The sequence below is a fragment of the Pempheris klunzingeri genome, chromosome 1, assembly GCF_042242105.1.
Source record: "Pempheris klunzingeri isolate RE-2024b chromosome 1, fPemKlu1.hap1, whole genome shotgun sequence".
NCBI lineage: Eukaryota > Metazoa > Chordata > Actinopteri > Acropomatiformes > Pempheridae > Pempheris > Pempheris klunzingeri.
The window spans coordinates 33,984,900-34,127,675 of NC_092012.1; the positions used below are offsets into that span (position 1 = coordinate 33,984,900).

A 142,776-nucleotide genomic window follows, 5' to 3' on the forward strand; every position below is an offset into this window, starting at 1 on the left:
CAGGCAGACGTCCAACCACACACCCCTTCAAAAGCCATCAGCCATCAGTGGGTCAGTGTCTCTGTGCTGCAGAGAGACTCACTAAGTGAGGTTGAACAGGTTTCCTCCTGCACAGACGAATAGAAAGAAGGTCAAAGAGACGGATGGAGGCGGAGGTGCAGTGGGGTGGGGGGCTCAGTTATAATTAGGATCATGGGAGGTTAAATGGAGGTGGGAGAATTATTCATAACAGACTGATCAAAGGGTTGAAGATGTTTGTGTTTCACCCCACGTCCAAAAACAACAAAAATACAAACCCAATAAATAATAAACCAATAAACTGTACGAGGTGAATGAAGAGAAGGTCTGCTGAGTAAAGATGAGGAGGACAAGAAGGAGCGCTGCACACTGACTCTCTCACACTGAATATTAATGCTGATCTGTTAATAATCTGTCCAAACAGCAGCCATTTTTCTTCACAATGGTTCTTATTCTTTTATTTTATTGTTCAGTTTAGTATTATTTAAAATAAAAGTAAAAATAGAAGCTAATCGACTAAAAACTTGTATTTAGATTATTCTCCTCTCTTTCATAAGACACTTTATCTTCTTTTAACATCAAACCATTTGCTCATAGTTTGCTTTAGTTTATTAACTTGACTAAAGTGATTTGAGGAAGTCTTCGTCTCTTCGCCGAACTGAGGAAAAATGTCTGTTTTTAACTTCAGGATCCAATAAAATGACCAAAACAATCAAAAACAACCTCCACCCCCCCACATGGACAAATATCTGTGGCTCCACTCCCTCTGACGTCAGAGGGCGCGGCCATTTTGTAAGTCCTGTAAAGTGAACCTCAATTAGACCGGAAGTTAGGTGACCTCCCCACCAAAATAAAAGCAGCAAGCGATGTCAGCGACAGCAGTGTGAATGATTGTTTTCTTTAAATCTACATAAAGGGGTGTAATCTCAACCCTCATCATAGTAACATATTTAACACTACTGACTGCAGCCTCCAAGAATAAACGACTGTAAGAAACAACCATTTAAAACATTATTAGTTAAGTGTTTAATGCCATCTGGGAAAAACAGGTTATTATTAGCATTTTAGGAATGTTACCGCTAATTTACATTTTGAATCAAAGTGTCCAACCAAAGGTTTTGTTTTATTGCTTCAAGAGTGTTTTAACCACTGAAGCTCACAGGTTCATGGAAATAAATTAGTTAGAAATAAACCAGACTCAATATCCCATGGTGCACCACCCGTGGGGACCAAAACCCCCTTAAATATCTCTGAAAGTGCCAAAGAGGAGGCAGCGCGGGTGTTTTATTTTGTGAGCCGTGAGCAGGAAGTGTGTGTGTCTCCATCCCGGAAGCTTGACGCTTTGGGCGGAGGGGGGCGGCTCCTCTCCGCCGGGGAGGGGGGCAGTCCCGCTGAGAGGAGCCGCAGCACGGACGGACATTTTCATCCTGAACCCGAACAAATACAGCAAAATAAAAAGAAGACGAAGAAGAAGAGCAGGAGGAAGTCAGTCAGGTAGGGGCGTCTGTCTGTCTGTCTGTCTGTCTGTCTGTCTGTCTGTCTGCCTGTCTGTGCTTTTATTTTGTACTCTTTAGAAAAGAAAAAAAAAAACCAATTAAAGTTTGAACAATTGATGAAAATGTGGCTTTAAAGTTGCGGCTTGTTTCGCGGCGGGGGGCTCGTGAGAGCAGGGTTTTGTCATTGACGAGCTGAAAGAGAAGAAGTTAGTGCCTGAACCCTCCTGAGCACCTGAGGGATTAGAGCCGCTGCTGGCTGCGGATTAAAGTGAAGCTCTCCGGGTTTCCTCCGGGTTTCCTCCGGGATGACTGATGCTCAGCACCGCGGACAGCTCCGGTGCGCCCTCTAATACCGTCCGGGTCACAGCCTCGGCTCCAACACGCGTGTTCCCACCTGCAGCCCTCCCACAGGCTCCTTTCACCTGTCCCCTGGAAGTTCATCTGTTTATACCACACACTGATGATGATAATAATAAAAACTCAGATTTACAGAGGGCTTCTACAGTGGGTGGTCCTGTGTCTCCTGCTAAAGGCTCATTTCACAAAATATTCTGTATTGTCTCCACATCACCACTAACAATGCTGTGAAGTTGAGAATGAGCTTCTCTGCAGGCTGAAGGGTGCAGAGTGATGTGTTTATCACTCAGAGCAGCAGAGACTTTGTTGTTGGAGCTGAATTTAGATCACTTGTATTGACCTCCATCCCAGGTCGTAGAGCACTATGCAGACTTTTGGCCCTCCGCGCTTGCCGTCCTGCTTCTGTGTTAATGTCAGCGAGGACAAAGAGCTCAGGCCGGCCGCTAAGCAGATCAACACGTGTGTGTTGTCTTTGTTTGGCAGAGTGTTGTTATCTGGAACCCGCCGCAGAAAAGACAGACGTTTCTATTGAAATGACCACAAAACGTTCAGCGTGCGCTTCTTCAAACATTTCTTCGCTGATACTTGTTGTGATTTTTACGGCACAGAGGACGTAAACCTAACAATTTAATAGACCAGAGTCTGTAAACATCTGAACTGGACAGTTATTCTGCTCCGTCAGCCACTTTGAACGTCTGGTAAAGTGCTAAAAAAGGAGCAGACTCCTCAGGAAACCTGTTTCCTGGTGAGAAAACTGCCTCAGCGCCCATCACTCACTGATCCATCACCCTGCCCACAGAGAGGTGAGAAATTTCCACCAGCCTCTGCACCGATGCTGCTGCTGCATCAGTCGCAAACACACACACACACACACACAGTGACACACACTTTCAAACACACAGTCACACAGTTGAATTTATTCCCCTTGTAAGTTATTCATCTTGTTCGGTCTGTGCTGCTCGCTGCGTTCAATTTCAGCGTGATCAGCCATAAAAGTGCCAGATGGTAGAAAAGCAGTGACATCCGAGACGCTCTGCGATCACAGTCTTCTTCTTCTTCTCTGCCTGTTGCTCACTTATCAGCACGGAAACAAGCAGAGCGACATCAACCTGTTTGCTTCATTTGAATGTTGGAAATGTCACAGTTTGTCGTCTTTAGTTAGTTCCTTCTTCTCGGGGGGAAAAAACAAAAACAGACGTGACTTCAGACTTGGAGAGACTTGGTGTCCTTCTGAAGAGACACAGCAGCAAACATGGATGTAAATAATCCGTAATATGAAATATAGAAGCAGTCGACTTTTCAAGTGTTTTAGGAGAGCAGGGCTGCATTCAACAAGTTTTTTTAGATTCTCTGTATCATCTTAGGCCAACAATCTGTCCCCTCACACACACACACACACACACACACACACACACACACACACAGCTCCGTGTCCTGATGCTCCATCGACACAACGGATGATCTCAGATGTTTGAAACTGTGATATGTTTGTCTCTTATTGATCGGGGTGACAAGGCAGATCTGTAGAAACCTGAGTCCGTCCTCTGGTGCAGCAGCTGCACTCTGAAGGGATGGACAGCGACTTTAAGGAGAGGCTAAAGGGTTGAGATTTGTCTCATGGTGTGTGTGTGTGTGTGTGTGTGTGTGTGTGTGTGTGTGTGATCCTGTGAAATGCAGTCATTGTTTACACCCTGTATGTCATATGAATAGTCAGCCTACACTGTGTGTATACTGTATGTACCTGTATGTTATATACAGCTCTGTATGCACCCGTCAGCGCTGAACATGTGTGTGTGTGTGTGTGTGTGTGTGTGTGTGTGTGTAAATGAACATCATGTACAGAGCAGCATGTTGACAGGTGTCCATTTGAATGTGTGCAAGTGGGAGGAGAGAGGAGAAGAAACGGTGGAAAGGAGGGGGAGGAAAGAGAGAGAGAGAGTGTGTGTGTGTGTGTGTGTGTGTGTGTGTGTGTGTGTGTGTGTGTGTGTGCGCACTCTAGGTTTTGTGTGTGTTAGCGAGCGCGGCAGTGAGAGTGAGGCTGTGAATGCCAAAGTGAAAGAAAAGGGAAAGCATGTACGAGGGAGGCAAAGTGAAGGGAGAGTGGTCCATGTGTTATGTAAGTGTTGTGAGGTACTTCTGTGTGTGTGTGTGTGTGTGTGTGTGTGTGTGTGTGTGTGTGTGTGTGTGTGTGTGTGTGTTCTGTAGGCCTACAGATTAATCCAGTGGGTTTTATCCTCAGTGAATGGGACAGTGGGGCTTTGCGGTGATTATCCCTGCAGGCCACAGATGATTGCTTTGAATCTCCTGTGCGTCCCACTACTCCATGTTTCCCTGCCTGCATCTGCGTGCCTGCTCATCATTCTGCCTAATTTATGGCGAACATGTCGACGCTCAGTGAAAGTTGACAGCTCGTAGAGATTCAGAAGACGTCTGTAGGTGGCTGCAGTCGCCGGATTCGTGAAAGGATTTACTGTAATCGCTCCAAACTGTTGGTTAAACAGTCGTTTAATGTGTGTCTCCTTCCCTTTCCCACCGACCACTCCACCTCTATCTTGCCGTCCGTCCATTCCTTTAGTTAATCTGCCCGTCTCAATCCCAGCCCGCCTGCGATAGCTTCCTGTCTGTCCGTCTGTCTGTCCTCCTCTGGATTATATAACGTGGAAATGTCAGAAATGCAATCTGCTCCATCATCCCCGCTCAGCTGAGACACAAATGGCCGAACGCTGGGAGCCATTTGTCGTTTGGGTCTGGTGATCCACCGTCACAGCGAAGGTGTTAAAATCAGAGCCGAGTACATTTTTACACCTGCTGCCAGGTGGTCAGGCCGGGACCTCGCTCCTCTTTGAGTGGCAGCTGCAGCAGTTTCTCTGTGGAATAAGAGTGTCACAGGAAAGCTTGGACACATAATGAGCCCTGTGGGTCTCTGATTGATTGGCAATTTATATTCAAGTTCTTTGGGGGGGTAATAACATCTAACATCTCCGTTTTGGTGGCATTTCACACAAAAATGACATGCTCAGGCATTTTTCCGCCCTATTCCCCCAGTGATTTTCCACAGCAGATTTCTCTCTGTGTGTCCTTCCTGTCTCTCCGTAGGGAAGGTTTTAATTCGCAGAGGCCATATTGTCACGGCAGGCGTTGCTGTGGGCAGAAAACCAGCGCCGTATGAGCCTTTCTACCTTGTTCAATCCACATTCAGCCACCGTGGTCAACCTGGATGCAGATCAGGAGGCTCGACTATAAAGCTGCTCTGGTAACAGCTGATGTTCGACCTGCAGCTTTGAGCACTTATAAAGGACTTGTGAATTAACGGACCTGTAGCTTTTGAAGTTACTGTAAATGTGATAAAGATGTGGTGAGGGACCAGGACAGGTCACAGTGACACGACTGCAGGTCCTGCTTTTGTTTTGTGCTGCTTTTCATTCTAACATTATATTTTCTTGCATTAAGAAACACGAGCTTGGACGTCTGGCAAAGAATGTTAGTGTACTTTAAAGTCCATGCATCTGCACGTGTGTGTGTGTGTGTGTGTGTGTGAGCGTGTGTGTGTGTGGATGTATGGTATATTAGCAGTCAGGCATGAAGTGGTGGGTGTGCTGTCTGAATAGTTTAGCCCTCAGGCTCCCATCATGCTCTGTGGCCCGGCCACGTCTTGGCATGTGTTCGCTGATTATAGGTCAGCATGAAGGTACAGTATGTATAAATGCACTGGTGTGTGTGTGTGTGTGTGTGTGTTTGAAAAACATTTCCTCTACTTGCAACTGAAATCAAATATACGACTGAATCAAGTCAATCTTCCAGATCCTGAAAGCTCTGCCTCTCAGTAATTGATCCAACCATCAAGCAGCAGCAGTGGTGTAAAGGTCAGAGGTCAGAGCCGCAGAGCTGCAGCCTCGTGTCACCTCGTGCTCTAAAACATCTGTCTTGGTGTCAAACCTGCTGGATAAATCAATTTGCTTGCCAGAAGACGGATGGAAACAGTGTTGAGCTCAAAAAGGGGCTGAACAAACAAAATGAAGTGTGAAACCCTCCTCCGGTGCAGAGGTTTAGATCAGCTCCCCCAGAAGTGATCTTCTTATACATTAATACATATTAAAGGAACCAGATGATGCTTTGTATGAGGAGGAAATGTTCATTAACATATCCGCTGCTCGCTAAAGCATCGTAGGAGTTTTTATGGTGATGGTTTAATACGAAAGTGACTTTAGCCTCAACATGTTTAACACTGAACCAAAACTAAGATCACAAATAAAGCACTCGTTAATAAAACGCTGCCTCTGGATGTAATCCAGGACCGAAAGCACTTTAGCATCATTTCCAGCAGAATAAAGTGAATACATGGAGAGACGCAGCAGGACAGGAAGCGAGACACTGATCCTTGTTGTTGTGTGTGAAAGTGTCAGCAGATGCTTAACCCTCCTGAGGGTGTGAGACAGGTTTGATTATGGCTCTGATTGGTCCTCACCAGGCAGGTTAAAGGTGTGTGTGTGTGTGTGTGTGTGTGTGTTTACATGTGTTTTTAAGGTCACACAGCTTCCAGCTCAGGTAAACAGTAACCCTGAATATGTTGTGTGATCCCTCTGGCAGGCAGATGTAGTGTCGGTAGGGTGCTGGTGGCCCTGTTATACCTACTGACTGGTCTAGTTGTATAACACGTTAAACACAAGCTCTGCCATGTTAGAATATCTGACACCAAAGGATATTTAGTGAAGCACAAGGAGACCTACAAATCCAAATGTTTTGTGTGGGTATGATTGCTACTACAGTGGTGTTATTATAGGGTGCTTCTTTTGAAATATTTGGTGTATAAGTGGTGTAGACAAAGGCTGGAACACAAAGATGATGAGAGGAAACACAGAGACTGAAAACACTGGGAAGGGGGGGGGTAACGAGGAGCAGGTGAAACTAATCAGACATCCACACAGGTGGGGAAAAAACACAAGGGCAGGAAGTGAAGGATCTGAAAAGAGAGGAGACGTGAGCGACGAGAACATGACAGACATTACCCAGGATGCAGCAGGAGACGCCACGGTTCAGAGTCTCCTCTGTTCTCCTGTGGCACCAGGTAAGGACCCAGCTGGCCTCACGCCTGCTATCAGACGTTAAATTAGAAACCGAGAACAGCTGGTGTAACAGTAAAGATGGAGAGGACGGAGAAGGTGACGCCCTGTGCACGCCTACACGCCTACAGGTGAACATGTGTGTGTTCTGACACACACATTGATGTAATGCATTACACTGACCTTCACCTAATTCTAACATTAACCCTTAAACGGCCCTTTGAAGCTGTGAAATGTCCTCACAACGATGGTGGAAAACCAAGATTTGTTCTCCTAACCACACACACACACACACACACACACACTGTCGTTGCATTAATAATGTTGACCTGGCTCTGTTCTACCCAGTGAATAATAAAACATAGTTCTGCTTTAATGTTGTAAGATGTTGAACCCCCTCACACTCTCTCTCTCTCTCTCTCTCTCTCTCTCTCTCTCTCTCACACCTTCCTCTCGTCCTTGAACTAGTTCTCCCTGTGTGATGTTTTCCAGTTTTAACACATAGTGTGGGTTATAGTGTGACTTGGTGCCACATCTGTCTTATAATTAGAGATTATCATGAAGTTTAAGCTGCGGTCTGACGTACCTGTAACACTGTTGTACTAATTAAGATAGGACGGACGGAGGACAGGAGGTCCAGTCTTTAGCAAATAGAGGAGGGAGGAAGGGAATAAGTCTTTGTGAAACAGTGCTGAGGTAAGAAATGTGCAAGAATTTAAAAAGAAATCCTCTTCAGCTTTCTGTTACTGTGCCTTCATGCATGCTCCTTCTGAACGGCTGAATTGCTTCCCCTCCCCCAGAACCCCCACTGGCTGCCCAGGGTTCACTTTTGTGTCTTTTCAGTTCTATACAAACAGCTTTGCTCGCAAATACACAAAGAAAAGGAGCATTACAGAAATAGCAATGCTAATTTTCAGTCACACTGTGCCCACCGCTTCACTTCCCACCGCCTCTCCGACTAATCCGCAAAAACAAATGCATGAAAGAGAGAGAAAAGTGCACGAGCTCTCCTAAAGAGCCCCCAGATTTAGGTTAGTGCCTCTATAAACCCGTGAGAAACACGCAACTGAACAACTGACAAGCTGACCTGGTTTCCCCGACTGTCAATTTCAGCACAGCCAGAGTGTCCTGATGTCCTATTTCCTTCACAAACATTGTTTATCTCAACTGAACACGGCGCTTGATTGATAGCAGTCTTCTCGGTTCAGAGTCGAGGCGCTTTATCACGACAGCCTGACAGTCTGCTGCAGCACGGCCCACTAGACAAGTGTGACTTCATCTTTTTTATCCCGAATCAGTCAGGGGAAGACGTGCATTTATCCATTTATCCTTCATCCAGGCTGCATTAAATCTATAAATCTACCTGCAGGTGTTTTTCTATTCATTCTTACAAAGGAGATTTACTGAGAATTAGCATTTTTATAGCATCTCTCAAATGTATCATGACTTATCTTCATATCTTTCCCTTTAGGTTGATGTTAACTGAACAAAACCTTCAGAAAAACTGTCTATGGAAGATGTTTTATGTACATTTATGTGTGGTGGTAGCTTGTCAGACTTTATTGTCCCCGCGCTGCACATTACAGGGCAGAACATCATCACACTAAGCAGAGTCGGCCTGTTTGGTGCTGCTCTGGCTGCAGGTACCAGGCTTTAAGCAAAGTGAGCGTCCTGCTGTGTGTGTGATGGTGTTACAGTCGAGCTCTGAGAGGTGTTGGCTGTGTGTGTGTTTGATTTGGTGAGACTGTGGTGGATTTCAGTGCAAAATGCTGTAACCTGATTGAAGTCTAATGTATTCTGGACTGGATTCGTAGCACAAAGACGCTCTGAGACAGAATAGCTTTGAATGTGACCGTGCATTTGTTTGCAGAGACAACTGTTCCTGTGAACTGTGTTTGGCTGCATGAAGTATAATGGATAGAAATAAAGTCTGTGCTGCATATCAGTTATATTAGTTCAGTTAGATTTGGTATACTTCTTGTACCGTTCAGTCTGGCATAGACTTTGGGCAGAAGTTGAACTGAATTTAATTTGGTTTATTTTATCGTTATGACCAGTGTTAACCCTGGATTTACCACATTATCACTGTAGCATGCGTCACCATAGAAGAAGAGAAGGTTCAATCACACTCACAATGTCCTCCATTAAACCTAGAGCTAACAGTGACGTCATCCTGACCTGCACAAGTCCATGGAAACAAAAACTCCCTCAAGAGAAACACTGATATCGGTTGTATATCAGCTGGTTGCTGATCATATCTGCCGTCTCTTTATACTATTTGGGAAAAATATATAGTTTGGATTCACTCCCCTTATTCTTCTCCTCGGTTTGGGCCTGTTTATTCTTATTAAAACCGTAGCAGCTAAACATTTCAGCACTGCAGTCATCATCAGACATCATCAGTATCAGGTACAGGGTTGCAAACAAACGGCACATTTTCCTGCAGCCAACAGGTGAAATGGCTCCAAACTGAACGATGCTCCTTCATCACTGACAGTTCACACAAAGGCCTTCTGTCTTTTCAGCTGGGTTTTAGTGTTTTTGGGGTTTTCAGAGAGGAATTTTCCATTTGTATGCTCTGACAGGATTTTTCTTTGTTGCCTGAAATAGCTTGTCTTTGGATTCTTCCACGATTGGGGCCGTGTGTTAATCATGTCAGCCTATGACGGTGCTAATCCAGCCCCCTTCTGGAGCGCTGCGCCAAAACTGTGTGCCGCTCCGCTCAAACACTGCACACACACCATGAAATGAACTTCAAATGATCTCCGTGAGACGGTGGCCTGTGTGGTGTGCTGCTGCTGGGTTTGTATGCTGTGTAGACATACGTTTGTATGTAGGAAAATAATTTGGTGATGATGGATGTGACAAGAGACTTTTTCACCAAGAGCAGAGAAGCAGACAGACTGACAGACGTAGGAGTCGTCGTGGTAGCAGCAGGACTCGTCCCTGTTCGAGGAGACAGACGAGGATTTGGTGCAGTTACAGTAACAGAAACATCCTTTTAAACGGCGAACATGCTGCAGTGTTCAGGCTCGTAGCTGTTCGCAGCGCTGAGGTCGTGTCCCGGCTCTTTCCAAATCTTCTCTCAACCTGTTTCCACATCTCCCTTTAACAGCTCTCAGGATTAATGCTATTAATATTCTGATCAATAATTCATTGGTGCCCTTTTAAGGCCTCCATTTAAGTCAGTGTTCTCCCATCATGCTTGGTGTTTTTTTTTCTCAACGGTGGAAAGTAACTGAGCACATTTACTACTTTGGACTCCACTACATTCATCTGACAACATTAGTTACCACTTATTAATAATACAAAATATAATCGACAACTGAGTTGTGATCTATTATTATGGGTTAAGATGAAATTCTAAATTCACAAATTACACTAGAAACATGAGCTCCACCTTCCCCAGCTGCAACATTAGAGGCATAAATACATTAATGGTCAATAATTATTATCCAGTAATATAACACATATTCTGAAATGGGCCATCCTGCATAATGAGCACTTTCACTTTTAGTACTTTTAATTGTATTTTGATGCTCGTACTTTTAATCCTTTTCTTGTTGATGTAATGAGAGTTTTAGTAGATGGGAACATTTCAGCCATAACGGCTCCTCGTGCTGACGATCCAGCCCCATGTTCTTCCTGCTGTGACCTGGGAAGGTCCTAAAAGAATTATTCAGCTGCAAATTCAACCTTTGCTGTGTTTTATTAGCCAGCTACAGACGAGACATGTCTTTGTAGCTAAATGGTGAAGATTATTACCTAGATTTACTTTGGCTCCCTCATTGTTTCTCCTGGAAGTGTACTGTACACATTCATAGACAGAGAGGGCGCAGAAAGGGGATGAAGAGCAACGAAGAAAGCAAAGAGAGAGGAGAGAGTTTGTGGAGAGAGAGAGTGTGTGAGAGAGAGAAGAGAGAAAACGGTGGAGAGTAAATCCTCTTTCCCCGCTGACTTTAATCTCTCCTCGGGCTGAGCCTGGCAGTTCAGGCCTTACAGCAGCCGTCAGTCGAGACGAGTGACAGCCAGCAGGGCCGCAGGTGGGGGATGGGGACGCCTGTGTCATGTCCGCTCGGCTCGTGTGTGTGTGTGTGTCTCTATGAGTCATGTTAAGCATGTAAAAGAGGAAGTGACTTTCAGAGCGGGATGGATGGATGGATGGACGGATGGACGGAGGAGGAGAGAAAAAAAGACTCACAGTTACAGTGTGATGTGAAACATTGAAAACTGAAAAATGTAAAACTTTTTTCCTTTGAATTGTCCCCAGCATCAGTTTGGTGTTTGGGTTTTGTGCCATTTCAAGGCTTCTTGTAAAGAGCAGCCGTGTGCTCAGCTCCAAAACAAACCGACGCTACCGTATGATGGGACACTGTTGTAGATGTGTCTTTGCTAATAAGAGCTTTGTCCAAGGAACTCACAGCGACAGAATTTAACCGGGATCTTCTACTCAGTCATGCTTAGTATTCAATAAGGACAGTGGGAGACAGTAGTTGACCCATTTTTGTCTGAAATCCAGACCTGAGAGGAGAGAGAGACCCGAGACCAGACAAACCTGGTGACAGTAAAAACGTTTATCATGACAGATACAACAAGCTTGATAAAAGGAGATCAAAGTCACAGACAGAGTTACCAAGTTGTACCCTTACCTGTGTGTATAGACACCTGATAAAGTGCTGCTGGGCCTAGGTGCAGCCTCACAGAGCTGCTAGCTCGGCTGTGGACTCTGATGGTGAGTCCCAGATCTATAGTTTTGCACACTGCTTTGGCAGTTAGCGTACAAAAAGATCAGCCCGCTAATAGGCACTTACTGAAATGTCTAATGACTAAAATCTGTGCACAGAACGTTAAAGTGTGTTGAATGTTGATCGTAATTTTAATAGATTGAGAAAGAGCAGCTGTCAGTGACAGAAATAGTGATCGCACTATAAAAGGAAACAAAGGGGGCCGAGGCTGCGCTGTGTGTGTGTGAGTTAACAGGAAGCAGCTCGACTGCACAGAGACATGCAATCAATGACTGATCAATAACACAGCAGAACGCTGAAAGACGACTGTTACTGACTGAGTGAAACGTGTTTACTTATATTCAGTCCAGTGTCGCTGGTGCCTGTGAACGGACTGTGACATGTTTCATTTCAGCACATGAAGAGTGAGTACGGAGGTTTTTTTTTTTTTTTTTTTAGCCATGCAAGGAGCATCAATACTGTTGCCGTGACAACACAACCACAGCAACACTGTCAGCAAGTGGGCTTGAAGTGGCGTGGTAATGAGTCCTGGCTTGTTGCCATTTGGAAACTTCATGTAAATTTCCTAAAATAAAGCAGGGAGATGTGATGATTTTCTCCAATTAACTGAATCTGTACCGACGCCGTCCAAGTTTTACAAATCTCTTCATGTATGTCTGCAGTTCTTCTCGGCTGAAGAACCTCTCGTCTGGCTGCTGGAAACCGTCTCCTCCTGACCTGTGAAGCTCATTCTGCTGTTGCACCCATTGTCAAGGAGCTCTGGGTTACAACATCAGCCAAATGGCTAAAATATAAAATGTCAACATAAATATTTTAACGTGAGACTGTGTGCCAGGCATAGCAGACAGAAACACAGAGAGAGAGAGGGAGAGGAAGAGGAAGAGAGAGGGAGAGGAAGAGAGAGGGCATGAAAGAAGGAGAGAGGCACTTTTTTTTCTCCTTCCTCCCTCCATCTCTTTTCCCGGCACATGTTCAATTATTAACCGGCCTGACGACTCCGCCGGGATGGAGGCAGAGACAGGCAGACAGAGGGCGGGGCAGAGCGAGGAGGAGATACTTTATCAAACATCCAGCTGTGACTCCACCTGACCTTGTGTCTGTTCACCTCAGGGACTGATTGATGGATGCCTCATGCTCCACCTACTAACTTTTCAGGTCCTCAAATCATCAGAATTCCCCATCTGTGTTGGTCATTTTACCAGAAAGCTGAAGTTTCACAGCATCACAGGAAGCCTAAATAATCATTAATGGCTTTAAACACCATCATCTCAAACTAAGCCGGGGACAGTTCTGTTTTCTTATCACAAAAATGTCTTTTGCAGACGTTTAATAGCACATAAAACTGACAGTCTTCTCCTGCAGCTGCAGCGCCGGATCGAGTCCAGCAGTCAGGGGTTCCTCGGCCCCGTCGCCGCACTCTATATTGCAGTAGATTAAATTACATAAAGCTTTAATGATCCTCAAGCTGAAAGCTGCTGGGTGGTTAAATTTATCTCAGCGACAAGGCACATTAGAACAAAAACTCCTCAATATGATTTGTGCAGTAGAAAAAGAAACGCTTCAGACGCCCAAATGAGATGTGATTGGGCCAGATGAGATTATTTGCCTCATTAAAGGCTTAATTCTGCACAGATCTCGTCTCCTTCGGCCCGACCAGCAGCAGCAGCAGCAGCAGCAGCAGCAGCAGCACGGAGCTCTGTCAGCCCGCAGAGTAACAGCCACATACATTTTTCATGGGCCATACCTCCAGCTCTGCTGCGTGTGTCTATATGAAATACTGTCTGACAGCGCGTCAGAGGAACAAAAATAGACCGCTGTCTCTGTCCTGATACTTTTTCTTCAAACCGCCAGAGTGATGAAACTCCATCCTCGTTCATCTCGTTTCACTGTTGATCCCTGAGGAGGAGATTCAGGGTCAGCAGGGTGGAGGTCTGAACTCGAAATGTGTGTAGCTGCACCGTTTTGTCCGGTGGAGAGGGTGTTTGGTGGTGCACGGGGTCGGTTGCGTGCCTCACTGGGGCTGTACACAAAAGCAGAACCTACTTACCCACGGCATTTTAAACAGTAAATTATGCATCACTGGTGCTTATGAAGAAGTGTTTTGCCTTTCACAACAACTCTGGGGCTCTTTTTAACCTCCAAATCTGAACACATTGTTTCATCTCTTGTGTCGATGGCAAAACCAGCGAGCGAGAGGGTTTGACTGTGGGAACTTTATCCAGGCAGCCTCAGAGAACTTTACCTGCACAGAGCCAACTCTAATCAGTTAATTAATTTCAGAAAGGAAAGAAAGTCTGGTGTAAAAAGCTCTCCGCTGCCCAGCTGAAGGACGATAGCTGCTACTCTGAGTGATTGAACCTTTGACCGTGCTGCTACAGAACAAGCTCTCCACCCTCCTGGAGATGGATCTGACAAGAGATGGGGACAGAAAAAGCCTTGAAAGTCAAGGATGATTATGAGCATCCATTAAGTTGGCTGAGAAGTGATATTGCAGCCAGTGCAGTGATGAAGCTTCAAAGCGGTGCTGCCTTTATAATGTGTCGTGGTGCGTTCACTGTTCGTGCATCGTGTCCAGTTTACATGGTTATCATTGAAAAAACAAGGGAGAAACAGGACAATCTTCAGATTTTTATATCATGCAGCTTTATTTTGTGTTATTATTGCTGTACTAACCTCTCTCTCTCTCTCTCTCTCTCTCTCTCTCTCTCCCCTTCAGTCTTTCTTGTTTGAGGTCAAAGTTCAACAGTCGTCATGGCCGATGATTCAGACATGCGCAATGAGCTGTCCGACCTGCAGACACGTGCGGACCAGATAGCCGATGAGGTACAGTAGAAGACACACACACACACACACACACACACACACCCAGGAGGTGATTTTAGGGGGGAGGACACATTCACACCCGGCTGTGTGTTAAATCCATGGCGCTGTCCGTGGTGCTGAAGTAGCAGACTCTTTTCTGTGTAAACTTTAAATATGTAATTTTAAAAATAACTATTAGAATATCCTCACATGTTGTTTTTATAGATTCACTACGACATATTCTACTTAAATTGCAATTTATTTCTTCTTTATTTATTATTAATCTCAGTTAGAAGAGTTTCGCATTCATCTATATATAATTTGTGACGCATCATGTACTTTACTTTCATCTCTTTTCAGCTCTATTTGTGGGGAGACACGTTTAGTCACACTTACTTGGCTGAATTGAGACTGAGATGTTGAAACTGTATCGTATAACAGCAGCCTCCTCTTACATATTGGACATTTTGCTAACCCAGAGAGCGGGATGTGACCCAGGTTATTTAGTTCGCCCTCTTGAACATCTGTACGTTTAACATCACAGCTAAAACCAACTCAATTTATTTATTTTTATCCAAATAGATAAATAATAAGAAACAAAAGTGTGCCTGTGATGTCAGAGGCACGATACAAAGCTTGTGATGAGACATTTGAAAGCGACCTTCTCTCGTAAGGACACAAATGTACCTCCAAAGCCTCCAGGCTGCTGCTCAATCTGACCCCCCCTTGTTTTAGCCATTTTGTTCTCTAAGTGTCTTTCATCAAGACTGAGCTTTTTTGGGGTGAAGAAGAACTTTGGCCTTTTTAATGAGCTGAGAGGAGCTCAGGAAGAGCAGATAATTCTGCGCAGCAGAATAATAGAGCAGCTCAAATGGCCTTATTAAACATTCATGAGGAGATAATGCAAGGCCAAGAGGCTCCGTGGATGTGACAGGAGGGAAGGAGGGAAGGGATGAATGGATGGATGAACAGAGGAGAGGCAGGAGATGAGGAGATAACAAAGGAGGAAGGAGTGAAATGAGGATTAGGAATGGGAAGGATGACATTCGGAGGGATCGTGCAGAGGTTAGAAAGTTGGCAAACAAAAGGTAGAAATGAGATAATTAATCCCGGGATCAGAGGTGAGGAATAATCAAAGCTCGTTAGACGGCAGAGCATCAGTGATTTGTCTGTCTACATGTTTAAATATAACCTTTCAGATCTTCCACCTGAACACCCTGAGATGTCTTCATGATATTTACAGTTGCAGGTGTCGTGCTGTGTGTCTGTGTTCTGGAGCCTCTTCTCACCTAATCATTTGCTCTCTCTTTCCCTCCCTGCAGTCTCTGGAGAGCACTCGGCGTATGCTGGCTCTGGTCGAGGAGGTGAGTCCAGTGACACACACCACACGAGCAGACACCACAGAGAGGGAATAGGGCCGCTCACACAGCCATTTGACCAGTACTTGATGCAAAGTGTTAGATAAGAAAGATGGAACAGAGGCTGGCTGTAGAGAATGTGTACAGCCAACCTAGTTTCTCCTCAGCTTTAAGGATAACTCTGCTATTTTTGAACCCAGGCCCTATTTTTTCACATTTATGACTGGTAGGTGCAAACATTTTTGGAGTTGGTCTGTACATCGCAGTCACAAAGTAGCTGAAATGACTCTCTGTTATTCTAAGTGTGTGACAGCATCATGGAAAGGATCCCTACAGAGAGAGACCTGGAAGATCCTGTTGGTTTAACCACAAACAGCCGTTGTGTCGCTTGGTTCAAAGCCATCAGACTCGATTGACACACACAGTCATTTTACCTCACAGAGCATGAGAGCTGCAGGTCTAGTTGCTCCGACCTTCGTACATTGATACACTACTTTGGATCCAAACTAACTTTTTAAAAAGCCAAAGTCACACAGTAACACAAACTGACTGACCGAGGCTGCAGGTGTCTCTACTGGGACTGTATGAAATAAACTGAGCACTTGTTTCAGTGGATCCAAAGACAGAAGTTTGAACTACCGCAGTGTCTGAAGATGTTTCACCTCGTATTTGGCATTTCAGGTACCTGAGGCAGGACACTGCGTCAGTGTGTCAGGAAAAGTTAGCATTAAGCTACTTCTAAGCATTTCCAGCTGACATTGTGCTGCCATGAGTGTGTGCTGGACCTCTAGTTCCCGTTACTGGCTTCAGAGACATGTCCCCACTCTAACCCCTGGACCAGCCACCCGGTCCTAATGAGACAAAGCCGTGAGGGACAGAGCGAGACCTGAGGCTGACCTAAACAGTGACCTGCTCGTCAGACAAGCCTTATCACTGGCAGCCGCTGAATATTTGACCTTTGAAGATAATGCCATGGGAATGCCAGTGGTTCGTCACAACTGTTGTCCTGTGGTTTGTTAGTACAGAGTGTTTCCTCGTGATGCTCCCAGGCGGCAGTTATTGAGCTGCAAACAGGGAAAGACACAGAGACCGACAGCGAGTGTGTCACGCTTTGGCTTCTCTTCTCCGCTCTTACTGGCAACATGCTCTTTATTCCTCTCACTAACGTCTCTCCAGACAAACAGGCTCAGTATAGACTGTGGTGAAGCAATAAGGCAGCGGCCCAACGTGCCTCGTTATCATATATTTCTTTCTTTCATTTTTCCGACTCTGTATTTGCGTTACCAAAATTTAATTTATGGTTTTTACGTTTTTAATTTTGTGTGGTGATGATGGTGACTCTGTCTCCGAGCACACAGTGACCCTTCCCCTCCTCTGACGTGTGGTCACGTGCTGATGCTCCATGACCTCCGTGTTAAAAGGGTTTACAGTGTACTTACACTAATTGAATAAGTGGAGTGCAGTCGGAGCAGGGAGCACACTCGCCAGTGATCTCTCTGAGATCTGTGGAGCGATAGCTGCTTGTTTAGTCCAGTCCACATCTGACAATCCACTAAAAATATTAAAGGACAGGACGGTGATAACATTTAGTTGACGCTGTCCCATGAAGCAATACCCCGATTATTACCACTTATTATTATTATTAGTGAAAGGAAGACAAATATGATGTATGACATTTGTGTGGCATTAAGTGAGGCTCAGGTTGTTAATTGAAGCACCTAAACTCCATATTTCCATATTTTCTAAGTAGTTGGACATTTAACAGAATAAATTCAACACTTTGCTCCATTATCAGCTCCATTTTGTGCCTTTTCCTTCTTCTCGGTTTGAGGAATGTCATCATTTCCTCTGCATGTTGTTTCTCCAAGCTGAGCTCAGCACTTCTATTCCACATACGACACACTTGGCACGACATAGTTTTGCTTTCTGCCCTCATTTAGAACAAACACACCTCCAGACTGCCGGCATGGCAGGTGGCTGCAGTGATGTGTTTTCTTCACGGCAGGTCACAATAACCGTGTTTAGTATATAGATGATTTTTCTAAACCCGTGAGATCATGTGATCCGATTTTGTCCTGTTGTTTCTGAGAGTGTTACACAAGGATGATTCTACATCCATTCATATAATAGCTAGAGTAAAATAACCTTGTTGTTTTTAGGATCAAACCCACACTGTTGCTGCTCTGACTCTTCCTCTCTTTACTCTGTGTTTGATATAATTGATGATCCAGAAATAAAAGCTTATTCTACTTTTTATTCTCAGTCAGTCTCTCGGCTTGAGCTCATCAGCCTAATACCTCAAATGTGATTATAAAATCTGTGCAGAACCTGTATCAAAGCATCATTATGCATGGATTCTCATTTGAAATGCATGAACTTACATTAGAGCGCAGCACAGTGAAATCAATTTATATGAAATGCAAATTTTCAGGGTAAATCTGATTACACTTGCAAAATAAGCAAATCATATTTTCCTTATTTAGTTTTAGGTTTCAGAGTTGTGATGACACTGACACGGTTGTTGTGACATTTTAATGTTGTTGGGATACACAGTATGTACAGTACACATGTACTACATTAATAGCTGATGTATAAAAGCCATAAAACACCAGAGGACACGGCTGTGAGGAAACATGAGTCTGTCTGCCCAGAACTGACATCGTTATACAGTCTTAACGGGCACAGTCAAGTCACAGTCAAGTGATGTAATGTGTCCTTCTCTCATGCAAATGTGACCCATAATTCATTCTCTGGACCCGTGTGCGACATGACCTTTATTTTGTAAGGACGCAGGAAATGTGAGAGTGTATCTCCTGCCATTAACTGACTGATACGTCCACTGTGGAGCTTCGCCTCCTCACAAACAGACCGACAGACAGTTTAGGTAGAAATACACATGGACCTGTAGGATCATGGGTAACAGGATACATGGTGTTACACAGCAGAGTGTCGTTTGAGTCCTGCAGATCCAACCAAGTGTTATAATCTTATATTTAGATCTGGTCTGTCTGTTTTTAGTATAAATGGATTATCTGGTGCTTTCTAAGGAAAGTCCTTTGATTTAAATGTGACTTTTTCTTCATAGAGTCATTTAGATACAAGGTCCATGTCTGTGAGACAGCCTTCACTGAACTAGATTGCTTGAACTTAGTCTTTTTTGACGTTATTTGAAGATTAATGAGCTATAATGACAGTCGGATGTCATGTAGTACATCTTGTCAAGTAAAATTTGCTTATATGTGAAAAGTTAGGCCCTGAATTATGCAGGGCGTGTTAAAGCTGTCAGCTGAGCAGAGATAACATGACGTCACACACAAACTGACCTGTGCCTGCTACTAACGCAGGAAAAGAATCAGTGATACACATTAAAGTCATCTGATACAGTTAGACATCGTGGGAAATACACTGATTTGCTTTCTCTGCAGAGAGTTGCAAGAGTTTAGAGTCAGTTTTAGATACATGACAGGATTTGGAATTAATCACATTGTAAATGGCAGATAAATAATCCTATTATACCGTATTTATTTTTCACTGAGAATGAGATCAGGCATGATTACCATTTTCTGGAATTAAAACCTACATTTTCATAGAATCTTTATTTATTTATCAGCAACGGATGGAGAGATGCGGTGGAACAGCTTCTCTTATTGGAAATGAATGAACTTTGTGGTGCAACACGTGTGTTGATCTGTTTTTTTCTGAAAAGGTTTTTATTGCGAAAGATCCAGAGATATTGAAGTTGTTATGAAAACTGTTATCTTCACACCAGGCCTGCAGGGAACAGAGGTGAGAAACTCCTCGGTGGCTCAAAATGAAATGTGAAGTAAGCGGGCGAGAGGGACGGAGAAATGAAAAGAGAGAAAGGGAGACAGCGATGAACATCAGAGGGACGAGGAATGACATGAGGGCAGAGTGAAAGATGAACACAGAGGTGGACAGGACATCTCGTCCAAATCAAACGTCTCTGTGGAGCAGAGGAACAGGAGATCTGATCTGACGAGCAGCGTCAGGCCTGAAGTCAGAGAATACATTACACAAGATGGATGTGATGTTGCACTCATACTGACTGTTATATGACTGGAAACCACCACACCAGCACCTCTATGGGAAAAATATAGACCTTATCCAGTCATTCAATCCATCATTTGAAGACTTTTTATGACACATTTTACAGTGATTCTCTGGAAAGGGAAGATTTCACTACATGTGCTTTCTTGCTGAGCATTAGATGAGAAGATTGGCACCACTCTCACGTCTGTACGGTGAATATGGAGCCACCGTGGGTGTATTACGAGCCAAAGAAGACGCCTCATCAGTTATTGGCCTGAATAATCGCTGGGCTGGCACATGTGCCACTAAGTTTCTTGCTCCCAGGTTGGCGAATGGCTCGTATTACAGCAGAGATGTCAGCCAAACAGAAAAGGACTTTTCCGGTCTTTGTGAAAGTTTTAAAAGTTTTTAAAAGGTGCTTTTTGGGTCTCAGACAGTACCATGAGAGTATTAGTATTATATGGTGATATAAGATACTTAATAATGTCCACCTCTCTGCAGAGATCCCGTACACTTGTTGGGATACACAGTATGTACAGTACTCATGTACTACTGTAGTAGCTGATGTATAAAAGCCACAAAACATCAGAGGACACGGCTGTGAGGAAACATGAGTCTGTCTGCAAAGGCTGCATAACGATGCCAGTTAGTGGGCAGACAGAGACGCTCACAGTGAAGTGATGTAATGTGTCCTTGTCTCATGCAAATGTGACCCATAATTCATTCTCTGGACCCGTGTGCGACATGACCTTTATTTTGTAAGGACGCAGGAAATGTGAGAGTGTATCTCCTGCCATTAACTGACTGATACGTCCACTGTGGAGCTTCGCCTCCTCACAAACAGACAGTTTAGGTAGAAATACACATGGACCTGTAGGATCATGGCCAGTGTCTGATGCATCATGTGTGTCGTTAGCTCTCTAAAATACTTTGAAATCATCTCTCCAGAGACGGTGGGCTACATTTTGCACAGCTTTATAAGAAAACTGAAATAAACATCACCTTATGCTGCCATTATCTGCTGAGTGCAAACAGTCTGCCAGGAAGTGCACGCTTTACATGGACATCTGCAGTCAATCAGCTGATCATTCGATTGGATTTAATTCCACGATGTATAGCTCCAGTAGATCTGTGTTTATCAGATACGGCCCCAGGTACTGGTTGGCCAATGGCGGTGCAGCATGTGGGTCACGCTGGTGCACTCGTCTTCACGGGGACCGGATTAGAATAGATGCCAGGAGACAGCACAGTGGATATCTTAATGAAAGATCAATAGGAGGCTACAGAGGACGCCGTCTTAATGTCAACAGACCTTTTTCTCTCCTCCTTTGTCTTCCTCCATTCCTCTTTCCCTCAATTATTACATTTTTATGCATTTTGCATGTACGTATGTATTTATTTATGAAGTACCAAAAGTAAAAGTACTCATTACACTTCAAAAGAATATATATTATACTATTGGATTAGAATTTGAATTAGATTATTGGTCATTCACGTGTTCGTCACTTTAATGTTGCAGCTGGTAGGAGCTCATTTTAATTGCTTCATATCTATATTTTATACATCAGGCCTGTTTTTAGATTCTGACGGGTGGCTTGTGAATTTCCTCCTGGGCACCAATAAAGCCTTCTTGCCTAGCCTAATATAATTTATTGATTAGAGTTTTAGTTCTACTACATTTACCTGACAGCTTTAGATTCAGATTAACAACACAAAGTACAATATTTCCCTCTGAGATGTAGTGGAGTAGAAGTATACTGTTGAAAGTACCTCAAACTTGTGCTGAAGTACTGTGCTGTACTGTAAACCAGAGTAAGTTGCCACCAGAAAACACAGACACAAAACAAAAAGACGACACTGATTTCTTTTCTTTTCTTGTTAGACAATCGAATCAAAATCGAAACAGACGGAATCACGCCAGCGCTGCTGCTAAGCACAGAGGAACAAAGGAATAAAGAGAGGAAGAAAAAAGACTAAAATATTAAAATATTCATCTCTAATTATCTCCTGAAAAATCATCACCACCGTCCGTGTTCATTTCCTGCACGGAGAATTATTTTGGGAGAAAGTGCTAAAAAGAAACCATCAGACCCAGACGTGGTCAGATGTCCTGTCCGATAGTTCAGGAGCATGTTATCATCACATGCTGGATTATTTAATTATCACTTATCTGCCCACAAAGCTCATGTAAATAAACCACAGATCCACTGGCAGCTCTCTGTGATTGATACTTATATCAGTGACATGTCTAACTGGCCTCCGGCACTCGTCTCTATCTCTCACTGCTCCGGGAAGGTCGGAGCACACTTTGATCCAAAGCAGCCGAAGCATGAACTGAGCGGCCTTTGGTATTTGTTGTCCGTCAGAGGAAGCCTCGGGCTCCCGGAGAGCACAAAGCTGTTGTTTTGTTGTGTTTAACGTGGTTATTGTGTGCTCACTGAGGTGTGTTATTATGTGATGAAGAACAGCACGGAGAAATAACGGCGTACGAGCCTCCGTGAACGTTGGTGTTTTGTGTGTGCTGTGTGCTTGGGTGTGTGCCAACTCTGTAAGCCGAATCAGACTGTTTCACCACTGGAGCTTTGTCAACAGATCTCTGGTGCCAGACCAGTGAACATAACAAATACAGCACGTGCCGTTTGGTGGACGGGTTTATCCCAGGGATCGGTGCGGGATCATGCATGAATATATTTGTGCCACTCTGAGATTCTCTTTGGAGGTTTTTCTTACCTTCTCTGAGGTTTTAGGAGATTTTTACTCCTGTTTTGATTACTGTGAGTCTGTTTCTATATGAGACTTAAAGCAGGGCAGTAGAAATAAACTGGACCCTGGTTCACCCACAAGCCGTGTACCACTGACACTGTTCAGATGATGATTCAGTGTTTTTCACACAAGTGGCACACTGTGTGTCACATTCTCACCATGAGCAGTGTTCATTTAGACCACTTTGCTCCGTTCTTGGGTCAAATATGATGAATTAAATCTAAATCTTTTTGTTGACTGATGACTGTTTTAGTTTAAAGAAATAGTTTCTTTTTCACTGAGAGTTGAGACGAGAGGATCGATACCTCTGTCATGTCTGTCCATTAACACAGTTTAGCCTAAATCATTTTAGCTTAGCTTAGTTTAGCACAAAGACTGGAAATAGGGGGATTTTTTTCCAAAGATTTTAAGGGACAGTTCACTCCGAAATCAAAAACAAATACTGTTCCTCTTGCCTGTAGAGCTGGTTATCCATCTGGATGGTTTTGGTGTGAGTTACTGAGTTTTGGAGATGTCTACCTTCTTGCCAATCAATGCAAATGGACGCCACTCAGCTTGTGGTGCTTGATGTGCTGAAAAAATACATCTAATATAATATATATAATATATTATTATATGTATAATCCACAGACCTTGGTGTGAGCAGTTTCATGTAATTTACTCCTGAGCTACACCCACCACACAGAGAGACCGTGTGGGATAACGCTATAGCACACCTGAGAAGGACGCCATCATCCCATCATCAGCCTCTTGTCCATGAGTGTCATGCGGTGAGACGGTTGGTGGGTTTAGTTCAGCAGACGTCTCTATAAATATAAACTCGCACCAAAACCATCCAGATGGATAAATAGCTCTACATGTAAAAGGAAAAAAATGTGGATTTTGGGTTGAACTGTCCCTTTAAGATGGGCTTTAAGTGTATTTCCCAAAATGTTGAACTGCTCCTTTAAAGTCAAGCTCTTGCCAGACTAGATGAGTGATTTGAGGCTGTACTCTGAGTCGCCTCTGCTGCTATGACAGCTCTGCTCTGTTGACCTTCACTGACCTGTCACGTTTATTCCTCTTTTTCCCAACTTTCTCCTCTTGTCCGTCTCTCTCTCTCTCTCTCTGTCTGTTAGAGTAAAGATGCCGGCATCAGGACTCTGGTCATGTTGGATGAGCAGGGAGGTAAGTCGATAGGGAGAGAGCCCCAAACACTATCTCTCTAGCACTTTCTTCACTTTCAGTCTGTGCTGCCACCCGTTCTCTGTGCCAGCTACTCCATGCTGTATAGTGTACGTCCAGTACGACCCCACAGAGTCAAACCCTCCACACCTCTGAGGAAAGTCACCTGTATGGGATTATAAGTACCAAGAGCAGAAGAACGCTTTATTTCTCTGGGAGCTTGTGCCAAGTCTTTAAAAGAACCTCAGCTGCAGTCGGAGCTAATGTGGCTAAAGGGATGGTACTGGATGTGACTGATGAGCTCGCCGTCTGCTTCGCCTCCATCTTACTGCGCTGACGCTGAATCTATCAGACATACACACTGAGTCTATCTCACTGATTATAGTTTAGCCACAGGTTAACTAGAACAAGGACATAAATAACTATAAAACAAATACATTGAATGCTTTTAACTTTGCTCTGTGAAACCTTGTTGCTGTGTTTTCAGAGGTCAGAGGTCAGCTGCTAGAATAGGGGATATAGTTTACTGAGAGGAGGCAGTGATCAGTGTGACAAACACATTCACTACATCTGTCATATTCCCCCACAACCTCCCCACTTCTGTACAGCTCGAGCCAACGTCGTAAATTAAAGGGGCACTCCACCAATTTTACTATAATGTCCTTTCTGGAAGTTTGACAATACTCAAGTAAGATAAGATTAACTTTATTAATCCCACAAATCCACTTGTTAGCAGCTCAGTGGTTAAAAATAAGAGTGATAGATCACAATAAAATTGATAGAAATAATAAAGATACAGCTCTCACTTGTGCAGTATGACCACGATGGATTTCACATGATGACTCACACACAGTTTAATATAGTACACACACGCTGTGAAGGATTACTAGGTGGAGGTTGGTGGAGTCTAACAAATGACACCATCGAGTGTCCGGATGAGAAATGCAGAATTCACACCCTCCAAATACAACAAATAAAATTTACTTTACAGCATTTTATAAATGTAGGTATGACTTTGGTTTCTTTGTGCCATCTGCTGTAAGTAGTACACTGATTATGGTTAAAGGCCTCATACAATCCCACTTAGAGTAATCTGAACTGTCCCTTTAAAGGCAGAGTCCATATTTCTACTCTTTGTACCTGCTTTAAATGGACTGATGTTGTGTGGGTGCATGTGCAGATTGAAGACATATTTATCGCGTGTAGAGGAGCGTCTAGTCCCAGTGTGTGTGTGTGTGTGTGTGTGTGTGTGTGTGTGTGTGTGTGTGTGTGTGTGTGTGTCTTACCAAAGGCTTGTGCTCCGCTGCATGCGTGAACGAGCAGCCTAATTGGCCTGTCAGAGGAACATATAGCCTGCTTCCCCTCTCTCTCTCTCGCCTCCTGTCTTCTTCCCTCCAGAGTAACGGCTGCCTCAGTGCTGTTAGCACAGGACAGCAATCAATTCACAGATTTAAATTACCTCTGCCTCTCAGCAAATGTCCTCTTAACCCGATCCCCCATCTGTCTCTCTCTCTCTCTTTCTGTCTTCCTCTCTTCTTCTCTCCATGTCATGCTCCTCCTCTTCTTTCCCACTAGCCCTCCCGCTCTCATTCCCTTCACTTTTCTCTCCTGACCTCTACGTTCTTCTTCTCCTCTTCCTTTTCCTGAAAATCACTCCGGTTACAACGATCACGGAGCTCTTTCTTGTCTTCATTCCTTCCCTCCTGTGTTTACCGTCACTACTGAACTACACAAGCTCCTACTGACACATTTTCCCTGATTTTTGCATCAAGAATTCCCTCTTATATCAGAAAAACAACAAAGAGTCATAAGTAATGCTTGCCAAGCCTTTGGTAATTAACACAGCCTTGTTGAGCTGTAAACTGAGGTGAAACTAATCCCTCTGCCCTTTACACACACACACACACACACACACACACGGGATGTACGTGGGAGGAGATTTGTCATTTCTTGCAGTGATGTATTACCTGTGCTGGAGGTCTCACTGCCGTTAATGAGTCCCTCCCTGCTCGGCTGTTACATGCATGTTGACCTGAATCACACCTCAGTCTGCGCTGATGGATTGCAGCTCTGCCTCAGCGAGCCGGTGCAGCAACTCGCAACGTTTTTCCTGCGAGCACAAAGCATTGATTCGATTGTAGCTCCTGCAGGTTTAAAATGTACAAGGTTATATGGAGTCGAATCAGTCTCAGTGTTAGTGAACACTTCAGAGAGCTTCGACAAAGCTATTCCAGGATTTCTGCATCAACCACTCTACAAAGGTGTTTTTCAATGCGCACACAAAGTCTTAGTTGTATATAAATATGAAAAACAGCTTTGCAAATCTATTACTAATGCTCACAACTATTTCTTGTTTTAAATAAATGTAGTAGAAATTAGCAATTAGTAGCAATTTTCATCAAACATTCCCTTTTTCAACAGGGAATTATCCAATCAGATGGCTCCTTTCATTACAGCCAATCACGCAGGTGTAGCTCATTTAATGTGGTCACGTAGCGTTGGCTCTACCTGAGCGTGGAGGCAGGTAGCTGTTCTCCACAGGTGAGCGATGACTCTCCTGTCCTGCATCGTCAACTATGGTTTAGTTATGAATTCGATCCTCGGCTGTCTGCCAGCTTTATTTAGCTATAACTTACTAGCTAATGTTAGTGTTAAATACCACATCAGCAGCATATTTAATCATGCAGGACAGGGGAGTCATCACTTACCTGTGGACAGCAGCTACCACGTGTTGAGGTGGACCTGACACGTCAGGGGAGTCTCAAAAAACCCCACAGGCACGCAGGGAAGTTCACACCCGACATGTGGTTTGTAAATGCAGGTTCAACAGTTTTTAAAACAACATGCAAATGTGTTTTTAATGAAAACAGCAAATATTTTTAAATACATTTATCTGTGGATTTCTACCACATTTATTTAAAACAAGAAATATGTGTGTGTGCATCAGAAACCTTATTATTGAGATATTTTACATTCATATACAACTATAAATATTTATGTGTGCACTGAAAAGTGTTTAAGTGGAGAGAATAAAAAATGATTTATTTTATTTTATTACTTCTGTAATGATGCTAAAACTGATGACTGGACACTTTTCCACCGTCTCCCTTGTCTCAGCGACTCTCCTCTTGTTCTGTTACTCAAGGATCAAGTTGTTTGATGCTGACGGACAGAAATAGATCTGCAGTAAATGGCCCACAATAAACCCGCTGCCCTGGATGTTATCCAGGCACTGAGCTGCACACATCAGTGTCTCATTTGCTCTGATTTTCATCTCATAACACTGAGTAAAGTAAATTCAAGAGGGGGAACGTACAGTATATGTCCCACAGAGCGTGGGGAGTAATAAGTCAGTCATATGAAATGTCCTCTATAAATGAACTTGACTTATTGGGACGCTCGAATACAAAAGAGGCATCATTAATGTAGCACGAGTTGCTTAGCCTACTAAGACAGGTCAGCATGTCTGCCGTGAAAAAGGCCCAGTGTGTTCATTCCTCATTGATTTGAGTCATTCTATTTTCTCACTGGTTAAACCTGTGACGAACTACAAGGGAGGGGAGGGGAGGGGAGGCCCCCACACGATAATCCCCAGAGGAGGAGGCAGGTTGTTCAAGTCTGGCCTCACTGAGAGGATAAACAATGCCTCTGTCTCCCTCTCATGCTGCTCCTTTACTCGATCCTTTGCCTCGGATTACTGCTGGAGGCCATTTAGTTGTCGTGTGAAGCACTTAAACCACTTTACAGAATCACTTCAGTGGTTTTTAACCTGGGTACAATTTTACATATTTCGGATTTAAAATCACTGGTAGGTATCAAAAACTTTTGGGATTGGTACAACAGATCACCTCAGCCGGCAGCTGTAAAAGACCAAAGTCACCCAAAGTCACACAAACAGCTTCACTGATCGAGACAGCGGTAGACCAGATACTAAAATGACTGTATTTGTCAATGGAGTCTGGTGACTTTGAACCAAACGATATTAAGGCTGTTTCTGGTTAGATAGAAATAATCTTACAGGTCTTTTTAAAGTCTTTTTAAAGAGGTAATAAGTAAAAAAAGAGAGAGAGACTTGAGTCAGATGAAACCAAATGGGAGCCTGGCTTAGTTTCTGTATCTGCGGGTTAGAAGTTGCCACCTTGAGCCAGTGTTACATGATCGTCTGCGTCCTCTGCACTGCGTTGTGACTCATCAAACCGTAGGACTTTTGAGTTGAAAGACAAAGTGCCCTTTTCTTCTGATGGAGATTACCGCCATCCTGTCCTATAACCATTAACCAGCCAGAGAGAGGATCTGACCTTGAATCAGAGCTTTTTATAGCTCTATGTCCATCTGAGTCAGGAGGCACTGGTGACCTCCTGTGCCCGAATGATGCTCTTCATCACAGTCATGAAATAGATCAACAGCATTTGCTTCCTACCTCCACCCGAAGCGACACGCTGCTGGAGCCGCGTAGAATCCAAGGAGAGACTCTTAAAGCTTGTTGCTTGTGCTTTGCCCTCCGCATCTAGCCGAAACATTTTGCCTCTTGCGCTGTAGCATAGAGCGCCAGCCCTCGAAAGACCAACCAGTCACGTTTGTTTCACTGCTCTCATGCCTTTGTCCTCACCAGAGCAACTTGACCGTGTGGAGGAGGGCATGAACAAGGTGAACGCAGACCTGAAGGAGGCCGAGAAAGATTTAAAAGATATAGGACAATGCTGTGGTCTGATATGCCCATGTATTAAAAAGTAGGTACCGGCCAGGAGCCCCGAGCTCTTGCCTGTCCAGTGCTGGTGGTGGTGGTGGTGATGTCTGATGTCTCTCTTGTCACAGTCAATGTCTTCTTTTGTCTCTTCTCCTTTGTTTCCCCTCTCTACTCCCCTCCCTTCCTTCCACCCGCGACCTCTTCCTCCTCTCTTCTCTTCTCATGTGCTTTCGTTCTTTTGCTGGGAAAAATGACAATGTGTTGGTAATCAGAGCAACTGGAGCGCATCGAGGAGGGGATGGACCAAATCAATAAGGACATGAAGGATGCAGAAAAGAATTTGAACAATCTAGGACAGTTCTGTGGTCTATGTTCATGTCCCTGTAACAAGTAGGTGCTGCCTGTGTCGCCTGACTGCATGTGTTTCAGTGCCTGCCTTCCTGCCTCTCTATCCGTCCGCCTGCTTCTGGTGTGTAGAGCATGGTCAACTGTGGTATGAGCAGTCAGGCCCACAGCCACAACAACAACACACTCTCTGAACAGGCACCAGCACTGCATGCATGTGTGTGTGTGTGTGTGTGTGTGTGTGTGTGTGTTTGCTCATTAAGACTGAGATAAAGTGAAAGACAGACTGCGTGCACGCATGAACAACACACACATCTGCACAGCAGGTCCCACGCCACTTTATTCGCTCTCCAGCCTCCGTGGCTGCCGTCCTCAAAAGCCCTTCATTCCACATTGGATGAGAGATTCTCTTCCAGCAGGTAGCAGCTTCAGCAGGGATCTGTGCCACGGCACCCACCACCCCTGAACCCCACCCATGCCCCCACCCCAACACCCTGCGGCATGATGCGTCATGCTGTCTGCAAAGTCCAACCAAAGAATAAATCAACTAGTTGCCTTCTCCACTAAATGACTAATTTCAATTTTATCCATTTTGCTGCCATTTGGGGAACTATTGTGGACTGTGTTTGTCCTACGTGAAGAAATATCATACAAGAGTGAGGCAAAGTTGTTTTCTGAGCACGCTCATCATCAGGTTCAATCATTTTTACTGTAAACTCTTAAATCCCACATTTGTGCTTCTAAAGCTTTGACACAAAGGTGTACTCCCAATGCCAGTTTTGCCAAACTCCTGTGTGATCTTCTCTGCGGCCCTCAAGAGCCAAACTATGGCCACTGAGTCATGTCTGAGCCTACTACACTCTACTCTACTACACTCTGGGACCAGCACATGTACTGTATACAGTTGTCCATCTCAGAGCTATAGAAAACACAAGTGGCTGACAAACTAAGAAACAAATGGTGTTATTGGTCGTATTCTGTGTTGAGTTTGCAGCAAGATGTTTCTCAGATATTCTGGATGAAAAGTCCAGCCTTACACTTTGAGTACTTGAGTATTAGTGTCAAATATACTTAAACAGACCAAGAGTAGTAGTAAACTTTCTTTTTCTTTGCCTTCACTTGGTCCTGCCACAATTTCTATATGCACTCTGGAGATTAAATACATCCGTAGACATTTTAACAACAGACGATTCTTTTCTCCAAAACAGGGCTGAACAGGATCTTGACAGTAGCACATATGACTAATCTGCTTCATTTGCATCACAGCCGTCATTTTGTAGGAGTTGGTGTCAGCTTTTGTTCTAATAGTCACACTCACAGATTTTGGGTTTAATTTTCTTGTTTTCTGTGCGAGCATTAGGAGTTTGCTGCCTCCATTTGGTCCGTTTCGGTCCTGCTTCCATATGTGATTGTTTTTGGTTCAGATCTTGTCATTTCTATAGCTCTTTGGTCCTCCCCGTCACGAGCCACTTGTTATGTAATCCTGTGGTTATGTCATGTGTTTCTTGTGATCTAGACTCTTAACATGGCAGCCCTGGGTCAAATAGCATGAGAGAAATAATTCTTGCTTGTTGTTTGGAGCACCTGATGGGTGTGTGTCACCACGTCAAGACGCCGTCGGTGCACACAGTCGTTGTCTTTCATTGAAAAGTGAGCAAATACGACTTTAAAGGTCTAATCCTTCTAATCTAATCCATTGTGTTGCCCTCGGTGGTGAACTCCGCTCACCGGGTGCCTCAAACATCACACAACAAACGCTAAGAATTACATGTGCCTATTTGACTGTGTGCAGCGTATCCTCCTACAGATTTATCCATCCAGATGAAATGAAGGGCTGATCATAACTGCTGTTTCACTCAGTCTCTCACATGCAAAATAATCACCACTCACTTTGTTTTTTTTGGTTGGTTTTCCACAACGGTTCTAACTGTTCGGCTTTCTTCCAGTAGATACAGCCTGTGTCTGATCCTGTTCCTCTTCACGTGTTTCCCCCCTCCCGTGTCAAACATTGTGTACAATGTTTGTGCCTTGCATGTCCACTCAGTCTGCATGTTTATATGTGTGTGTTCGTCTGTGTGTCCCCCGTCTGGAGTCTGGTTCTTCTGTTCTGTGTTTGTGCTCTTCTGTATGAGCTTGTGGGAGATCGTTTCCTGAGTCTTTAAAGGACCTTTCTGACACAAGCCACATACTATATGAACTTAATGTGCTCAGATTCAATTGATCTGCCCGATAGATCAATTATTCACTAACAGATTGCAAATGCATGCATGTAAGTTTATCATACGTGGCTGGCATGTTGCTTTTAGTAGGCTTGACACCATATTATACAATATACTCCAAACATATATTCATGTATATGTGTTAATAGTGAATTGCAAGAAAAACATGCACTTACATTGGCATGCATTCACACACACACACACACACACACACAGAGTGTCGCTCACACTCACACACACACCCACAATACGCCCAGTCTTGGTTACGTTCACAAACAAGTAAACAAGTGCACACACATAGAGAAACACACAGAAATAGGAGCTCACACTGCAGCACAACCGTCACGCTGGCCCTGACTGAAATGTGTGTGTGGTAGGATTAAGGGCGGGGGCCAGGCCTGGGGAGGGAACCAGGATGGAGTGGTCAACAGCCAGCCAGGGGCTCGAGTGGTGGACGAACGTGAACAGATGGCCATCAGTGGGGGCTTTATCCGCAGGTAAGTGTGTGTGTGTGTGTGTGTGTGTGTGTGTGTGTGTGTGTTGGGCTGCAGAAGGGCTCTTGTATGGTTGTATGTGTGCACTTTTCACAATTATATAAATGATACAAATGATAGATGATGATACACGATTTATCCTGGTATAGGTTTTATATATAGACTTTTCAAGAGACGTTTCACCATCATTACGGGCAATATGTCAGTTCACAGCCTCTATTTTCCCCTTGGGGGTCAATTAAACTTTATCTGAATTTAATGTGAGGCTGAGAGTCAGTCATTTCATATTTAGAAAAAAAAAGATAATCAATATTGGAGCAAAAAGATTGGACTAAGATTCCTGATTGTTATGAGTTATTCAGAGTGTTATTCTAAGTGTGTGACAGCATCATGGAAAGGATCCCTACAGAGAGAGACCTGGAAGATCCTTTTGGTTTAACCACAAACAGCCGTTACATCGCTCTCTGCACACACACCAGACTACATTCACAAAAACAGGGATTTTACGTGGGAGTTGCTGGTCTTCTGATGCCTGAAATGATTAGTTTGTCTGTGTTTTTATGTGACTTTGGTGTTTTAAAGACTTGGTTTGGATCCAAACAAACATGTTAAAACAACGTAGTCACAGTAACTAGACCAGCATCTCCCGTGTTCTGCAAGGTAATATTGCTGTTTTTGTCAGTGGAGTCTGGTGGCTTTGAGACTATAGAGCAATATAATGGCTGTACCAGGCTCACGCAGACCGATGTACAGTGCTGTCCTGAATCTGTACACTGGGATTTATCCTTAAAATGTCCCAATATTTGAACCCCAAAGACATTATGAATTATTTGTCAGTGAATTAACTTAAAGCATATTGAACCTCATCATCTGCCAGGCAATAACGAGTCCTCCTTCCTCCTCCTGTGTGTTTCAGGGTAACAGATGACGCCAGGGAGAACGAGATGGATGAGAACCTGGAGCAGGTGGGCGGGATCATTGGCAATCTGCGTCACATGGCCCTGGACATGGGCCAGGAGATCGACACCCAGAACCGCCAGATCGATAGGATCATGGAGAAGGTACTGTACAGGGAGCTTTGCCATGGAGAGTAGAGGCCTGTAATTGGTGGGAGAGGGTACATTATGTTGATCCATACTCATCGATGACAACAAGTCAACAACCTCTCCTCGTTTGTGGAGTAGGAAAGTAATACATAATCCAAGGAGGACAAGAATTGTGTCAACAGAGTTTGAATTCCCAACCAGACTGTGGTTTGATTTACATTTTTTAGCACATCAACAAACATACAGTATTAATACAGAAGCTTAAGACCAGAAATACACAAACAATAAAACAAAATATTTGCCCACTATGTTTAAGATTTCCTTTCAGATAAAGTCTACATTCAGAGCTGAACAAACCTCTTAACAATGTAAGTTATCATGTCCAGACCAATACACATCCTCATTCTCAATGATGGAGTGTCCAGACTCTTCAGACATGTAAGGTAGCCCTTTAGTTAAGATCAGCAAATGGGATTTTACTGGATAACCTCAGTGTCTCTAAATCTGGGCCCTATTTTTACATATTTTGGGTAAAAAAATGACTAGCAGGACCACAAACAGCCATTATATTGCGCTCTACGAGGCCACCAGACTCCATTGACAAAAACAGGAATTTTAAATTGCAGAGCAAAGGAGTTGCTGGTCAACCGCTGCCACGATCAGTTAGTTTGTCTGTGTTGTTGTATGTTACACAAATATTGTATTTGATTCAAACTAACCCTTAAAAAATACCAAAGTCACACATTAACACTAACAAACTGACCTATTGTGGCAGCTGTAGACCAACAACCCCTGTGTAAAATCCCTGTTTTAGTGAATGTAGTCTGGTGTGTGTGCAGAGAGCGATATAACGGCTGTTTGTGGTTAAACCAAAAGGATCTTCCAGGTCTCTCTCTGTAGGGATCCTTTCCATGATGCTGTCACACACTTAGAATAACACTCTGAGCCTGTCAGTGGATCAAACAAGCTCTTTTAGTGGACCTACTGTGATCAGGTGCAGTTGTCCCAAAGGATCACGTTGCAGTCCGTTTGACGGCTGCTGATCCAAAATTATTTGTACCCACCAGGCATTTTGACCCCAAAACATGTAAAAACATGGCCCTGTTTAAAAATACAAATGTTATCCTTTCAAAAATATGATGGCAGAGCTGTGGGTAATGTTAGTAGATGAAGGGCAAGAAAATCTGGGAAGCAAATGGTAGCTAATCTATACAGTATGTGGCTGATATTTAGCATGGATTACGTGCTCAGCATTAGGCGTGTAACAGCGGATGCAGCTGTGCTGAATTTGAGCAGATTTAGTCTGAGTTTGACACAATAACGGAGGAAATCTGATTCACATGCCGCTGGACAAAATCTGGATGAAAATCTGGCTGTTAAACATCCTAATTGTGCACTTTGTCCATTAGTACATATGCCAATAAAGGATAATTCTGGTTAATTTCAACTTGGCGTACATCCCATAAATGTGGCCACTGAGACTCTGTGGAGACTCAGTTATAAAAGTAACTCATCCCCACCCGTCACTATCGGTGTTACACATTTTCTCTCCATCAGATCTGTGTAACAGCCGGTGCTTTTCTCTTTCAGGCTGACTCCAACAAGACCAGGATTGATGAGGCCAACCAGCGGGCTACAAAGATGTTGGGCAGTGGCTAAACTGCAGCGAAAAGTGCTTTCATCTCCCTATAACCCCACCCACCCCAAAATAATAACACCGACCGAACCCACCCCAGCCCCCAACACTTACGCCCGGCGCCCACTTCCTATGCTCGACGGCTGGCGCTGCAGAATCATGCTTTTATTGTGATACTTGTAGAGGTTTGCACACATGCACATATCATACATTCCTCTTCCCCCTTCTTCTCCCCTCCCTCCCCTCCCTCCCTCCCCTCGTCGTCAACGTCGTTCTGTGTCGTCACTCATCTGATTTTTGTTAAGAAATACTTAGTTCTGTTACACATCGTCCACTCAAACTCTTTCCACACTGTACATAGTGCTTCTTAAATGGCTTCATCGATCTAGATCATTTGTCCTGTTTTCTTCATCACTCTTTTTTTTTTTTAAGTCTGTGTGTAATATAAACTGTATGTACACCTTGTTCCCTCCCTCATGTCAGTATTCTGGTGTTGTCCGTGTAAGACACACTGTGTATTCATCCGTTAAGATGTCGTGATGCTTCATGATAAGGCCACAGTGATTTGCCGTGAATATAGTGAACACACACAGCCCTCAAAGCTTGTAACCAAGGCCACTGTTTAAATACAAAACCATTTAATGTAGACGTGGAGCCGCTCACATCCGGATACTCAGAAATGAATTTGAAAGTCCATTTGGATAAAAAAAACGTGGCTGTTGATGTATTTCACCAACGCTACTGATGGAGCAGTATTAACACAATTTGATGCTTTTGACTGTATAGTGTACTCTTTTTTCCTCAGGGAGCTAAATCTGACCATTTCAAAGCAAGGGTTGAATATTTAATTGAGTTGTCATGAATTCATGAAACCTCAGCATACATGTGGATATTTGCATGCGACCAGTTGTGGTCTGAGCAGCATTGTTGATGGGAGCATCAGGAAAATATTAACTGTGAAAGCTAGAGTTTTGATTGATGATGGAAGGAGGCGGAGGTTTGCCGGAGTTCAGCAGCAGCAGCAGCCAATTCAAAGTGTTGGCAAAGTTACAGTTGGGTCAACAACCTCTTCACATACCAGACTGCTTTACCCATGATTCAACCCTAGCAATATCCAGTAGTGCATTAAGTGTGTTATGCATGTCCATCCGCTGCTAGAAGACACAATGAATAATTCATTTATCCTGGCAAAAATATCCTAACATGGCAAGCGCATGCTACATAATGTAGGGCACGCAGAGGAGAGGCCCACATCTATCTGCAATAGTGCCACTCTTTTTGTTTCATGTCTCTTTACCTTTCCAGACTGTGACCATCACTGTAAGATACGACCTTGGAAAATGCCAATAAAACCATCATAACTGTAGAACCAAACTGAGCTTCCTTTCTGTTTCTATGAGTTTAGTTAACATCACGTTCCTGTGTAACTCAGCAGGTTAAACCGAGACAAGCGTGGTCACCAAAAAGAGATCAAACTGGGGAGAAAAGAAGGCAGTGTTGGTATAAAAGGGTTCATCTTAACACGCGTTTCTATTAACACTAGCAAGGTTGTTTTATTTTGAGCTGCGATGAGAATTCAAGACGTACAGTGAGTTGTTTTTTAATGCACTCAGTAGCATATTAAGATGAGTCTCACTTGAGACAGTTTGAGCCTTTAGAGGTTGTTTTAATCCAAAGTTATGTCGCTTCAAATCCCTCAAAGCACAAGCAATAAATTATGAATTTGAGAATCAGATCAACAGGGTTTGTTGATAGATGTAACAAGTACTTCAGAGCCCTTTGACGGATCATGTGAGTAGTTTTTATTGTACATCGTCTATAGACAGGAGCACATTAATCAGGCGAAAAGAAGATTAAGATTCACTGGAAACACGAGCCGCTGCTTTTTTGTTTATATATAATTATATATATAAATATTTCTCTCCAAATAAATGCACACGTGTATCAGTACTGATTCCTCTGTGGACTCGTTTCCCTCACTGACACGGACACAGTTGTTTGGGGACTGTATCCTCCAAACGAGAGTCAGATGACCCAGCTTTATGTAAGAAATATGTAATTCAGATTTATTTACACTATGAAGACATCTATTTAGGAGTTAAATATGTAAAAATGAACAACTCACAAGGTTACATAAGTGTACTACAACGTTACAACCATCAAATTCAAGAAAATGTGTTTTCACTTGTGCCCTTCCACGGGAAGGTCAGAGGTCAGAGAGCTTATCCCTAAATTGTCCCTAAACTGGAGCTACAATTTAAAACTAAAAAACTGAAACATGCTACGTCGACACGAGTAACTAAAGTGTGCAGCATGGAGGCAAATAAAAGACAGACAGGACAGAAACAGAGAGAAAGAGATGGAGGAAGAAAGATGTGCAGCAGCACATTACGCTAATGGACATCCACTGTGGCGCCCTGGGCTTAGGGCGGATTAGAGTTTACCACGTCACTAAGAACACTCTCACACACACACACACACACACACACACACACACACACACTTGAATCAACAACAGATACACACAGCAGGGTAATCCGCTATACCTTGGTTACATCCACTACACAGTCCCTGTGTGCATGTTGTGTTTGCACAAAGTAAAATAAAATGGTGAATACTATCATCCACGTATCAACATACAAAAAAACCCTATAAATATACGTGATCATTTGTTATTTATTCAAGGCAACATGATTTCTTTCCCTAAAATAATGCTTTGAAGTGTCAGTTGTTCAGCTTCGGCTCCAAATAACTGCCACAATAATAAGTGTTATTATTATGACAGATGTTTGGAGCTGAAAATGAAACAGATTGAGGATTTATGAGTGTGTTTTTAAACCAAGAGCTCCCTCTGCTGGCAGGACCTGCTGCATGGTCTCGATTCATCTCCACCAATTTTACAATATGAAGTTCACACATGATGCAGGACGAGGAGTTTGAGGAATGTGGTCGTCAACAGGTAGTGAGGATGTTTTCCAGGTGCATTATGGGAAAGGTATTTTGGGCCGTGCTGCTTTGAGGAGCCATCTGCTCCAGCCAGGTCCAGTCCTCAGGGTGTTTTGTGTTAGCTTTACCTCGGGTCAACACAGAATGCTGGTTACAGACACTGTAGTAAACAGATGAGTTGGAAAACAAATATTCATCTTTATATGATTATATTACTTATGTAATTTACCAAAAACCAAAACTTGTAGAGTTTGTTTTTCTCGATGGAAACACATGGTTCACATCGAGTGTCACATGTTCATTAGATGAAGTTGTGGTTATGAATACATGACTGGCTGAAAGGCAAATGTCATGTGAAGAAGGGGTTAAATTGTGCTGGACTATGTATAATATATTTTTTTATCATAGCATTTCTGTGCTTCTTAATAGCTGAACACAATGCAATGCATTATCTATTTGTATTTAGATAGGGTCACCAACTCTGATAGCAGTGATTTCTGTGTACTGAAATCGTGCCTGAAGAAATAAGGTCACAGTTTTTTGGTGAACTGCAATCAAAATGTGTGAAAATGTTAAATGTTAAATGTTAAAGTTTGCTTCCTTGTAGACCATATAAAAATAAAATAAATAAAATAAAATAATAAAAAACGGAGCAGACCGCCAGCGTGAGTGTGCCGTTGCTAGGACACGGACCAATCAGCAGCCTTGACGTAGACTTCGTGAATCTCCGTGAGTCATGTGACCGTCGCCGCCCTCTTCGTGTGTCTCCGTGCTGAGTGTCCCTCTGCAGCAGCAGCCAGGACAGCTAGCAGACCCACGGCAGTATGTCCCGAGCCGTGCTGCGCCTGACAGCCACGGGGGTCCGGAGCCTGGCCCGGACACGACCCCGCCTCTCTGGTAGGACACTCCGCTTCAGTCCTGTCGTTAATTGGAGAGGACTGGAAACAGCTAGCTGCCTAGCTTAGCTTCTGCTGTGTGTGTGTAAGAGCTAGCTTAGAGGGACATAGTCTTGTTTTCATGGTTAGCTGTCCTTGAACACAACATTTCACTTCCTTCATGGAGTATTTTAAATGAAATGAATGACCTTGTGATGCCCCTCCTCACTTTGTTCAAGTGTCACCTGTCCCACTCAGGCAGGTCACCTGTCCTCTGCTGGGCTGATGTGTGTGTGTGCATGACAACAAGTTCACCGTGGAAGTGGACAATCATGTAGTTTGTGGCCTGTTTTGATGCCAGGGTTCCTCCTAATTAGCAGACTATGTTACATCTGGTACTAAGAACATGTATGAATATTTGTGTAATTTATTTCTATGTGTTGAGGAGATGAACTTGGAAATGCTGCACAACTATTCTGTTATTGTTGTGTGTGATTAAGAAAATGTTTTATGTGTGGGGGCTTTATTTTTTGACTTTTAGGTGTTCATGTGTTGTAGTAGGCACATGACTAATGACTGAGTGTATGTAAAGTAACTGACATCAACCACAGCGATGAAGACAAAAAGCTTTAGTGCTGATTTTAATTCCCACGTGTTCCTGATTAACCAGTACTGTGCATGTTTCCATAGAGACTCTTATCTCTATGGAAGAGGAGCTGTACAGTGAGCACTTAAAACAAATCACTGCAGTAGCACACTGTATGTCTGAATAGGGGCCTGCAATGTTGCCGTTATTTAGGTTTCAAACTCTGCCTTTTTTTTTTTTTTTAAATATACAGAAATGTGACTGAAGGTTGGCACAGAATGCCTCGCCAAATTCATAATCTTATTTAAACTTATATATTCTCATATAAGTACACGTGTTTATGAACAGTATGTATTGTATCGTCCCCAATATTAAAAGAAAGCTCTGTGTTCCTCGTGCTTTGCAGCTCCGTTGGCCTCCAGGTGTTATTCTCATAGCAAAACGGAGACAGAGGAGGAGTTTGATGCTCGTTGGGTCACTTACTTCAGCAAGCCAGACTTGGATGCCTGGGAGCTGAGGAAAGGTGACAGTTTACTGTGATCATACTCTAATGATGTGTCCCCGTCCCTTTGTTCCTAGTTTGGTCCTTGGTTTAGAGAGATAAGTTTCACCGGAGTCAAATTCCTTGTTTTCTTGTACAAACTTGGCCAATAAAGTTGATTCTGATTCGACTTAAAGGAGATGTGGCCTAATTATTTGGTCGCTGTAGTTCCCCATGTTGTCCAGCAGAGGCAGTACTGGGTTTGATTCCTACTGACACCAGAATTTGAACATGCTTTTCTCTCTGTTAATGTTTGTATTTTCTCTTCCTGTCATGGCTGATTCTTTGGCGTAATGTTTTTTCCATTCATTTTAACTTAAAGGCATGAACACCCTGATTGGGTATGACCTGATACCCGAGGCCAAGATTGTGGAATCGGCACTGAGAGCCTGCCGGAGACAGAATGACCTGGCCAGCGCCATCCGCATCCTTGAGGCGGTTAAGGTGAGCAGAAGTTCACTTAGGGTGCTTTATTACCCTTTTAACTGGACCTGGTTTCAGTGGGGAAATCTGACCCCTGAAAGACCCAGAGCTTAAATGACGATTGCTTTAAGGGATCGTACATTGCATGAGACCTGAAGCCGTTCTGTATTTCTCTTCAGCCCACTTAAAAGCCACCAGACTCCATTTAAAAAAACAGTAATTTTACCTCACTGAACGCGGAGTTACAGGTCTGTCACTGCCTCAACCGGTGGGTCTGCCTGTGACTTTGGTGTATTAAATGTTTGTTTCAGATCCAAGCAAACATGTCAGTTCATTAATAACACAGCAAACTATCCTCAATCTAAAACCTCCACAGTATGAGCTCATATTTTGTTTTGTCTATTGTCACACATCTTACATAAAAAAAAAATGACTCAGATGTTACAACAGAAATAACAACACATAAAAATTCACCCCGATTTTACTGTTTTTAATTATTATTATTTCAAAATATAAAATGACAGTCATGCAAACCCAACAGCAAATCAGTCACTACATGAGACTAATCTTTACTCACATGTTTGTGTATTTTGCAGGACAAAGCACATCAATACAAAGACATCTATCCCTACCTGATCCAGGAGCTGAGGCCCGTTCTGTCAGAACTCTGCATCTCAACACCAGAGGAGCTCGGCATCGACAAGTCATAGACTGTCAAGGTGAGACAGACGCTGCTCACGCTCTGCCCTGTGGATATACAGTAGACTATGAATTATATCGCATGTTTCTTACAGCTGAAAATGTCTTTTGTCCTTCTGTTCTCAGGTCATTTGGTACGTAAAGAGATGAGCTCTCCTGATTCTCTCAGGTCAAATATGTCTATTTTGTTGATTAAATCCATGATGTCCTGTTGTGTACAAAATGATGGACCTAATAAAGAAAACCACTAATCAAAAGATGTGTGTTAGTAGTTTTTTCTGCTAGATTATTTCATGTTTTTGTATCTATATTGTTTTGACTCGTCATAGCAGGAAAAGCACAGGTGTAAATAATATTACTTTAGTTGGCTGCATCCCAGCAGGAGTTTGCTGCTGACCTCTGACACCATGGAAGCACACAAGCTGGGAGAGGATTCACCTCTGTGCATCAGTAGTATCTAAAAACCTTTCATGGCAGCACTTTAATTTGTATTTTAAACTGTATGGAAATCGGAGGGAAATGAAACCTTTTCATCATGCACTGGTTCTCCATTCAGTATTGTAAGACCTTTTATGTGCCTCAGTAAATCTTGTCAGTGAGTGAGCATGCACAATACCAGAGCCCTGGAGCTGGCTCACCTAAGTGTAATTCAGCCATCGTTGATGTTATTTTGCACCTGAGCTTTTTCCTACTTCAACAAGTGAAAATGTCTAAAAGGATCTTCTGCATTAAATGGCAGAAATTGCACCATTTGCATATTTTAGACTTAGTTGGAAAACCTTTCTGTGTTATTGAAATGGAAACCGAAATGTACACTAATGAGCAACGGACTTTTATTTAGTGATAATTAACTGTAACAGTGTTGCTGCACAAAACCAACCCTCGCGGTTAAATTACCACATCAGCGGGGCGGGCTTTTATTTTGGAATTCTTTTCCCGGAAGTAGCACAAAGCCTGTCACTGGTAGCATGATAGCATAGCTAGCTAACAGAAGTGCCTAACTGCCCCTGAGGAAAACAACAAAGTCCCTCGCCGGTGGGGCAGCTGTCACCATGGCTGTGTTGTGGTGTGACTTGTGACAACTAACGTCAAGATGATGAACGACATCATAGAGGAGCCGGAGAAGGACGCCCTGCTGGAGGCGCAGCCGGAGCCACAAGTTTTGTCGGTAATGCTAGCTGAAGCTAGCGCGGCTAACGCTAGCTAGTAAATAGAAACTGGGAGGCTAGCGTTAGCCGACTAGCCTGACCTGTGATTTCTGACAGGCGTTCAAATGAGACGTGCCTATAAAGTGAGTGGGGATTGGTCCGCCAAGCTTTCTGTCGTCGGACTTGGCTAAATTTGATAGTAAATGATATCGGTGACATGATTAAAGAGGGTATGAAGTCGTAAAATTGATTATCTCTTCGTGTAAACCGAAGGGACTGATGGGATACTTGGGAGGATTTCCTAAATGTCATGTGGTTGGTGAAGTGTGGATGTTAATCACTGTAGACAGACTAACCCAGAAAAAGATCATGATGATGAAACAAAGAGGACCCTAAAAACTCTCCATGTTTAGGTGTCACAGGTTGTCAACATGTTATTAAACATGTTGTCATTCACATACATGACTGTCCTCCATCTCTTCAACCCCAGGGGCCCAGTTCTGGCACAAGACCTAAGACCGCTGATGGAGGAATCAGGCCTGTGGAGAAAAGAGGACCTTACATCATGTCCAGAGCTCCAGCAATCCACCTCAAACTACGTAAGCATTTTCTGGACTCAGCACACTCAGCTGGTGGTTATTATGGCCGTGTGTGGGTCAGGAGTCACAGGGGCTGTTTTAATAAGTCTCCCTGAGCTTCATGCTGCTGTGTAGCGCAGCACAAAGCGGGAGTGAGGCTCGAACGTGCAGCAGGCAGGACAGCACGGCCTGAGTCACGTGATGCCGATGAGCTATGCCACCCACAGTTTGTGTGTGGAGAGCAGTCCATGAGGTCAACTTTTCCTAACACCCATCACACTGAAGAAGAAGAACCCCATATGTTTACGTTACATAGATCCAAATTAGTAAGTTGAGGTGCCTGCAAGAAAAAAGGATAACGCTGGTATTTTTAAACTTGGGCCCCTTGAAATGGTTGGTACGTTGGAAACCTGCAACTATGTTCAATCACAGTAGGTCCACTAAAAGTGGTTGTTTTAACCACTGACAGGCTCAGAGTGTTATTCTAAGTGTGTGACAGCATCATGGAAAGGATCCCTACAGAGAGAGACCTGGAAGATCCTTTTGGTTTAACCACAAACAGCTGTTTTTTTTTTATACTTAAAAAAAAAAAAAGTAAAAAATCTGGCTGAGGTTTTAAAAATACCTGCGTTATCCTTTAATACTGCTGACTGACTGGTGATATTCATTCAGCATCTACAGTAAAAGGCTTTGTGTAGCTGCACATTCCTGCATAAAGCCAAAAGTCATGGACGTGAAGGATTTCCACACAGAGAGGAGGTGATGTTGGGCTTCATGCACAGTAAAACGACGGTGGTGGGAATCTGTCATGTGAGACTGGAGAGACGCTCTGCAAAAGACACATGACATACTTCACAGTCTGCTTTACACATGTTCACGCTCAACACGGGAAATGGGAAAAGGAAAGGTAACAACTTGTTAGATTGATTATTTGGTATAATCCTGAATTACTAGCGTGCAGCATCTGATTTCATGGGAGCCATCTGTTAAACCCAACATGAACAAACATGCATGTAATACATTTTTTTTTTTTTTTTTTAAAAACATGAAATTTTTCTTGCTAAGAGAGAAGAAATGGTGACAGCAGGTGTTCAGATATAACATTTATTTAAGCTTCTGTAAAGTATTGATTGGACTTAAACTGAAAAACTGATTTTAGACCTCATTACCGATTTAATTTTAATGGTCTAATTATTGTCACCCAGTGATGTCGCCGTGTAGGAAGCTGGAGGAAATGTGGTCTTATTAGCTCAGTGAACTTCTCATGTTGCCTTTTTGTTTTGTTTTTTGACCGTCATGCAGTCAGTCCACAAACGTGTCTCTTGATGCTTCACAGAGAAGCACAGGGAGATGGCGAGGAAAGCGCTGAAGAAGAAAGCGCTCTCACCGGGCCCTCCGGTGATGCACCAGCCCAGACAAGGAGCCAAGAGGTGAGGAGAGGAGACACGGGGAGGAAAGGGAGGTGGCAGCACAATGTAGGGGACAAGACGGTTGTCTCTGTGTGATGTTTTACAGTCTCTGGGTCTCCTTTTAGGACAGTGAAGTATAACAAGGGCTACGCTGCTCTGAGTCAGCACGCTGAGGAGAGTTTGGTTGCACTGGACTCAGACAGGTACGGATACACCAGGGATACGGCTCATAGCATTGTTGGATTCTTACAATGTGAAAAGCCTCACTGACCTCAGAGTGACACAACCTGTCCTACTTGTCCTTGCAGTGATGAAGAGATCGATTTTGAGCAGTATTCCTCAGGATACTCTTCAGCGGAGGTGAGTTGGCCCTTCAGTCACCACACTGTCGAACTGGCTGGGTGACTGCGGCTGTGTGGGTGTGCAAAAACCAGTTCAGCCATACATACGTGTTCTAAGATCATTTCTAAGATCGTTTTTATCAACCTGAACTCATGGCCTAGTCTTCTCCGATATCTTATCCTAATGTTTGTAGAACACATGATGGCACAAAGGATTACATTGCAGCTAGTTCATACTGTCACGTTTTGACAACACAATTATCATCACCAAAATTTAAATTTGATTCCGTCAAACTCATCTTTAACTTTGATTATTGTGGGTTTTGTCTGTTTTTTGGCAAATTAGAAATACACTCGAAATATGGGTGTAGAGAGAGAAAGACCATAACCGTACAGAAGGGCACAATAAGAGCATTTACACTTAATGGATAATAAGAAGGCAACCAGATGAAGTGAAAAACAAAACTTCGAGTGAAACACCATCTGAATGTGTCCATTTTATTGTCATGTGTATTAACACGGCGTCAATATTTCATTTCTAAGTATCATGATTGTCATCAGTACCGGTGCATAACGACACCCCTAATTGCAGCAGCAGTAGTTGGTTAGTAAAGTAGTTCTTTAAGTAGTATTGCAAATGCAGGTACTGGAACTACATCAACATTTCAGATCTTGTCTGTGCTCGCATGCAGAACTACACATTGCAGGAACAGCACACACAGACTGCATGAGTAAACGTGAGAGAGAGGTTTTATATTGGCCTCACATACGTAGCCGGGGTTGGTCCGTCTTAAAGTCTGTCTGTCTTGTTTTCTTGCAATGCTGTTGAGTGACTGAATTTTCATCATAGCTTAGACACATACAAACAATGAATTGAGCCGGAGTTAGTTCGTGGGTGCGGCACAGACATGATATTTATTTTGTGTTGTAGGACCATAAAGAACATATAACATCATGCTGGGATCCTGTATGTCCTCAGCATGTGAGGCTTGTGTTCAGTCACAGAGGGAAGAGGTCGCTAAACCATCAGAAGTATTTATTTAGGCTATAAAAAGATTATTATGAAAAGCTGAGTGAGAGGTTCAGCCCTTTCCCTCCGTGGTCACATGAGTCAGTGAGCTCCCTCTTGGTGCTCTCCAGGTCCACCCTGATCTAAGCAGGCAGCTGCTTCAGGACGGCTACCGTCTGGACGAGATCCCCGATGACGAGGACCTGGACCTGATTCCGCCCAAAGCCATGGGCTCGTCTGTGTGCTGCTGCTCCGAGGGCGCGTCCTGCTCCATGCAGTGATGCCGGCGCCGTGACTCGAACCTTACGGAGGCCCGGCTCCGGTTCCTGACCCTGACTGTAGTCACTGGTGCCCGAGGCCTTCTTTCTAGCCCAGCTCCACTGCTGCGCTGCCTGAGGACTCCCAGCTCTGAAGCCAAACTCCTGCTCACGCAGGGCTGCATGCGCCCAGATCGCTCAACCCCCAGGGAAACTGGGATGGACATAAGAACAAGCCTTATCCACTGTGACCCCAAAGCTTGACGTATTGTTTATCGTTTTTCTTTTTATAGAACTATATGAAATGCTGACTATGCCAGAGTGGCAGAGTCATTCATGATTTGGGAAGCGTCCTTGTCGACCCAATCGAGAGCTCGATGCTGTCTTCTCCGTTCTGGTGAACAGGTGTGCACCACACGCATGGTGTGTTGTGTTTTATTATGAATTCTCCGGTCATTAGCTCACTGCTACATGAAGGCACTTCACTTGACTGTTGACATTCCCTGACTGCTGTCGCATTAACTGGCTTTACTTCATCTTTCCTCAAAAATGACTTTTGAGTTTTATTCCAAATTGAGATGGCAACAAAAATAACATAAAGGATATGTTTTTTCATATATAGGATGTATAGTGAGTGACTACGTTTACATGGACAAACGTTCCAGTTTTTCAGAAAGACAATATTCCTACAAACATGGCTGATGAAAATGAATATTCCACTCTTTCATTCAGCCTCCCTCTTGATATTTTCTGTGATATTTGCGCACAAAATATCACAGCAAATACCAAAAACCTGTCGATACCCATGTCAGTGAACAGCCCCGCTCACTGTTGGCTGCTTGGTTTGTTGAGCGAGAGGCTGTGTGTCACACTCTGCAGCAAACACCCAGACTGAAACACATGTACATGAATGCTCCTGAAGCCTGAGTGATAATATCATTTCTCACATGTCTCAACCAGAAAACTGGAGTAAAACTGGAATATTAGTGTGCATGTAAACGTAGTCAGTGAGTGAAACCAGTTCATCTCTTCATGGCGTCGAGGACAGTCCTGGCCCAGTGTGATCCTCTTTTTGTTTTGTGTCTGAGAAAACAAAGGCCTGATTATGTTTTTCCATGTTGAACAAACTGCTACATACCAAGAGGGACTGGCTCCTCCTCCGCCTGCAGAGGAGAGTGTGATGAAAAGTTGTCCTGCTCTTACCAAATGTTACGCTCCTGCATGTGGCACAAAGTGTAAGCAGATGAGTTACTTCAGGGCTTCGGTGGTGTTTGAGTAGGTTGGTCTTTACTGGGAGTAGAAATATATTCCCATACAAGTCTTTTGTTTATGTGGTTACACACGTGTGTAGGTTTATGATTTAAATTCCCTTTTTTATTTTTTACATTGCTAAGCTTTAGAAAACAACTTGAGATGAATGGATCTACATGAATCACTTGTTGTTCTGTGTTTTGGATGAGAGTCCTGATCTGAGTTACATAGTTTTTACTTATTTATCAGTGTTTTTGTTGGAAACACTAAAATGAGTGGTTACAGGTTTAAACCAGTAAATCAGACGTGCAGCATTGAGATATTTGTTGACCAATATTAGTTATTTGTAAACCTTATTTTCACACATTTATTCGTTGTTTGAGTTACAGTGAGTCTGTTCTAAGCAGACTCACACAGATGTGCTGAAAATAGCAAAAAAAAAACACTATTTCTTTTCTTTTTCCACTTTAAAGAAGCGTGTGTGTGTGTGTGTGTGTGTGTGTGTGTGTGTGTGTGTGTGTCCGTCTCCTGTTGCAGTCCGGGTCATATTTTACTATTACGTGTTGGTGTTTGTTTTGAAGCTGTGCATTAACAAAAAAAAGTCCAATATCAGAGCAAGTGAAGGTGATCACTTTCTCAGGAGGTGGTTTTTTTTATTTTTTTTATTTTGGTGTTTGTGTGTGTGAGTGAGTGAGTGAGTGTGCAGCTAGAAAGTAATTTGCCTTTCACACACGTTTGTAAAATAAAATGAAGTTGCACAACAGCTGTACGGAGGTGTTCAGTCAGGATGAATGTGTGGCTGCTGCTGTCCTTACCTGCGGGGCCACATGTTGTCCCTCATGCTGTGATGTTGGTTGTCACGATGCGTAACTCTGCGTCACACAAGTGAATATCATAGCAGATCACCTGCAAGTTCAGGACCGGGAAGAGTGCGAACCTCGGTTTGTACTCGTGTACTGAGTTTGGATTTTGAAATCTTTGCGAGGAAAAGGTGTTTAACATGTTCCATCACTGACACGTTGTCCTAATGTACGCCATCTCCTCACAGCACGCCGTGGTTGTAACGTGGGTGATTTTTAGGAATAAAAGCTGATTCTACGATTACACCTGAGTGTGAGGTAAATTGCTTTAAATGTGACAGCTGAATTTTAAAGTGTGTGTTAAAGCTCTGCACGATGTTTTTCTGTACACTAACATTGCACTTAAGACAGTGGTCAGTAGCAAGTACACTTGACTCACCTGTGCTATGCAACTATTGGGACAATCTGCTTGTTATACAACATTGTGACAATATAGTGTTATTGAATGCAATAACTTAAATGGATATTTTATAACAGTAAACACTAGTCTTTTTTTATTTGATTGTACTGTTTATTGGTTTACAGTATCAAATAAATCTTATCTATACTTTGATGTGTATGCCTGTGATTCTAATCACTAGGAATAGTTTGTGGAAGTGCTCGTGTGAACTGACGGTGAGCTGGTGAAGCGTTTCCTCCACCGGGAGGCAGCGTGGAGCCACGCTGCGCTTCACCCTGAGGTTTGTGTCATGTGGCATTTCATTTAGAGGTTGCATCATAAATCACTGTCATGTAGAGTTCAGATGAAGGTGCGATTCTTTGTTGCGCAAGAGTTTGGGAAGCTCAGACCAGTCTCCACTGCAAGAAAGACACATTTCCAACCGTGCAGTTTGATTTTTAAAACATATATATGTATATTCACTCACGGCATCCATGTCATTTATAAATAAACAGCATATTTACAGGTGAATACATTGTACTGACACTCTATATCAATGTGAAAGCTTTGAAACACAGAGAATATAAGTCAGCAAAGTGTTGAAGTACAAAGTTGAGGTATTTGTACTTTATACTCGAGCACATCTCAGAGGGGCTTATTGTGTTTTTTACTCCACCATGTTTATCTGACAGCTTCACTGACTCTAGATTAATGATAATCAATGATGTGTTGTTACCAGCAGCAGATAAAGTTTATGACTATATGTACTATCATTCCCCAGCTATGGCATGAAAGTGATTAATGATTAATAGTTAGAATCCAATAACATATTAACTCTGATTCTGAAATGGACCAGAGTGCATCATGAGTGTTTTAAGTGCTATAAGCAGTTACTTTGGGCAGAGAGACCACAACTGTGTTAAAATTCAATTTCCCAAACAGAATTAAAGGCTCAGAGACGAGTGAAATGGACAATTTGTTATTCAAACAGTGTCTGCACCAGACTTTAAACTACGTTTTCAGCTATTTGATATAAATGTACAATCCAACGGTTGCTTCGTGTGCTGAATCATCTTGGTCCTGTTGAGTCCTTCCTGACATCTGACACGTGAAGACAGGTGAGATAAACACCAACATGTGCATCAAGCTTTGACCAGATCGAGCAGAGGGCCCAGAGAAGGAGCTCTCCCAGGGTTTGGACTGTGCTCTTCAGAGACCCTGCTGCTGCTAATGGGTCCCACTTTGGTCTTCATGTGTGTATTTGTACACGATGTGTGCTTAAACTAATATTTACATTACACAGAGCCACGGGAGGTGGAGCTAAGACCATTAATCCATCCAACTATTAGATTAATCACCAACTGTTCTGATAATCAAACAGTCAGACTTCTCTGTTCTTCTCTGTGAATACTTTCTGGTTTCCAGAATATCAAAACAAGACATTTGAGGACACCGATCAACATTTAGCACCAGTTTCATCATCGCTAATGAAAATAACGGCCTGTAGGTGCAGTGGTGTCGCGGGGCCCCCGCTAACCCAGGCCTCCAAAAGCCTTTTGCTGCCCCTGCTGATAATTTAATACTTCTAACTCCCTCAGATGTTGAACGCAGCCTGCAGCAGAGTATTTGCACCCTGCGGTATTAGTACGAGACCTAATTACCAGCACTTGTACTTGCTCCCCCACCCCTGATGATGGCTTTGGGTGCCTCTGATGGGGGAAACTGTGCAGGGCTGTGGACTTGTTGCTGTCGCTGGGCGGGTCCAACGCCGCTGTGCGCCATGTGGGGGTGTCAACTGGAGGGGAGGAAGAAAAAAAAAGAAAAGAAAAGCGACTGAAGGGAGTTACCTCGGCGCTCCGCGAGACATGAGATCGGGCTATTTTGCAGCCGTTCCCCTTTTCCATTAAAGACGAAAATCAGGGCGAGCAGCGGGGGAAAGCCGCGGAGAGACACCGCCACGTCAGGGAGAGCTGAGCCCCGGAGAGAGAGCGCGCAGAGCGGGTTTGTGCAGGCGGATCAGTCGCTGTTTTCTGCGGAGCGGTGCGCGCACAGCAGCCTCCCCCCCCCTCCCCTCCTGCTCTCCGTGCGTGTGTTTACAAGTGTTTGAACGAGTGCCACGACCGAAGGAGGATAAAGTCGAGGAAGGAGGGATGGTGGACAATTCAGGCAGCAGCAAGGCACAAATGGTGAGTGGGGTAGGGGGGTGGGTCGGTGGGGGGTCCCGCTGGGTGTCTGCGGCTGGAGGTCCGTGTGGAGCTGGAAACCCTCCGGAACAGACGGACCGCCCGGAGTTAGCTAGCTTACCCGGAGCGTTTGCCCTCACAAACGGGGAGAAAACTTCCGCAGCTAGTCCGACCTGCGTGGTAGGACACTTTTCTCATGTTTCCCGACCCCCCAGCAGCGCTGGTGGGGGGGATCTTACGTGGATTTCAGCGCGTAATCAGGCGAGTTTGTGCGGTAACGTGTCGGTGCGTCAGCTAGCCTAATGCGGAAAAGGTGCGCGATCATTTGCAGCACTTTTAGCCGATGTGTTCACCCAGCTGGAGGTCAGGGTGAGCTCCTGGGTGAGCTCCAGCTCCAGGGTGAGCTCCTGGGTGAGCTCCAGGGTGAGCTCCAGCTCCAGGGTGAGCTCCTCTCCCTTCAGCTGCAGAGGTTCTGCATGCAGGCCGGGAAAGGTGCTGGACACCCCTGGACATGCTTCAGTCCAACACAGCGCCTCAAAGTTTAATTGCATTCATGTGATTTAGTGATATCTCATAAGACATAAGTAAGTCACCTTTTAGATAAAAGAAATGAGACAGAAGTAAGAAAAGGCTTCATTAGTTTGACCATAAGACAGTTTAAGGTTTGAGTTTGGAACATATTTGAGATGAATAGTCACCTCAGTAAAACAGCAGTGACTCACATTTTGCTCTTAATCATGTAAGAGTGAGATTTTATCATGAAAAACCACCACAAGAGCTCAGAGCAGCACTTAAAGTGGTTCACCAGCAGCTTCCTTCTTTAATCTTCTGGTCAGAGCGACTGGATCTGGATCACTTTGTCTATTTTTAAGGTAATAAAACCTTTAAAGTGCTTCAGGCCTGTTTGAGTAACGAGTCCTGATTCGTCGCTTCATTGTCTCAGCGTCTACACTCTCAGCTCTCTGAGCCTGGATGTAAAGGTTCATACACACAGTTTCTACACAGCTTCGAGGAGGTTTCACTTTTTCTTTAACCACATGAAAATGACGTGATGGTCCATGTTTGTGATTTATGTTTGAATCGTGCGTCTCTTTCGGAGGAGATGCTCACACGCCTCTTTTCATCCCGTATAATGCAATAAAGGGGAAATTAGATTCCCAGTTTCTGGTAGGTGATCCGTGACTCCCTCTCTTCCTCCCACAGCCCAGCATGTCTCAGGAGCCTGGTGTGGCCTTTCCTCAGAGCAGCTCCACGGGGGGCATGAAGCTGGAGGCAGTGATGGAGCAGCTCCAGCGCCAGCAGCAGGCCCGACTCGAAATGGAGCGCAAGGAGCGGAAGCTGCGAGAGGCCCACATCATGTACGCTCAGCAGGTCGCCGCCCAGCAGGCCATCCTGGCGGCCGCCCGGGCTTCTGGGGCCAGCTTCATGGGCAAAGGCCTGGCCGGAGGGGTCCCCGGTGGCGGGCTGCCTCCCCGGGTGTCCAATCAGAGCAGTGTGGACTCGGAAAGAGAGGACGATGAGGACAGAGGCCGGGATTCTGGGGATGAGGATGACGACAATGAGATGATGGAGGGGGACGAGGGCAGCGAGGAGGACGAGGGAAGTGCCAGTGGTCTGGAGTTCCTCCGCAAGCAGACCCTCGCTCTGCAGCAGAGCGCCTCGCGCATCCCGCCCCGTCCCTTTGGCAGTTACTCTGCATCGGCCCCCCAGAGGGCTGCGTCCCCACCTGTCAGAGTGAAGCAGGAGCCCGACGAGGGCCTCTCTCCTGCGGGGCCTCACTCCGCTACCTCTCCTAACGGACAGGCCGACTGGGGCTTCGATGACCACTTCAGACAGGTTAGTGCTTCCTCCTCATTACACCACGTCTGCTTTGGTCTTTTCCAAACTGTGTCCAGAACAACGGTGCCGCTCAAGGTTTCCCTCCTCCGATCCTAACTCGTCTTGAAACATTAAATTGATAAGAGTCGACACAAAGGCGGGTAATTATTAAAGACCATAGTTCACTGTGACCCAAAGCAGTAAGGCCTCTCGCTGCTCACCACCCTCCCCGTGAGCGTTTGATTTGTGAGTGCAGCCCCCTGCTGCCAGACTGCTTGTGAGACACTTCAAATCTCTGTGGACGGTTGACCGCCGATTGGCTTTTGTGGCTAAAAATCCTCCTAAGTGAGTCCTGGCAGAGGGCCAGGCTGGGGTGCTGTGTGGCGTGTTCACACTCACTAGTTCTCTCGCTCTACACTCTCCGCCTGTCTCTCTCTGTGTGTGTGTGTGTGTGTGTGTGTGTGTCGCTCTCTGCCCCTCTTGGCGCTTTACTCAGGCTCTGGTTTGGCTCTGGTCCAGGTAGCGGAGTCAGGCGGGGCAGGGCTGCCGCTGCGAGGCTGTGGGTGGTTGGCCGGGTCAGCACAAGGATTTTGGGTGGGTGGAAAGGTTGGATGTAGTACACAGTAGCAATCTGGCCCCCGCCCCCTCCACCACTCCGAGAGTTTCGGCTGTGTGCCAAGTGCACTTTCCCTGGAAGGTAAATATTGCCTCAGCACTGTGTTACAAAACGCTGGAATGCCAACTGGGAACCGAGCCGAGCTACATGTGGTTTAGCATCATAGCGCGGGACATAGCGAGTTAAGTTAGCAGCTTGTGGGGGATATAAAAAGCCCCAGTTGCGCAAGAGTGGGCTGTTTCACAGAACATATCCCAGCTTTAACAGTGGGCCGAGGGTGCTGGACTATCATGTGTCTGGATTTTATTACTGTCTATTTAAAGGCAAATGTCTTTGAATGGTGCTTCTCTAGACCACGTTCCCGGTGTGGGGAAGGCAGTAGTACGGGGGTGGGAGCGGGGACAGCGCTACATGCATTTCTATTATTATCGTTTATTAACTGGAGCCTCTGCCCTCACGGGGTTTTGGGAGGGGGGGCTGCTGGAGATGATTAAAAACATCACTCTGGTGGATATGAACGCTGTATGAAATGACATGGAGTTTGGCTGCATTGTTTGTGCTGCCTATTGTTTCCAGAGGTGTCAGAGAGAGCGGAGCAGCATTATTCTGCAAGGTTGCCAGGCTTTGTGTGACCATTGTCAGAACAGAAGATCACAGCAGCAAAGTTGTAGCTGACCAGTGGCCTATCTGTGGCCTGGTGTCTTTTATTAGGAGAGGCAGGCTGAGCCTGGGGGTTGGGGGAGGCATTATGGGACGAGAATTGGTCTGGCCTTTTTTTGTTTCCTCTCTTTTATCTTTCCTGTCATTATGTCAGCTCTGCAGTATTTAATGACGGCTCATCTCTTCAGGCAGTTTCAGGTTGCACCGCTGTAGGGGGAGGGGGACAGTGGAGGCAGGGGAACAGTTTTTTTTTTTTTTTTTTTTTGATGTCATTGTCTTCGAGAGGCCACAGACAAGCCTGGCAGATGCCACAAATACCGACCCTGTGATAATGTGGGGAGCGCATTTATTATGTTCTAAGAGCAGTGACAGAGGGGAGATGGGATGACCAGCTTAAAGAGACAAACGTTCAGAAGACCATTTACATTATCACTTACATTTCATGGAGCCAGGGGTGGAGGTGTTTACCTAATGCACCCTGTGAGCCCCCCCTGACAGATACTGCCCGGCTCTTGAGCCAAAGCACAACGTATTTAAATTTGGCCTCTGACGTCGTCCAGAGCAGCTGACGGAGACAAACAGGATGTAATGTCCGTTTAATCTCCATGTTTCGAGCACCTCCCGGCGATAAATGTAGGTGGAGAGGGTGGGAAGAGAGAAGCGTAGCCACGCTTCTCTCTTCCCACCCTCTCCACCTACATTTATTTGACGAAGAAAGATGACAACGAGACTAGGGGTCAGCCCACTCAGGGGACAGTAAGGTGTGGTGGAGCGAGTGAATGTGTGCTTTAGACTTTATCAAGAATCAAGGCTGCAGCCTCCCAGAAACAACACGAAGCCCCCGTGTGTCCTCAGAGTGACTGTGGCTGTGGAGGAAAACAAACATGGCCTCTGTGCTTCCTGACTACAGTCTGGGAGCCGAGCAGGAAAAGGCTAATGTGACAGTGCTGCCTGTGATGCTCATTTCAAGTAGGAAACACCAGAAATATGAAGACATTAAATTCCAGGAATGTAATTGACAGGAGTGTCACAGCTGAGCAGCATGTCTGTTACTGAGGGTGAGCCGTCAGACGGTGCACACCTGAGCCACCTGCCTGCCTCTTTCCTGCTGCCTTCTACACTCTGTTCTGAAGCAGAGGTAATAAAACACGCCTACATTTTTTCAATAAGGGGAGTCGATAAAGAATCTGATCGATAACAGCATTAGTATCAATAAAATTCATCCTTTTGTAGTTGCAGACAACATCCTGCAGACACCCAGAGCCTGCAGGAACTGTGGGAACAGGTAATGTGTCTTGACTGACAACCATTTGACTGGTCGCCTTGTAGTCCGGTAATCCTGGGTGTTTGGGGTGTATGTGAATGGTGAGGGCCTGTACAGGTCAAATGGGGGTGGGCAGACACGGGTAGCCAGTGTTTTCGTGTCAGTGATGTATGTGTGGTGACCTCGGCCGCGTCCTAAACAGCAGAGTAAATAATTGTCAAACAAGGGGATGGACAAAGGCGTCGCGTGGAGGGAGAGCCGGGGCGGGCAGCGGGCCGGCCTCAGCGCTCTGGCCTCCACCGCAGTGGGACAGAGGCTGCGTGACCCCTGTAATCCACCCCCACCCCTCCCGCTCACACACACACACACACACACACACACATAGACTCCTCCGCTCCTTGTGATAATCTCTGTGTGATTGATAGAGTTTTAATCATGCCCGCAGAACACAGATTGTGTCTTGCGTCTTGCTGGTGACAGCGTGTCACTCGGATTGGCTGGACTTTATAACGGAGACGCGTCGTGTGCCGTACTGCGGGGGGGGGGTCTGTGAGCGCAGTGGCCTGGTTCCACAGGTTTACAGGTTTTACGTTGATGTGCAACTCTGTCGGACAGACGAGCGAAAACATGTCTGCATCCGCAAAGAGCTGCATCCATCGGACACATTGGTGGCCACATTTGAATTGTTTCTTATGGGATGTTTGTAATTGTATCCCATCATTCAATGAAGAATGAATTTTATGAGGAACACTTTGGTTCTCCCTTTCGCTGCCACATGGGCTAAGCCACTGTTACGCTGCCTTCTCACTGTTATTCCCCCTCGCCTGTAAAACGTACTTGGACAGAACAGTTTTTGCCTCTGATGTGGCAGCGTAGGTAGTAACAGAACCGTGTCGGCGTCTGTGTGTAAGACGGGATGGGACCAGCACCGTTGTGTTACACGTTACAAGCCAGTTGGATGGTGAGTCTTCTTTAGAGGCTCCAGACAGATCGGAGACGTTTTAGATTTGGAAAAAGATATAAAAGTGTGTTGTTTCCAGTAAATCAGTGCAAAAGCAGCACTCTTGTTTGTCTGGATCGAACAGGAAAGGTCTACGACTTGAACAAAGGATGCAGATTTGAAACAGGACCGGCAGACACCGACCTGTTTTCTGGGGGTAACTGGGCATCTGTTGCTGCCGAGCCCTGACCTCCTCTGCCACCCTTCTTCTCCTGCTGCTCAGGCACTAAAGCTTGTCTGTCGAGCCAGCGCTGTTGCATAATTTAGCTGTCGCCCCAGCAACGCATCAGCCAGGAAGTGAGGAGCTGCAGTGCAGAGATCAATAAGGATTGTGTGTGAGCTCTTAGCGGCAGGAACGTTTGGCCTCGTTTTATGGTTCATTTATGATAAATGAGGAGCACATTGTATCTAGCAAATGGACGCCAGTTTTCATCCTGACAGCGGAGTGGGGATCAAACTCTACCCCGCCGCGTCCGGCCCCCGCCGCTGTGCTGATGGTAAGTCCGCTGGAGGCCTCACTGCCCGCTGCTCACGCCGTTAACGCCAGCCTGGCCCGGTTTCTGCTGTCTGACGACTATGTTGGCGTCTCGCATGCCGTAGCTGTCAGAGGGTTTTAAATGGTGTACTTAGTCTTATTCTGTTTACTGGACTTCCTGTTAGCTGATGTAATAAGGCTGGAATTACCGTCTGACCCCTGTTTGTACAAACCGCCTGCAAATGGAGGTCATTCAGATGAGAAATAATGAGGAAGGCTGAGGTCCATTAAAACATAGTCGTAGTGCTTGTTCAACACAAGAAGCTCTGCTTTAATGACCACTGTTGTCTCCGCCGTGCTCCAACTGTTGAGCCACACGGGGAATTGAAACCGGTTTCCTTGTGCTACACACAGCGACAACAACGTGTGAACGTGACAGATGTGGTTCGTCAGTGTCAGGGAATATTAAACTGTAAATGAAACTGTTCTAAGTTCCCCTCTTTCCTTCTTACCTGTGTTCCTTTTCGTGCTCATTTCATCATTTAATGTCTTTAAAGTGTGACCAGGCTCTTTGTGACTACACGACTACAGAATTATATTACTAATGACTTTTGTGATGAATGGCCCGGACGTTAAATGGTTAACCTAATTTCTGAATGCGCCCCCTCTTAACGACAGCACCGATCTTGGTCATAGACTGTGTGTAAGGATGGACGGGGGGGGGACAGCTCCCCAAAAGCCGAGTCAAAATCATATACACGTGTCCGCAGGCGCCGGCCTTACTGCGGCGGCTCTTTGCTGTGATACGTCAGCGTGGCCGCCATACTGGACCGGGACAGACTGGCCTGTAAACACGTGCGAGTAGGCGAGAGAGTTCTGTTTTTTCTGTAACTGGGATGTTTTGGCTTCATTATTGTAGAGCAGGAGGGAGACACAGTGTCCATCTTAACATAAAGTGTGTGGAGACGAGTCATAAAGTCATAAGTAAATGAGCCACGTGCAGATTACTCTGACCAAAGGTGTCTGATTTAATGGCAGGTGTTCATGTCATACATCTGTTCAACTGAAACAACTCCCTTATTAATATGATACCAATAATGAATATGACATAAATGTTCATTTCCCGCTTGGTAAACTGAAAGAGGAATAAAAGCACTTTTAGATTTGCTTTTCTTTCTATTAAACTGTGTAAACGCTCTTTTCTCGTGGTGGGTTTTGTTTTTCAGTTTTAACAGAGTGAGGTGAGGTGTTTACACATTCACTCATACGGTTCTTCTGGTATTTCTTAGTTTATGTTCGCAGCTCGGTGCCGAGCGATCGGCGCTTTGCCTCATTGGCGGCAGGCCTCGGCCCGCTGGGATAGATGGAGGTGATCGGGCTCTTAGCTCTGGATTGTCCGTTCTTAATGGCGTTTTTCTGATTGATGCCGCTCTGTGCTTAATGCAGCCCGACTGTTATGGCTACGGCTGAATTTGTGTCAGGATGGAAACAAATAAGGGTTCACAACGGCACAATTAGTGCTGCGTAATTATATTTTCTACTTCCAGTTTCCAGTAGAGTTTATGTATTGGCAACATTGGAACATTTAACTCAATTTAAATGGTCCGTCTTTAAAAATGGCTACACATGAAAGGTCAGAAGTGGAACTAGAAAATGTCCTCAAGCCATAAAATGTATTCTCACACTATCTCTCTTAGTAGCCTAGTTTAATTGTGACATATTCATTTAAAATGTCATGTGTTTTGCTGCTTTTGGCCCCCATCCCCACCAAGCTGGTGACATCAGGCAACTATTTTCATTACTGCGCAATTGGTTTGAGTAGTTTTTAAATTAAAAATCCTCCGATTTCAGCTTCTCAGATGTGAACACTTTGTGGAATATTTAGTCCTTTTCTGACAGTAACCTGAATATCTTTTGGTTCGTGGACAAAAAAAAGGAGTTTGACGCCACCTCTGGCTTTGGGAAACACTGATTGACATTTTACAACTAAGCGATTGATCAGGAAAATGATTGACAGATTAATCAGCCACCAAATATGAATCTGTGTCAATGTAAAATCTCCAGTATCACGTGGTGTTATGTATTGTCATGTGCTTCGGTGAGCCCAAACTTGCTCATCTGAGATTTTAATTTCGTTTTTATGTTTTTCTTGTGGGTGGCAAACGTCTATCTAACCACCCTGGAAAGTCGGCCTGGGTGGGACTTTTCTCACATGCTAATGTCAGTTCAAGATTTATCTGAATTTGTGCGGTGGGGTTAAAGTGGAATCATGCCGGCATAGACCAAGTTTCATTTTGTGCTGACCTGCTCTTAACAGCCAAGTGAGGACGATTCCCCGTGCCCAGAAATAGAGGTATTGAATGTAGTAGGGAGATGGAGGGGGTAGGGAGAGGGGGGAGGAGATGCTGTGGAGGGAGAAGAGGGGTTAGTGGTCTGGCTCAACACACAACACTGCCCCACCCAGAGGAAACATTCCAGACGGCATTAAAGAGTTAACTCTTCAAACAGTGAACATTCCCACCGGGGGCTCCCGACAAGAGACGGGGGGTTTGATGGGGGTGGGTGGGTGCGTGTCCCTGTTGTAGTAGGGCCTCTGATTGGTGATCTTTCAATTCATTTCACTCAGTGTCGCAGGGGCTGTAAAAGAAAAAAGCCAAAGGGCCTGAATGGGAGGAGGTGAGTGGGAGGGCCCGCTGGTGCAGGCAGAAACACTTTTTTTTTATTTGTCTGAGTCCCAAAGGGCACATCTGCTGCTGGCAGACAGGAGGAGGCTTCCCGCGGTGGGACCTGTCCCCTCCGCTCGGCCACACCATCGCCTGGACAAACACAACACCCGTCCGTCATGATGACTCTGTCACCCACTCACAAGACCGCGGGATCAAGATCATTTAAAGAAGAACTGCAGTGTTTTTCAACCCGGGCCTATTTTACATACTTTGGGTTTTAACTGATTAGTGGAAGTATTGGTCCAGTAGATCACCTCAGCCGGCAGCCGCAAAGCCTTTGGGGCAACTGCACCCAATCAAAGTACAACTACTCAAAGGGGCTCAGATTTGACCAGAAACTGATGTTAAATCTCTCTTCAAACACACCAGACTCCCCTGACAAACACACAGGAGTTGCTGGTGTAGTTTCTGTGACTGTAAGATGTGTAAGATCGGATCCAAACCACCTCTTTAAAACACAATTGAGGCAGCAGTAGACCAGCAACTCCTGTTTTCTGCGAGGTAAAATCCCTGTTTTAGTGAATGTAGTCTGGTGTGTGTGCTGTTTGTGGTTAAACCAAAAGGATCTTCCAGGTCTCTCTCTGTAGGGATCCTTTCCATAATGCTGTCACACACTTAGAACAACAATCTGAGCCTGTCAGTGGATCAAACAAGCTCTTTTAGTGGATGTGCCTGGTAGATCACACCACAATTACGCTGCAAACAGCTGCTGGCTGCTGGCTGAGGTGATCTGCTGGACCAATTCTAACATTTGTTGTTCTTATCAGACACCAAAACATGTTAGACGGGGCTCAGGTTTGAAAATACAGATGTTGTTCTCTGTAGCCGTGGATTCACGCTCCTGCATACTGGAGAGGATCGGTGATCTCCATCAGAGATGAGGAACAGTTTACATGTTTGAACTCCACAATGTTAATGTGGGTGAAATATAAGAAGCTGGAGCTCTGTGATCTCATGGCCTCCAAATACTTGGCTCCCTCCTTGTCAAAGTGTTTGTCACAATATCACATGAGCAAATTAAAATGTTCACCAGAATTTTCAGAATTTACAAGTGACAGGTGTAATTCTGTCATAGATCATATGGTGACCTTCTTCAGAGAGACAGGAAATGCATCTGCTGTGATGGTGAAGTACCCGTTTCCTCTGTGGTTTCATTATGTATATGCTCAAGTGGGCTGTATTGTGGACATGTTTGTGTAAAGTTGTGCCCCTTGAAGTGTGAGTGTTGCACACGGCCGTTTACATCCCTCCTCTCAGGTTTAGTTTGTTCTGCCTCCCTCGACAAACCCATTTGGTTGTGTTGTGCCAGGTGCACCCGGTAAGAGCACCAGGTCTTCTCGCTCTTTGTATTTGAGGCGTCTGCCTTTCAGCTGAAATTATCGTTCCTGCAACATCATGCAAATTTAATTTGGACGGCCCCTCCTGCACGTCGTCACTGAGGGCCACGCTGCCCGTCTCCATTTAATTGAATTGAAAGGCAAAAAGTTCTCACATTTAAATGCAAATGGTGCATGTGCATTAGAGTTGTCACACTTTTTTTTTTCCCCCCAAGTCGACCCTGGAGGATTGACTTCCTTGCTTCTAATGGAAACTGAGCTACTGATGCCTGCTGTAATTTGATCAGTTGGTAGTGAAACCACGAGCCCCCCTCCCCACAACGTTGCTGGCTCCATTCGTCCTTTACAACCACTCCCACTCAGCATATCTCAACACCTGCTCTTTAATGAAGGCAAACAGAGAGCGGGGAATAGCCAAATGAAACAAAGACGTCCACCAACCCCTTTGGCAGCTGCAGGGAAATAGAGCCACGGTCATATGACACCGTTGAGCAAAGTCTCCTTGAGTTTTATATAGGCCGACTGCATATAGTGAGATATACAGTACGCATGTATAGTGACTACTGTTCACACTGGGCTGCAGTGACCCTTGGCACAGTGTGTGAGGTCCTGTTGTCCTTGTACCATGTATGATCCCTTATATAAATACTGTGTATTTGACGCGCTGATCGCTTTTTTGCACCACCGCTCACATGATCGATTCATTGCGTTTACTTGCTATTGGAAGGGATTTTGATGATGGTAAACTCAAAATGTAAGAGACGCAACTTAGCTGAGTTTTGCGTAACGAAGCCCTGTCGGACTAAACGTTACACACACACACACACACACACACACACACACAATCTATATAACAATATTTCACAATACAATCGTTACAGGTGTTGTGATGCCGTCATCAGCGCTGATTTGAACTTCGTATCGTTTATGTCTTTCCATCCCTCTGTCAAAGTGTTAGCTTCATTCTCAGAGCTGAAATTAATGATGCTCTTTTGGATATTTTTTTGTAAACAAAACCTCTTATTTCATTTTGCGAAACAAGCCAAACTTCCCAAATGTGAAATGTTAAAAAACAAACCGCTGTACCAGACTTGCATATCTAAGATCCAACATTGGCTGGAGAGCCGAAATAGAAATGTGGTCGCTCTTTTGTCCCAGAAGCTTAAATTTGTGGGACTGTTTAACTGTTATGTCAATAGGTACAGTGCTGAAATCATTCAAGTGTTTTTAGACTCAATCAGCGTTCTTTTAGGTTCCTCGGCTGTTTTTATGAGTCAAGACTTCTGTTCTAAGTAATTATTTGAATCAGAAATCAGCTTTTGTTACTTTTCATGTTACCTCTTGAAGTCACTTCACTGATGTAACCATGAGCAGTGGTTCCTGCTGCTGTAACATCCACATGGTGCAGTTCCCCTGCTCAGTTTATTTAACACTCAGGAGAAAAGATTTTGGATCAGAAGACGTTACTTTAGATGCCTTTGGAGGAAGTTGAGAGAGTTTAGCTGCTCGTCGTGCTGGAAGGAGGTTCAGCTGCTGACACTAGAAGCAGCTTTTGTTTTTGGAACATCATTGTGGACAGAGATCCATCAGCTGACCGGAAGACACAGCTCATTTTCACTATTACATGTAAGTGCGTTAAATGAGGGTTGGGTGCAGATTGGATATGGATTGGCCTTTTATATTGCTATTATTGATCAGACTGCCTGATCCAAAGACCCGTCAGACAGCAGATGTTGAGCTGAGCGGAGGTGAAGAATGAGAGTTGTCTGTGTCAGTGGCTTTCTTGGCTTTGGCTGAGCTCCAGGCTGGTGTCAGGGGCCCGTAGGTGCTAACTATGCCACTGTGTCAAGGCCTTTGGGTAAACACAGCAGCTGACTGGGACCTTCCAAAAAGCCACGCGGAGGAGAAGGGGGTGAAAGAGGTGTGGGAGGCTTTCCTCTCACCACAGCCTGCCTCCTTTTCAGTCTGCACGCTCTTTACGCTGCCTGCCAAAATCACATGTAGTTTATAGCGGCGTGTTGTCCCTCTGCCAAGTCTTCAAACACAAGCTGAGCGTAATCATGTGCTTGTAAGAGGGAGCTACCAGCAGTGGAGGAAGGAAGGAGGAAAAAAACGCTCCTGGCTGCTGCCCAAGAAACGTCACATTACACTAAAAGCAATGTGTTCACAGCTCAGCTTCCAACACTTACATTCTTCATTCAGGGCTGCACATCCTCCAGAGCCGCTCGCTTCCTGAATCACCGTCATCAAGAGAAACCAGCAGTGAGCCGCGACTCTGTCAAAGACACCAGCTGCTAGTGACTGTGAATGTTGTGCACACACAGCCTCATATCGGGGGGGGGGGGGACATTATTCCCACCAGCAGGAGCTCAGTCCTGTTTGTAATACAGTGATTAATTTCCACACAGCGTATCAGAGAGCAGAGGCATGATGAAGAATCTGACTGTCTTTTCTCTTGGATGAAAGCACTCCGAGCTCATAAGAATCACGTGACACTCTGTATGTGTTGTATATTTATATATATAGTAGTGGAATTAAACTGAACAGATGGATGTTTTGATCATGCTGTTATATTTAGAGTGGAGAGTGATGTCTGACCGTGTTTTTATATTAACGTTAGAATGAGCGTGAGCAGCATGAAAACTGTTGGATTCACCTCCTGTACTGAACAAGGTTATTGTAGAGAGCTAAAAGTTGATAAAAAAAAATAGAAAGTAGGTGTGAAAACCATTTTAGTTAACTGAAATAAATATAAACTTTACTGAAAAGATATTGTGGATTTACAAAACTGACTAAAACAAAATAATCTACAGGAAACGTCTTTATTTTCACTCTTTGTCAGGTTGTCAGGTCTTTGTCTGGTCTCTCCAGGTTGTGTAGTGAAAAACACTAAAACTAAACATTTAAAAAAATTAGAAACTAAACCAAAAGGAACCAATCCACTAACTGAAACTAAACTGCTGAATACTAACATTCAAAACTAATTAAAAAAGCTAAGCTAACTACAATAACTCTGCTCCGGCCTCTGAGCTGTAGCTGATCTGGTTAATAGACAATCACGCTGAGAATAGTACTATGGACCATGTCGACTGCAGTCAATAATTTCAAAAGCCACGTTAGTAAATGATTAAAGAGCGGCACAGAAAATTGAATTATTAACAGCGGGGACACCGGTGAATGTGGGTTGTTATAAAAACTATATGTAGCAGCTGGATGGAAATGTGGCTCCATTGTTGAGTGTGATGCAGCCTGCAGTGTAAAATGTTTCCACATAATTATTTCACAACAGGAGTGTAATCATCCCCCCCCGTCCTCATCCTCCTTGTTTCTCAGTGTCTGAAAGGTCCATGATGTGTGTCAGATCTCAAAGCTCTCCTCCAACAAACATACATGTTGATGTGGAAACGCCGTTCAGTAATGTTCGTGGCAGATTTGGGATGCCCCCAACCCCCCCAGCGGAGCCGGCCTTGATTAGCTCGCCATCTGGTCAAACAAAGACATCTCAGGTTTTCCTGCCCTAAATAAATGTGATTAGAAAACCCGAGGAAGCTCCGCGCCGTCAGCTCGGGGAGGATGTGCGGCCACATCATTTGCTTAGAGAGAAAAAAACAAAAAGCAGCAACATTTACCGAACGGCTGAGACGTTAAGTAATGTGCACTTTACACGAGAGAGCACACGTAGAAATGTACAGGCAAATGAGGTCATCTCAGTGTGATTTAATGCATTCTTTGAATAGGTTGGTTGAGACGATAAAGACACGCAGGCTAGCTGCACGGCACAGTGGGTGAATCAGGTTTAAATAGGGGTGTGAGCCATGTCCTGTTCAAACACATGCCTACCTGTAAATCTGCCATTGGAAACACTGTGTTTCTGTCTTTATTGGCTTCACTCATCTCACCAGCTATGTGTTCTGCTGTTGTGTTACTCTCAGTAGTAGAACTCTGTTTGCTCTGTTATCTATATCATATTCCTCACTGCTGCAGAAACCCAATTTCCCCAAGAGAATCATTACGTTTTATCTAATCGGATCAAATGTACCGGACTTCTGTGACGTCTCTTTATGGACTGAACTTCAGCAGAGACTATTAAGGATTTTACTGCGGCCTGTATCTTGAGCCTGTCAACAATTCAAATATCTAGTTTGACTGAGCATCATGATTTACCTGCCAAATATCACTTCCTTTTTACGCAGTTTGGACAGAAAGGTGACTTACAGAGTATGTAACACGATCGTGAAGGCAGGCTATACATATACATGCTAATACTCATGTAAATATGTATTATGTCACCGGAACAAGAATACATTAGCCAGCAGTTTGCAAACTTGGCGTGACGCTGCCATTGTTTCGGAGGCGATGCAAGCGCCGTGACGTCACAAGTGGTTTTCCATAAGACAGGGAGTGCCCAACAAAAGGTGATGCTGGTGACCAGTCCACCGTGGCACCAACCGGTTTTAGCATTCACTCATTTACAGCGTTTAAAGCTGATCCACCAAACAAAAGGCTCTGACTTTTAGTTTTTCTTGGGGCGTTTTTTCTTCATGCAGACGGGGGTTAGCTTCACCTGACAAACAAAGCCCATCATGGCTGACGGTGATGTGTAGAACTGGTGCACACAGACGCTCGACTGTTTGCAGATGCAGTGTGGCTGTCCTTCCTCTGTCGCAGACGATGAACAGAACTTATCAGCTCTGCTAATCAGCCACTATTAGCTTCCTCTGTGATTATTAGCCGCGTTACTCTGCCTGCACATACAGGTACAGATTTAAATGATGAGCAGTGAGAAAAGAAGCAGAACGTCTTATTTCACAGGATCGTCTCTACTGTCTTTTTTTTTTTTTTTTTTCGGTAGAGATGTGGTAGCTTGTCGGTCCCTGGAGACGAGCTGTAGATGCGTGACGGGCTGCACCGGCCCAGCCCGGGTCCCTGGGGGGGTGCTGGCCTGTCAGAGGTGGAATGCCCCTGCACACTTAACGCTAGCTGAGAGGAAACAGATACCTCTGGCTCTGAACGGAGAAATCCCTGCCTATCGATTAGACTCTACAGAAAGCTGTGAAATGCGCTCATGGTTTGAACATTTGATACTCCAGATTCAGAGAGATAGTCATAACACTAACTTCTCTGATGGAGGAAACCCTGAGAATAGCAGCACCGGTTGCCCGAATGCCACACAGCAGACAAAGAAGTCATTTACCCATCTGACTGCAGGCGCTGTGACCTCTGTCATTTCATATGTAATTAGATGTGATGTGTCCTAATAGCAGCGAGGGTTTTTTTGTTGATTGTGAATGTATCCACTTCCTGGTGCTGTCAGTATAATGAGAATGTATATAAAGGCCTATCAGGTCTGTGTGATGTCTCCAGCTGCCATTAGCACGGGGGTGAAGTGGATGCTTGCTCTTTGAAAGATGTGAGATATGCAAGGTATTTTTAGCCAAAGCTTTTAACCCTGAAGAAACCGCTAATAGCTGCTTTGACCTGAATGCAGCGGTGTGGCCTCTTTCTTAAAGCTGCGCTGATTACAGTGGGGTTTTTATTGGACTCTCATTTGAGCCGTTACGTGCTGTGAGAATATGAACGCGTGTCCTTCTGTGAGATGATAAGTGCTTTGCATATTGGAGACCGCTCGATATCAGTCACTGTGCGTTTCACGGAGCAAAAGTAATGGCTTCAAATCAAATTATCAGTGAGGGGGCGCCGAGGGGGCCCCCCGTGACAGTCTGTGTGCAGTTTAGTTGGAAAATCTAGTCTCTGAGGTGTAGTTTCCTCGGGGCCTGAACCATAACGGGAAAGGGTTAACTCTTGGAGTACTGTATGTGGTGGCACAGATGTGATTCACTAAAATGTTTGCTCTGCCTGTGAAAGGGTCTTTGAACCAATGAGTGTGAACTTGTGGCCACACCGGCCTATAAACGTTGCATTTGTGTGAGGCAGGGAAAGGGGCCAGCTAGTGTAATGGGGGAGGGGGCCTCAGCCTGTGGAATGTGGTGTCTTGGTGAAAGGGCCTGAGCTGAACAAATGCAGCCAGTTTATTTGGCAAACCAGACTTACTGGTCACCAACAGACATGTTTACCCAGGAACTAAATATGCAGAGCCACCCCTTTCTTTCAGACACAGCTCTTTCCTGCTGGGTACAGTGAGCTCTCTCTCTCTCTCTCTCTCTCTCTCCCTCTCTCTCTCTGTCAGGGTGTGAAACTGGATGAGGTAAAAAAAAAACAAAAAGTGCCTTAATCAGTGTGTACATTTTTCTTCTGCCTGCCTTTTTTTCTTTCTGTCTCTCTATCCGTGACGCCCCCCCCCCTCCCCTCTCTCTTTCTTTCTCTCCTCTGTCTCTCTTCTTCAGCTTTGTAATTGGAGTGATTAATGGAGGGAGGGGTGGTCTTGCCTGGAGGCCTGTTTTTCAGTGGCCTGTTCGGAGGTGCAGCTCCGCTGAGGCCGGGGCAGGTAGCGACACGTCCTGCCCCTGGACGTTTAGCCCCCTTGTCCCTGCCGTTTTGTCTGTTCCCTCCAAAGTCTGAAATCTCCCCCAGCTACATACATGACTGGACGGCCAGAGGCAGGCAGGCGTGCGTGGGTCCCCCTGCCCGGCCGCTCTCTTGTGCTGCGGGATGATTCTGAATGAGAGCAGAGAATCAGCGGTTGATCTGTCTGTAAGCAGGAACTCTACCATATGTTCCAGAGGGGCAGTGAGATTTACTTCCCTCTTGTCCGTGATTAGCCAGAGCCTTTGTTGGTGGTAGCGTATGGGCAGCTCACCATGAGATCCTTTACAGTGGTTAGCAGATAAAGGACGCCATCCGCTCAGCCCAGCGCACCCGCCCCTCGCCCATCGCCCCCTCCCCGTGACGAGAGGCACTATAAATGATTCCCAGCGCCCCGCTGTGGGATCAAGGCCTCAATTATTTGATTTGGATTAGAGATTGCTGTCCCCCCCCCCCGCAATGCTCGTTTTTACAGTCATGCTGAGAGGAAGCAGATTCGCTTTCTTTGAGAGCTTGACAGCGACTCTGCAGATGGTCTCCAACTGAAGGAATCAGGGCTCCTGTTCTTCAGCAGATGAGGAAACAGGCTTACTTCTGTAAATGTAATCTGCTTTAATCACAGGCCCACTTCTCCTCACCAATGGGTTTACTGAGCACACACAGTGTCCACATATCTACCTGTACAGTACATGTTATTCACCCTATTTATTATTATTTTACTCAAAGAGGAACACCCACCCCGAGCAGAGTTAAAGACCTTTTAGTTAAATGTACATAATAAGCAAGTTTAACTGCTAAGCATGTGTGTCTGAACACTTACCACCATTTATCACTATTGTTGGCCGTGATCCAGATTTCTCCTGGAGGCCTTGATTGTGATTAAATTACTGCCGCCATGTCTGTTTAAAAGATTTCCCTCGCTGAACTGTTTTGACAGGCAGCAATTTGGCTAAAAAAGATTAGTGCGGGAATGAGATGTTAAGAGTACCTGTGGGAAGAGAGGGGCTCTCCTGTTATTGTGAGGTCCTGTTACTGGTGTACAGGAATGTTGGTGAGTTTCACTAAAGCCTCCCTCCCGTGTCTGCAGAGCAAAGTCACATTTTGTTGCCCTTTATTTACTGCCCCGGGGGTTGCCATAGGGATTTTCCTTGAATGTGCATGCGCTTTGTTTTAGCTGAAGATAGGTGTGACTGTTTGCACTTTTTTTTTTTTTTTTAAATAACTGCAATTTGATGAGCGTTCCCATGGAAACCCGCACTGTGTTAGTTAAAGTTAGGGTGTCTTGTTGGTCAGAGGGTTAGGTCGCCCTGTGAGCGGCGATCCTGCCCTCATCTCCGTTTCCCTGGCGTGGCGGTAGATGACTGAGGATGATGAGTATTGACGTGTGCTGTGAGATTGCGTCCGGAGGGGGCAGGGGACTTCCCTGTGTTTGCACATCCATGGCTATTGATTTGGGCCTCCTGTTCAATGGCTGTGGCCCAGGGGACTCGGTGTGCAGCGCGGAGCTGTGTAGGTTCGGGACACAGAGAGCCGCCACTGTAGCTCGGAGAGGAAAGTCGGGGGGTAAGGGGCACGGCTCGGGGTTAACTGGGCTCTAATGTGGCAGAGGCACGTGCCTGTCTTCATTAGGCCTTGTTCAGTCCTCAGGATCACACTGGGGGGGGGCAAAACAACAACTGTTTTCAGGTCTGCATACTTCAGTGTGTTTTTATACAGCCTGTTATCAATAGTATGAAAATGACCTACTTCACATGCGTCCAACGCCGCCTGCACACGGTGCAGTTGGCTGCTGACCTTTTTCAAAGCGTGTGTGGAAATTCACTCGGTCCAGTTCCTCCTCTGCTTTTATTACTCTGAGATAATTCCCAAAGTGAGCCCCACACAGTGAACTTAGCTCCGTAGCTGAATAGCAGCTACTTGAGCCCAGCCAGCCTCCTACTTGAAGAGCGACGGCAAATCACATGACGCTTTTATTAAGAACGAGCCTCTACATCTAATAACAGCTCCACTATCAAATTGGAGAAGTGCTGTCAACATCCTGAGCAATCAATGCCATCCATCCCCCACTCCCCAAGCAGCAGCCATTAACCCTTCTTGTTCCGGCATGCCTGGCCTCACTAAAATGGTGGCTCTGCCCCAGACATCTTTCTATAATGGCTGCGTAGAATTACCCCCGAGCTATGCATCCACGTGTGGAGCGTAGTTTGTCCAATGCAGATGGAGGGATATGCAAAGAATGTCAACTTGTTGCAGAAGGAAGGTTGTCCGCTGTAATGTGCGACGGTAACGCCACATGAGTCCAGATGCTGGGATTTCACTACCGGTGCACTCACACTGTCGTGTTTTAGGGAAAAGAGTCACAGAGACAGAGAGAGAAAACAAGCCAAATCCTTCCCAGCTGAGAAAGATTTATTTAAGGGCACAGAATAATTAAATGTAAAGCACCAGAATAAGAGTGGAGGGTGACCACTTTTAGAAACTCTACTCTAAAATCCATTTCCACAGAGAAAACTCTTAAGGTGCAGAAATTAGAGCTGTAACGAGTTAGTGAGACAACAGAAAACTGATCAGCAAGTAGCCTGATAGTCGATCAATCACTAAAGTCCTGTTTTAAAACAAAGAATCCAAAAATTCTGTGAAAATGTTCTGCTTTTCTTGATTGAAAGATTTTGGTGTTTTGGACTCTTTGTTGGACAGACAGACACCTAATGAGGTCATGTTGGGATGTTGGGATGAACAGTTTTCACAGTTTCATAGACCAAATGTTCAGTTGAGGGAATAATCATCCTGTAATAATCAAAAATGATCCTAAAACGCAGCCCTGACGGAGATATTGTCTGTGTGTCAACGTGTAGACAGTCCTCCACCCCCACCGATGACCAGCTACAGCTCACTTCTGGTCATCGACCTTATTCTTATCCCTGATTTGGCACTGCGCCAGTCCGTCACGTATGGCCATAATGTGATTAGGCCACCCACTGTATGGCCGGTAAACCCACTAACAGCATGAAAAGAGAGACAGGGGTGTGTGGGGGGGGGAGAAACATGGGCTGCTTATATCAAGGCTTCTGCTCATCATACACACACACACACACACACACACACACACGTACAGACAGACGTGTTTAATGCTTTATTTCCATATTACCGTTTAATTTGACCTAATTTAATGAATATACTCTCAAATGCCTGCGATCAGACCATCCAACATGTAAGAAACCAGCTTTAAACTCTTAATTTGAAACAATTATGGATTCAATCAGGCAGCCAAGCCTGTCATGAGTGGAGGTAGGGTGTGGGAATTTCTTTTTTTAAAGACGCTCTGGGTGGGGCGCTGGATGTGATGAAGGGGCTGGGGTGACTGATCATAAGGAGTGGTCCCAAAACATCAGTATCCTCTCTAACTCGACCAAGAGCAACGTAGTGTTAACATTCCTCAGCTGACCACGGTCCCAATTCAAGAGCCAACATGTCTATTCGTGGTTAACGGCTTCCATGTTCCAATTACTCTGCTTTTTTAGACCCAGACAGGGAGGCAGGCCGGATCTCTGTGGACGCAGCTGGACTTATTGGCATTATTTAGAGAATTTACTCCGTCCGACTCGGTCACAATAAACCTTTGGCACTTGTCCCAGCAGCCCCTTTGATTTTGAGACCAAAAGTTTAATTTCAGCTGCATGCTTTTGTTGCAGAGACCTGATTGGTCGTCAGAAGTTGCTTTGCTGAAGACTGTTGGTTAAAAGAGTTGATAATAACTTTTAAAGTCTGTTTCATACGCAGTGCTCACATAGTATTAGCACCACAGTAGTTTTATCTTAGCGGCCATCTGTCTTCTTCATTGTACCGGCCGTTCAGCCTCATCCTGGTTCAGCACAAGAGAGGGAGAGGGGGAGAGAGAGGGAGAGAGAGAGAGAGGGAGAGCCCTCCACAGTGAGGTTAATGTGATGCTACAGTAGTCTTGAGTGGATGTGGGACAGTAATCGATCACAGTGTGAGAACTGTTTCTAGATTATACCTCCAGTGAAACACTTTGATTCAATGGAACAAATGTGATTTCAACAAAATCATAGTCCATTTTCTAACATATTGATATCAAGATATTGTATTTGATAATCATCACTTTTATTTTGTTATTTTGTGAGCAAAAAGCTAAAGTGCCTCTTTGGCAAAATTTCAGGTTTAAGGGGTCTAAAGCTCTGTAAGCTACTGGATGTCTTTTTGCAGAGGCTCTGGGTGAATTTGAGTTCCCTCTGGTGAACACATGTCTGAGGCTTTTATTGTGAAGGGTAAGGTGTGGATCTGAGACTCACTGCCTTTTGTTAAGGTTGAGCAAAGCAATAAAGTTTGTCATTTTGGTTCAGACCTTGGTGCCTCTGTGTTAAATCAGCTCCGTCATCATTCATTTGAAGACGGGACAGAAGTGATCCAGTTTTGTGCCAAATCTTGTTTATGACAGGCAGCTCAGAAAATGTATTTAAAGCCGGGGAGAGGATGGACCAGTGCTGTTCTGTGTTCTCGGCTGATGTAGGAACATCTTCACCCCTGCACGTCCACAAGACAATGTCCCTCTGTGAGGCGTGTGTGTGTGTGTGTGTAAACATATTCACCTAACAGATCCAGGGCCAGTAACCCAGCAGTGAGTGGCTGCTCTGTAACAGCTACACTGACTGGTGAGCTGGCAGCTGTGCCCGGGAGGCTCCCAGTAATTCACTGTGGATAAGAGCATCTGCTCAATGATGGAACATAACAGACATTATAAATCACTGAACACTGTTCACAGTTAATAAAACTGAAAATCAGTGTGACCCTTACACACACACACACACACACACACACACACACACACACACACACACACACACACAGGTCATACTGCTCCTGCTCCATAGATCATATTTGTTTTTAATGGATTTAAAGGGTTTTATCAGTGGAGACGTTCACACACTCACAGGTTTATCTAACTATTATTAAAAACCAGTATTGATATTCTGCACATAGGAGTAGAGTTGCACTAAGATAAGCCGATAATCTCAGAATAGGGAGCGTCCAGCATGAATAGAAGGTGTCGAATGAAAGTGGAAGCTAGCAGGTGAGCTTGTACATGGCTGCAGTCTGAATTATCTCGCGCTATAATCATTTATAATGGTTAAAGGTTAACGGAGGTGGTCAGATTGTGTGCAAAGGTCCATATGTCCTGTGAATGCACCATACTGTACATTTACTGTCACATGCTGATGCTGTTGTAATCTCTGACTACTCTGCTGTAGATAATGTGCGTTGAAATCGTATGTTGTATTCATCCATTATTTATTCTATATAATTTCAGATCATTATCGTTGGATATTTAAATGTAGAATCAATGCAAAGGAATTAAAATTCAGTTACTATTGTTTTAATTGCAGCTGTTTAACGTTGAACACATTCTCGACACACTTCCAAAATAAACATCACGGCTTCACCGCTGACTGTCCGGTTTCTGCTCTGCACTAACGGCTGAATTTCAAATCCATCAAAGCCGTTAACTCATCAAATCGTTTCTCGTGCACTCTAAAAACACAACAGCTCCACTGCACACGGCCTCTAAAGAGACCTGCAGATCCTCTCAGTACAGGCTGTAGGCTGAATGAATGGAGCGCCACACCTCCTACACACACACACACACACTCAGAAACAAACAGGGATGCACGAGAAACGTGAGGAGAAACTGGAGGAGCGGCACGGTGACTCAGGCAACAGGCTTCAAGTGTTTCAGCAATAAAGCTGCAGAAACATCAGATTAAGGAGCGGCTGCCTCGTGTGGCCACGACGTGGTGTGGTGTGGTGGCCTGACGACGACGCCGGTGCAGCGGTGGCTCTGCGTTTTTTTTTTCTCCCAACTTTATTGCTGAAACACATATTGCCTACAGCAGAAATGCACTCATTGGTATTGAGAAGTGAGACAGGAAGTAAACAAAATCCAGCTCCGTTCATTTCATTACATGTTTCCACGTGTTCCATTTTTCAAATAAACTACAAAATGAATGCATTAATTAATATCCACCCTTAGAGAGAAGGTGTTTGCTGTTCCTAATAGCCTTTTTATTGTAAAAAGAGACATTGGCTGAGTGCGTTAACTCAACCTGACACTTGAAGTTAATGGCTGATGAGTATTTGTTTAGGGAGCATGAATGCTGACAGCCGTTACACGAACAGAGAGTGAGAGGGTGAAAATGACTTGATCTCAGAGGCCTTGACAACCTTTGCCCCGCCGGCTCTCATTTCAGACCTTGTAATTGCCACTGACCAATGGGCTCCCGTTTGAAACTAGACCCTGGGCTGCAGCTATTAACGTCCCCCTCCAAACGGATCTTGTTTTGATTCCTGATGCTTTTATAGGTTTTGTCTTTAGGAGACATTCCTGGTCGGCACATACCGTGCACCCCTTTCTGCCCCTATTTTCCTTCCTTCCCGTCTTGTGGGGCCATTGCCCCCCCTCCCTGCACTCACAAACATACACATAGCCATGATCAGTCTTTGCACATGTGTGTGTGTGTGTGTGTGTGTGTGTGTGTGTGTGCTGGGGCTACTGACCAGCCCACCCCCCCACCCCTCCGGCCCCTCCTGACAGCCAGCTACACTCCATGAACTTGGCCACCCGTCACAGCTGCGTTAAGATTGAAGGATGGGGGGCCCTTGTATCCAGCTGGGTCGGAAGACATGGGTGGGGGCAGGGCAGGCCCAGATGCAGATGGTTTAGGTCAAATGGAGATGTTTGAGGATGAAGGGGGAGGGGGACACAGGAGCTCAGGGGCACAATAACTCCAGAGGTTACTCCTCCAGCCCCTGGAAAAATGCACTCTCCGAGTTTGAGTATATATTAGTTTTCACTTGTTTGTGTTGTTGAATGTTGTCAGTTGTTGGAACTAGTTTAAGTTTTTTTAGCCCGACATGAACTCGCTGACCTGCAGTCGGTGTCGTCCTGACGGGGGCTTCAACCTCCGACGTTTCTAAAATGTCTCAGTTTTATCTGCAAAGTCAAAAGCGAACAAATGTGCAGCTGCATTAGCTGTGGAGCCCAGACACTGTCCCCAGTTCAGCTTTGGCCCCGTTGCATGATGTACTCTTTCTGTCTGTGTCCCTGCCGTCCTGATCCATTAAAGGCAAAATGCCAAAAGAATAATCCTAACAACAGATGATAGTGTGGCTAATGACCCGAGGCCACCACACTGGACTCTCTCTGAAGGAGCCTGCGACCACTTTTTGTTTGTTGACTGATGTTTTCTGTGTTGGTCTGTCGCAGAATGGAACCGCAGGCTGGGCGGACGAGGCCGACAGCAGCCGAGGAAGAGGAGAGGCCTCGAGGGACTTTGCTAAGGTAAACAGTAGGACATTGAGTCTGTGTTGCTTTATTTGACAGAAATCTACACATTTTCCTGTTATTTCTCAGCATTTTGGTGAAAAAAAATCTATTACGCTTGAGAAAATGAAAACCCCGATTAATAAAACTGGTTAAACTGATAAAAAAATATGTATATTCATATAATGTTATATATTATATTTCTACCATGGAGGCTGCATTTCATTCTCGAGGTCGGGAGGATTTTGGTATCGTAGCTCTACGTTGACCAGCCACCCAGAATAAAAGCCGTACACATATACTCACATTAATACATCATTTTGGCGCTGGCTCAAAAGGCACCAAAAGTTTCTCTGCGCAGAAAAAACTCTTGCAGCAGCTACATAATGACGTTAATTCTCATGAAAGTCAAACTAATTCTGCACACTGACGCGTGCCTCGTGCTGCTGCACCTCTTCTGTTACAAGTTTCTGTTGAGCACAAAGATAACAGCCAACGGTCAGCTGGCCGTTGACATGCATCTACGTTCTGTGAGAGGAAATAACCAGACTCTTTGTTTTCTCTCTCAGCTGTATGAACTGGACAGCGACCCCAAAAGGAAGGAGTTTTTGGACGACCTCTTCACCTTCATGCAGAAGAGAGGTAATCCTCTTTATTTTAAGAGGCGGTTTTGTCTTCATAAGTGTCATTTTCTACAAACATGTTTCCTTCAGGGTCTCCAGCGTGTTTGATGAAAAGAGTTTTTATTGAGGTGTACTTCATCGGTGGGTTCCTGACTGAGACGTCTGGGTTTAGGAATACACCTCAGCTTAAGAGTTTTAAATCCCTGCAGAAATACATTTTGCTTTATGAAGTGTAGTTAAGAGTTGCCACAGATGTGACTTTGGTTGGAGTTAATTTCTCACCCTCTGCCTATGTGGAAAAAGCAAATACCACACGACTTCCATTTCTTAAGAGTCATTTCCTGTCCCAGTGTGAGGAGGGGCTGCTATTTTTTACAGAGCATCTGGAATTTCACTATACATTGATTGGTGTTAGGCCAACAGCACAGCTTTGTTTGGTCACACAGTTGTTAGAGCCCACATAAACCAAGCAAGGATAAAAGTACAGATATACTAGTTTCTTTCCTTTTCTCCTCCAAACGTGTTTGCTTGCTCCACGGTTGTCAAGTGCACCGTGTCACTGATCAACTCAAAAAACATGCTGTAACTCTCACTGGCTAAGAAATCCTTTACTAATTCCCGTCCCCAGAGTAAAGGCCTTAAGGGGTCAGCAGGTGAGCTCTGCCTCCGTTGATCCTGTGGTTCTGCAGCATCAGAGCCGAGAGGATCTGGCTCTGATGCTGCTTATGTAGTTGACCAACAGCCGGGGAGGCTCAGCGGACCGCGTGCTGCTCTGGCACTGCCTGCAAGACCCCGCTGACCAGAGACCTAAGGCACTTATGCTTTTATCAGACAAATCTGTTGCCAAACAGGTTACATGGCTTGGAGCAGCACCCCCCCGCCCTATGGTGAATCACAGTGTTATTACAGTGGTGCATACTTTACTTCATGTTATGACAGGCTGTGATGGGTGATGATGCTCTGTGAGTGTGTGTGTGGTTCATACTTCATTATGTTTTGTCACACACTATGATGAGTGATCGCACATGTATGCGAGTGTGTATCTGATGCATGCTTTGTTTTGTCAGACTGTGATGGATGCTGATGGTGCGTACATCTGTGCAGATGGGTCCGTGTGCATCCGTGTGCGTGTGTGTGTGTGTGTGTGCTTTTGCACGTGCATTGTGGCAAGCTCACATTCACGAGCAGCAGCAGCAGCAGCTTCTGAGCGTCTGGTCTGGTCTGAGCCCCCCCAGACGTCTTGTTTGGAGGGTGATGAATTAAGCTGAGTCAGAGAGAGAGAGAGAGGGAGGGACAGGATCTGTCAGGGGCCTGTTAGCATCTTTGTCCGGCGGCAGACGGCAGGAGCTGCTGTCTGACCCTTTACTCACGCTGGTCAGGCGGAGAAATCCATCAAGCTGACTAAAATGCCACCTGACAGCCGATAAGTGGCTGATTACAGTGTGCTACGTCATTTTATTTTCTGTAGGGCAGGAAAAAATGAGAACAAGCCTGTCTTTTTCCCCGTTGCTGTGCTGTGAGCAACATAAATAAGTGATAAATTGCACCATATGTCAGAAAAAGATAAATCATCTTGCAATTTGTAAAACCGTCCCAGCTCAAAGCAAAGAAAACAACACACTGATTCACTGAGAGCAATTTGAACATTAGAACTTATTTACATTTTGTTGAACTTGCTCAGCTGCATTACATTTCCAAAGTGAATTAAAGTGAGTGCAACTGGAATCGGCTTGCACGGATCGAGTTCCTGTATCATCATCATCAGTACAAGAGCCCAGTAGTGAGGGAGTGCAAGGGTCAGCGCCCGACAACAGTTGTAACAAATATAAGTCTGCAGAGAGCTCATGTATAATAGACAAGTGTGAGGCACAGGAAGGGAAAAGAATATATGCTGAGAAATGTAAGGAGGCTTTGAGTGTTTTCATTTTGGGAGGACTGGAGAGGTGAAAAATAAGCAGCGTGCTTCAAATATGGTAGTTAGAGATGTTGCTAGTGACATTAGAGACCTGATGCAGCCATTGTAATAGGGGGTAGGGTATAATTTCAGCTACTCTGCAGCGACTTCTTCACTCCTCCTTTAAGACAAGAGGCACTTGGCTGACCTCTGCTGTCTCTCAAACCCGAGCCTTAATCACAGGGAACAAATTGCTTGGCTGGATTCCCTTTTTGCTCTGAGTGCCAAGACTATGTGGGACGAAGAGAAGCCCTGGCTAAGGACTTGTTGATGGCACCCTCTAATTACAGGCCGTTTACTCCTCCTTCCATTTCACTTGATAGAGATCATAGCAGTCTTTTTTTTTTTTTTAATGAAAGAGAACTCAGAAAGCCTTTTTAATTTAATGTCACCAAGTGGAAAAGAGGGGGATTCACCAGTGGCGATGAGGCTGAAATGCCGGCCGGTCTTCTTTTGACTGACCTTAAAGATATACTACCTTAATTTGTGCAGCAGGTTGTGAGGTTGAGTGAAATCCAGAGGATTCTCTGGATGGAGAAAGAGACAAATGGTGAAGTGCTTTTCCCACCTCGTCCTGGGGCCTCAAGACCTTGAGAGGAAAGCAACAGCGGAAGGAAAACTTACGAGGGATTCCCATTTCCTGCCTCTGCGCTTAAAAACAGGCACGTGTGTGTGTGTGTGTGTGTGTGTGTGTGTGTGTTAATGGTTGAGGAATTTTAGCAGCTGTCCTAAATCCAGTCTGTGCGTAAAGGGGCCCATTGATGGGCTCTGCGTCCCAGAAATGGCAGGAGCCACACATACAAACCCCCTCTACCTTTACTTCCTTGGCTCTTATTTCTTTGCTGGCTACTCCAGCCGCCTCTGCTGGGCCCCTCGCGCCTCCACCATCGACCTCCGTACTATTTGTTGCTTGCACTGTAATGGTAAGGAGGAAGCTCAGTGTTGTTCCACTGGAGAACCTCCTGTCATGCGCTGCACATAAAAACATCAGCTAATGGCCTGACATGTAAATATAATGTAAATGCACTGGGGCTGCTCATGTGGGTGGAGAATATTGGCGTTCGCGAGTTACGCCAACATCACGTCGCCGTTCATCATATCCATTACTGGTTTTGCTGTTTCACCCCCACTGGGAGTGCAGAGAAAAGCTCTGACGCTGGCCTGATGCCATTAACCACCGCAAAGGTTTCGATTAAGCAGATGGGCGAATGTTTGTTTTGGCTTGACACCCGGACACTTTCTCATTTGGGGGTGGGGGGGGGTTTCTGGGCAGGGGGTTGCGAGGAGGTAATCGAGGTGGGGGGGCAGTAAGTGAGGCTGCGGGAGCTACGGGTGTGCGATAAAGAAAAAACAAAAAAAAAAAAAAAAAGAGGAAGAAAATAAAAGAGTGATGCAGCCAACTGCCTGTCAGCGCTGTCCACTTGAGATGATTAATGACCACAGGCTGTGATGGACAGAGCCAGAGAGAGAGAGAGAGAGAGAGGCTCCTGTTCAGTGAAATCACCAGTGGGGAAGGGAGGGGGAGACGAGGGGGGAAGACAAGTGTTACAGCTCCTTCTACTCCGGCCAGAAAACCCCACACGTCGCTGTCGGCAAAGGCTAGATCCATCCCAGTGTGACACTCTTAATGGGAAGTGTAGATTCAGCTTAAGAGGGACCACATGGTGTGCTATCACTGCTTTGGAGTTATTTTAGGGGAAAATCCCTGCGTAGTAGATTTAGATCCGTTAATAGCAATAAAGTCGTAAGCCGGACTTGTCTGTGCCATTAAGTTGCAGTGGTCTTGATAGGGCCGGAGATGGATGTATAGAATTAGAGGAAAGAGTAGGAGGTGAGGATTATAAGGAAGACGTCTCGTTTCGCTCCACTGTTCCAGGAGTTTGTTCCCGTAAATCTTCACCGTGGCTTCCCGTGATGTTTCCAGGGGCCGTGTAGCTGAGAGGCAGACATGGGCTTTTGTTTGGTCTATAATTAAAATGAAACAAGTCAATAATTAAGCATCTCAAGTGGAAGAAAAAAAAAACAACGGCCACTTTTAATTAGCTACAGATGATAACCGCTGATGATATTTGGAAAAACCCTGAAAAACACGATCTGGATCAAAAACAAATGAAAACAGCCTGTTTTTTCCTCTCATTTGAAGAAAATGTTACTCTCAGGTTGAGTTGGATATTTTTTTGCAGTATTCGTGGTGTGGGAAGAGTGGCCTCCCAGCAGGACATCAGAGGAAGTTCCCTAACTGTAACCCTGAGACCGAGTGCTCTGTCCACACCAATTACACCATGAATGGGCTCTGGGGGATCCATGCATGCATTATATTACTCCCCCCGGTCAGCCTCACACTGGCCCTCGTAACAGGCGGGCCCTCTGTACAAACACCACGCCACAATAGGAACATTCTCTGGCTCTTTGATATGGCCTCATTTTCCTTTAGTTAACACCCCACAACTTCTGGAAAGGGGCAGCACCTGGTTGGTGCAACAACAAAAACCCCCGGTATTGTGAGCACATTTGTCCTGTTCAGATGCCGTTGGATTGTGGCTGAAATGACTTTCATTTGCGATCGACCCTTTGAGCTGCCGCTTTGCTGGCTAGCTTTTACACAATTGACGTGATAGTCGTCACCTGCAATGAGGTGATTTAACACATTTCAACTAGTTTCTAGAGTTTTGGCCCAATCCCCCCCAGATGGGTGCAGCCCAGAGGAGCAAGTTTTACATCGAACGCAACAATAAAATGTACTCAGGAAATTGCATTTTGTCCTCTCTCGTCTTTCTTTCTTTATGTCTCCGTCCTTCTCCTCCTATTTTGCCCCCACCCCATTCTCCTTCCCCCTCTGTTTATTGTGCTACAGTTACAACCACTGAAACTTGATAACACCATGGGGGATAGGGGCGGAGGGCCGCGCTGTGGCCTGCTCGGTGAGGCCGGGAGGGGAGGAGGGGGTTGGATTAAGGGGCCTCCTGTCCTACACGGGATGATTAATGATCTCCAAATAAGTGGGGGCCGACCCTTTTTGATAGGGCAAAGCTGACGGACGGCAGACAAGGGAGTGACCGTCGCGTGTCTGCATGTGTGCGGAGGGAGAAGAGAGAGGATGAAGGATGAAGAGGGCAGAGACGGAAACCACAGTAGGAGAACAGGGTGCCAGGGGAGGACAGAGGGGAGGACAGAGGGGAGGACAGAGGGGAGGTTAAGGGAGTCATCAGCCAGCGTGTGCAGACACACTTTCATGTCCCTCTGAAAACACTTTGTCTGTGGGCTGAAGCCGACCGAGCTGGCCAGCCGGCCTGACAGACAGACAGACAGGCCGACAGATAATCAGGCAAACATACTAAAAGACCAGCGCTGGCAGCAAAGAGCCCCCACTCTCAGGAAAGGGCGGGGACCCAAATGATACACAGATTCCAGCCACTGCTTTCTAATCATTACCCCAAGACGGGCTCCAAAAGAGGAGACGAAACTATTCTGGCATTTGATCAAAGATGTTGCGGTTACCGTGTTGATACATTCGAGGGCTGAGATTATCTTTGCCTTCGGTAAACTCCACCCGGTGGCTGGCAAATTACAACCCAGTCTTTGGGGAATGCGCACATCTACAGTGGTTATGCTCTCCTCTTCCTTCAAAACAAAAGGAAATAGTAGTTTTCCTGAAGCTTTGTGTGTGTGCTGGTGGTGGTGGTGGGGGGGGGGGGGTGCTGGGAGATGCTAGATTTAACCCTTTTTAGACTTCTCAGTTCTTTTTTGTTTGTTTCTTACCAACCTAGACTCCTCTTTGTGTCTCTTCCTCTGTCCGTCTCCATCCCAACCCCCCAGTCCCACCGCCTCCCTGTCATTTCCTCTGTCATTTAGCCAGACTGTTCCACAGCCCTGGATTGGCCACGGTGTCGTCCATCTTTAATTACGACCATACTGTACGGGGATTTTAGTCTCTAAGCTGCAGAGCTGGGAGATTCTTAATCACCAAGCTCATAAGTAAATGAGCAGGGAAGAGGACGAGTCCAGGCCTCAAGCAGATTCATGCTTCCCATCGAGGTCATCGGTCAGGGTAAAAATAACACTGGCTGCTCTGTTCACCCGTGCGTCTTGTTTTGTCTTCAGCGGAATACATCTGCAAATTCCCTGGAAAACAAATGTGGCAATCACATACTGCTATATTTGTACAAAAGAAGTGTAAAGGGGCTGGTCGGCTAAAAAAAAAACGAGCTGTTGTTTGATGACGACCAAAACAGTGAAATATGGCTGAAACAGAAACAGCAGCTATTGTTTTCCCTAAATTATTGTGATATAAGTGGAAAAACAGGCCTGATGCTGCGGTGGTGTAAAGAAACTACATTTTATGTGATTCAGTTCGTTAATGAATAAAAAAGTGCAGGAAGAAAAGTAATTTAGATTTAACAGCAGGACTAAACATTGTGAATCAACAAAAGGATCAATCTTTGTCCGTTTTTAAGCACGTGTATCCCAACCTTACTGAAATGATTCACTTTTGTGGGGGTTAGTTGAGCCCTTCCCTCGTGAAGCTCTCCTGTGATCCACAAATTTCCAGACTTCTGCTATCTTCGCATATCTGCGCGTCTTGCTTCTCCATCTGTGTCCTGTGTGTGCTCTTAAAGCAATGTTTCCTGGCCTCCACACCCCTGTGATGGATGGTATGAAATACATTACAGCCCCCAGAGGAGCCCTACACCAGTACAATAGCCCTGAGCTCACTTCCAGCGCCGCGCCGCAGCAGCGTTGCGTAAGCCACACAGTAACGGAGATCTGAGTGCAAAGGGGCCTAATGGAAAACAAGACGCTTGATTTGAGGCAAAAAATGGACATGAAAGCCACCGCTGGCAAACATCAGTGGTGCTTTAGTTGATGTGGTTTGCTGTTTGGGACATGACGATAAGATAAAGGTAACGGTCAGTTCACCAGTTAAGACGGATGAGTGTGCGGAGATGAGGTTTCATCCTCAGCAGCTAGAATGAACACACACACACACACACTGACTCTTGTAGTATTAAGAGCACAGCACAGTGACATAACTGTGGACCAGATCAGGAACCAAAGATGCAGTGGAGCCAAATAAAAGCCCTCTTCAGTGTTTGGATATAAATATGTAGAGTTGGGCACCACAGTGTCGTCACCGGCCTGATGTTGCGCCACCACTTGGATTTTGCAATACCGTCATTACCATGATGAATCAGTAGTAAAGAAGCAACTCCTCCTACTTCCAACAACACCAATGCTGTGATGTAATACCGTCACCATCCAGAAAGTGAAAAAGACTGTGGATTAATTCGCCCACTCCTCATACGGTAATGATCATTATTTTATACCGGGTGTTGTTCGTTCTGCTGCTGAGCTCATCTAGTTGATGAGCATCAGCTGAATCTCTGGGAGGTAAATGTGTGACCCGCTGTTGTGAATTCCCAAAGCCAAAAGTAATTAGCATTGATGGGAGTCAAAATTTCCAAGATGAGCACACAACCCCCCCACAATCTCTCCACCTGTCTCAACATATCCCTCGTCCTCCTCGGCTTATAGCAGCTGATGTCTCCGGTATTGATCGGTGGTGCTGGGCCCCAAATGGCGCTCGTCAGCTGATGGCTTTATCTGTCAATCCAAGTGTCCATTGATTGAAGCAGTTAGCTGTGTTATAAAGGAGGGAGGAGGAGGGCCGAGCTCAATGATGCATCTGCCGGTGAAGACATCACTGCCACCCACTTACCCTTAAAACCTGCGGTCCCAGTCAGACCAGTGAGCCGGCACAGATGACCTCGTTCTCACCGAGGAGAGAGTTCTTATTTTTTCTGGTTTATCTCCCACAGTCTCTCTCATCCTTGTGTGCTTGTTAACCCTTTCCTTTCCTTTCCTTTCATCGTTCCTCCTGCCCTCGCTGTCTCTGCCAGGTTGGTTTTACCTCGAGTGGAAAACATGGAGCTTAACCTCTGCAGATTTATCACCAGACTCTCCTTCTATTATGCGTTCAACATACCATTGTCATGTTGCTGTGACATATACATTCTTGACATTTCTGCAAAGATCAGAGATGGCTGTTTACCAGGCCAAGCTATTGGGTTACTTTTCTGTCCCTCCATCTTCCAGCCAGATGTAAATATAGATCAGAGGTCATCCACAATATTTGACCGAGCTGTTTTCAAATTGTGACACAGAGACAATAGCTTACACACTCTGTGTTTGTTATTAATGGTTTCATATTTACTAAAAACTACAGAGATGGTTTTAAGCTTGTTTACCCGGCAAACAGGTTGTGGGAGCAGTGCTCCGTGTTAATCATACGTGCTGAAATTTAGTTGACCGAATAGCTTTTAGTGTTTGCATGCTTGTCCTTGAGTAGCTCAACTTGTGGATAGAAAACAACTTTTATTGACCTTCCCCTCACTGACTGTAACTCATAATACAGGCCTGTGTCATCAGTGTTTATAACCAGCGCGTGTGTCCACAAACATTTTACCCCCCCCCCCCCCCGTAAACCTCCTCTAGCGGTTTTCTGTCATCCGTTCTTTTTAGCCTAAGCTTGCTCATACATTTCCAAAAGATCTTTTAAAGCCAGTTCAGGCAGGTGAGCGATGGGGTGAGATAGATTTCACCTTTTTGTTTTTACCTTAAAGGGTTCTTTTTCCTCCAGCAGCACCGGTGATCCCGACCAAAAAACTAGAGGTGCATCACTGAAATCAACATGCATCACAGCACATTCATGCTTTTTCTATCTCACCTGCAGTGCCGATACACGTTTTGGTAATTAATTGTAGTATATAGTAGTAGTAGTGTATATAGTTGGACACATGGACACCAAATGATACATTTACAAATATATAAACACAATGTGGTCAATACATTCCTGTCATTACAGCACAACACCCACTATAAGACAAGCATGAACTTTGAGCACTGATCACATGTCATCAGGTGTGTGTCACCTTCAGAAACCTGCTCCTGTTTCATGTTTCCAGTTTCTTTTATCAGTGATTTCTGATTGTTGCTCAGAGGGATCTTTGTCGGTCTGGTTGAACTGCACAGTGTTTAGTTAGTTTAGCAGTCCGTGTAGAAAACATTCTGAACATGTCTGATCATTTTTTGGTTGCAACGGCAACAAGCACGAAGGTCCGAGGGCCGATCATCGCTGCAAGCAGCTTTACACACACATACATACACACCAGTTCCCCCTCCTGGTGTTTCACTTGATATATGACGGTGAGTTTAAACAACAAAACATGAACTCCATGAAAAAAGGTTGGCTAATGTGAGTAAGTGGTCGCAGCCTGCGAAGTAAAGTTTAAATAATGTTTATAGCACAAAATATGAAAAACTTTCCACATTCAAATCAATGTTGTTAACTCAAGCAAACTCTCCGTACAGCTGTTTGTGTTGAGAGAGTTGAAAAAATGTGTGACTATGTGAAAAACGTGCCTGCAGCAAAGTCAGCAAAAAACTAAATTCAGACCATTTATCAGCACTTGGGAAACACACTGCTCAACAAAACAAGCCTTACCAGAATTATGCAGAGAGGGAGGAGAAATGTTGTTCACACACTAAATCTGTCATGCTCTCATGCATGAGCAATGCAACAGGTTTTAGTGGTTTCTGTAGTTTGACTAGAGGCTATCGTATCGTACGTGTGCAGGAAGCCTCATAGAAACGCTCTCAGGGCTCTGGACTCTGGCTAGTACATTGCAAATTCATCAGCCACCTGCACAATTTCACTGGTCAACAAGATGTTAATGGAAGACAAACATTCCCAGATAGTGGCCGGTGGCCTTCAAATGAGGCGGCGGAGAGCAGCGAGCACCTCTGTGAAGAGTAGAAACGGCCCGAAGCACTAATGAATGCATGCATAAAGGGCTGCACGTATAGACGCAGCCATTTTTGCTTTCTGTGAAGCACAACACGGAGCAGAAGGTCTCCTGTGGAGGGGAGGTGGGCAGCCGACATCCGCCAGCTATTCTTTTCTTTAATTATAACTCTTCAATGAATATCTGTCACAAGCTTTATTTTCCCGGGAAATCAGAAAGCAGAATGTTTCCCGTCCAGCACACAGCTCCTAGATGTCGTCTCTCGCTCTCCGAGGTGCTTCAGAACGTAAAAGACCAGTGACCCTGAATAACAATGCAGCATCAGAAACATCGACCATCCGTCCGTCCGTCCGTCCAATCATCCGTCTCTCTGTCAGCTCCATATCAGCTGGTGTTGATTGGGGTCTAGTCAGTTGATCTGCCAGGTCTCAGGGGATGGAGGTGACTTGGGTTACAGTTGGAGAGGCCATCTCACTTTTCGCGCCATCCAAGCTTTTCATTCCCCCTCCCCCTCTATTCCACCAGGTGACCCATCTTCATGACCCACGGAGAAGGAGTCATGTTTCCCTCTCTTTTGCTCCCTCTTCCTCTCTGTCTTTCTGTTCATCTCTAATTCAGCTCATAGATGCTTCACTGTCGAAAGATTCGGGCCAAACAAAGCCGTTAACGATACTTTAACCGTCTTAATAAACCACGTCTGCACGAGAGAAACTTCTTATCGTGTAATTATTGTGTCATTATTTGTAGTGTGACAGCCTGCCCAGTGTGTGAACAGCAGCAGGAGAGATTTACAGCTTCTGGCTGTTGTTTGGAGCCTTGCCAGTTTTCTAATGTTTTACACCACAGGCTGAAGCCGCTGACAGTGCGGAGAAGACAGCTCCTTTAATATACTGGCTGCCTGCTCGCTGTAATAATTCTTGGTAAGAAGCTGCTCTCACTGTTCTCTGAGTAAATATAGCTTCAAGTGACTTATCCATCATCGGATGTTTGCTTTTTTTCCTCCCAGTGTTTGTTCTGTTTGTTGAGGTGGGAAGAGGAGAGCACTAAGGCACTACTTAATATTAGTTTTATTATATTCATATCAAGTTAGGTACTTGAAACTAACAGGTTTTATTCTTAAGTCGGTGACGGAGCACATGACCTGTGCTCCTTAATGAGTGTGAGCTGATCTCATGTACATAGGGTTGATTGTTTTATGTCATAATAGCACAGAAACAGAAGATGACTTTGTGTGTCAGTGTCTTTATGTCTCTGTAGATGTATAGATGTCGTGTCATGGGACGCAGCCAAAGGGAAACTCTGTTTTTGTCCTTGTTCCTTATCATTATGGTTAAATCCAGCTGCCGTCGTTACTTCTCTCTCTTTCCTGTCTTGCCTCTCTCCTTTTGTCTACGTGTCTGCCTTGCTCCCTCTGTCAGTTCACATTAATTGCATTTTATTGATACAGCATGAATGAAACCTAGGCAGCCAACACTATGGAGGATATCGACCGGCGGACTGCATTATGGCCTTTATTAGACGACCGTCCCCGCCGTTCTATCTCTCTGACCGTGTCTTCACCAGCTGTGGCTTTAGCTTCGTGCTTAGAATAGCGATGTATCTGTAGTGTAACGTTACATTTAACTTCCCTTATGTGGAGGGTGCATATCTTAACACTTGATATGAATTGGTCCGTCGTGCGAGTGGTGGCTCTGCCTGGACTAAAGATAGCAAATTCCATACACTCAAGGCTTTTTTACCTTTTATGTCCCTGGCCATGCATTAAAAATAAAACAAACATGCCCCGGCGTACAGCAGGGTCCTGACAATATGCTGCCCCGACATACGAACATATAAACTAAACAGCCAGGGGCTGCCCGACATAAAGTAAACTCCGAGCATGTGGAGCCCAGACGCTCGTCTCTCCTGTCAGTGTCTCTGTGTCCCCGGTTATTGAAGGGTTTGGGCTGTTCTGTGTTCATACTCCCTGGAAATCAAGATACATAGATGGAGCTGCAACCACTAATCGATTAGGCGGCAACTATTAGATTGATTGCCAACTGTTTTCAAAGAAAGAATGAAGATCTTTGGCTTGTGGACAAAAACGAGGCGTTTGAGGACGTCGTTCTGGGCAGTTTTCACCATTTTCTGCCTTTTTATGGACCAAACAACTGATCGAGTGATCGAGAATATAATCAGCGGTGAAAACGATGGTTATTTGCTGCCCTGAATGTGTCAAACATAAAGTCCTTCAGGTCGGGTGTGAACAGGTGTTGTTGTTCCAGTAAGCAAAATGAATGTACTTCAGCTGAACTGAGGAAACGGTCTGAAGTGCAGCCCTGGTCGGGTCTAGTGTGTTGTGTAGGTATGGTGTTTGAGGTGGGGGGAGGAGGAGGAGGAGGAGGAGGAAGGTGCTCTGAAATGACTCAGACACTGCCATGAGGCCAGGGGCTGTTTGTGTTGGCTGACACCTTCCTTACAGCAGTAATCCAGTCTTTCTCCAGCTGGCTAGCTACCACACCTCCCCCCCCTTCCTTCCCTCCTTCCCTCCTTCCCTCCTTCCCTCCTAAAGGCAGAAAAAACTCTCTTCATGCCTCCTTGATTCTCACACTCATCTCTTTCTAGTCTTTTCTGCACCCAGCTCTGTCTCTCTCTGCTGCCATCAACATTCATTTCACTCCAAGAAAAACGGCAGAATAATCCAGCAGAATAATCTTAATTGATCACAGAACTAAATCCACTGAAGACCACGCCACGATGTGGTTTCCTCCCCCCCCCCTTTCTCCTCCTCGTCTCTCTCTTCACTGTAGATGGTAGTGAAACCTCACTCCAGCCAATGCTCATTCAGTAAAAAATTCATTTCCTGTGTGTTGTGCGCTGGAAGGCTGTCGCTCTCTGTCACTTAATAATTTAAAAAATGCCCACCATGTGAAGTCAGCGATATGTAATTTACCACTGCTGGCGTCAGGGGCACCCGATTGATTTATTACAGAGGCCCTTTAATGCGAACAGCTGTTTCCTACTAAAAATAGGTCAGGGGTCAGATAAAATGACCTTGTTCCTTTTTTTTTTTTCTTCATCCTCACGTCGAGATAGAAAGCTGGATGTGAGGTGGCACATGTTCATGTTTGATTGTGTCTCTGTGTGTTTGGTTCTGTTTAATTCAGTATTGGTGATTAGAGCGAACTGTGGATGGTCTGATCAATGTCTCCAGCCTCTGGAATGAATGCTAAAAGGCTTTTTATTTGATTAGGTATTTTACTGTGTAATTGAGTTTGCATGAACATCTTTTATTGTGTGTCAGTGGCGACGCGGTGGCCCAGTAGCTTAAATGATTTCTACCATGCTGGGAAATCATCACAGGCATATAAAGATATCGATTATCTGCACTAAATATCAGCTGAATCACCTCTTGTGCCTCGTCTTTCCCTCCTCTGTCTGACCGCCTGTCTGCGTCCCTTATCATCTGAAGTCTAGCCGTTTGAAGACTAGCCGTGCGGCTCTTGTGTTCACTCTGGAAGTTGGAGGAAGGACTTAGGGAGTGGTTCAGGGGCCCTCAGCCGCGGCACTTCCCACCAGAGCGACCTCTGACCCCTGGTGCCATTAATCACTAGGCTCCTGATGGCCCTGTCCCTGGGGGAAAATCAGTCCGGGGCAAAGGATGATGGGAGGTGAAGCCTGCAGCCAATTACAGATTTGCTCAGAGCAGCCGAGTGGACAAATCAGGGCTTTACAGAGAGATGGAATACCCTGTAGTTTCCTACTCGAGGCCTGCGTGGCATAACGCCACGAAGCGTTCGCACACCTTTGCCGCTGATGATGATGATGTCTCTGTATAGAAACATAAGCAATAAGGGTGAAGTGGGAGCATTTCCAGCAGCAAAACAGAGTGTGTATGAAGGGCGCTCAGAGGCCGAGCTGTGCCGCTGTGATCAAAAGAGATGTTTTGGGCTGGTCTAATGAAGCCTGTTAGAGCTAAATGTCTCCAGGGTTGGAAGCGGAGCAGATGTTGGACACCAAAGGCAGGCGGCACGTTGATTCTCCCAAATTAGGGAACTCTCTGGCTAACTGCCCAAGTGTTGCTAATGTGATTTTTGGTCAATTACAGTATTATCAAAGGTGCTATCAGGCGCTTTCATATGTGCTCGGGCCACGGCGAAATGTGAAACCTGGCTGATGTCAAGTGTTGACTAATTAATGCTGTTCTAGGTTTCAAAACCACCTCTGCTTCACTGAAGATGTATAGATAGCTATTTGGTTTACTCACACACACACACACACACACACACACACACACACACACTGAAATCCTTTCTGTTTTTTGTGTGGCTCTCTAAAAAAGTTCCGTGTAAACACCTTGGATGTGATGTGATTTGACAGCAGATGGTGATAAAGGGCTGAATAAAAGCATAGGCGTGAATTAAAGCCCGACTAACTGCTGGCCTGTCACTAATGGGGCCAGCGCTGTTGTGTCTCATTTGTTGTGCTCTCATTGTTCACGTCCGGGCCAGTATGAAAACATGGCTTCCTGCTGACCTGCAGTTTAATTCACACATCAATAACCCCTGGCTGATCTCTGACCCCTCTGGTTGTACTAATTGTTTGATGCAGGATTGATGTCCAGCGCTGCATTAAATAACTGACGGGGCGCTTGCAGCAAAGCATTCCTGGTGCTTTAACCACTGACGGCCTGTTCTGGAAAAGCTGCTGCTCACACCTTTCCACATTTATGGTCTACAGGAGAGCAGGGTCTTTTTAAAATGGAACATTTATAGTACAGACGCCGACTACACAGCCGATTGTGAGGGTTTTATTTTGTTTATTATAGACTCAGGCTGTTTACAAAAGGTGTCTTAAACTTGTTGTCAATGTGTTTCAGTAAAGTTAAACTTAAAAACTGCAGTGAAGATAATGGAAACAAGGATTTGTATCAGGTGTTGAATTAATTTGCAGACACTGTGGTTCAAAATAAGATCAAACTTTCCTGTCGATGTCGGTATTTAGGCCACATTTTGTCCTCCTTAATGGCTCAAACAGACGAGGCGAGCTTGTTTTTAGCCGAGCCGGTTGCCGTTAGCTCTGTGAAACTGAAGCAGCTGATGAGGACTTGCGGCCCCGACCAGCCAGTTAAGAAGAGCGAAGAGTCAGCTGTCAAAAACAGTCAAGAAATCTTGTGGATCAACGCAACCACTGAAAATAAGAAAAATAAAATAACCATCTGATTAGAGATCATCCTCAGACAGACCAAACACATGGCTTATAAAAACACAATAAATGTGAGAGACATTGAATACTGGATCACTGCCGTCCTCTCCTCTCACCCTGTGCATAGCTAATCCAAGTGATCTGTAAGGAAGCTGCCATCTTGGCTGAGGCCCAACTGTTTTGGTAATTGTTAATTGGCTGTGGAGATAAGATGGCTGTTTTCCCAGAACAGCGTTTTCTGCCACTTTAACAGGCTGAACGACATGAGCCACAGAGAGCGTCGGGGTCGGGTTCGTTTTACAGGCTGAGAAGAGGCCCTTAAAGGCTTGGATTTGTTCCAAGGTTGCGTTTTTTTAATTCGGATGTGACGTCTGTTTCCTGCTTTTCTTACCTCGTTAGGTGCAGAGCAATCGAACTCAGTCTTCTAATATTTGCATACATTTGTTTGGTGGACATTATAAACTTTTTGGACGTTTTGCAGGGATGTTGTATTGGATTGCATTAGATTTTACTGGTGTGTCTAATAAAGTGGTTGCGCTGTGTGTATTATACTTCCCTGCATGTATTCCTGTCCTGGCTGCCAACAATAACTCACTCATCTGAGATTTTAGCAATACATTCCTGTTCTCTTTAGTCTTCAGCCCTAAAAACCATTGTGGCAGTGTGCACATGCAGAATGAGGAGACTGTGGTGCCAAACAATCTCGTCAGCAGCCCCCCCACCCTCAGGTGCAGAGAACCACTGCACCTTAATGGTGTGTGTGTACCAGGTTACAGCTCTGTCCCACCTTACCCAAACACAACTCTTTGTCCTCTACAAGCCTGCTATATTTCCAGACTGTCGTTAAAGGATAACTTTGGTGTTTTTTTAAACCTTGGCCCTACAAGACGTGTTTAGAATCGGTCCTACAGGTGTCACGGGCCCCACTCTGCTCTGAGGGCCTGGTGGACTTGACATGTGGGTGTGCTCAGTGGAGCCTGTCGGACCTGGGGACCCGACTCTCCTCTCTCCTCTGGAGGGTGCACATCATCTCCTCTGTTGCTTCATGCAGTGGTTTTCTCAGTTCAGTTCAATTGTATTTCATATAAACGGCACTTCATAAAAGCCAGTAACTCCCGTCTGGGTAGGAAAACTACCCAACTTTATGTACGGTATGATAAACTGTCCAGTGTCTCCGATAAGGAACTTCTCATTTACTTATTTTATTATCCAAATAACTTCATTGACATAAGACAGGACAGTCTGCTCCTTCTAGAACTTCAGAAATAATGTAATACAGTTATATTAAAAAAATCACCGCCGTGCAACAAGTGGAAAATACAGCGGTATCACTTTAAGGTCAGTATCAATGGGAGCATGTTACGGGTCAGAGTCCCGGTGCCCTGACAGCGCTGCCACAGCCTCCTGATCTCCACACTTATGTAGGTCCATGTGTTCACAGAGGCCCCTTGCACATGGGTTTAAGACATGTTGCTAACTTAAGAAAATGAATCAGGGCTAATCTTCATGGCCTGATCACGCTGCTATTTTACAAAGTCATTAATGAGTCGGATTCCAGGTTAAGAGCAGCCTGTGGAGAGGCTGAAGGATTGGCTGGCATTAGCTGTGAGGGCAAATCTGACGACTCCCCGGCCCTGGGCCTGGAGGCACTAACAGCAGAGCGGTGTGGATTTACTCGGTACAATCCTCTAAATGAGCTTCATTATACTGGCCTATCCAGGAGCCCCCCACCCAGCGCTGCCCATGGATTAGCAGGTCGTCACAATCCCCAGTCCCCTCCTCCTGCTCCCTGCTCACACTGTTGCACATTGCACTTTTTGATTCTGCTACATACTGCCAAGCACTCCTCCCTCCTCCCCCCTCTCTGTCCTCCCCACACGCTCCCTGCAAGCTTCGCTGCAGATAAGCTGTTGACAAGATTAATGCATCTGTATCAAAAGTCTAGAGCCGCTTTGCTTTGTGTTGTTTGCGAATCCCCTTTTCCAGGTCAAGCCAGATTGCCTTAACTGGGCTAATATGTTTTCAAGCCAAATTTAACAGGCGCGCAGGCAACAGGCCTGCCACCCTCGTCTGACCAGCTTGTGTGACAGGCCCTGGATCAGTACCTAGAGGTCACAAAACCTCCCTGGGTGTTTAAGCATTGATTGGTGGAGGAATTGAAGCACAATGTAGATCTGCTGCTTTGTCATTTTCACTGTAGCAGCCTTAAATGTGTTTTCTGTGTTCTGTGCATCCCTGCTGAGACATATTGGCACCGGAGAGAAACTGCCAGGATTATGGCTCCCATTCCCGTTGGGATTGCCCATGTTAAAAATGCATGCACATGTGATACACCAGTGCACTTAAACTCATCCACAATAAGGCATTCATCGTGCCTGACTTAGCTGAGCCGATTCAGACGTGTGATTTGTGCAGTGCTGATTTTTTTTTGTATGGATTTCCGCTCCTCCGCAGGAACCCCAGTCAATCGTATCCCCATCATGGCCAAGCAGGTGCTGGATCTGTACATGCTGTACAAGCTGGTGACCGAGAAGGGAGGCCTGGTGGAGGTTATCAACAAGAAGATCTGGAGAGAAATCACAAAGGGACTCAACCTGCCTACCTCCATCACCAGTGCAGCTTTCACTCTGCGCACACAGTAAGTCTTTGTTCCTGTGTCACAACACCAAGCACCACAACATTCATTTGATTGGCTGTTGTAGCTACAAAATGAGCCCGTCTGCCTGATAGGTAAACTTTAATATGATTCACTGGGACTAAATAAAAGGACTCCACAGTGTGTCACTCCTCAGCCCAAAACAAGCAGCTTCCTTATATGTGTGTGTGTGTGTGTGTGTGTGTGTGTGTGTGTGTGTTGGTATGCGTACGGACATCAATATTAACCTGCGCCTGTGTGTTTATACACATGCGAGTTTGTTTCCTCCTCCCAGCCACCTTCCCTCTCCACATCCAGCTCCTCTCTCCATTACATCACACATAGAGCCCATTGATTCCCATAGATTTATTGATGCGGTTTGGGTCAGAGTTCACACGGACTAAGGTGGGGTTTGACTGACAGCTTGCGCGTCGAGCCTCGACTAAAAACCTCTGGCAGCCGTGATGGAGATCCTTCAGTAGATGAAGCACCTCTCTGTCCTGTCCTCTGGCCGGGAGCCCTAATGAGCCTTTATGTATTTTTAATGTTGATAGGCTGGTGTGTAGCGCCGCTCTGTTAGCTCTATCTAATGGACACAGCTTTTAGCTTCTTAGATACTTATTGATCCCCGCTGCTGCTAGCCGGCCATTATGCAGCCAGCATGCCCCAGTACCGATTGTTCATTTTCCTGTATGTTCTAATGGAAAAAATACCAGAGCTGTGACTGTGCATACCTGTGGAGCCCCTGTGACGTCATGCAAGCATACTGTGTGTGCATGTGTCTCATTAAATTCTTAACTTGAGTAGGAGGACTAATGTCGGCTTTCTGGAATAACCTGAATCTGTGGACGTCATGTAGGACAGAGGCACACATTTAACACAGCTAGATCTCTATAGACGCCGGATTTTTCATGTCATGTGAAGCTGGTGTCAAACAGGGGTGTTACTCTTACGATGTGCATGAAGGACTCGGGGCTGAATCAGGCAATGAATGAATTATAGGAGCTTTTACAAACGATAGCAGTTTGTCTCTACAGCTGAATAGAAGCCTTTTCGTAGAATGTAAACACCCTTAAGGGATAGTTCAGGGCATCTGAAGTGTGGTTGTCTGAGCTCCTCCTCCATAGTCAGGGTTAGGGTTAGGGTTCGGAGAGGCAGGCAGGAAAACAGATCTGAGCCACCTAAAGTCTGTTTAAGTGTTCTCCGTATTTTCACTGCCTCGCCCTGCTGTCAGACAGACCTTTCTCTTGGCTTCATTCACAGCCGCCAGTCTTCATTGACAAACTTTTACCATGCAGAACGCAGGCATTCTCCGCGCCATGGCCGCCTTTATCAGTGAAGTAACACGAGTTTGGATCTCGACTGACCGTTAACACACAAGAACGTGAGCAAACAGTGAACTGGTAACTCCTGCGGTAAAATTACTGTTTTTGTCAATGGAGTCTGGTGGCTGTAAAGAGAGCAGAGAGAGAGAGAACTGCTTCAGTCAACAGGGCTGACTGATGGCCGTGTGAAATAGAGAAAATACTCTAAATATAGCGTCCACTTAAACTGATACTGATTTATGACAGCGGTGCATTGCTTAGTGTCCTGCCTGCTTCTCCAAACCGGGGTCGTGCCCGCCGCCATCTTCTGCAGGTAAAACACTGACTGTGGAGAAGGAGCTCAGACACCCACACTTTAGATAATCTGAAATATCAACCTGTGACCTCACTGAACATCATCAGGGAACAGCATCTTGATTCGCTGACTCACATAAATTAGAAAGCCTTGTTTCACAGACAGACGTGGTTGGTTTGGGGAGAAACCTGTTTACAGACACTAGCATGACTAATATACTTGTCATGCTGATGTCAATACGTTAAGATTGAGCCGATAAGTCTGACGATGATGTTCTGTGGTGATCTGATGTATTGCTCTCTCTGTGTGTGTGTGTGTGTGTGTGTGTGTGTGTGTTTTCCTCTCAAGGTACATGAAATATCTGTACCCGTATGAGTGTGAGAGGAAAGGCCTCAGCTCCCCCGGCGAGCTTCAGGCTGCCATCGACAGTAACCGACGCGAGGGTCGTCGCCCGAGCTACAGCAGCAGCCTCTTCCGCTTCTCCCCGTCTCCCAGCACAGCTCCTCACATCCTCTCACCTCCCAAGATGCACCTTTCGGCTCTGGGGGCTGGGGCCTCGGGGGCCCTGAACGGTCTGCAGTCCTCACCAGGACCCTCCCTGAAGAAAGGTATGGACCACAACTGGACATGGAGCCTCCTGATAGCGGGAATAACAGCTCTAGTCAGAGACCTTTATGTACTGAAGTCACATGTCTCTGTGGCAGCATTAAGAGGAGGCCTGTCTTTATTGCACACATAAAAAAACACTGGAAAAACAAGGTCCCAGTATGGAGGCTCCCTTCGAAAACAAGCCTCACATGTGTGTAACTATGGAGGGTGAAGAAGGCTGCTGTTCTCTGGACCGATGAAGGTCCAGATATTAAAGTGGGTAAATGTTGACTTCAGCCTCTCCGTGCTGGTCGGCCCACACTGGACTGTTCCGGTCACTTTGAAGTATTTCCTGGGGAATACTGCCCTCTGTCGCAGGGTGGGAAGACTGCATGTGGTGACAGCAGGGAACACACACAGCAGCGGAGAGGCACTTAGAGATAAAGATCAAACATAATGGTTTAAGGAGGCTGTTTTACAGCATCAGCACGATTACAAAGCATTTAAAAGACATCATATATAATCCCTGAGAGTAGACCAAGACTGTTCTCATCAGAGCATCTGCTTCTTTTTTTGTCCAGTGTGTGTGTGTGTGTGTGTGTAATAACAATAATAATCATAATTAATTTATATGGCACCTTCTAAAAAAACAAAGCTTTACAGTAAAGTGGATAATAAAAGTACGTAAGAGCCCAAACTTGAGATAAAAACTACAATTAGCAGCAGTTGAGAAGAAGCCTTGTGATTGAAGCATTAGGACGAGATGTGAAACTGAGTTTGTCTGAGATCTGCAGTGAGTGTGTGTGTGTGTGTGTGTGTGTTTTTATACGACTTTGTGTGTGTGTAGTCCATCCAGGTGTTAAAGACTCTATGTGTGGACCAGTTTTGCCTCAGGCTGCAGAGAGCCCTCACCTTTACCACTGATTAATGACATGGTTCCCACGCTGGGGGGGCTCTTTATGAACTTTGAAGCCTCCAGTCCGCATCCTGTTGATAACTGTCATTATCCTGCCGTCTTATCTGATGTCACTCTGACTTCTGGCTGGAATGTGGCTCTGATGTGGACCCCCCCAGTATCCGTGGTGTGACTTGTGTAATACACTGTATTTTACCTGTCTCTCACTTTATGTGGTCGTGTCAGACGGCGTGCCGCTCTGCATGTCCAAAACCAGGTCTGGGGAGGGGGGGGGGGCATCAGCTCAATAAAGAGTGGTTTAATTTATCAGAAATGATACTCAGTAGAGAGTGCTTGAGGGAAAATCTGGGAAGTTCATTCTGGGCAGCAGGAAAACTAAAGTTAGCCACCAAAACCAGGCTCCCCTAAAGAAATCAGTATCAGTTTAAGAGGACGTTAGTAGAATATTTTTAGCGCTGTTGACTGACAGCCGTTCTATGTTTTCATAAAACTAATGCCTTCGTGTCTCTTTCTCGCTCTTCCAGATGACCTGACCCTGACCCCCTCCATCATGGCGGGGAGACCCTCCATGGCGCTGGCCCTGGGCCAGCAGCAAGTAGCTGGTTTGGCGAGAGCCGCCACACTGGAGCAGCTGAGAGAAAAGCTGGAGACCAGCGGCGGAGTAGAGGGGCCAGAGAGGAAGATGGCCCGCCTGGCGGAGGAGCAGCAGCGCCTCATGCAGCAGGCGTTCCAACACAACCTGCTGGCCATGGCCTCCCAGATGCCCATGAACCTGCGCCTGGGGGCCCCCACCGTCACCACCAGAGGTCAGTGCTGCCGCGGCTCTCCAGAGACTGTTCACACGGTTCTTCTGTTGTGAAGAACAACGAGAGACGTCACATGTTGGTGAATGAACAAAGTCACTGTTCCAGTAACCTCCAGTGAATGATAAAGAATTTAAAAAACAGAAAGAAATATTTCTACAAATGCGTCTAAACTGTGTACAGATATAACTGATCACATGCGTCCACCATCTAACTGTATTAACGTTGGGATTTTGAGAAATAAATTGCATTAAAGAGGCACAATGTTTTTTATTTGTGTACAGATGAGAAGCAGCAGGACATGTCTCTGAGCATCTCAACCAATGGAAATGCCAGCATCACTGTCTCAGTGGAGGTCAATGGCACAATCTACTCAGGTTAGTGTGGGGGAGGGCTTATTAAATGTTAGACAGTAACAGCGTGGTGAATCCTTTCCCTCCATCTGTCGAGCCTCTTGCTAATTTACCGTTTATCTAATGGGGTGTCCCGCCTTCCCACAGGAACCCTGTTTGCCCAGAAGTCTGGAGGGGCCCCGGGGCCCGCTATGTCGGCCGCCGCCGCCTCCACAGCCTCCCCCGCTGGGACCAGCACCAGCTTTGGTTTCTCTGCACCCCTGGGCCACACCCTCAGCCCCACGTCCTCCTCCTCCTCCAAGGGTCCCGGCTCGGCTGAGCCAACCCCCAGCGGGTCACCCTAACTCAGGCTGCCCTTTGACCCTGCTCCCCAGGCCTCCCCTCCACCGGGAGGCCCTGCAAGAAGAATATACAGTACAATGAGAAACCGTAAAGAGTAACAAACTGTTGCACAACAAATACCTCATCGACCTGTCAACCTCTTGGCTGTCCAATCATGAACACAGAGCCCGAGAATATTATATGACGACACGTGCCCAAACGCACAGCTATGCATTTTGTTCAACACGCAAACACATACACACACTACACTACAAACACACTCGGCTACACACACACACACACACACACACACCCAGTCTACACACACACACACACACACGTGTACACTTGTTAATCCTAATGTACATGCTTAACACAATCAGCTCAGCCAAAACCCACTGACAGGCGTAGTCACAACTGAACTTGAAAAGTTTTATCTTAGGACATTTTGTTTGTTTGTTGCCATTTTGTTGTCTTTTTGATTTTGTGTTTTTAGAATGATTTTATTTTTAGTTTTTCTCTTTTTACATACCTCAAATCAAGTTAACCTGCAGTGGTGTCTTTACCTCAGGAGCTGTAGTATATTTAACCTGAATCAACTTTATTTTTGTATTCTTTTTGACCTAGCTGCAATCAGGGGAAGTCGGGTAACTCTCACCAGTGGAACCTCATGTACAGAGCACCCAGCTCACAGTGACAGGCCTCCAACCCGGGCCGCTCAGGTCTCTCCAACACGCCGTAGACTCTCGCTGAACGATCAGATGCTGTAGATCAGCACACATAAGTTAACGTCATACCTCCGCCCTCCGTTCCGATCATGTCAAGTCCATTATGATGCTTGGAAGGTCAATGATGTACGCAGACCTGCCAGTATGGACGTGTGATTTCCCCAGACTGTAAACTCTCAGTAGTATTGCACAGGATTCTTACATCCACCTACAAATCAACTCATTGCTGGTCCGCACAAGCTGTCTTTACTCACGTAGCGCACAAAGTTCGGGCAACAGTAACTCGCATCCGCCCTCAGAAGGCCTCGCCGACCCCGAGCTGGCGTCTCCACCGGCTCACAGAGAGGTAGTGCAGAATCAGGACCGAGTTTGTTGTCCCCCATTTTGTTTGTGCATCCTTCCTCCAGCTCTCTGGCCTCCGCTCTGGAGGGCGTCTCTCAGGAAACAGTGTGGCAACTGCAAGGAACCACTGTTAATGTAAAGGAGAAGAGAAAAAAAAAAAAAAAAAGGATTCATACCCGAAGAATGCACACGTCTACATGACTGTTCAAGAATACCTCATCAGACTCTCTCAGGCGGAGAGCTACACTACATACCTCAATACGGCTGCAAAGCCACGCCGATGGAAATCCTACCTGAACATGAACGTACCGACACACTGCTGGTGGGTTTTGGGGACAAACAGAGCTGGGATGGGCTCACTCGATCTCTCTCCTCCTGTATTTACTTGTAGAGCTTGTTTTATGCTTGCTTCTGTTTTCTTTTTTCTTTTTTTGGTTCCTCAAGTTGTTGTCTGAGAAGAGTGATATATCTGCATTTTTTTTTTTTTTTCAGGGAAGAGGAAAAGAGGAGTTACTTCCTCACTGACACGTGTAGATTTGTAGGATTGTCAGCAGGTTTTGAGGTCGCGGGGGTGGAAACATTTCCAAACAAACCTTAAATCTGACTCGCAGTGAGCGCGTCTTCTTTCACGACAGCGGTAAAATGATATGCATGTGTACAATCATGTGACCAGTGTTTTTAACACCCTGATCTTCTGGTTCGCGTTAGCCTCTGGTTATTGCACAGCTAGATACCAAAGACTAACCAGGTTGCTCCCCCCGATCGATCCCTCGTACAAACCCGCCCCCGCCCGCTGTGGTGCACGGCGAGGCAGTTCGAGGCTGCAAAGTGTTGCATCTAATCTCATTTAATCTGATTTTGAGTTCCTAAAGCGAATGAAAACAATGCCCTTGTTTCACGTTTTACAGCATGACTATTGGAGGGCCACCGTGGGAATAAGTGTATTTAAAACTGGATGTAAAGACTCAAAACAGGATTACGTGACGTGTACAGATGGACGTTTTTGTCAGCACATGGTTGACTGGTGTTGTATAGGACAGGAGCCCAGATGCTGTGGCTTTCCTCAGCCGTCTCCCTAATTTAACCTCTCACACTCACGGGCTCTCGGGCTGCTTCGTGACTCCACACAGGCCTACGAGTCTGGCCCCTCTATGGAAACACCCACTTCCTGATAATCCAGAAACAGCTGGGTTAGCCCTCTGATTGTAAGGTATTTTTCTCCCTTTAAAGTAACTTTTTAGCATTTTGAAATACCGCAAAGGATGAAAATGAATTTTCTAGCTTTATCTGTGTTGAATGTGAGGCATTTTAACTGTTTAGGAACCTCTCTAAGCCCAGTGTGATCTGAGGTGGGCAGCCTTGTTGCTTTTATTAGACTGTATTTTAGCCATTACGTGTCAGGTTTTGCAGACGTTTTGCAGTGCAGATCACAGTTAGGGGTTTGAGGGGTTTGAGGACTTTGAGGACGGCGCCGTGGGTCCTTTCGGTGTACCCTCCGGAACCCCGTATGACACATTACTGTATTTTATAAAGGTGAGAACTGTAGATGCTGCCTTAAAGTAGTTGCTGGTGAGATCCGGCCAGTACTGGTTTCACGACTCGACTGGCTGGGAAAATGTCTTTCTCTTCAAGCTTAATCCTTTGGAGAGTAATCACTTTTTTATTTTGGTGAGCAATTCAATCAGACGTTAGACACCAGTTGTCCTTCATGCTGTTGCATTAACAACTGAGTTTTGCTATTTATTTGTGTTCTTGTTTTATTTTTTTTTTCCTGGTGGACCTTGTTTTTAGTAACAGTTTAATCATTTAGGCTGTGATACTAAAGCATTTTGTTGTTTCTGTGTCCAGGCTTTCTGTTTCATCTGCTTAGTCAAAGCAATGACTGTTTGATAGTGTAGCTTCACTGCCTTTGTATTTGTGTGTGTGTGTGTGTGTGTGTGTGTGTGTGTGTGTGTGCATGTGTGTGTGTGTGTGTGTGCGCCGCAGGTTCAGTGTGTACAGCATCCTCGAGCAGTGCCACACCTGTAGACACTTGTAATACCAGTAATGATACTGCAGGTGGCGTCACTGTCACATCTCTTAAGGCTCCATTCAAACAAAGACCCAAAGCTGATGTTTTTTTCTTGCTCATAAGTAACTCAGGTGTGTTTTTAAGATCAGTGTGAACAGAGGAGCCTGAGCCGAGCGTCGTACTGTGAGCGTCTCGTGGAGAACCTCGACATCCTGAAACCGCTTAGGTCACCTCCGGCTCCGGCTCCGGCTCCGGCTCCGGCTCGTCATAATCAAAACCGTGGCTCCGTCTCTCCTCGTCCTCGCTATCATGAGTTCACTGCACACCACCTTGTAAATGAAACGATGAACACTGGCTTCAGAGGCGTCCACACTTGCCTCCGCACGTCTTTGTTATCGCCTTCTGCTCCTGTGAGTCAGTTCAGGACCAGTTGCATCTGATAGTGGCTGCACACACACACAAATAAAAAATAATAATAATAATGTGATCAGCCAAAGAAAGAGCAAGAACATTGAGCTGTACGGTCTGCAGTGTGAACGGAGCCTTAAATCAGGAGAGACGCATGAGATGTGATCAGAAATCTTTACTTTAGGTGGACTTCTGCTGCTGAAGGACACGTCATCATTGTTGTTGATGTTCAGGCAGTGGGAAGTGTTGAGGGTTGGTCATTCACTTCTCCTTTCTGACCTCTTCGAGGCAGCAACTCTCTGACCTGATCACCCCACCATCACCTCCTCACACCTGACCTGCCAGGAGTGTGCGTGTGTGTGTGTGTGTGCGTGTGTGTGTGTGTGTGTTAGAGACCGCCCCTACCTCGTCATACCACAATACCTCAGGGCAGTGGGCTGCAGTCACTGTTGCGTTCAATGTTGAAGCTGCATTGAGGGACGAGTACTGACGGAAGCCGTGGTCACTTCGCTGAATGCTACTTTGGTTTTGGTGTTGCATTTTTGTATTTTTGTCGTCAGTAACTGCAGGCAAGGTCTCGTCACTCAGGAAGCTGTGAAGTTGGAAGTCTGCAGAACCTTTTGTCTCTCAGATGATTTTGGAGTTAATTCAGTTTTAAAAATGTTTAAAAACTAACCTGATCTGTGTAAAAACAGGCGCATATGCAAGTGGTTATCGAATACCTCATTTATCAATTTTATGTTGTTGTTTTTGGCTTGTACAATGCTCCGTATATTAATTCAACTGTGGGGTTTGTGCATATTTTTGTACTGTTGTTATTATTATGGACATGATAATAATGATATTACTGATATTATAGTTTTCTCTTTGATTAAAGCAAACAAAAAATAGGACAAAACACATGAATGCTTGTAAAAACTGGTTTGTGCTGATTGTATTTAAGAGGAGCACTTTTCCAAAGTGGTTTTCACACATTCAGTTTTGTTCATATTAGTAATATAAAGATATGGTTCTCAGGGCTTTAAACTTGTATGTCATGATAAAGTTTTACTTTATATCTTATTTGTGTGTGTGTGCTTTTTTTTTTTTTCTTCTTCTTCTTCGTCTTCTCTTATCTCGGTCTGTGGCCGTCAGATATGGTGCCTGCAAATGTGAGATTAACACCCCCGCTGTCGTTTATCTCACGTTTCTGCTTTGCTGCAGCAGTAAGATTAAAAAAACACGCCCAGGAGTGTTTTCACATCCTCAAAAGAAAACTTATAGCAGAGTGAAACTTCATATTAAGCTCCACTATTTGCTTACAGTCTGATTATAGTCCACGGCTGGTTTCTGTGTTGCTCATTCAGCAGCTCCTTCATCAGGAAATGTCACCTGAAGGCTCACTTTGGTAATTCCACAACCGTCACAATCACCTTTTCCGAATGACTTTCTTTGAGATGTGTCACTATTTCGCTATAATCATTTCTCCTGTGAGCTGGTTGCGACACCCCCCACCCCTCATATCACACTGCGGTCTGATGTGTTCCTATCAAATCATGCTCAGGAAACGTCACGGTGTCATAACTCAAGTTCCTTCCTCAGCCCTCTCTGGGTGAGGGCCAGCAGCAGCTGTCAGATCAGCCATGACAGATTAAAGTTCCTTTTTTTTTTTTTAGCTTTTTGTGTGAGGACGTGGTGTCATTTCCGACTGTCGTCAAACTCATGAGGTGTTTGAGGAGCTGAACTGGTGGACTGTAGCCTGAAAAGTGTACTCGCGTCAGAAAGGAACAATCCAGACACACAGACTCATTCTGACTTTATTTATGCGGCACTTTCCAAAACAAAGTGCTTCACATAAATATGGTTTTCTTACCAAACAAAAATCTGGATTCAGCATCACACAGCTCCAGAATTTACAGATAAGACGTAACATTTTCATCAAAAACAATGGCCGACACGTCTGGATGTAAACGTTGCTGTTTCATTATTATTTTCTGCCCTAAATCACTGCAGATGTCATTAACAGCACATGACGTCCTGTCTACGGCCTCTCCGAGTGAATAAGAAGTGTGTGCGGCTGAGACACATCTGGAAGGTTGATTTAGGGTGAAAGACGTTATGAGAGATGGACATTGATAATAAAACCAAAGCTGCCTGCATTTTTATTCACAGTTGTACAGATAACACTGAATCCAAGATGCAACATGTTAAAACAAGTTAAAGGTGTGTGTGACAGTGGTGAACAGACCATTTAAAAAAGTAAATCAACCATCACACTCAAATCGTAACAGATCAAAAAATAAAGTGCCAAAGCTCCTTGGATAGAAAAATGCTGGTAGAAGGAGTTTTTTTTACTGATTTTTTTTTTTTTGCATTAATTGCAGTTACATTCATACGCGCTGAAACATTTGGCAACATGGCGCGTGCCGCTGTCATCTCCACACTCGCGTTCACACCTCACTGACAAACAACAGGTATGGCTGAAAATAGCTTGGCTCAGTTTAGCATTTTCATCATCTCCGCTGTGTTGCACAATGTGAACGTCTTGACAAACAGAACAACAAAGCCTGACACAGAACTCTGAGGTAGTACGCAAGAGAGGAAAGTACAGCCAAGAAAGTGCATCACCTCCATTTGACAGAATTTCACATTCAAGGAAACTGATGAGGAACACTAGCTGGTAATATTTCAGAGGTTGTGAAATGAAAGACGATCCTTGACAATCATTGAAAACCTGTTAAATGGCTTTTAGACACAGAGTTTACACGTTAGACCAGTTTTCCATGTTGCTGTACATGTGATCCAAAGATGTCAGCAAAGGGGACGCACAGTCTTGTCTCGATTGGTGGAGCGCAGGAACAAAAACTAGAAAAGTTTAACTACCAAATGGCCCCTTTTTATTTTTACATCTACCGTGTTTGACTCCACTTGTGTGTGAATGTAATAATGCACCCAGCTGTGTGCACTTCTGCATTGAGATCGACATCAGAACGGAATTATAGATAATTTAAAAAAAAAATAATGAAAAAGTTTGTTTTTTAAGTTTTTTGATTATTCTGATAAAATATTGCTTCATTATTAAGTGCTGTACAATTATTGTTAGTTAAATTACAGGAGACTATTAGGATTTGGTCACAAAATAAAATAAAGGATGTGAACTGGACTGTATGACGACACATGGGCATCATCGTTTATCAGCCGTTTTCATTTTGTGTCCTTTTATTCTATTTACTCTGAACTAACTGGACAAACTCTTGATGATCAGAGCAGCCAGTAGACAAACCCACACCAGCGGACCGGATGAGCGCCCCGCCGCCCCCCCCTCCAGCTGCAGTCGGTACTGTGCCAGGACTCTGCTGTAGCCCCTCTCCTGCGACACACACCTGTAGGTTCCCACCTGCTCGGGCCCCATGCTGTCGATCAGAAAGAGGCACGGCTGCTCCCTCTGGCTGCAGGACGCGGAGCTTCCAGCGTGACGCCAGGTGTACTGGGCGTGATGGGACGACACCGGGCACTGGAGGAAGTACTTGGACTGGGCGGGAAGTCTGATGACGTCCACATCCTGGTCTGCACGTGCATCAGAATGTTTAAACACTGAGAAAACACCAAGAAGGTTGGGTCAGCTTGCAGACGTGTGTGAGTAAAATAACTGAAAGAGGAGTGGTTATAGTAAGAGTAAAAAGAGATAACAGTATCAGAGAACTGTATCATCAGCATATGGGAATATAGGCAGACTCTTTAATATAATAATAATAAGTCAGCGATACTTTTTCAGTATTTCTGAAAGACAAAACGTCCAAGCTGTTAAGTAGTAGTAGCTCAGCAAAGTCCCCTATTCAGCGAGGTAGAATTACTGTTTTAGTAAATGGAGTCTGGTGGCTTTAAAGACGACCTGCAGGAGGGGGGGTGTAGTAGGACTGGTGGCGCAGAGCTACAGACATCCAGCAGAAACACTGCCGGCAGGTGAGCTTGAATCAGCACAGTTGTGGTTAAAGAGCTTTTCTAGTTTGGCGTCAGGGTGACTGATCGTTCCCAAATTCAAATATAGTGTTTGATTGGCATGTTTGACGAGCCTCAGGGTATGATGACTGCACACACACACACCACTCAGAAAGCAGGCCGAGCCGCTGCCTCTCTGAGCTGCTCAGGCAGTAGAACATGCAAAGCTCCGTCTACTTTTGCATGAATTTTGATTAATGCTCTTTTGTTTGCCTGCTGTAATCATGTGATCACCTGCAGGCCTGCTTGGATCTGCGCTGACCTACTCTCCTGTGTGTGGTTAAACATTAAGGAGACAATTTTACATAACACACAGCGAATCCAGATCAAACATTATTATTATTATTATTATATATAACCAGCTGTTACTCGGATGGGTAGTTTGTTAATAAGGAAGTGGTATTGCTCTCAGTCCCGGAAACAGCCAAAGTATCAGATAATATTATTCTGTCATGCCTCCATTGGTTTGTTTGACTCATGACTTTGCTTGTGTTGCTGTGTTGGATCTGAACTATCCCTTCAAAACACCAAAGTGCTCCATCGAAGCAGCAGCTCCTGTTGTAGTGAATGTAGTCTGGTGTGTGTGCTGTTTGTGGTTAAACCAAAAGGATCTTCCAGGTCTCTCTCTGTAGGGATCCTTTCCATGATGCTGTCACACACTTAGAATAACACTCTGAGCCTGTCAGTGGATCAAACAAGCTCTTTTAGTGGATCTACTGTGATCAGCGGCAGTTGTCCCAAAGGATCACGCTGGCTGAGGTGAACTAATGGACCAATTCCAACAATCTGTGTACCTACCAGTCATTTAGACATGACAGGATATGTACAGTATTATATTTAAAGCTGGGCTCTAAGTTATCTGTTAATACTTGGCTTACAGACATGAGACTGGTATCAACCTTCAGAAAATAATTTAACCACTGTAATTTAATTGTACCAACGAACACACTCAGCGAGGCTGCACTTCAGCCGAAGATGGGCTCGTTTTGACATCACGGTTGCGTGACATTAGCGTGAAGTCACTGTGTTTGTCAACCACAGAAGCTCATTAAGTGTGACAAACCAAGAGTGCTTTTATTTCCGAGAACAGGCAGCAGCTTCTTGTTTTTCAGCACACCATCAGCCTTCTCAGCAGTAAGTGTGAATACATCTGTGCTTTACTCGTTTTAAACCATGCAGTTTGGCCTTTTTATGCACTAAACTCAAATATCTTCATACCTTTTCCAGGTGACTGTGACTTGCACATGAGAAGGTTTTCTTCGACCACATCCTGCTGTGTGCCACTGTGGACGGAAAGATTTTACAAGTTAGGAACATCCAGCTATTACATTAAAAACACCAAAATAATATAAAAAAGCTGATATTTCCATGCAGCCGTGCATACAGTTAATGAAAAACACCCCCATGGCATAATTCCTAAGGATTCTGAGCATATTAACTTATACCTATAATAACTTCCTGCCAGTGATGTGGGGCTAAACCATCGTGGCACAGAGACAAGAAAAGTGTGCCACTCAGTTACTCAGCAAGCCAACACTCACCTCCATATGAGGTTGAACAAGATGCATGACTAATATCACTTTAACGCCACCTGAGGTTGTGGAAATCGAGCAAACTGTGAATCAGACTTAGCATTTCATTTTGCACTACACCAAACAAACCACATAAGGAGGGTGAGTGTTCTTTCAGGTGTCAAGATACGTGGGGGGGGTGGAGGCAGGGGTCATGGTTTACACAGGTCATGTGGGAACAGGAAGTGACACACACACACACACACCACGTTAAAATGGAGGTAAAGTTCACTTCAAGCCAACGTGCGATCAGACTTGTACAAAGTTGAGTCTCGGGACTCAGACTGAACATGTAAAGTGAGAATCAAGAGTCAGACTCAGTAATGTATGTGTGATGTAGCATCACTTGAAATGTTACCTTGAGATGGTTTGTGTGCTGTTAAGCTGCTGTGGAAAGATAAAAGTTTCAGCTGTGCAGTAGACGAGTGTTGAAAGTGTTGGCAAGCGGTGCCACATTACACCATAACTCTGGTGACTCAACACTGATACGATTGGACAGGAGACTGAAACGCTGAGTTCACACTGTGGGCCGCGCTCAGACGACCCTGGGCAGCCACCTTTCTGAGCAGAATAACATAAGAGAATAAGGAATGATGGCCTTTTAAGCCTTTTAAAGGTATGTAGTTCTGGTGGGAGCTCCTCACTGGGCAGTTTTCCTCTCTGTGAGGCCCCAGAACTGTTTGGTCCAGAAACGGCTTGTGTGTTTATGGATGGATCCACCATTTGTTTGCTTCGTATACACATACAGCGACAGTAGACGCATATGTCTGCCAGCTGTTTCATGCTATTGATGAAAAAAATCAGAGGCGCAAGAAATGGAGCCAACAAAGACAAGGGAGAGGGAGACTTACGGTGTCGCGGGGGCGCAGCGGGAGCCGTTCCAGCTGCAGTAGGGGTCTCTGGCTAAAGCACAGTCCTCACAGCTGTCTCCGTACCGGGCACAGTTTGCCACATCCAGCTGGACCAGTTCACTCCTGGAGTTGACGTACAGCTTCCTCTGCAATGGTGAACACAGCTCACAGGTTTGTGGTTGTACCTTTTTATTAAAAACGCCAATGAAAAGTTTAAACTTCATCCAGAAAATCTAAGCTGCCCTTTGCTTGAACTCACTATAACCATTACTGCCACATGAACAGCAGCCTTCCACACTCCCGCCCTTGTGTCATGGCGAGGGAGGGGGGGCGCGGCTGTGTGGGCCGAGCTGCGTTACTCACAGAGGAGGGGTGAAGGACGACGCTGAGGATGTGTGCGGGGTGTTGGAAAGGTTGATACTCTGCGATAACAAAGGTCTGACTTTCCTGCTGCAACACTTTATGAATCCTTCCATTCTCTGTTTGAAGACGCAGGAGAGGAAGATGAGTAAACACATAACACTCCCCAATATCAGAGCCCATCCCTGCCTCACACCTCATGTGTCATCATGACTCTTCCACATATCACTGCAGCCCATCAAATGTTAAAGCAATGATGAAAAGATATTACTTAAGGCTACTTTTGCAAGAAACACTTCCTCACCTGCCTTCTGCCCACAGGGTGCCTTTGTTCTTACTTAAAGGTTCTTTGACTTGTTTCAATAAGGGCTGAACCATAACAGTCAAACATTAGTCTATGAGAAGCGTCTCAGTCGACCAACTTTTTGTTCTGTCCAAAACTCCAACGAGTGGGATCACCTCGAGAGGGTGAAACCAAGTTATGCTGCATTCAAACAAATCAGCACAATGTTCAGACAGTCTCCTGCTCATGTGTGAACAGGCGACAGATCTAAAACGGACATTTTAAAGGCTCGTTATCCTGGTTGTGGTGTGATGCCCTCCCCTAATACACATATAAATGATTAAGCTAAAGCCATACACACACTAGTGATGACTCGTCGACTGATGGCCTGAACTATTCGACACTTTTAGAGCCACAGGTTTACTTTTCACTGATAATTTTAGCAAGCTAGGCTAACTGCGGGCTCGGGTGCTGTTTCCATTAATATGTCCACACTGGTGACTTTATTCAAAGCTATACTAACTTCATACTTGCTCACACAAACAGTGGAGATCATTTAAAAATCAGTTCCTCTAATTTTATAAACGATCATCTTGATAACATCACATGTGCCATAAACAAACTATTGACCCATTTCTCATGACACAGTTCCTCGTGATGAGCTTCTGTTCTTTAGAAATAACCTGAATCTCAAACCAAAACCAGAGACCTGGTTATATGTGGAGGTCAGTCAGTGTCATGAGAAAACATTCCGAAAGAAAAAACCCAACCCAAAGGGATGCTCCTTCCCCCCCCCCAGGATAATAAACTATTCAAAGCAGCACGTGTATGACTTCCCCTTTAATAAGCACAAATATACAGAACAGTCCGCTGTTCTCAGAGTCGACTTCCCCGTAGTGCTTTGCTGTATTACTCACTCAGAGACAGAAACAGGACGGCGTGGTCGTTGTTCCCCCTGTGTTGGGAATCGTCAACGTGGATGTGAGTGTAGCTGTGGTGACTAAAGAGAAGAGCGCTGGAGTCCTTCACAGGCAGAACCCACTGCTCCATCTCCGAAGTGCTCTCCATCAACTTCAGCGTCTCTACATGAATCTTTTGGCTGTCTGAAACACACTGAGGGAAAACAAGGCAAATGTTTTGGTCCATTCTTGAAACCAAAAAGGATCTTCCAGGTCTCTCTCTGTAGGGATCCTTTCCATGATGCTGCCAGACACTTAGAATAATAACACTCTGAGCCTGTCAGTGGATCAAACAGGCTCTTTCAGTGGACCTACTGTGATGATTTCAGTATTACATTACAGTCATTGCATCTCCTTCGCAGCCCATTGACAATTCTCCCTGATGGAGCCACACTGAATACCTGATGAAGCCACTCATCAGGTGGTTTAGCTCATCATCGGTCATGTTATCAGTTGTATAGTTACTAGTGATATGGTTGTTGGTCTCTGGAGACTGTTCATTATATAATTTTCTTGATTTAAATCCATTTCTGCTCTGCTCTGAAGGTTGAGGCAGCTGTTTGTGGTTATTGGAGAAACCATGAAAAGAGAGATAATCTAGTTGTGAAGAGCTGAATGAAATGTCTTGAAAGAGTCTTGAAATGGACTCAAGACTCTTAATGGGAGGAAACTTTGCTGGCCAACATCCAAAAAAAGAAAATACAGTTTGCACAACTCATTCTGCAGCTGCCGCCTGAAGCAGCCGACTGTGGACCAATTCCAAAACGTTTTGTACCCAGCAGTCATTGAGACACCAGAATATGCCCAAACAGGACACAGTTTAAAAATACTGAGGTTATAGAGAGTGTTTCATTTTTCACCTCAGGTCAATCTGAAGAACACATACCGCTCTGGTCCTGTCCTTTTGGCTGCCTTTAAAAGGGGAGGTTGTGAAGACGTGGTCAATATCTCCGATCGTGTAGAGACACACAGCGCTCATGTTCCTGCAGAGAGACACAGAGGTCAGCTAGTCTACGCAGACACATCTGCAGCAACAAGAAACTATTAGTCAGTGAAGATTTTAGCCATGCTGGTCAAAAATAGTCAAGAAATAGCTGTGCAGAAGAGGATCAGGTTAGTAAGAGGAACTGCACTCAACTTCTCAACAAAAATAAACAAAGAGGAAATGAATACAAATAAGTGAACCAACCGGTTCCGTCTGGTTATGTGCATTGGACTAGTTACACTGTCAACCATAACCTGACTCAAGTTACGGTTTTTATTTTTAACATCTTATGTCAAAGTCAAAGCGCCAGGAAGTGCCTCTGCAGTGAGTGGTTAAAGGCCAACCCCTATGACCCCAGGGTGAGCCGCCACAGGCCTGATTCTGGGGGGCAGCATTTGTCGCTTGCCCTCTCTCTCACCAGGTAGGTTAAGATATTGAGATGATTCTCCTCGGTCAAACTTGATGCAAACACATTTTTATACAAGTACCCCTTTGTTTGTCCATGAATGGACCCTCACAGTATCCTGTGACAGACGCACAAATGACAAGGGAGTCTTACCATTCATTCCTGAAGAGGGCATAAACCCTGGTATCCTGCCACCGCTCTGCGTGCACAGTGGCCACATCCACCAGCTCGGAGAAGTGCTGTCGTCTGTCAGGGTCGCCACAGAAGAGCCTGGCATTCATCTGGGACGTCCAGCTGAACTGCAGGTGACTCTTGGGTCCGCCGATGTCTGCCTAGAATCACCGCACAGCCAAAGGATCAGTCACAGTATCAATCATCATGTGTTTGTATGCATGCAATCTACAAGTTATTTCATTCTTAATGTGCAGGCCTTACCGTGCAAACCTGGGTCACAAAAGGGAGCCACATTTTATTGTGCAGGTCTGTGTGTCTGTTCTTCTCCTTGTAGAAAGCATAAACTTTGTCCTGCAAGGGGTCTTCTCTCGGGCTGCTGAGCACCAGACCCAGATAGTGCTGCTCTACAGACAGGAAAACAAAGTGGGTGTTTGTCTCCACAGGCTTACGACGCCTGATGTCTAAAGGAACATCAGCTACACAAAACCTGTCATGCAGATACCTTTGGCGTGGTATGCTGGTCCAACCCTGTTTTTCCCAAACTTGTGGATGCCAACATACTCTTGAGACCCAGAGTATGTGATGTAGAGGTCTGCATGTCCCGCTGTTTCTGCAAAGACAGAACAAAGGATTCCAATTTAAGATGTCAGCATGGTCTGGGTTTGCAGCAGGTCACCTAGACTAGGTGGAGAAGAAGGAGGTGCAGTCGTTAGAGGGTGCTGAGCTGAGTAAAGCAGGTTAGCAGCACTTTAAAGGGCACGCAGAAACCTCCCCAGGATGAACAGGAAAGATAAATGAAAGCTTGAGGAGTGAAAGAAGTCTAAAGCCAATATGGGGAATCAGAAAGCAGAGGTTCACGAGAACACAGACACTCACCCACTAAGGCAGACTGTTCACCTTCCTTTATGAGAAAGTCCCTAATGCTGTCTTCTGTCATCGCCATTTTTTCTGAGGGGACGCATGTGGGTGCCCCCTCTGATAGATTCTACGAGAAAACACGGTAGATCTTAAATTACCCCCACCACTCTCCTTCACTGGTAGCACAAGTATGATTTAAAGATCCTGTAGACTCAATTCATCAAAGACAGCAACATATTTACATCATCTTTTCAAACCTGAGCCCTGTTTTTACAAACTTTAGCTCTGGCAGCATTCAGGCTGTTTGAGCTGCGTCTTAACTAACAAAGTCAAGTCGCTGTGCAGGTCTTTCACCTGGCAGAGGGACAGTTTTCTCCTTCTATAGAAAGCTCTTTAATTTTTTGTTCAGTGGCCTTTAAACTGAAATTCCTACAACAGTATCTGTGGGTTGTTTCAAGTAAATACAAAAGAAGAAGTGGCTGGTCACAAGGAGCAGCGAGTGCCTCTGTCATCAGTGTTAGCTCTTCCTCCCACTATCAGTAACACATGCAGTAGCATCTCTGCAGGCTCCTACCAGGTCACAGCACATTGTCTCCCTGCCATTGATCCCACAGGCAAACACCCGGTTGGTCTCTTCCCGCTCATGGACCAGAGTGAAGTTATAGCTGCAATCCTAAACGACAACAGTAGGAATTTTCATGATATTTCAATCAGATCAGACCCACAAACCAGATGCTCTGCTTTCCTTATTAAACTCTCACCTTTTGTGGAGGCTCAGTGTTCATGCATTGCTCCCACAGCACCTCTCTCTCCACGGGAGTCTGTGAAGAGGACGAATGGAGGATGACTTTTTGCACATCATTATGAACTCGTGCTCTCAAACACACCCTGTCAGAAAAGTTCACTACCTTGTCAGGACTCTGAAAGTTGAATGAAAACAAGTGTTTTTGTCCAACAGCTGTGGCGGTGCCCGGCTCCCTTCCCAGAACAATCCGAACAGGGGCGACGTGTTCAGGTAAAGGTGCCCTTTTCACTTCAGTCTCTACAATAAATAAAAATGAATGAGGATTGGTTGTGCAGTGGATAAGGCCAAGTTGTCTCTGTGTACTTGTACACACAGCCACGACAGCACTATGGAAAAGATCCCTACAGAGAGAGACCTGGAAAATCCTTTTGGTTTAACCACAAACAGCACACACACCAGACTACATTCTCAAAAACAGGCATTTTACCACTGAGAAGTTTCCATCTGAATGAACTCTTTAAAACACCAAAGTCACAGAAACTAGACCAAACTAGACTATTCTGTGAGGTAAAATGACTAGATGATTTGAAAACAGCGACATAATGGCTGTTGTAAACGTGGCAAACTGGACCACTTCCAAACCTTTTTGTCCCTCCAGTCATTCAGACACCAGAGAATGTGTATAGAGGTTTTTTTTTAAAAAAAGTTCTTCTTTAAATAGACCGGTCCTTTTCACAGACATTTTGTTTCTCAGCAGGAAAAGTGTTCCAGTGACAGTCAGCCGCCGTGCACAATACCAGGACCCCAAAACTGAGGCAGCTAAATGGAATTCAGCCATCATTCATGCTATCATCTACACGTGTGTGTGTGTGTGTGTTACTGGGACATGCCAAAATGTCTCCTGTGTGAGGTACTGGTACTATGAGTCTTTTCTTTTTATCCCACACACAAAACATACAAAGAGTTAATAAAGTACTTTGCTATAAACTAAAGTAACAGTTTGTACAAGCACAGCTGAAAACTACTTTATCAAATGTAACATAACATCATATATGTTGATGAAAATGATTGGAAAACCTGCTTTTCCATCAATGATGAGGAATAATAATCTACAGAATATATAAAAGTACTACTACAGTTCCCTCATGTTACTCTTTTACCTTCCTCTACTCTCTCACTCCTCCTGATGGAGCTCATCTATACTGTACACAGACATCATCTCTGATGTTTAAAAATGACCCGGAGCCAAGAAAACTTCACAGTCCTCAAACACATCAGACCCTTTTAAACATCATGGCGACACATTTCCTACCTTTGTCCGTGAATATCATCCTCGGTTGATGCGCTGGGTTTGACTCTGTCAAACTATTAAACCCTGAAAAGACTAAAAAGACCGCCAGAGGAAAGAGAGCCATCCTGTGTGTGTGTCTGCTGTGCGTCTCTGAACGGAACTGTGCCTCCGGCTGCTGCTGCTGCTCCTGAACGTCTCATCAGCCGATGGTGTCATCGATTTATTGATCAATATTAGAACTACTGACACCTCCTCCTCCTCCTAACACACATAAATACATTTGTGCCAAAAGAATATTTAGTTACTTAGTTAGTGAAACCTAAAGTAGAGCTTATAAAAATAATAATAATGATAATAATAATTATAATAACAATAAAAGAAAACTAAAAACTCTTACCCCTAATCGATCTAGTTTCCCTGGAAACAGCATTCTGCCTTCATGTTGTTTTTTTCTGACTTTATGTTATTTTTCAGGCTGTGTTCTTAAACGTTGCTGTTTTTAAATGTCTTGTGTTTTTTTTTAAAACTGTTGCACAAAAGTGCATTATAAATAAAATGTATTATTATTATTATTATTAAAGGTGGTGAACAAAGTCAGATGTCAGGTGTTTGAGCTATGTGCTAAAAACTGTCATGATCCTTTATTTGGTTTTTTTTTTTTGAGACAGTTTTTTGTCTCGTCTCATGTTGCTCTGTCATTTCCGGTTTTATTTTGTAGTAACCCTGTTTCCCTCTCGTTTCAGATACACTTACTTCCTGTTGTCTGTGATTGTCTAGCCCCTCCCTGATTGTTTCCACCTGTTCCCCATTACCTTGAGTATTTATTGTCCTGTCCTGTGACACTTCATGTCCATTGTCTTGCTGTTCTGTGCTCACGTCTCCTTGGTTCCCACTGTCAGTGTAGCCTACTGTTCTCCAGGTTTGGGTTTCAGTGTGTCAGCGTGTTTTTTTCGATGAAGGACAGGCAACTTCTCTCATTTAAGGTGTTTTATTTTCTGTGTGAATAAGTATTGAGCTTGATCAAGGACTCAGTCTGAGCTCTGAAAACCACAGTCAGCAAGCTGTTAGTCTGCAGCCAACAGGTCCCAGAGTGAGCCCCGAAGCACATATGCAGTAACAGTATATACATTCCAGCAAGAATACAATTATTTTTGATTGGTTGTTTAGGTGGGGAGTAACCGCGGTTTAGACTTGGCCCTCCCTTCGTTGGTGCACAGGCTGGTCCCAGCCTCTTGGCATCACGACCTTCATCCAGCAGCCGTACCTGTAACAAAGTATCCTCCCTGGTGACCTTTCCCTATCATGTGGGAGCTTCTTTACAATGGAGTCTTTCTGAGAGCATCCTCCCCTGCAGCTATCTCATCCTGCTGTTACAATGACAGCCTTCCACTAGCCTTGCCCTTGGAGCTTCCAGTATATGGTGTAAGAGGTAGTTTATGAGGTGTGTATTGTAGTGCATGTAAGCGTGCTTGTGCTTTCTTGCCATAAATGTCCCACCTGATCGTCATGTGTCTGACCCTTCAGAACCTGGGGCCAGTGCTTGTTCCCCTCTTTAGCAACTATGGGGTATGGCTCTTCCCTGTGGCGGTGCATTGCATTAATAAGTCTCTCCTTGCTGATTTACATAGAGCATACATTGTCAGTAAGAACTGAGCTTCCAATGTTAGCAACACAAATGATTCTAATGGTTGGTTATATAGTGTTATTAGTTCACTCACAGGTCATGTAGTTAGTTCAAATAAAGGTTATACAGTTTGTGGTAACGTTAATCAATACTTTAATAGTGTTAATTCAAATCCAGTGTTCTGTAATTGGTTATATATGATGTTGTTAGTACTTACTCTGTTACATATATATTTAGCGCAGTTAGTACAAATTTGAGGCTCAGTTTTGTATAATTGGCCTTTTAAAAGTAGTGATCAAAAGTAATAATAAAATTCCCCACAAGTGGTTTGTCTTGCTCCTTTAGTTGTTCACTTTGATATTAGCCTGGTCTAGTTTCTCTGTTTTTTACTGCTGAGTTTTTCTGTTAACATTTAGATTTTTGTTTTGTCTGTTCGCTCCTGTTTCTTCACTTCAGTCACTTTGTTAGATTAGCCTGAGTGTTTTTGCCGTTGTTCCTGTTTTTCCCTTGCCTTTGTTTAATAAAGTGTGTATTTGTCACTCTCTGACTCGTGCTAGTGGGTTCCTTTTGTCTTGTTGGCCCCAGGTCGTGACAGTCACAGCTTTCACATGTGTACAGGTGATGTTAGAGCAGCCGTCTGTGCTCCGCCCCTCACAGCCGGAGGGAGAGGAGGAAGCCTCAGGTGACCTTTGGTGATGCTGCTGAGATGGAGCAGTGCAGGTCACCTGTTTCTGAGCAGCAACGTTTCCACCTGTGATGCTGTGCTGAACAATCAAATGTACAAATTCACTTCTTGAGCTCAAGACTTGATCTCTCTCTCTCTCTTGCATCAAAGCCTGATGATTCCCACCTCCTCTGGGCTGATGGAGGACAGCAGAGGGTTTGCAGCTGTGTGGTTCTCTCTGGCTGGATCAGACTGCAGCTCTGGCTGGAGCTCGGCCAGCTCTACTGTAAACTGCTGCAGCACACGTGCTGGAAGCTGCCTGCAGAGCAGGTGGCCGAACAAACGGCACCATGGGAGAGAACAGACGGAGTGAATCATACATGTGATTACTAGTATAAGGATTTCATCTGCTGCCTCTCCAGCAGCTGTGATGAGGAAGGACGACGCTCAACACGTGAGTGAAATGTTCTGTTTTCCTCTGACTGAGCTCCTGCAGCTCTCTGAACAAGACGATGCTTTTCTTTGTTTCTTGTCCTATGGTGTGAAACCATTTAGCGTAAAGATTTGCTAGACTGTGTGGAGAGAAAAAGGCCCACAGGAGATGTTGTTAAATGGAGCCACCAGGTTATTATAGTGAACTAAAACTAGGGGTTTTAGTTAACTGAAACAAAAATAAAAACTAGAAAAAGAAGCAATATTGTGTCTTTAAAAGCTAATTAAGATAAGAAAGAAACAGGAAATGTCTTTAGTTTGAGTCTCTGTCACATTGATGAAACAGGTCGACAACCAGCCTGAGGAGGCGTTGGTGCGTCTGTTTAATGAGGCTGATCGGTCGACATGACTACATTTCTTCACAGCCACCAGACTCCATCAACAAAAGCGATAATTTTACCTTGAAGAACTCGAGGCATTCTGGTCTTCAGTTCAGCCGTTTTATTGTCACATGTACAGATAAAAGCAAGTTCCACACTGATGACTTGGCACATTACAAACGCTCTGCATCAAAGCTGTTCTCATAATAACACCTGGGCACCATCTTCCCACAGACATCCACCCTCAGCAGATGCCGCCTGGTCCAGCTGGTTCTGCTGCTCAGGAGTGATTGAAGGAGTCTTACTGCTGCTGCTCCTCTGGCTCCTCATTCAGGTTCTCTTCATCGAGAAAAACCTGGAAGGTACTGACCCTCAGTGTGTGTGTGTGTGTTTAAACATGACCTAAGAGTTAACGCCACCATCAAAACACAAGACTGGAACTTTTTTAAATTTTGTGTGGGAATATTTTCAGCAGTGAAGTTTCCCAATGTGTGACAGACGGACACTAGTTTCCTGTCTGAATGTGAAGTGAATGTGCTGAAGCTACAATCACAGACAGGGTCGTGCTGTCTTGACAGAGGAAGGGCAGGGAAATGCTGACTGGAATATTTGGCCGATGGCAGGCGGCGCAGTAATACTGCAGATGTCAGGGCTTCAATCAGTGGGCCACAGGCTCCATCACCATTGTTACCTCATTCAGAGAGAGACAGTGACGTAACTGACATCTATTTACCTGGAAGTATTCCAGATTATATCTTTAACTGACTGAAGAGACTCAATCAAAATAGAGAGGTTGTTCTGGCCTTTTTGAGACTTCTTCTATATTTAAATCGTACTTGTTTTTGATTGTCTGGCAGGTGTTGGGTGTTAAAATCACCTGAAACTGAGTACAAACATCTTTGAACAGGACAGTCTACAGGATTACAGGGCCAGTGGTGCTCTGAGCTAAATGTTTTCTGTTTGGTAGTGATGTTACTGTGAGCTCAGACTGGCTGTAACATGGTTGTCAGACTAATAAAGTCAACAGTCCTAAAAGTTCCCTGACCTGGATTTTGGTTCACTGATTCAACCGTTCTGATAAATACACTTTTAAAAGTGCTTTTTTTTTTTTTTTTTTTTTTTTTTCCTCTACAAACTTGGCTCTGCTCAAGTGTGAATCTGAGAAGTCTGGCACATAAAAGTCAAACCTGCAAAAGAGAAATAAGAGTGAGATTCTTCTCACTTAAACTGTCACAAATGCACGAAGCTTCAAGTGCTGCAGTTTGTTTTCTAGTGCACCTTCTGCCCTCTAGTGGTCATTCATCACTTGAGGGACTTTATTTTGGCGGTCAGGACCATAATCCCATTTAACTTCATCAATCCACTTTTTTTTACAGAGTCACAACACTGTGGATCAGTTATTTAAATCCAGGGGAGACCGTGGAGCAATGGAGGATGAATATTGTCAGTGGGTGCTTTGCAAATACTCTCACTGTAGAAAACATTGACTGCATTCATTAAAATTATGATGATAAAACATTTAGTTCATGTTGAGTGCTGTGTAAGTAGTTTAGTAATGTGTACATTTCTATTTTTAGATTTTAAAGTGGAAGTTAATGGCTCCTCTGAATGTGTCTGTAGTGGACGATGTATTCAGATCGCTTGCTGCAGTGAAAGTACAAACACACACTGAAAACACTACGAGTTAAAGCCTGTTTTCCAGGTGAACCAAGAGTTTGACACAATTCTTCTCTTCATCAGTCTGGTTATGAGGAAAAAATCACATTTTGGTTTTACGCTGGACAGGAAAGGTATAAAAACTGTAATTTGTGAAATGACTAAAGTGGTCAGAAGGTGTGGGGCGATTTTAAAAAGCTCTATTTCCCCCTGAGATGAGCAGCAGTGCATTATTATACACACATGAAAGACTCGAGTAAAGTACCTCCAGTTTGTACTTGAGAGACAGTAGGTCATTTAAATCACATATTGCTCATGTTTTATTCTTTATTTCTATTTTTTCATAGTAAAAATCTATCTTTACATTTGAGATGTTTCTTGATCATTCACCATTATATCAAGCCAAATTCCTTCTAATATGAAAACTGTCTTGCCAATAAACCTGATTCTGATTCTGCACTCTTCCTCATATATCCGATGGGTAGTTAGTGGACAAACAACCACAATAAACCAGATCCTAAATGAACTGTGTAGATTTCCTGAGATCAAGTGAAATCAGGTGTGATTCAGTGTTTTCACACTCTGCAGTACAATCTTTAGTAAATCATACATGCTGGACAAAGTGTGACGTTATCTTGCTGCAAAGCTTTCAAGATCACGAGTTGTGCTTGTGCCGCTTGTGCAGGATGAATAAACATGAAAAGCGGTGGTCACAGCCTTTTCACCGCCTCCTGTGTGGAACCATTAGCTCAGACTGGTTCAGTGCCAAAGGAGAAGTTCTGCTCAAACCACGCTGCACATTTAGTGGATGAGAGTGAGCGTGCAGGGGAGGGAGAGAGGAGAGAGGAGAGAGGAGAGCAGCGCCTGCTCACAGATGTTTCCATGGTCATTGTCCACGCCGAGGAGTGACTCACCCTCTTTTTGTTCCTATTACTTTGTGGTGGATGCGTAGGTGGTAGATACAAGCCGGTGATACGTAGGTGACCCCCGCTCTGAGGGAAACACACACACTGAAGACATACAGACTCTTCTTTGTCATGTTTACTGCGGGGGAGTGCAGTCCAAACGATCTGACCTTTAAAGGACATTTGATCTAATAAGAATTAGCCATCAACAATTTGACTGCTTCTTTTCTATCATTTATTGTCTGAGTGCAGATCTTTGGGTCAATAAAAGTCATGTAATGATGTCACCCTGGGCTCTGGGTAGATGTGAAGGGAGTTCTTTCATAGAAAAGAGAATCAACAAATTCTGGTTAGTTTTGTGTTTCAAAATACTTTCTTTGCACTGAGGAGATGATTACTGTGTCTGTGTGGAAGTTATTGGGGTGGGAGGCTGAAACCTATGTTTGACTTTTCAGTCAAAAGTCCCTGGACCTGGTCCTTGTCTCCCATTTTCTCAACTGAATCCCAGATTATTGTGACTTTGGTGTTTTAAAGAGTTTGTTCAGATCCAACATAATATTTTTGTAACACACAATAACAGAAACAAACTAATCGATGGAGGCAGCAGCTCCTGTGTCCTGTTCTCTAAAATCCCTGTTTTAGTGAATGTAGTCTGGTGTGTGTGTGCAGAGAGCGATTCCCATGATGCTGTCACATTTAACACTCTGAGCCTGTTAGTGGCACTTTTCCAAAACAATGTTTTTAAAAAATGGGGCTTAAGTTTAAAAACTCTGGAGTTCTTGTGTTTTTTTTTTGTTTTTTTTTTTAAAGTGTAATAGTAAATGATAAATGAAATCAAAGAAAGAGAGACAGAAAGAGAAAAAGAAACTCTCCCTTTTCTTCACAGTCTCTCACTTTAGTTTACTTCATTCAGTGTCTAACTCTGATGAAGTGTCCTGACAGGGTCTCTGACAGGACTGCAGGGATGACTGCTCTCTGTTAGTGTTGCAGTGAAGGACCTATAGGTCTGATATCTGTGATGGGGGGGTGACAGTGAACGCAGCGCTGGAGGGCTGTGGTGTCTTCAGGGACGCAGTGGAGCCTCTCTGCCTCCAGTGTGATTGAAGTGAAGGCTTCACCAGCCGCAGAAGCTATTGGCTGGAAGGCTTCGGGTCCCTGCGCACTGGAGACGGACCGCGCTCATAAGCAGCGCGCGCACTGACTGAACACACACATCCAGGCGCACGGGAACATGTCGCAGTTCACCCTGGGAGGTAGGACACTTTAAGTGTGTTTGAGCCTGTGTGTTTCTCACTTTCACTGCTTTCCTTTGCTCTGCTCTCTGTCTAGTGGCTGCGTGTTTCCCCACAGAAAGACAAAAAAAAAACCAAATATCGCAGCACAGATTTTAATTAGAAAAATCTTTATGCTGCTATTTTCTCCAGTTAAAACGACCTTGGACGTAAAACACGGAGGAGAGAAGGAGTGGAGGGGCAGGGGGCAGCTGGAGGAGAGAAGGAGTGGAGGGGCAGGGGGCAGCTGGAGGAGAGAAGGAGTGGAGGGGCAGGGGGCAGCTGGAGGAGAGGGGTTTTTACGCGCTGATACCACCGAGGCTTTGAGCTCGGCGCCTCATGGGGAAGGTGCCCCTAATTCTGCTTGTTCTAGATAACTTGGTATGAATAAGGACCAAGAGCTTGTAGTCAAATACAGGAGATTATTGAAGCCTGGAGATTAGAACAAGCTTCAAACACTTTCTGTAACAGCATTATTGCATTGATGCCTTGTGTTACTGTCAGTACTGTGAGCATGATGAGGTGCAGTCTATGCACACCACACAGACACATGCTGCAGGGTTGAGATTTCTGCATTAAATGTTGAATTGGCACAGCTCAGGTTTTGTAATTACCTAATTTGCTCCGTCCACTGGCCTGAGTCATATTTTAGAGTGATTCCATCAGCCTTTATTTTCTAGCATCACTGCTGTTCTTTCATCTCTTAATGGAGGCAGGCTGAGGAGCTGCCTGCTCCTGGACAGGCTCTCTGAATGGATCCGCACTGACTGTTAGCCCTTCTCTCCCTCTGACAGCGATCACATCTTTATCAGTTTATGTCCCACAGCCTGATGGTGTGTGTGTGGGGCACCCCTCAGATGATCGGATGAGATTTGTGTTTTTCAGTGTTTAGCTCCTGATTAAACAAAACTCTGTTCCTGTCAAAGATGAGGTGCATCATCTGTGTTTTAGGCCAATTAAAGGGGGAAAGTCACAAGTTAATAAGCTAATAAGCAACAATTATGATAAATGAATGGTTATCCATGTTAACAAACAGCTTTTCTCGGCTGGTTCTTTACCTTGCTGTGGTCACTGGCTGGAGCCTCACAGCTTTTCAACCTTCTTTTCACCACAATCCACCACCAGAGTGTGAGGCATGAGTCATCCCAACACACCCTCATTATCTGACGTTTAATGGACATCAGGGCTCAGCTTTAATGGCTGCAGCCTCACAACCTCTGACGTCTGTGCTGTGATTTTATACAGAATGTGTTCAGACTTTGAAACTCTATTTTAGATTTCCTGTTTTTTTTTTTTTTGTTTGTTTTAAAAGGTGTAATTACAGTATGCTAAGCTTTAATGGTTCAGCTATAATGTTTTGATGCTATGCTTTGAATATTCTGGTATAACTGTGATTCACTGCACAGTAGCTTCTGTGAAGAGCACAGTAGAGTAACGACATGAATGTGACAGCATTAGAGCGTAGCAGGGTGAAATAATGATGCTGACCATGAAGGTGTGGTCAGAAAGATGCTCGAATGATGAATACACACACACACACACACACACACACACAATTTGATTGCCAGGACAACTGACACCGACGCGTTGGATGCGTGCAGCTCTTGTTTTGGCTCAGAGCAGCAACTGTGACAATATCATTCATACAATTATGATTATAACCCTGAGACATTTCCTCTTTAATCCCATCAAGGATGCAGAGAGCAGACAAGATAATGCTTAGAGAAAAGAGACAAATTCATTACAAAGGATCCGAGGACATCCGACTCTATTTCTCTCTCCCTGATTGCTTCACTCACTCTCTCCCGCTCCTCAGTGAACACAGTACTAAAGCGTGACCTCTTTGTTTTCTGTCCCTTAGTTCACCTGCAGATCCTGCTGGCAGTGGGCCTGGCTGTGTTCTGCTACTGTCTGGTTCTCGGTTGCATCCTTTGCTGTCGCAGGAGGAAGAGTGTTTCATCGGAGGACAAGGAGGCAGTCTTCTTGTCCCCCCCTCCTGCGTCCACCCTCCAGAGGGTGACGGTGACACTGACTCCGTCTCTGTGTACCCAGCCAGTCAAGCAGCAGTATGAGGAGCTGGACGGGGATGTGCTGGAATTCCCCTCCTCTAAAAGCAGCTCTTCTCCGTCTGAGGATGACCTCACTGCTCTGCCCTTTGACCCCAGCCCCACCAGGTCCGCTGAGCTGGTGCAGTCTCCCGGGTCTTCTTTTCCCATGCGGCGCCTCAGCACCCCGGCCGTTCCCTGCTCACCCAACAAACGTCCAAGTCACGGCAGAGCCTCGCTGCCCTCCCTCACTAAGCTCAGCCTGGTGTCCAAGTCCCGCCGGGCAATGGGTCGGCGCAGCACCGTGAGCGGGGAAAGTTTTCTTTACAGCGAGAGCAGTCAGCTGACTGCCGGCAGGTCCCCCACCCAGCAGGGAGAGCCGTGCCTGTCACAGTACGGCTCTAACGCTCTCTCCATCCCCTCCAAGCCAGCTGCCCTCCTGCACTTCTCCCTGCTCTTCTCCTCTGCCTGTGGCACCCTGCTGGTCAACATCCTGGGGCTCTCGGGGGCCAGCCGGAGGCGCAGTGGGGTGTTTGTCCGGGTCAGCCTTCCTCCCCTCTGCCCCTCACCTCAGCAGATAGCCTCTCGGCGGCGCAGCCTCAGCCCGGACCTCCACAGCCAGAACTTTGTGCTGCAGGTGGGCTCCCTGGAAGAGCTCCGCACCTGCACCTTGAGACTTGCCGTCTACAGCAGGGACTTCTCAGGCCTGAGAGAGGCTGCGCTGGGCGTGGTGGAGCTGCCCTGTGAGCACATGGATTGGGAGCCTGACACCACCGCCACCTACACCAGGCAGCTCAGCCCGACGAAAAGCAAGCTGAAAAAGGTACATGGTGCTCGAGGTATTTGGTCACGTCACTCATTCGATGTGTGCAAGAGTCGAGACGCTGCAGGTTACAGATTTAGAGGTCGTCAGAAAATGGAGTTACCAAAGAGTCCAAACGTAAAAGTGTCTTTGGAGTCTGGTGATGGTCATGAGCTCACTGATGAACTTTTCAGACATCGTTTGTTTTAACTGTTTGCACAAAAATCAAAGAACTAAAATCACAGTTTGTGGTTTAACAGGTAGTTATGTGCAGGGACTATTTCTCCTCAAGTGTCTGCTCTTTGCCAACCTCAGAAAACCCACAACCTGTTTAAATATCAAACCATCTTTTATACATGATTAAGACATTCATGGACAGATGTGTTCCTGAGGTTATGAAGCTCTTCCTCAGGTCCTTTTGGATCCTGTCAGTAAAAATGTTGCACAGGTCTTTGAACCAAACGGAGACAGAGTGGACTAGACCATGTGGACCAGAGACCTGGTCCTGGGCGCATCAGGTCTTGGTCGTGGTCTGAAAGCAGGTTGTGTGTGTGTGTTTGGGTGTGTGTGTGTGTGTGTGTTTGGGTGGTGGGATTGTAACTCCTTTTTGGGCCACTGACTGCACTGAATACACTTTGGAAATAAACAACAGACAGTAAAATCAGAGAGATCTGTTCAAAAGTCTTTTTACAAAGTCTGCATTTTCAGTTGATTTAGCGGATAAGGAAACTGCGCACGCATGCCTACAGTATAAATAGCACATATCATCAGGAATGTGCCGTCTAATCAGCTCTCCCATTAGCCAGTTTTCCACTGTTGTTAGTCATGGTGACGTTGTTGTTAGAGACGGCAAAGCAAACAAGCAGAGTGCAGCAAATTGGCAGCGCGCCCACGCCGTGCCCTCTGTGGCTCTGTTTGAAACACTGCCAGAGGGCATTAATAACATAAGTGTTTGAAGGGAGGGGGTCCTGATGTTTCACTGGACATTACTCAGTCAGCCATGGATGCCTGGTGGGGAGGCCACCATCATTTCTCACATTTTACAGTCAGGTGTACTTACCTCTGTCCGTTAACGAGCAGAGCTGCTCAGCTATCCAGATAATTCTTCCTGGAGTGGGAGTGTGTGCGGAGGCTGTGCAGAAGTGACTCCATCTTTTCATGTAGGCACTTTCTGGATTTATAGTGGACCGGCAGGTTTTTGTAATCAGTGTAATGGGACCAGCTGGAGTATTGACGATATTTCACGAGGACTGGGGGCATGACGTGGCATCTGAGGAGTCTGATCATGACTGGGCTGCTGTTGACTGTCTGACTGATCAGCATTCAATTCTTTGTTAGCTTTGGAATAGAGTCAAATAGAGTCTGTAATGCCCTCCAGCTGCACTGTCTGGCTGATCTTAGAACGTGTATGACACCAGAATCTGGCACCACACTGAGGGTGTGGAGAGACGTGGCTGGATAAGATTAATCAAGAATGATGGCGAGTGAACGTGAAGCCAGTGGTGCCCTCAGAAATGTTTCATAGTGGGGGCACGCCAACTACCTCCACCCCCCTAAAGTGTAGCCAAACTCTGGAGCTTTGTTTAGCCCCCCTAGCCTCGGGCCTTCTAGCTTCACATGATACCTTCCCTCTAGCTGAGCCAGCTATGTGCCCATAGGTCACATCTGGGGGTTAAAAACATCACACAGAGGCGTCCAATTATTTTTGCAAGGGGGGGGTGTGTTGGTGTATCGCCTGAGCATACGTCAGTGTGAACAGTCTGCTGGTAGCAGCACACTTAATCCTTCTTTAAGCAGTACTGATTGAGTGCGCTAGTGTGTGAATTTGATGTCAAAGTGCTCGACACACATTGTGTTGTCAGCAGGTGGCAGCAGCGAGGAGGAACCTGAAGTGTGTGTGTGTGTGAATGTGGAGTGTGGTGCTGATGAAGTGTGAATACTCAGCCAATCACTCCTACATGAATAATGGTAAGAACCACAGGGAGAAGTTTGTGGGTCTTATGTTACCTTTTCTCCGCTCCTCTGAGGCTCTGGAGATCACTGGGTGACTCATAGAGTCATAATCAGTCTGCTGGGTCTCTTATGTAAGATATCAACCAGGAACATTTACCAAATAATAAGACGTCTCAGTTAAAATGACATCAAACCACATTATTTTAATGTGTTTGTTAATGTGAGAACTATATTTTATAGTTGCTTTACTATGAAATAGTTGTGTCAGTGTTTTTGGGGATACAGTGGTGCAGCCTTAGACTGACTGACCTCTGCAGCTACAGTTTTAAGGAAAACAGCAGAGAAAAGCAAGTGAAGAGGGATGCAACACAGTTTTACTGCCCAACGAAGGTGGAGGTGTAAATCATGATTTATCTTTTTTTATAATCTCATATTAAATCACTTGTTGCTTTTTCACATGGTTTAAGTCAGTGATTTATGATGTATACAAACACAATGCTTGGAGTGAAATATATTGTACATAATGGCTCCATTCTGTGTCACAGTGTCCTCCCCTAACTAATGTTGAAACGTTTTTTGCCGTGAGGAAGCTGCCTCGAATGAAGTGACCAGTATCAGCTGGAGACTCCAGTTTGATGACAGGCTGACAAACTGAAGAACAAATCTCTGGCTGTAGCTCCAAGGTTCGCTCGGCCAAGTGTGTTTACAGAAAGCCGTCTCTCCTTTTTAAAAGGCAGCGTGAGTGTGAGTGACGGCTCTGCGGCGAAGTGTTAGTGACAGAGGCAGTGAACCGAAACTCACTTGTTGGATTAAATCGCCTTCACACTCGGCTGCTGCCGGGCCTCAGTGAGGCGCTGGCGGGCTCACACTCGGCCCGCTGACAGCAGACCGTGAGTCACCGGATCCCAAACAATGCAAGCTAATGAGATCTGACATGAAATCAGATGGAAATTACCATATCATACTTACACATTAGCTATTATTAAGGGCCTCAGTGCATGGGGGGGTCAAATTGGCATCACAATGCTTAACCCTGACAGCTACGTATAACTAGAACCAATATCACTGATTAGTTTACAGTGATTGAAAATGTGATTGAGGTTTAGCCCAGCTGAGCTCCTCAGGCAGCTCAAGCCACAGTGCCTCATGAATAAAAAGTGATTATACTTTCAGATTCAGATTGAAACTCCTCATCGTTCCTTTGCTCTGGCAGGCAGTGAAACGCTGATTGTGACCTTATCAGAGCCTTCGGTCGACCGGCTCACTGACGGAGCTTTGGAAACAGATTTGTGAGCGTGGCCTCTAAGTGCTTTACGGCTTGAATCTGCTTTCTTCTCTCGGTTTCTTTCCTCGGTGTCATGTCATTTCATTCCCAGCCTCCCAAAGAATGAAGAGAACATCTGCTCAGTGAAAGACAACAGTTCCCCCCTCCCCAAGTGCTAAATCTCTCACACTTTTTCTTCATCTCTTGGTTTTCCCCTCCTTCCCACCCTCAGAGTGTGAGTTCTCAGGAAACGCTGGGTCACAGGAAGAGCTCGGTGTGTGTGCCGCGGGCTTTGGGCCAGCTGTTCATCCTGCTGCAGTACCAGACGCTGGCCCAGCGCATCAAGGTGATGGTCCGAAAGGCCGAGAATCTGGCCAAGCTCACACGGATCCCTGGAGCTCCAGGTAAACACCAGAAAGTCCTCACACCCAAACTGGTTGGTTCACCTAACAGCAGGATTATTACATGTCTAACAAACACAAAAGAGGTTGTTTGGCATGTGACACATCTGTGGTTAAGGTCTGCTGAAGTTTTGGCTGCTACAACTACTTGGATAAGCATTTGGACAATGGACAGATGATGTCATTTTTCTTGCTGACAACACTCTCTTAAAATATCTGATTTGGTTAAAGGGATAGTTCAGATTATCTGAAGTGTGGTTGTCTGAGCTCCTTCTCCATAGTCGGTTTATCAACTACAGCAGATGGCAGTCGGCACGCCCCCAGTTTGGAGAGGCGGGCAGGAGTCCTGGCACGGATGCTAAATAATGTACTGCTGTGGACGGGGGGGCAGCAGGAAAATGGATTTTAGCCTCCTAAAGAAATGAACAGTTCAAAGTGTTTGCTATAGAATATTTTCACTGCGTCAATTTTCTGACAGGGAGCTGAAGCTGTCCCCTCGTTCTCCTTCCTCGCCTCAAATCCACCAGACTCCACTGAGAAAAAAACAGTAATCTTACCTCACAGAACACGATAGTTGCTGGTCTGCTGCTGCCTCAATCAGTGATCGAACACAATAGTTCTGACCTGAGGTAAACATTTAAAACCTCCAAGTCACACAATTACACAAACAAACTAGCTGATCAAGGCAGTGGTAGAGCAGCAACTCTCCTGTTCTATGAAGTAAAATTACTGCTTTTGTCAATGGAGTCTGGTGGCTTTGAAGAAACCAAAGAGGAAGAGAGAACAGGTTCACAGTTTTTTTTCAAACATTAGCATACAACTTTAAACTCACATGGTCCTAAGCATCTATTGCTGTGCTGTGTTCACTATGAGCTACAAAGAGATAAATAACTTTCAGTGGAAGTCAGCAAACTGATGCCAAACTGCGTGATGGACTGCACATTAAAGTACACCTCAACTTTAAAGTTAAAGTGGAGCTCAGACATTGATCAAAATCATATGGTGCACACGCCCATGACGACATAATCACATCGACGAGTGCTTGAGCAACACTTCAGCGGTGACGTTTTGTAGCTTAGCTGCAGCGTACTGCATGTGAACTGCTCATAAGGTCTGCAGCTTCTGTCTGTATTCTGCTGTGTTTCCTCAGCCGCAGTCAGACAGACTGGATCCCTGATTGTCCTGTAGCATAATCACATTAGGAACTGGTCAGCCTGGTGTCATTTCCCCTCCTGTCTGTATCGTATCTCACTGATTTAAAGCTGTGCTGCGATGAGGCTGGAGAGGAGAGGGCGGAGCAGCAGATTTTGTAAGAGGTAAACAACTTGGAGGTTTTGGTTTCCTGCACTTAAACTGACAGTTTCAGAATTCATGCTCTTTGCAGACGCACGATTCTTGTCTGACAACAACACATTGCTTTTTAAATGGAGTAAATCCAATCAGCATGCTGGAGGGGATTTACTAGAGAGATCATATTTTGCGTGTGATGATGGAGGTGTGGAAGAGTGACAGTGTGTAAATCTGAAATAAATAAAATCATGACTATGGATGTGATTCTGTTCCCACAGATCACTACGTTGTCATCAACCTGCGTCAGGATGGTAAAATAATTGGTACCAAAGACACCAAAGGGGCCAGCGGTCAAAACCCCGTGTGGAACGCTCCATTCCTGTTCGACCTGCCCGCTGGTGACGTCACCAGGCTGCCATTGGTCCTCGAGTTCATCGTCATGCAGGTGGGACGTTCAGAGTCACCTTACCTATGTGTTCCTCATAAACATGCAGTTTTAAGTTAAAGGATAACTTTGGTAACTTTAAACCTGGGCTCTAGTATTTACATATTTTGGTGTGGTGATGTTGTTAGTTATATATCAGCTGTTATTGTGTTCAATCTGAACTGTTTACAGCAACACAAAAGAACGAAGTGATTGAGGCAGCAGTAGACCACCAACTCCTCGTAAAAATCCCTGTTTTGTGAATGGAGTCTGGTGTGAGCGATATAACATACCAAAAAATGTAAAAAATAAGGGCCTGGTTTTAAAACTACTAAGCCCTTTAATACGCTGAGATGCTGGTAACTGAATGTCTCTGTGACTCTGTGTATCCACAGGGCCGTCTCTACACTAAGAGCAGTATTCTGGGCCGCGTGTTGATTGGAAACGATGCTTCAGATGCGGGACAGAGTCACTGGAAGGAAATGTGCAGTCGCGGCCAAACAGAGACGGCTCGCTGGCACACCATCCAATCAGACGCACTGTAGGACGCAGAGAGGTGGAGTTTAATTACATGAAACTGAAGTATTAATTTTTAGTCTTTTCATTATTTTTATTTTATTTTTTTGTGGATTTTTGGTAGCTATGCCAACCTTGCTAGTTTTTCCATGTTTTTTTTGTTTTGTTAAACAGATAGTTATTCAATATCTGGTTGTTTAGGGAGCAATGAATATCAGACCAATGTCCAGGTGGTCCATTAGTATCTGCAGAGCTTCAGAGTGAGACGCACTGATGGCTGTGTGGAGGAGGGATGTGCTGCAGCAGTATTCTGCATCCCGACATGGCCTTTGTAATTATTTCCACTGTGACTTCTTAAAACTGTGCTCTGTATAACTGTATCGTTCTGGTTGTGCTGTTTTCATTGTGCCCAGAGGCTGCAAATGTTAATGATGACTAGAACTTGATGGACGTCCGACAATGTGCAAAGTTACGGAGTCTTTGTGTTGCTGCTCCGCTCGTGGTTTGCTGTGATGTATCACCGTCCCAGTATTCGTGCTCATGCTGTAAACACCTCTGCTCTCTGCTACTACGTATGAGGCTGTGACACTTTGTGTGGTATGCCCGCTGGATTATTGCTCAGTTCCCAAAAGGATTCATTCTCTACTAAAAGATTTCTATAATTGGTACAACTTTATCCGACAACGATGCAGAACAGAGAACACAAGACTGAAGAACCTCCTTTTGTTTGATCCGCCACGCAACATTGCATCACAAGGCCTCTGGCAGCCTAATGTTTGTGACCAAGCAGCAGCTCCACTGATCAGGCACCACTCACACACTGCAGCTCCCTTGCTATTGAACTTTATTATTGAATTGAATTTATTCATGGGAGCATGAAGAATAACATTAAAACCTGATGACTGTAGAAAACAAACCGTCTTAGCATGGACCACTGTTGAAGAGAAACTGGAGCAGATGTGTCTATTTTAGACAGACTGGCTCGTGTAAATATAATCAGTCAGAAACCAACCAATCAATTAAATCATCCATCATTCAGTTCGTCAAGTAATGCCAAATTATTACCAGCCTTTTAATGCATTCTCTTCTTTTTTGAACTGAAGTTGGACAATTAATTGGACAACTAAACTAATTTAAAATGGTAAACAATGTGAATATAATATTAATTTTTACTTTACCCTTTAGCCACAATGCACACTTTAATATTACACTTTATTTCAGGGATTAAACTGACACTTTGGCTGTGTATTTGCTATTTATTTGATGTAGTAAATATCTTGTCAGTATTTCTTTTAGAGACTTTAGCTTCAATATTTGACAGATGTGACACCTGCAGAGTGAAAATGGTTTGAACTTAACAATTCTTACCCTTTATTCAGCAGCCGTCACATGTGTAACGATGGCAGAAAATGTGATGTTAACGCTAACACGTGACCATGTTTGGTTTCTACAGAAGAGTCGTCGTGCTGTGAGTCTGTTTATAGTGTACTGACACCTGCCGTGACATGCAATGTCTCAACTGTATATGAATGTCTCTGTTTTTAAAAGGGAACAGTCAAACAAATTTGGATTAAATTGATATGTTACATGAAGGAATTTTGCCAAACACGTGGAATTTATTGAGATCAGGTTTCTCCGGTGAGACGGACAGCGAGACAATTATGAGTGCAATTATGAGTTATGCTGGTTCAGCTTGACCACAGTAACCAGAGAAACCACAGCGAGGGAAACAATGGAGGTTTTTTTTATCGGTACGCTATTTGAGCTCCCTTATTCATCTTTGCCAACAGAGAACAATCAGTTCAATGAAAAGTCTTGGAGCAGCTTCGAAATATGATTACCCAGTCTGGGTGAAGGATGTAAGTTAACAAAAGCTGATATATTAATCGTGATAGTTGACGGTTTCCTCTACTCTTTCTTAAGATTAGATTTTTTTTTAGCATTTCTGCTTTAGTGACAGTAGAGAGAGAGAGAGAGAGACAGCAGACAGTGAGAGGAGATGACATGCAGCCAAAGGCCCAATGTGGACTCGAACCTTGACCCCTGTACCCCCCTATTTCTTTAATCCACAACTTTCTATGTGATGATCACACTACTGTAGGTGGATAGCAGCAGCCTGTCCTGCTGCTCAGGCAACAGATGAAGTATTACTGCTACTTCTCTGTACTGCCTGTAGTACGGCGATGCTTTGAGCCGAACGCTCAGTGGAGCATGCTGAAATTCTCACAATGAATAGCTAATATTTAGGAGGTATAATAATTGCCATGTTCCTCATCTTAGACTAGCATGTTAGCATGCAAACATTTACTAATTAGCACTAAACAGCCAATATATGGTCATAAGAAGTGTTACTTGTTGGTCTGTGGACCGTGGTTGTGAAGCCTCGATCTTTGGCTTTATGGGCGTCACCATCTTGGTTTTTTGGAGCATGAAGACCTTCTCTGATTGGTTAGTGAGCAAGTGAGACGTCGGCTCATTTTCTCATAGACTTCCATCCAATCAGACTTCTGTTGGGAGCCAGTGGTGGACATCAGAGAGAATGCAGGTTTATACAGTCTGTGGGCAGCACAAAGAGTTAGTTATCACTGGTACGTATTGTTGTTTGGTCACAAGCTCCAACAAGCAACAAGAAAACATAATAACTTTAACAGTAAACTTAAGGAAACAGTAAACTTTACTTAAAAAGAACAACAATGGTGGAAAGCGCACACAATTTGTATGTAACTGGCCAAAATCTGCAGCTCCACCAGACCAGTATGATCCTTTATTTAACGTGAACAGCAGAATGGAGCTGGAGACGGACAAACTCCTCAGATGTCAGAACAGCCATCGTGGTGATTTTATGGGAATTTGGCGACATTTTGTGCTTCATCACTGAAGTTAAATTTAAGTCAATCAAGTCAATTGTTTACAGTTTTTTTTTAAAGCTTTCCTGGTGGATGTTTCACTCTGCCCACATTCAGATCATCTAGTTGTGACGGAGATGACTAAACCTTAAGTCGTGTCCTGTGACATCCCTCCATGAAGCTATAAATATCCACAGGAAACGCAATCCAGAGGTGATGTAATCTAACTCCCGGGGTGGTCTTATGTTATATCTGATGGCCAAACAACTATGACTGCTGCCACATACACACACATACTGACAGTACACACACTAATGCACACACCCACACAAAAAGTCACGCCTCGGGTCGGAAAACCACCACAATGTGTAAAATGGGGAAATTTGCATCTCATGAGCCCAGCTGGATGGAAAACGCATTCTCGCACTTAATTACACTCATCATATCAAGTCATGCTTCCATTCAGCCTTTTTTCTCCCCTTTCCAAGCTAGTTCATGGGTCCTTTTCGTGCTCTGTGATTTGCAGCTTCCACTGGCTGGAACCATCACTTCTGTGCATGAAGTGACGTCCAGCAAGCTCCAGATGTGCTCGATGTTACCCTGTTAAAAAAAAAAAAGAATTAAATGCAGGCAGTAAAATAAAATCGACCTATAAACATCAATTCTCAATGCCGATAGAGGGGTTTTATTATCTGTAACTTCACAATACTGAGTGAGTTTTAGCGAATACTTTCCCAAGATGCTTCTGTGGTGCTTGGGAATAAATCCTTTAAACATTAAAGCACAGAATACTGCACATCCTGTTTGGAAAGGATATAAAATAAAATTCCTGGCATGAGGCTGTAAAGCATTTGATACAGACATGCCTCTCTGTCTTCATTCCTCTGATGTGCCTGAGGGAGGCTAAGAAAATGAGATTTTGCTGATCTTCTCTCTGTGTGGGCCTGCAGTGACGGCACACGACTGCAGAGCACAAAGATGCATCAAAACAACTGCACTGTATGTGTAATCGTATGTGTATTTGCATCTTTGCTCGCTAAAGGAGTGCGATACAGACGGACGTTCTGGTTCTCTGTTACTGTAAATCAGCCTTTACAGGTGATTTATACGGAGTGGCTTCATTATGAGTTTAGTTAATCGTTATCGTATTGTATCTCATATTGGGACTGTGTCAGAGGTGTCTGTAATAACTAAATAATGCTTTATTATTTGATTCATTTAGGTAGTATTACAAATTTTTTTTCATTTTGTATCCCACTGACCTCCTAACTTTGGCTGATAACTTATTCTAATCTGAGCAACATCACAGTTTATTAGCCTCTTTAATGACTTGACTAATGACTGAAGGAGTTACAGAGGAAACACCTTGCTGCGCTGCATGTAAAGCCACACAGTGAACCACAGCAGACCGTGTCCTGTTCTCTCCTGTGTGGAATATTACTGTTGTGATGTGAAATAAAACAGAAAATGGACTCTGAGTGGCTTTACGCTATGTTTTCTCCCGTACAGAGACGGAAAGATAAAACTCTGTCCACTCCAGTAAGCAGCAGTGCCTGACTCACCTTGAACAACCCTCTGCTGGTCCCTCAGGTTTTTGCTCTATTGATCCACGTGTGTCAGCTTTTCCACCCGTCTGTTCCTCTGTCTGTGCCCTCTGGGGTAGAAGTCACTGAAATTCCCATCTGAAATCACACAGACTGAGTTTTATTCTTTTGTGTGCGGATGCTGTGGGAGAACATTGTATTTGTTTTATAGGCTGAACACAAACTGAAATCATTGTTAGTCTTTAAATCTTGCTAATGATTTGGGAACTTATGATCTCCGGCCTTCTGGACTTCTAACATCCTCCTCAGCACACTGTAGGATGCATCTGTGACTCACTCCTTTAGCCTCGCGCTGCCTCAGTAGACCCACGGCCTGACATTTACTGCCCGTCACTGTGCACCTGCTTTCATCCGAGGAGACAGCGGGGCCTTTCTGCTCTGGGGTGGAGGGGACGTGTCCTCCTCTGGGATAAATTGGATGCTGAGGCGTGCCACTGACATGCTCACCAACTGCTTTTCAGTGCAGCCGTCACACAGAGACTAAAAACTTTCTGCGTGAAGCACACAGGAAAAAAGTAGCTTTAGACTGAAAGAACATCTTCCCACTCGCTGCCTCATCACTGCTGAGTTTCTACAGACTACCACAGAGGTCTAATGATGAAATAATAACCAAGACTGCTCAGTGAAGTGAGAGGAAAGACACAGTGAACAGAGGTGGTGCCACTGTGGATACTGACATGAGTGTTGGGGGGTGTGCAGGGTCAGGACGGAGCTCCGATCAGAAACAGATATGGTCCTACCGGCTGATTCACCCCACATACAGTCCAGTATAGTAATAGTAACACTGCAATGCACAATCCCAGACAGAATAATGAAGAAGTTTGCAGTTTACCTGTGTTGTTTTTATTATCTTACTCCTTTATTAGAGATTAGAGTCGTACTGTTAAGTGTGTTAGGTCTCTGTGGGCTGTCAGCGTGTGTCACTGGGGAAGTTGGTGATTCTGGTGTTCACCTCAGATGGGATCTGGTTTTCCTGCAGGTTCCACCGCCAGTGGAAGCTAAAGAACACGAGGGAGGAGGGAGATCAGGCATAATCAGGCATTTTCATGTAATTTAAGTGCATTGATGTGATAAATGACTGTGAGAGCTTTGACACTTCCCCATAAATCTGCTTTAATGTTGCCCTCTTGTGGAGATGTGAAGTAAAGCATCTGAAACCAGAAGTGAATTCAACCTAGAAAACATGTTGTTTATGCACTCTCACACACACACACACACACACACACACACGGCTGTGAGGCACATAGCATCAAAGGCTCAGCTGTGGCGCTGCGTCTCCAGGTGAAAGCTCCTGTCTCCTCCTCACTAACACAGTAATGCCACATTTGATCGACATTATGTCGAAACAAACACACCCTGCCTCTTTGCTCTTTGAAGGCCAAATCCTGCACATGATTTTACAAAATCCCCAGTGTGTGTGTGTGTGTGTGTGTGTGTGTGTGTGTGTGTGTGTGTGTGTGTCCAGTAACAGCCCTCACATCTGGAGACCACTACAGACCTGGTGGAGGATCAGAGGACCATGGCTGAGATCAGATCTGCCTCTTTGCCTTTATCAGAGCTTTCTGTGAGCGTGATTAATGAATGCTCGTCACGATCAGGCCAGCTTTCACACCCGCTCGGGCCAGTTCAGGACTTTAACCCCTCCGGCTCAGGTTGCTCTGGGCCCTGAATTCACAGCACGGTCAGAGGTCTCGAGTCTGTCGGTGGCGGATCAAATGGCTGCTGGATGGAAGAAGACAGGGACGGCGGTCAGGTTGCTGGCAGTGTTTCAGAGAGACGTTCAGAGACGTGTGTGTTTGAAGGCCCTCTGAAACACACAGTGTGGGCAAAATACATGTCAGAAAGGCGTTAGGGACTGTACAGTAGGGATCCCCATTTTCTTTGGTCCCTCGTCTTGACTTCTTGTCCTCCACACATGCATCTCTAAATGCATTTGTGGCCTGATATGCTTAAGAATGATATATAAATCTGAGATGAGGGAAAGTTAAACACAAACACATAATCCTCCTACATCCTCCCTCCCCTCCTAATAACATTCATTCAGTCCCTTAATGAGTTTTTCCTCACCACTATCACTTCTCACTCCTACATGAACAGCACTGATTTGGATTATGAGTCTAAAAACTGGCCACTGGACGCCGGCACTGCTCCCTTCAGACTGAAGCTGATGAACCACATTAAAGAGTGAGATTGTGCTGGAAGTGCAGCAGGTGTTAAACACTCTTCAGGTCACTCATACGCACATCTCTGTCGCAGCACGCCGTCCCTGCTGTGCGTTGAGGACGACGGCGCAGCTGCAGAGGAGGGTCGGCGAGAGCTACAATACAGATGTGTTGAAGACGGCGTGGCCCAGATTCTCCAGAGCAGCTGGACTCCGTGTGCCTCTCTCTTCTCTGTGTAAACAATGGGCCGGGCGACGTTAAGCGAAAACACATGAGACTCCTTTCTCCTCAAACTATCTCCATTGTTGTGTTTGCTGACAGGCCCTTCTGCACGAAATGCATTTTTGAACCTTCGACGGGTTTGATGAGACCGTGGAAGGCTGCTATTAGTGGTGTTTCAGACCATTCGAGCTCCACATTTCATGGGCCGCAGCCTCATTTTCTAGATGCTTTCTTAAAAAGGGAATAAAAAGAGAACAAAAAAGTGGGACTGCGGCCATATTCAGTCCAGATTAGTAGTATTATTCAAACATTATGGACTCAGTGTCGAAATCATCAGAAATATTCAGAAAAGTCTGAATTTCTAACAGGTTTACGCTGGACTATGAAGCATCATTTACTTTTACTTCCATTAGGACTCAACATCACACAAATACAACCATAAAACAACTACAAAGCAGTTCTACAGCAGCACACAGGGACTGAGTGCCTTGCTCTGAGGCACTCCAGCACTTACTTTATCCATTAAGATGTTTACAGCTGTCAGGTAGTAGGTGCTTAGTGTAGTCTACATGATATATACACTGTATCCCCGCTGAGGAAGCTGAAGGATTTAAGCATACGTGGAAATGTGCAGCGATACAGAAGAACGTAGTTTGGCGGTCGAGAGATGGGACGAGAAAAGAGGCAGGAGGATGATGATGATCAGCTGGTCCGTGGGCACACATGACCGCAGAGTGAGCCTGGCTCCACACCGCTGCTGTCCTCTGACAGCCAGCTCCATGTACGACACACCACTCCAGACTCTGTCGGCTCTTGCGTCACCTCGGCTCTGTTGGCCTGCCAGAGGAAATAAATAAATAGGAGTAAACCAATAATGGAAGTCAGATGATTATGTGACAATGATGTTATGGGAAACGGTTCAGGCTCAACATGTGATGCACAGAAGGTCAGCTCTGAGAGTTTCCTTTGATAGAAAGACAGAGAAAACAAAGCACAACAGCATTATTTGATATCAGCAATGAGTTCGAATGAGGCCGAAGACGAGGGTCCTGTGTCCCACAGTAACAATACATGACAGAGAGCGAGAGAGAGGATGAAGATAAAACACTGAATTAAAAGCTTTTGTGGATAATCAGCCACTTAGAGTTATGTTCATATAGGAGCCCGTCTCTGATCCTGTTAACCTCTTTGTTTCTCCTCGACCTCTTTTCTGCCTTTGCTCTAATTCACGGTGGGAGGTGAATGTCAGGCTGCACAGACCACACACACACACACACACACACACACACACACACACACACACACACACACACACGTATGTATACAGACTCACTCAGGCATCCAACAAATTCAGGTACAGTCACGACGCTGCACAGCTGTCTGTTTCTCATAATAGCTGTTCAGCTCTCAGAAAAAGGCCTTTCTCTGATGTTTATCTGATTAACTTCGCACAACCTCAGTCCTCATGTGAGAATCTCACTGCGACAGGACTGGAAAATCCCTGATTTCCCCCCTTTTTTTCCTTCTATCCTCTTCTTGTACTGCTGTTATTCAATACAATAAAATAAACTTACAGCATTAAGCTAATCTAAAACCTGGAACGTGCGCACATTTAATGTGCAGTGTCTCAATTTTAAAAAATAAAGGTCCAACTGTACTGACACCTCTCCTGGTGTTAGCACATCATTCAATACACACACACACACACACACACACACACATATTATACCAGATGGCAAACTGATAAAAAGACATATGTCAGATGTGCTAATCATACATTATTCTGTTACACATAATGCAGTTTACTCGTTTATTTGTACTTTATTTAGCCGGGGCGGTGCGACTGAGACACACACTCTCCTCTTGCAGGGAGTCCTGGTCAGGACGGCAGCAGAAAGGTTACACACGGGGAAGAGTTTTTACATAAAGAGACATTTTCACAGATTAACCACATGCAACACATAAACACCTGACGAGGAAGCAAACACCATGAGTATCAGTAACACAGTCTGTCGCAGATTAAGGTTATACAGAGCGCTTACACACCAATTACTGGATTATTGAGAATCAATTAAGAACCAAACTGTTCTATTACCTTTAGACATGCTGTACTCTATGATTACTGTGATTGGCCACAGCCTGAGTTGACTAGAGTGAATTCAGTCTGGAGGAATGTTTGGTGCTGTCACAGAGCTGTGTGTAGAAGAGTGTGTGTACTCTCTGCTCTTTGTGCTGTCCAGGGTCGTAATGTGAAATCATTGGAGGAATTGACTTGAGATCATGGTTTGATGAAGTCTTTCAGTGTAAAAGCTCATGTTGTTCTCACCTTCCTCACATAAAGGTTAGAAAGTTAGAGAGACGATTATATCGTGCTTCAGTCACCGATAGTTACCCGCTCTGCAGTAGGCCAGCGGCCCCTCACATCACATGGTTTTGATTAGTGTAATCGAACGCTTTTAATTCATCCCCACTCGCTCAAATCATTGTTTCTTAATGACACAACTTCCTTGGTACATGCATTCTGCGTTTTACAGTGATGACGACCTTCACAAACTCCAGATTTACGGGGGACAGTAAAGACAGACGAATAATAAAACCAAACATTTACACAGAGCAGTTTGAGGGCCTTTACCCCAACAAGTTTGCTGGCTGTCCCCATCTGCTCCTGCTTACTGCTACCTTTACAGTTCTAAGATCACCACTTCCCACCCATTTCCAAACTGCCGGCTCTGTAGCATAAAGCCCGCCTTGTTAAAGGCTGCACCATTTATTTGTTGCCCGAAGTCCAGTTTGTTGGGTATTTGTTTATATTGCATCTCACATATTTTAGGTGGGCCCTCAGTGCCTCCGTCAGGTCTCTGCGGTTTGACCTGTGAGTCTGCAGGGACAAGTGCCTGGTCGTCCTCATAAGGGAAATTATGGAGGCCGGCTTTTTATTTAGGTCAGTGATCATGGGAACACTGCAGCTCTGTCTTATATTTCCAGCATGCATATTCTTTTAGCAAGGCGGGTGAGAGGAAACTGTAAAACAACAGGTAGTTTCAACCCAACAGTTTGATTGGCCGAAGACGTGTTCCAGTCATACTTATAATTCCTCATAAACTGAGTTAGTGTGGCTTTAAAAACAAGAAAGTGGTTGTCGTTCGCAGTCTTGTGGTAACCAGGACACCGGTGTTGATTTTAATGTGGGTCATAAAGAACAGCCACCCTCTTATTGTCATTAAAGAGGCAGTTTCGACTAACCTTAGGGATAAAAAATGTGAACTCAAACAACTTAAAATTAATTCTTTACCATTTTCCAGACAAGTGAACTGGTGGCATTGCTATAATGCCGTAAGTGGGATACAAACTGACTTTGGCATCTGCCGCCTACCAAGAGCTGATGTTCAGCTTTTCAAACAAATGTTCAAGGCAAGTCGCTGCAGTTTTGTTGCTTAAAGTTGCCAAATGATGTCCTTGTGTGATGGCGTCATTATGTAAAGATGTATTTTCATTTTTAAAAGTCAGATAAACAACATTTTTATGATATTCTTTAATATAATTCTTTCTTTTTTATTCATGTTTTCTGTTACACAGTACAACTTGTGGTAAAACCACACTTTAACAATCGTAGTTGGCTTATTGTTAGCTAGCTGTTACAGAAGAAGCACAAAAGTGAAAAAAGGGCAACTACTTTAATAAAGTTGGTAAAGCGATCATCTAAACAGGGAGGAAATTGCTTCGACATGACACAAGTGAACGAAACACACCTGACTTCAGAAGGACACACGTGGGGGGGGGTGTTTAGACACGTGGACTAGTCGTGGCACAAAGGGGAAACAACCAACATTTACCATCCAACCAATATAAAGACGTCCAAGCATAAACAGCCTGTCAAAATAAAGTTACAAAACAGTATCATTGATTTCCAGCAAATTAGAACAAAGCCAAACAAAAGGGGATTAATTGAAATTCCCCCTTTTTCATTCTCCCTTTGGCTGCTTCCGCTTCCTGTGGGCGGTCCATAAAAGGCCATCACTTCCTGTCAGCAGGTCATTTGCTGGAGGAGCTCAGTGAAACACAACAAAGGTGAGTGTGAAATTACAGCCGTGTGACCGAAACCCCTCAGAAACTGACTGGAGTGTGTAAATAAGTCTGTGGTGTCGTTATGAACGATGAGAGTGTATGATCATCTCACTTTGTGTCATTGTTTTGGAGGAAAAGATGCCTGTTTTAATGTCTGAGGGACTCTTGAAGTGTTCATGAGGCCTGGAGGTGGTTGTGCTGGGGGTGTTTGAGCACCACAGCAGTGTTGGACAGGCAGAGAATGACCTCTTGTCATGTCGCAGTATGAAAAGCGCAGGTGTGAATGAGAAAATGATAATAACCTGTTTGCTTGTTGTGGTGTGACGGTCTGTCAGTGTAAATGTGGCTTATAGATCTTTGTCTTCCTTTCAGGTTGTGAGCAGCAGGGATGGAGGAAGTACTCAGATCATTTAAAGCAGCTGCAAGGAGCTTTGAACGGGTAATGTAACAGCCTGAATTTACCTCTGATGCCTCTATATGACCCACATAAGCTAACGAACATGTTGTTGGTGTTTTAAATGCCTGTGCTGAGGCTTCCTGTGAAAACAGACAAAACAGTGTTCAGCACACAGATGGGAAGAGGCTGTCTGAGTTGTTCCCATCAGAGATGGCAGAGAGTACGTTAGCCAGTTAAAAGGAAACAGGAGGAGACTTTTCTGTGGAGAATCTGAGGTTATATGTTGTGGTTGTAGATGATACTGGGGCAGGCTCATCAAAGAGAAACCGAAGAACTGACTGAAAAATAAAGTTAGTGCTGGTGACAGAATACAGGACGACCTCGGTCGCTCATCGAAGAGTCGGAGGGAACTGAACGGATTCAGAACTGGTCCTGAATCGGTCCGTTCCTCCTCATATGTCTGCTTTATTTATAGAATACACTGATGTCCGAACGGCAATTAGACAGAATTTACTTTGTTCCACCATCATATTAAAGTTATTAATCTTACAGAACCACAAACAGCGTCCTGCAAACAGCCATGTTTAAAATGACAAACGTACCAGATCAAGTTCTTTAGGACACGTGGAGGTGGTGGCTTTTATTATTGTAAAACCATTCTTATTCATTTTAACCACAAAGTCCTCTGAGAAAAATGTAAACCTCTTTTCTGAAGGGAAACGTGGCCACGACAGAGCACCACTTAGTTTAAATAAGGAAAAACAGACACCGAATAAAAACATTAGATTCACTTATAGTTAAAACAGAAGTAAAACAGACGGAATGCAAAAATCATACACGCAAGGAGAAGATTAAATCCTGCTCACTTGGGGCAGATACATTTCTGTTATATGGATTTTAAACCAATTAAAGCTTTTGACCAAATCATCATTAAATGAAAGTGTCTTGTGGATGTTTTAATTAATTAAAAATAGTAATACAACAATATGAAAATACTCCACTACAAGTATTTATCAGCAATATTTACCTCAAGTATTGAAAGAAGATCTGGTTCTGCAGAAGCTTTGTATCATCATCATCATCATCATCAGCCTCTGCTGTGCTGATTTGTTCCCTCAGGTGACAGTTTGACCACCTCCTCATCTTTTTACACTCTTCCTGCACCAGCTGCTGTCTTCACCGCATGCTTTCTTCTTCTCACAGCAGCCTTTGAGACACTGACCGTGATCATGAGTAATACAAAATGCCTCTGACTTGACCTAATACCTCAGAGGGTGTTTCTTTGCTGTGACTGTGGGTACAACAGTAATGCAACACGTACATTGTGCAGCTGTCTATAATTGATATTACGAGCAGTGCCAGAGCGATTACATTATTTCAGCTCGTTTGTCGAACACACACACACCCATGTGCTCATGCAGGCCACATGCTAAACATCATGTATGGAAAGCTCATCAGGTCAAATACACACAATTTTCAATAAGTTGATGATGTGAAACCACAAACAAATGTGGTTTTAACACATTGTCAAGACATTTAGATGTTATGTTGACATAATGTGATCTCTGACATCAATTTCACATCAGAGCCATTTGGCCACTTGTCCAGGTTGAACGGGTCATGAGTTCCCACTGACTTATTTCTTTTTCCCTTTCTTCCTGTTTTGTGAAGCCTATTGAAATAAAATCTTTGGATTGTTAGTGTGACAAATTGGTTAGTCTGTTGTTAGCATGGTGTTAACATGTTTGGCTTTTCATAAGCAGGACCTCACATACACGCAGTAACATTTAGTGTTCATGTCTGATCAGAGCTGCCTGTCAGTCACTCATCCAGGTAATGGGATAAGCTGCAGGTTTTAAATAAAGCATGCTGAGAGTGAGCAGACCTTCACTTTGGCTCAGTGTGCACTTGTTGAAGAAGAAGAAAAAAAAAAAGTAGCCTCATTAGTCGGCCTCTCTGTTCCCTCTGTGGAAAAGTCACCACCAGAGTCAGATTAAGACAATAAAATGGTTCCCCTGAGTGAACAGAGTGATGAATAATCCTGTCGTCCCCATCGTGTGTGTGTGTGTGTGTGTGTGTGTGTGTGTGTGTGTGTGTTCCACCATCTCTGTGTGACTTGTGTTTGTCCCGGGCCACACAGCTGGGACGGGATATGATGCAGCCTGACTCACAATGAGTTTCACATTATCATCTCATTCGCTGTTTCACCGAGACGATTTACACTTTCCCCATTCAGTCCCCCGCCTCATGCTGGCAGGGTGTAAATTAAAAGTCAGCTGGGAGAATAGAGTTCCAACCACGCACACTTTTTCACTGTCATATTTGACTGTTGTCTGCAGGTGGTGCCTTTTAGCTGAAGGGGTAGGTCACTGCCAGGGGAAGGACTCTGATTCCCACTGTGATGATGCATGCTGGAAATTCACCACAATCATACTGTTTGGTTTTGGAATTTCCAAAGTCCTGTAGTGCAGTGGGGTCAAGTGTTCAACCTTTCCTGTGAAGGAGCACTACATTATAGAGGGCTGAATGCCAGTCCCAGTTCAGTATTTGTGTTGTGGGTCAGTCAGACTAGAGTCACTCAGGGGGTCTCTGTAAACCTTCGTAAGCCTACATGTGCAGAAAAATAGTTGAGGGCAGCACATTAAGTCACAGACCCTTTTCCTCAGCAGCCCTGAGATGTTGCTGATCTGCAGGTCTGACCGCAGGATCTGCTGCCCGCTGTGTGAAAAAAGGCCCGTCCTCTCCCACAGCTTGTAATCCCTCCCGTCCGAGGGGGTCACAGCCGCGTTGGGAGGCATTCCAGACATAGTCATCGTTTCTGCCCCATGAAACCGATCAGCAAACACACACAGTGTGAGCCTGCTCCGCCTGGCCGGGCCATGGTGCTACTGCAGAGGGATCCCCCTCTGTCCTGACTGATTAGGGTGGAGCTGAGGGTTAACACACCTGAATCAGTTTACACAGCTTTTCATTTATCAAGGACACCCTCCCACTTACAGTAAGTACCACTGGCCCGACTGGAGGGCACACAGGAGACGGATTCTTTAGAAACAAATAGACTCCCTCCCAGTCTCCAAATAAAGCACCAATAGTGTAAGCACCAGGGAGTCTTTGTGCTATTGCAACACTTGCTGCATGAGGTTCACCTCAATAACTCAGAGTTTTATCTACAAGTCAGAGCTCTTTGGTAACTTTCTGTTATGTTTGTCTCTGTAAATTTTAGTCGTTACCTTTTAGCTCCTTGCTTTCTGACTTGAGTGACCTCTCACTGCTCTGCTGTTTCTAATCTGCATTTGAGAACATTGAGACATATTGTGCCTAAAATATTGTATTTATAATGATTGAATTTCTGCAGATTGTGTTCTTTTTATTTCAGGCAGAGTTATTTTTTATTGCTCATGCTTAAACTAACGATCCAACATTTTGAGAATGTCTTATTCAGTTTCTTGCTGATGTATGCTAAATAGAAGCTGGTTAGCCTAGCTTAGCATAACTGACAAACATGAGTGGCAGTTTTCTGCTCATGTAATTCTCAGCAAGAAAGCTAAAAAGCACATTTCCCAAAAAGTTCCTCTTGTTTCTGCCAAACAAACTGTATGTAATGTAACAAATTATTTTACAATGGAGAATAACTTATAAAGAAAAGCCACCAAAAGCAGGAAAT

At 44.9% G+C, this 142,776-nt stretch overlaps 6 protein-coding genes across 6 annotated transcripts; 5 read left to right on the plus strand and 1 right to left on the minus strand.

Moving 5' to 3' along the window:
* Positions 1-1,424: 1,424 nt before the first annotated feature.
* Positions 1,425-34,445, plus strand: LOC139201020 (synaptosomal-associated protein 25-A-like). The gene is made up of 8 exons (XM_070830227.1): positions 1,425-1,512; positions 14,393-14,499; positions 15,801-15,842; positions 23,768-23,816; positions 28,773-28,890; positions 31,442-31,561; positions 32,475-32,619; positions 34,195-34,445. The coding sequence occupies exons 2-8, from the start codon at positions 14,428-14,430 to the stop codon at positions 34,261-34,263; spliced, it is 615 nt and encodes a 204-aa protein (XP_070686328.1). The 5' UTR covers positions 1,425-1,512; positions 14,393-14,427; the 3' UTR covers positions 34,264-34,445.
* A 3,501-nt stretch (positions 34,446-37,946) lies between these two features.
* Positions 37,947-40,567, plus strand: LOC139201791 (cytochrome c oxidase subunit 5A, mitochondrial-like). Its single transcript, XM_070831214.1, has 5 exons — positions 37,947-38,083; positions 39,054-39,170; positions 39,511-39,632; positions 40,208-40,330; positions 40,437-40,567. Exons 1-4 carry the CDS (start codon positions 38,011-38,013, stop codon positions 40,319-40,321), a joined length of 426 nt encoding a protein of 141 aa, XP_070687315.1. The 5' UTR covers positions 37,947-38,010; the 3' UTR covers positions 40,322-40,330; positions 40,437-40,567.
* Positions 40,568-41,270: 703 nt separating this feature from the next.
* fam219b (family with sequence similarity 219 member B) lies at positions 41,271-45,642 on the plus strand. The gene is made up of 6 exons (XM_070833605.1): positions 41,271-41,478; positions 41,949-42,057; positions 43,373-43,466; positions 43,571-43,648; positions 43,754-43,805; positions 44,927-45,642. The coding sequence occupies exons 1-6, from the start codon at positions 41,404-41,406 to the stop codon at positions 45,074-45,076; spliced, it is 558 nt and encodes a 185-aa protein (XP_070689706.1). The 5' UTR covers positions 41,271-41,403; the 3' UTR covers positions 45,077-45,642.
* A 4,028-nt stretch (positions 45,643-49,670) lies between these two features.
* LOC139204295 (AT-rich interactive domain-containing protein 3B-like) lies at positions 49,671-98,091 on the plus strand. The gene is made up of 9 exons (XM_070834296.1): positions 49,671-49,728; positions 50,929-51,561; positions 73,384-73,458; positions 74,010-74,082; positions 91,458-91,641; positions 93,607-93,866; positions 95,287-95,568; positions 95,850-95,942; positions 96,066-98,091. The coding sequence occupies exons 1-9, from the start codon at positions 49,693-49,695 to the stop codon at positions 96,260-96,262; spliced, it is 1,833 nt and encodes a 610-aa protein (XP_070690397.1). The 5' UTR covers positions 49,671-49,692; the 3' UTR covers positions 96,263-98,091.
* Positions 98,092-101,528: 3,437 nt separating this feature from the next.
* LOC139206268 (semaphorin-7A-like) lies at positions 101,529-112,332 on the minus strand. Its single transcript, XM_070836247.1, has 14 exons — positions 112,211-112,332; positions 111,062-111,195; positions 110,915-110,974; positions 110,728-110,826; positions 110,172-110,280; positions 109,798-109,905; positions 109,557-109,699; positions 109,275-109,453; positions 108,617-108,713; positions 107,689-107,884; positions 106,492-106,607; positions 106,129-106,274; positions 104,925-104,989; positions 101,529-103,301 (listed from the first exon to the last, which is right to left on the minus strand). Exons 1-14 carry the CDS (start codon positions 112,311-112,313, stop codon positions 102,946-102,948), a joined length of 1,911 nt encoding a protein of 636 aa, XP_070692348.1. The 5' UTR covers positions 112,314-112,332; the 3' UTR covers positions 101,529-102,945.
* A 6,680-nt stretch (positions 112,333-119,012) lies between these two features.
* Positions 119,013-127,845, plus strand: LOC139206052 (synaptotagmin-5). The gene is made up of 5 exons (XM_070836231.1): positions 119,013-119,103; positions 120,983-121,989; positions 125,418-125,589; positions 127,155-127,321; positions 127,696-127,845. Exons 1-5 carry the CDS (start codon positions 119,082-119,084, stop codon positions 127,843-127,845), a joined length of 1,518 nt encoding a protein of 505 aa, XP_070692332.1. The 5' UTR covers positions 119,013-119,081.
* Positions 127,846-142,776: the final 14,931 nt, after the last annotated feature.

What these genes read in the sequence shown, in the direction of transcription:
- LOC139206268 (XM_070836247.1), bottom strand. Translation starts at nt 112,313, where the DNA reads ATGGCTCTCTTTCCTCTGGCGGTCTTTTTAGTCTTTTCAGGGTTTAAT. An exon ending in ACCAGCATACCACGCCAAAG is followed by an intron (nt 109,700 to 109,797) that starts GTATCTGCATGA and finishes TCCTGTCTGTAG; the next exon opens with AGCAGCACTATCTGGGTCTG. An exon ending in GCCCTCTTCAGGAATGAATG is followed by an intron (nt 108,714 to 109,274) that starts GTAAGACTCCCT and finishes GTCTCTCTGCAG; the next exon opens with GAACATGAGCGCTGTGTGTC.
- LOC139204295 (XM_070834296.1), top strand. Translation starts at nt 49,693, where the DNA reads ATGGTGGACAATTCAGGCAGCAGCAAGGCACAAATG. An exon ending in TCGATGACCACTTCAGACAG is followed by an intron (nt 51,562 to 73,383) that starts GTTAGTGCTTCC and finishes GGTCTGTCGCAG; the next exon opens with AATGGAACCGCAGGCTGGGC. An exon ending in CCCCACCGTCACCACCAGAG is followed by an intron (nt 95,569 to 95,849) that starts GTCAGTGCTGCC and finishes ATTTGTGTACAG; the next exon opens with ATGAGAAGCAGCAGGACATG.
- LOC139201020 (XM_070830227.1), top strand. Translation starts at nt 14,428, where the DNA reads ATGGCCGATGATTCAGACATGCGCAATGAGCTGTCCGACCTGCAGACA. An exon ending in CGGACCAGATAGCCGATGAG is followed by an intron (nt 14,500 to 15,800) that starts GTACAGTAGAAG and finishes CCCTCCCTGCAG; the next exon opens with TCTCTGGAGAGCACTCGGCG. An exon ending in TGTTCATGTCCCTGTAACAA is followed by an intron (nt 28,891 to 31,441) that starts GTAGGTGCTGCC and finishes TGTGTGTGGTAG; the next exon opens with GATTAAGGGCGGGGGCCAGG.
- fam219b (XM_070833605.1), top strand. Translation starts at nt 41,404, where the DNA reads ATGATGAACGACATCATAGAGGAGCCGGAGAAGGACGCCCTGCTGGAG. An exon ending in AGCAATCCACCTCAAACTAC is followed by an intron (nt 42,058 to 43,372) that starts GTAAGCATTTTC and finishes GATGCTTCACAG; the next exon opens with AGAAGCACAGGGAGATGGCG. An exon ending in CCCAGACAAGGAGCCAAGAG is followed by an intron (nt 43,467 to 43,570) that starts GTGAGGAGAGGA and finishes GTCTCCTTTTAG; the next exon opens with GACAGTGAAGTATAACAAGG.
- LOC139206052 (XM_070836231.1), top strand. Translation starts at nt 119,082, where the DNA reads ATGTCGCAGTTCACCCTGGGAG. An exon ending in GTCGCAGTTCACCCTGGGAG is followed by an intron (nt 119,104 to 120,982) that starts GTAGGACACTTT and finishes TCTGTCCCTTAG; the next exon opens with TTCACCTGCAGATCCTGCTG. An exon ending in ACGGATCCCTGGAGCTCCAG is followed by an intron (nt 125,590 to 127,154) that starts GTAAACACCAGA and finishes CTGTTCCCACAG; the next exon opens with ATCACTACGTTGTCATCAAC.
- LOC139201791 (XM_070831214.1), top strand. Translation starts at nt 38,011, where the DNA reads ATGTCCCGAGCCGTGCTGCGCCTGACAGCCACGGGGGTCCGGAGCCTG. An exon ending in GACACGACCCCGCCTCTCTG is followed by an intron (nt 38,084 to 39,053) that starts GTAGGACACTCC and finishes CGTGCTTTGCAG; the next exon opens with CTCCGTTGGCCTCCAGGTGT. An exon ending in GCATCCTTGAGGCGGTTAAG is followed by an intron (nt 39,633 to 40,207) that starts GTGAGCAGAAGT and finishes TGTATTTTGCAG; the next exon opens with GACAAAGCACATCAATACAA.